The 144,179-nt window shown below is 41.6% G+C and overlaps 1 protein-coding gene and 1 long non-coding RNA gene across 2 annotated transcripts; both read left to right on the forward strand.

Moving 5' to 3' along the window:
- Positions 1-7,197: 7,197 nt before the first annotated feature.
- Positions 7,198-66,585, forward strand: LOC133219007 (uncharacterized). Its single transcript, XR_009727323.1, has 4 exons — positions 7,198-7,275; positions 7,781-7,892; positions 59,612-60,675; positions 65,619-66,585. It is a non-coding gene; the product is annotated as an uncharacterized LOC133219007 (long non-coding RNA).
- Positions 66,586-79,865: 13,280 nt separating this feature from the next.
- KCNK1 (potassium two pore domain channel subfamily K member 1) lies at positions 79,866-113,247 on the forward strand. The gene is made up of 3 exons (XM_061365672.1): positions 79,866-80,360; positions 107,517-107,912; positions 110,621-113,247. The coding sequence occupies exons 1-3, from the start codon at positions 80,006-80,008 to the stop codon at positions 110,878-110,880; spliced, it is 1,011 nt and encodes a 336-aa protein (XP_061221656.1). The 5' UTR covers positions 79,866-80,005; the 3' UTR covers positions 110,881-113,247.
- Positions 113,248-144,179: the final 30,932 nt, after the last annotated feature.

Here is a 144,179-nt window from a genome sequence, read left to right on the forward strand (position 1 = left end):
TTCAAAGAGGACACTTTAAATACATTTTATAGGAAGAAGACTTTAAATGCGTTTATAGGATAAAAGAAGCTTAGCAAGAGTCTGCTTGAGGAAACCAAGTGCTCAGACCACTTTTTTTTTCTCTCAATGCCTTCATCTTCTGGCCCAAGTAGTTCAGATCAGGTCTGTCTCCTAGTCTTTGGGTCCCCTGGAAGCAATCATTGCTATTATTGGCTTCTTGTCTGTTTTACTAACAGAAAATCATTATTGTGATGGAAAACTCATTCAGCTGTGCAGGCTAGTTATCAGTGCTTGTTGTGCCTTGCAGGTATGCTGTATGTCCTGGCTACTTTCGAAGAGGCATTTTTTTCCTCTCTCTTGCTTGTTGATGCTTTTCATGCCTTTAAGGGCTGCAAGAGTTTCAGATTAGCTTCATTTTGTGGAGGTATTGAAGAAAACGGACTCTTCTTTTCTATGCTTCTTTCTAGAAGGAAGAAGATGCAGTTGCTTCTGTTAGACACAGCCCTCACCTGTCTTATATTTTTTCCTATGCTGAAGTTTCACATGGCTTGACAGAGAAAACAGAATACCGGCCAGCACATGATTTTTCTTTTGTGCTTTGCATACCTCTGTGACTTTCATGTATCCTTAGAAGCAGGTCAAGCTACAGGACCTCTGGCAGCACTTTTCTGTCACCCATAAATAGCAAGCCAGCAATTACAGAAAGCCATGGTGATTTGAATTTGTAATATAGGCTTAGTCTATAATTCCACAGCCACCCAAGAGAATAAGCTTTAACATTTTTCTGCAACTCTATCATATTTTATTATCACTTCTGTAAGTACATTTTATGCTGTTTCTGTGATAATTTAATTTTCATGCGTGGACATTGCATGCCTTGTGTAATTTTTCACATGGTTCTTAAGAGCAGATAGATCAGGTGCTCATAGGAGCATGCCTGCCATCAGCAGCTAGTGCTGCAGTTCATACAGTGCTGGTGAACTGCACAGTAACTGTTGAAAATGACCAGTTTTCTCAAGGTGTAATATGCCCATATGGAGACCGGCTGAGAAAGTTGGGGCTGTTCAGCCTGGAGAAGAGAAGGCTGCGTGGAGACCTCATAGCAGCCTTCCAGTAACTGAAGGGGTCTACAAGGATGACAGAGAGGGGTTTGGAACCGGATGAGCTTTAAGGTCCCTCCCAACCCAAACCATTCTATGATAATTCTTCTTTATGTATCAGTATTGCCATTGCCAGTTTTTGTCAGAACTGGTCTCCATTGAATATGCTTCTGTGCCTGGGTGCAGTAACACTCTGTTTCAGTAAGTATTCTGGGGGCATATGTCACACCCAAAGTTCATTATATTCTAGTACATGTGCTGTGCCTTATGTTGCATTTTGAGGTGTTTGTAGAAAATTTGCTCTGTCTTTTGGTGTAAAAGCATGGAATGATGATAGCTTTATTTTAAGCCTTTTAAAGCATAGAATGTCCTTGGGGAGGACATTCCAGCTCCTTTTCTCTGTACACGGACATGGAGATGAGCACAGACTGACAAGACAAATATGAATGTTCCTCCAGAGTTCACTGCCTGCATGCTTCTGCATTAGTTGTATGTTATTTTCAGTCTTTCTCCTAGCGATATTATTTATATGACCTTCAAGTTCACTCTCAAATTTCAGTTTGCTCCTTGAGCCCTGTCAAATGCTTTCTGCAGCCTTTCATTTTGATCTGTTCTTGTCTTCTCAGAATGTTGTCAATAGATACAGAATCATAGAATGGGTTGGGTTGGATGGCACCAGCCTGTCTGTGCTTGGGATCGCCCCAACCCAGGTGCAGGACCCTGCCTTGTTAAACTTCATGAGGTTTGCACCGACCCACCTCTCCATCCTGTCAAGGTCCCTCTGGATTGTATTCCTTACCTCTAGCACATCAATTGCACCACACCGTTTGGTGTCATCAGCAAACTTGCTGAGGGTACACTCAATCCCACTGTCCGTCTTACTGACAAAGACGTTGAACAATGCCAGTCCCGATACAGACACATGAGGGACACATCACAGGTTTCCACTTGGACATCAAGCCATGGACTGCAACTCTTTGAGTGTGACCATCCAGCTAATTCCTTATCCAGCAAGTGTTCTGTCGGTCAAATCCTGGTCCCTCCAGTTTAAAGACAAGGATGTCATGTGTGTCAATTCCAAGTGCTTTGCACAAGTCCAGGCATATTCCATCACTCGCTCTTCCCTTACCCACAAATTGGGCTGCCGCAACTTCTCAAATAGGATGGACAATGGCTTAGACACTTTGTCTGCCAGTGTCTCTCAGGAGCCTCAGGTGCATTTCATCAGGTCCCATGGACTTGTGCGCCTTCAGGTTCCTCAGATGGTCTTGAATCTGATCTTCTACAGCAGGCAGTTCTTCGTCTCCCAGTCACTGCTTTTATCTTCCGTGACTTGGGTGGTCAGTCAGTAGAGACCAAGGCAAAAAGTTGTTGAGTACCTCAGCCTTCCCCTGTTCTGGGTAACCAGGTATCCTGTTTCCTTCCAGAGAGGGCCCACAAGACAGATGCTTTGTCCTGTATTCTTTCAGGAAGTTCTGATACTTTCTTCTAGGGAAAAAAAGTACCAGGAACAGCTTTTAAACCAGAGTAGTCTGTAACAGTGTTTGCTCCTATATGGCATACTGGAAGTGCACATTGAACTCTCCTTATCTAGGGTAATGTGCCAGAACCATCAAAAGTTGTTTAAAAATACTGAGCTTCAGTCATAATGATAAGAATGTCCTGCTAGTTGGATGCGATTGTATTTATCAAGCCTTTCAAGTCCTAAATATTTGCTTCAATGACTTACTACTTCTGCTGTCCCTTGTAAATTCAGTTAGTTATTAAATGCAGTTATTAAACCATTAAAAACATTGTAGAATTAATGGCAAAGGATATTCCTGGTAGCATGCATTACCGGACAGTGCAGCACTAAAAATCTACCTGTCCTGTTAAAGATATCTGAAAACTAATTTTATGTACCTTTTTTTAGGTCCTTTGTTGTATGCATTGTCTAAATCAAATGCACAACTAAGCACCCATTAAACAAAATAAATCTGATATTAGCTCTTTGTTCCCAGATGTAACAGACTCTTCTTTGGAGCTGTGATTTGGTTTGTTTGTTGTTTTCTCAGTTCAAAACCAAGTCATTCCCACAGCAGAAATTGGATCTTTCATACCCATTCCCAGTTTATCTGTTTTTTCCTCCAGATTCTATCTTCCCCTCACCCCGAATCTGGGCTTATCTGGGTGTTCTTCCTTTCTCATGAAAGATCACACAGGTTCCCCACATAAGAAGCCTGCCCTGCCACCTGATGCTGCCTCCAGCTAAACAGCATTAGTGCATTTGCTGAGTCCTCACTGCACATGCTTCAAAACACGTGCAAAATTAGTAGTTTTCTTGCACTGTTTTCCAGCTGATGGAGATATTCACCCTCCCAGGTCCTCCATGCTGTCTTTATTTCCCAATTCCTAGCAACTGGCTTTGTGAAGTATCTTCTGATGTTCTTTCATAGAATCATAGAACAGTTAGGGTTGGAAAGGACCTTAAGATTATCAAGTTCCAACCCCCCTGCCATGGGCAGGGACACCTCACTCTAAACCATATCACCCAAGGCCTTGTCCAACCTGGCCTTGAACACTGCCAGGAATGGTGCATTCACAACCTCCTTCTTTGGTCTGTGGTAACTCTGGTTTTCAGTTTCCTGTCTCACAGGTGCTTCTCATTGAGTGTTTTCATTCTTCTCTGAAGGAGCCAACAGCTTGACCACCTTTCCTGTGGAAAAGCATGTCCCTTCAGCCATCTGGTCTCACTGTGAATCAATGCTACATGATTAAGGAATGTGTCCCATCTGACTTAATCTGGTCTCCAAGACATAGCTGTGAAACACTGACAGGGCTTTTCTGTTACCTAACTTCCAGCGGTTTCCTTTCTTTTGAAAGAGAGCATTTCTGAAACCTGCTTCTGCAGGTGCTGTGCTGCTGCTGGCACTGACTCCCAAAGCCGGCTGGCAGCTGAGCTTGCTGTAGGAATGAGTCACTCCATCTCCGTTGTGGATCCCGCTCCTCCTGCTGCTCGGCTGGCCAGCAGTTGCTGCTGCCAAAGAGGCAAATCCACTCTGTCCTTCTCCCTGCAGCTCCCTGTGCCCGCAGCCCTCCGAGTCACTTTAGGGCTGTAGCTGCTGCTGCGGAAAGCAATGTGAGGAATCATACGTGGGCTTTGAGCTCTTGCAGGTGCCGTTAACCTTCCCTGACCCGAGAGTTACTAAAGCTGTGGAGCGGGTCACTGAGGAGTGTAAGAGTAATTCTTGTATTGTTTAGTTAAAGCCAGTACAAAACAGCTACGAGTGCAGTGTGTGTGCACCAGAGGACAATGTTTTAATAGGTTACAGAGCTGTGCAGTGAGGGGAATGAATTCAGCAGCGTGTGATTAACTGCATAAGATGAAGACCATAAAAAGGAACACAGCTTGTCCACAAGGCTTTGTGAGTTACAGCACTTAGTGTTGTAATAGACAAGTCTTTTTAAAAAGCTAATTAAACATTTATCTTTAACTATTTTTTTTGGAAGGGCTTGGCAATGTTTGAGTGCTCAGATTATGGAAGATGTGCTGGAAGGAGAAATTCATATTATTTTAAGGAAGAGATTTCTTTTGAGCACTTCTTGGGGATTCCTTTTTTGCAAATGTTAAAGCCCTATAGTCTGGTTTTCCTGAGCACCTTGTCATAGCTTTGCATAGGCTAAATTAGCTATATTAAAATGCACCTTTCCACGATTATTAAATGGAAAATACTGTGTAACTCATATGGTTATGTGACATAGCACTTGCAATTTTTACTTAAACTCTCTTGAAAAGTTTCTAATGTATTTTCAGATCTGCTGCAGATAAAGTGGTTGGGTTTGGTAAGACTCATTATTTCTCTTGCTGTTGCATGCAGTCTCCTCCTCCTCCTCCTTCACTTAAAATATGCATGTGTTCAGTGTATGATTTAAACATGTGCGACCTAAGTGTACAGCAAATTAATGACTTCTTGGCAAAATGTCCTTACAGAAAAATGTATACAGAATCAAGAATCAGTTCATCTTTAGCCCAGTATTCTCTGAGGACAGTTTTCTGCCCAGCATGCATAGGGAGAGCTGTACGTGGTGGTAGCAAATGAATGGCATTAGCTGTGCTGGTGCAGGCTGCCCAGTGGGATGTGATGGGCCCAGCCTGTAGCTGAGGCTGCCTCAATGGCCCCAGCTGCACTTGGCCAGTGTTAAATGAGTGGCTGTTCTGTCTTGCCTCCCTTGCTGGTACGATACCAGTGTCTTGCAAAGGAGACAGTGACATTTCTAAATGGCAGAATTACCGTCTCCACTACAACCACTACTGATATCCTCTGTGAATACAGTGAGATACGCAGAGAAGGTAGGCATCAGAGACATGCAGAGGAACAGTGACATATCCTCTCCCCAATTTGCAAAGAAATACGCAGCTCCTGATAAGAACTCAGTGCTGGAGTGAGATAATGAGCTGCACCAGAGTTGAAGGCTTAATGGAGTGCTTGCTGGAGTTGTCTGGCTCTCCCTGTCCCCAGTAAAAGACAAAACAGCATGCACAGCAGACTAAAGGAAAAGGTTAATGGCCTTGTATCCACCAGAAACTTGCTAGTCTCTTTTCTGAGTCCAGCTCTGCTTTTAGTCTCCACAATATCCTGGGGCAGAGATTTTTAAAACTGGATCTCAATTTATGCAAACATATATCCATTTCTAATGATTTTAAACTTGAAGTCTGGTACATCACTAGGTTTTCCATTATCTTGTGTTCTGATTATAACAAAGCTGTCCTAACTCGCTTTCCCTGGCCATTTAGAAGTTCTGGCAGCTCCACAGGCTACCTCCACCACTCATTTTCCAAAATGAAGAACTTTGCATCAGCTAGAAGGAGTCAAATACAGCAAAAGCACAGCTCTTTTTGGTGTTTGTCAAGCTCTGTGGCCACAGAAACAGTCACTGAAAGATGAGCAAGCTGTCTGTGCCTTCCAGCACTAGGCTGTGTGGGAATCTTTCTGTCTAATGGTATAACATGTTCCTTCTGCCACCCAGAGCTAATTGAAATGAGGTCAAGAAGCAAAATTAGAATCTTTGCTGCTCTGAGTAAAACTCTGACCCTGAAATGGCTGCTAAGAAACAGCACATATTTCACTGGTTTCCATGGTGCAAGAGGAAGGCCAGTCTAAGAAACCACCTCTGGATGTTTTCCTATTGTAAACCCCCCAGACAAATAAATTTGGGCACATTTTATTGTTTTCTAAACCATCTGGTAATGTTTCAACATGACAAAGCAGGAGAGCATTAAAGGACATTCCTCTGTTTTAAGAAAAGTGATTTTAAGGACTCCGCCAGAGGTGAGAGGTATTACTAGAAATGCTGCAGTCAAGCTTCAGAATGAGAGACTGACTCCTTCCTTCTCCTCCGCCCCTGGATAAAACAAACTTCTGGACTTACGGGTCTATGCAACACCGAGTCTGCAGGAGCTGGTCTCAGGAAAAGGCGGGCAGTGGCCTTGCTGCCAGCCCTGACCACTGTGCTGAGCCAGTGATGGATCAATGGATGGGGAAATTGAAAATGGGACTGACAGCAAACAGGGTTGTTGTTTCAACTAGTGACTGGGGAAGGGGGAGAGCGGAGCTGCTCCCAGGGCTGCCCTGACTTGTCCCTGGCAGCTTGCAAAGAAGGGGGAAGAGATGTTTATGCTCCGATGTCCAGATGCTTGCCCCTGAATGGGGAGCCCTGGACTCCAGCCCTGTGCTGATGGAGCTGCCTCACCTACTTTGTGCCAAAGGCAGTCCATGGTTCACCACTGCCACGCAGCCCATCTAAGCTAGTAAAGGTGAGTATTCCAAGACTCAGCTTTCATCACTAGCTCAAACTTGAAAGGTCTTGCTGAGCATGGCAGGAACTAATACGAGCTTTAACTGTGGAGTAAGTCTGTGGTCTCTGAAATAGCCTGGTGTTTATCTCCTGTGCTTCCAATCAAGCCAAACCATGGGAGAGCACACCTGCATAACACTGTGCAGTTCTTCAGCTGCCAGAAACGTAATGTTTGTCTGTTTTAGTATCGCTATTCAGTGTAAATATGAATGCATTCAAATAGCTTTCTCTGCAGCACAAAGTTTCTTTTTCAGTCAGTGGGAAGTAATCCAGCAACAGCAGGGCCCAGATGAGGGGAAGGTGCTGCAAAGTAGTAATTAGTTAGTCTAATTGAAAGAAGGTTGGGCTTAATGGCTTTTGGATTTGTGGGTGGTGGGTAGGGTTGGCACAGCTGATGGTCCTGTTGTTCAGGGTGTGCTGTGTTCAGTTTGAGAGTCAAGGCATGGGTGCAAGTCTTGCTGGGCTGTGACTTGGGGTTCTTGTATCTCATGAGGTCTAGGGACTGTGGACCTCAAGAAGTCCCTGGGTTTTTTGTGCTTTACTGAAGCTGGTGGAATATTCTAAGCTGCAGGAGTTTCAGCCTTCCTTGTATCCCAGGGGAAGGTATGAGGGCACCTGAGCAACTCCCTCAGTGTTCTGCTGAGGGTTTTTTGTGGCTTGTTTTTTCCCTGCTATTTACTTTAGGCTCTCAAAGCCTAAATTCAATCCTCTGGGTATAAAAGTCCTTAAGGGGGTCTGTGTGTTTGTGTGCATGCCCACGGTCATGTATTTATTCATGCACACAAAGCTGTGTGTCAGTATGTGTAAATGTATACCACGTCTGTGGCTTTTTTAATCACTCAGAGTTCTGAAGAGGTTCTGTTACAACACTGTAAGAGATGAAAACTGCTGCACTTGCTTGTGAAGCATCAAGCAATATCCTGTTTTCCTGGGCTGGACATCTCATCAAAGGATAAGGTAATTTATTTATTTATTCTGCCTTTCTAAGTGTGAATTATTTCTTCTGATATGAAATTACAGAGCTGTTTTGTGTTTTGCCTCTTTAAAACTGCTATAAACTCAGATGTTAAGAAGGTATAATTTCTAGGGAGGAAGGTAGGACAGGGGATGGAAGACTGAAAGAAGCATTAGCAATTGCTGGCTTGCTTGTGGCTGCACAGGGAGATGGTGCACTCCAGCTGAAATGACAGCACTTGTATCCTTTTCTATGGGGCTCAGGCTGGTGCCTGCATCCACACATGCTCCATGTTGAAGTGTGCTGGCTTCAGCTGATGCCTGCAGAGACCCAGCTGCAGAGTCTGTGTGTGAGCACAATGGTAAAACACATATCAAAGCTCTTGTTTCTGCTCATCTCACCTTCCCTCGTTCAGGGCCTAGTGCTAGGGGCAGATGTACAAGTCCTGGCAATAAACATTGTTGTAGACTAAACCTTCAAATCATGTGAGCTTCTGCGAGGTGGGACTGGCAACCATCCAGCCGTTCTGGGGTCATGTGAACGTGTTTGTACTTTGTGTAGGAGAGTGAATCTCAGTGGGATTGCTTAGGCGTTCTTGCAATGCAAATATTGAATTATAATTCTGCTTGCAAGCACAGAAGTGCAATAGATGTTCTTTCACTTGAAATTAGAGCTCAACAGTGCTCCGATCTTCAGCATGTGCATCACGCAGCAGTTATAGCACTACTCAAGCTTTCTGTGGGGAGAGGAGGAGGAAATGAATATTCAGCAATTGTTTTAGTTAAACTGATGCTACTGCGGACTCTGTTCTTTCTCTCTAGCTTATTCTTTGAAATGCAAATGTTTAAGAAGTGGAGAAATCAAGAGATGTGAGTCCATCTTCATGGTACGAGGGACTTAAAAACCCCTACATTTTTGAACATCTGTTTTGTTTTAGATTTTTTCCTGTGGAAACACTGACAATATTTGTGGGGGAAGGGTGTACAAAAGCTGTCCTAAACTAGATTTATGCTCGCTGTCTCTTCTGTTCCTGCGTTCATATGAGTCACCTGGCCTTGCTTTTTAGTGTCCTGCAGTGAATAACCTTGCTCCATCAGAGGAGATGCTCAACTGTTAGCAGCTTCTCTCAGCTTCTTGGTTTCAAAACTGACTTGTGGTCACTTCTAGGAAGGGATGCATGATGGTTTTAATTCTTTTTCTGATGAATACAAACGTTTATTGTGCCTAAAAAGGAAAGAAGTGGATATCTGAAAAGTGACATTGCTGAAATCTTTTGTTTGGCTTGGATGTCATAATCCCAGGGTGCTAAGAAGAAATAGACTTGGAGAAAGCTTGGTCATTTGTCTCCTTTCTGATTAGTTTACCCTTATCAGTGAGGTTTATGCATGACATCTGTTCTTATCTATAAACTTACACTAAAGAAGGCAAAGTCTATTTTCTTGTGATCCCAGAGATACCAGGAGATGTCCACTAATCAACATTAGAACTGATTAATCAACTTGCAGTTATGTATTACACAAAGGTACTCCAGTTTGTCAGAATCTGTCTCCCTGAAAGACAAAGAAGTGTCAAGGAGTTATCTTTTGTGATATATGGAAAAATAAGTTCCAAAATGGTGGTTAAAAGAGTTCATTTTGTCATTGTTTGTACTAGCATTGCCTCGAGTATTGTGATAGAGAATAAAGGTGCATTAGTCGTCAGTAATGTCTTGAGACTCTCTTGAAAAGAGATTCTCTGTCTAGGGGAAGAATGGCCACACTGAATGGGGGTATGTGTGGGTGGGTTGTGTTTGTGTCCTGGGTTCAGCAGTAGCACTCATTTTTCTCCTTCTTAGTAGTTGGTGCAGTGCTGTGGTTTTGACTTTCAGCCTGGGAACAGCGCTGGTAACACCGATGTTTTCAGTTTTTGCTCAGTCATGTTTCCTCTGACCAAGGACTTTGTGAGTCTCTTGCTCTGCCAGGGAGGAGGGGAAGCAGAGACAGGACACCTGACCCAAACTGACCAAAGAGGTATTCCATACCACAGCACATCATGCCCACTATATAAACTGGGTGCAGTTACCCGGAAGGGCTAGATCACTGCTCGGTCAGGCTGGGTATCGGTCAGCAGGTGGTGAGTGGTTGTATTCTCTTCCCTTGTTACTTCCCTTATCATTATTATCATTGGTGGTAGCAGTAGTGGTTTGTGTTATACCTTAGTTACTGGGCTGCTCTTATCTCAACCCATGGGAGTTACATTCTTTTGATTCTCCTCCCCATCCCTCTGGGAGCAGGGGGGAAGGAAGGGTGGGAGTGAGAGGCTGTGTGCCTGACTGGGCTTAAACCATGACAGTTTGTAAGATTTACTGCTGGTTCTAGGCACTGGGGAGTAAGTTACATTTCTGACTGAGGCCAGCCTGATGTAAAGCAAAATGTTCCTTAAAAACAAGTATTTCACAGTAGCTTGAGTATGGTAACACTGGTACTGGTAAACAAATACATATGTTGTTGCATCGTCTGCTGTCAGTGAAAAGGGGAGAACAGGAGTGTGAGGATAGGTGTGTGTTTTCAGGCATTGTGTCTGGCGTTACTGCCATGTCCTCTGAAGTGCCGTAGATCCAAGGGAGTGTCATGAAGTTTATTTTCCCCAGTTGCTAACACCATTCTTCAAACAAGACAGCCAAACTTCATTGCGGAATACAAAGCCAGTGGGCTTTAAGTCTTTTCCCCAGAAATGTATTATTGACAGGGAAGAAAGGAAGGTAGGGAATTAGATGGCTATTTTCTAGTGTGCATATAGGCCACAGCTCTTCTTTATCCAATATGAGCTGAACCAAAACCTGAGTCATAAAACTGGAGCTCCAGCATGGCCTTGCAACCTTGGTCAGGTTATATACTACTGTTCTTCTGAAGCACAGCTTTATAAAAAGAAAAGTATTGGGAAGGCAAATGGAGGATTCTCTCGAAGAAGTTTCTATTTCTGAAATGTCCCTTTCTGCAGCACCCAGAATAAACCCTAAAACAGATGGCTGGAATGTCCACCCATCTGCTGGGTGTGCAGGCACACAGTTGGGACAAAGTACTGAGGTGGTTTAGCTGCAAGCCTTAGATGCAGCCATTCATCCACTGAGCCAATAAAGGACATTTCTGCTTCTGCATTTAGCAGAGCCTGTATCTGTGTCTTGCTCCCCAGAAGCAGGAGACTGAAGGCTTTGCTCCTGCCTGTCCTGTGGTGGCTTCCCTCCCACCACTTCCACTGGACAGAAGGGTTTTTCTGAAACATCACAAAAACATCATGGAGCTTCCTTTCCTCTGTGCATGTTGTATTTCTGGCTTGTCCTCTTTCCCCTCCTTAATAGCAAGGTCCATTTAGATGTAAGCATGGCCTAGGTATCACACCACAGAAACCAAGCCAAGAGCCATCTCCAGTACTTGCAGGCAAAAGCCAGCGCAACTGGTGAGCTGACAACGATAGCAAAACCCTTGTCCTGTCATTAAAACTGTGATTAAGGATTTCGGTACAAATCTCTTTGGGCAATTTAGTAGAAGTTTGCTTCATTCAGTCTGTCACCCAGGACCTCCGGGCACACACCAGCAGCAGATTTATGCTACGTGCCAATTAGCAAGCTGAAGTTTATCCTGTTAGAGATGCAGCCCACCACCAGAGGAACACTATGCTTCTCCAAATCTATTTGACAGTTATACAGAAGGAAACCAGGGTACTGACTTCATCTACCTCTGGGTTCATCAGCCACCCATCACTTGTCTTAAATTGTTTAAGAGATTATTGTATGTTTTATTGTCCACACTGCCTTTAGTGACCTGAACTTCTTAAAGGAAAATAATGATAGAAACTGCTGTTGGGAAATAGGCACGAAGACAAATATCTCTGCATAAAAGCAAAGATGTTTGGGGACTAAAGTTTAAGCTAGGAGTACGTGGCTACAGTCACTTTTCCATGGATTATAGGTTCTTGCAACTACAGCTGCTGCGCTGCTGCTCTCCTGCCTGTGGCTGCTGGGATAACTGCATGTGCTAAATCTGAGGTTTGCAGCAGGGAGGACCATCTCTTGGCCTTCAGAGCCAATTACTGCAAGCATCAGTTTTGTACCTAGGGACAGGGAAGTTTAAGAGGTGGCTGATCTTTTAATTATGCATCTAGGTGACTGGAGGTTTGAGGGAAGGTCTTAGTTTTGCACATTGTTTTGCTACACTAGGTGTAGGCCATATGACACCTTGCCCTACACCCAGTACCTGTCAGTGTTTGGGGCAGGTGGGGGCCCCCCTTAGAATCATAGAATAGTTAGGGTTGGAAAGGACCTTAAGATCACCAAGTTCCAACCCCCCTGCCATGGGCAGGGACACCTTGCTCTAAACCATATCACCCAAGGCCTCGTCCAACCTGGCCTTGAACACTGCCAGGGATGGAGCATTCGCAACCTCCCTGGACAACCTATTCCAGTGCCTCACCACCCTAACAGGAAAGAATTTCCTCCTTATATCCAATCTAAACTTCCCCTGTTTCAGTTTTAACCCATTACCCCTTGTCCTATCACTACAGTCCCTAATGAAGAGTCCATCCCCAGCATCCCTATAGGCCCCCTTCAGACACTGGAAGGCTGCTATGAGGTCTCCACGCAGCCTTCTCTTCTCCAGGCTGAACAGCCCCAACTTTCTCAGCCGATCTTCATATGGGAGGTGCTCCAGTCCCCTGATCATTCTCGTGGCCCTCCTCTGGACTTGTTCCAACAGTTCCATGTCCTTTTTTATGTTGAGGACCCCAGAACTGCACACAATACTCCAAGTGAGGTCTCACAAGAGCAGAGTAGAGGGGCAGGATCACCTCCTTTGAGCTGCTGGTCACGCTCCTTTTGATGCAGCCCAGGATACGGTTGGCTTTTTGGGCTGAAAGTGCGTGCTGCTGGCTCATGTTCATTTTCTTATCGACCAACACCCCCAAGTCCTTCCCCACAGGGCTGCTCTGAATCTCTTCTCTGCCCTACCTGTAGCTGTGTCTGGGATTGATTCCCTTGCATGAAAAAAGGCTATCATTCTTTGCATGGCAACAACCCTCAAACAAAGAGATTTTCACTGAAAAGTAATTTCTGCCTTGACACACACAGAGCGGGTGGAAGCTTTTTTCCCCGGGGAACCAAGAGTGTTACATTTTGAGCACAACAGGGCTGCCTTCTGACAAGATGTAAATGCTGTTCCATACTGTAGCACTGTGACTATACTAAAGTAGCTGCTACAGAGCTGTACTTAATGCCTAATTATGTAAGTTGTAACTTAATGTTTCAAGCCATTATGAAGTTCCCACAGTGCTTCTAACCTCTCAAAAATACACAATTGCTCTGAAAATCTTCAAGAACTAATGTTCTGGGGTTTGTGGTGTGGTGGTTTCTTTTTGGTTGTTGCTTTTTGTTGTTTGGTTTGTGGTTTTTATTGTTGGTTTCAGGGTTCGGTTTTTTTCAGCCAGCTGTAGAATGACTGCAGCTAACGGAGTGAGTTAACTAACGGGTTTAGTCTTAATGGGAGTTAACCTCCTATGACTTTCTATTTCTATTACAGAAGAGAGAGAACCCAAAGTTTCTCTTTAGTACTTTGCAATGCCATAAGTTTCCCTTTCAGTACTCAAGAAAAGCACCTGCAGCTAGTGACTTCCCATGTAAATGTGTTAAATTCCTCTGAATGTTTGGACAGTGCTCTGACTTCTAAAATTCCGTATCAAAACCAAAACTACACAGGTGTTCAAGCAGTCTTTAATAACATTGGAACGAAATTGTTCCCTCTTTTTGTGAAAGTTTCCAAGATATTTCCTTTTTAGTCTGTTTTTTGGAATGAAACCATGCTTTGAAGTCCAGGGGTTTTCTCAGGGAGAGATAAGCTCCTTTTTCAATTGGTTCCTCTTGGAGCCTTGGAATCAAATCCCTCTTGTCACAGATGCAAAATTGGTAGAGATAAATTCATCATTTCATGGCCTTCTGATTCTTAAAGGAAATCTCTGTCCCCTTCAGCTGCTTTCCCAAACTTACTAATATTAAAACTTTTTGTCAGTAGAGTCTTAGACATTAGGTCTCCGTCTTGCTGACCATTTCTCTCTGTGCAATGGCCAGAGCAGCAGCACTGGGGGAGGTGAAGCCATACAATGTACTGAACTGGCTTTAGGCTGCAGCTCTGGACTCTGCTCTCTATTTGCTCTCTGGAAAGCTTTTTGAAGGTTCATAGATGCCAGGTCGTGAGCTGAAAGCACAAACATACTTGGAGAACAAACAGAGGGTCTGGAAAGCAGTGTTCTTGAAAACTGATTCATTGTACTTCTAATGCCCATCACATCCCAAGTTGTAGTGTTCCATCATGACTTTCTCTTCTTAGCACCTATTACAGAGAATCCCTGGGTTAATCCTTCAGAGGTAATGAGCAGACTGATGGTAGTCATAGAAACTGCTGCTTAAATACCGGTGTTTTGCATGAACTCCAGAGTGTGTCTAATTACACAAGTGATGGAAATCTGTTTCTGCACTGTATGAAGCACGGCCGTTTTATTAACTCTGAGCAAGTCTGCAGCTCAAAAATGGTGAAAATACATCTGTTCTTTAGCTGGGCTTGTCGGTACTGAAATTAAGGGGAATTTCTTAACACAGTGCTTGCCATCTATTGGTAAAGGGCAGCATGAATAAATCTTATTCAAGGACAAAAAATTGAGGTGGCCATAAGAATAGGTGCCTTATGTATACACATTGTATCAGAAACAGGGTCTCTTAAACAGGTCCTGAATTCAACACATGGTGATTAATATTGCTTTTTCCAGCAAGGGGTCACATCTGTTGCTCTGAGAGCTGTAGGTCTGCTGGTTATGTGTCCCTGTACCTTCAGGCTGGGAGAAGGAGCTGATTTTCATCACATCTGCTATATTATGCAAATATTAGAGGATGCTACTTAGGGTAAACAAACATGGTGATTGGGCAAGATTAATGAGCCCTTTGCCTACAAGGACTTAAGACTTTTGGGGCTCTTGCAAAGTTTGTCTATTTCAAATTCTCCTGCATAGCCCAGTACAGCTAACAGCCTACTAAGTGAAGTTTTATACCAGTGTTCCCATCAACAAACTGGAAAGAGCCCAGTGTGGCTGAAGTGGCCCAGGGGCCTATAGTGTGAGATGTACAGAGACAGGCTGAGGGAAAGGGGCTAGTTCAACCTGGATAAGATGGTGTATTGAAGAGGAGATGAAGGGGGCAGAACAAAAGGACAAGAACCAATTCTGCTTCAGCTCTCAGGGGGCAGAACAAAAGGACAAGAAGCAATTGTCACAAATTGCCTAAGGGAGAATTTTGGTTGGAGGTAACCACTTGTATTGGGATGAACTTCTGAAGCACTGGAAGCGGTGCTCGGAGGGCTCTCAGTCCCTGGGAACATTCAAAACTTAACTAAACCAAGCCCTGCACTACCTGGTTTCAAAGCTTTGCTTTGAATACGAGAAGACTACAAGATCTCCAAGGGACTAGTATCTATTTTTCTGTAAAAATGGGGCAGGGAACAAGGAAATTACTTCAGGTCACACAACAAACTTGTGTTCAAGTCAGGAAAAGAGAATATGCATCCCCTAATTTCAAACCATTATTGTTCTGAGTAGCCTGTATTGATTTTCTGGCACAACAATATTTCCCTGATGGGCCTTACTTCAGAGTATTCATGATCTAATTTAACAAACAACTTTTGGTCTCCCTTGTAAAAATAAATAAAAGGATGGGAAAGAATATTTAAACTTTGCTGCTTCAAGAGTATATTGAAGAAATAATGCTTTTTTTTAATCCCTGTGCTTTTCCCTGTGGCTTTTGTTGTGGAACAGTGTCTGTGTTGAGTAGGAGCCCCCTTTATACGTGAAGAGGGTTTTCTTTTTCTCCCAAGACATTTTCCTTCAGAAATAGCAATGGCTAAGGTGCATCTGCGTTCCTGGAAATTATATTTCAAAACAGGAATAGTAAGTATACTCATGCTAATGTTTTTTGGCATGATCCATACCTCCGTTAGCTCTAATGATGGCATGGAAATTTTCATTAGCAGGCAGGAAGGCTTTCCTCTCTATGTGGTTTATGAGGTGGTTGGTGTTATCTCAACTGTTGTTGCTGAATTTCAGTGTTAATTGGATCTCCTAGCTCTCAACGTAAATTGCACCAAACTGTTGAGCATTTGTGTGGGCTTATTTTTTGCTGTATTAAAATATTTCACAAAATCCAGCTCCATGAATCTGGGTTAGTAATTATGAATATTATTAAAATTTACGAAGACATCTGGTAATAAAGTCACAACATCCCAAAGTCTTGGACTGGGAGGGGGAGAACCCAACAAAACACCACCTGTATTGACTTTATTAATAATTTTTATTATCAGCTTCCTGCAGGTGTTTCTCATAAACCATATTTGCTGAATTCCTCCCTTCACCTATAATACAAAATGTGTTTACCACTGCTCAAGCCCTTTTAGCTGGCATAATGATTCTTACCCAGCCATCTGTGCTGATCAGCCTCAGGAAATTTAGCACAGGTTTTCTTTCTCCACCTCGGCAGAGCACTGCAGTGTACCCTAGAATAAAGTGGAAACAAATGTCCCCAATGAGGCAAAAAAATCAGAACAATGTTGCTGTCTTATCTGCAAAGTCTACCTGGAAGCATAATGCCAGAATCGCATCCATTGGATGATAAATATATTAGTGGTCCAGCTCCACTGATGAAGGACAAGCAAGGAATTCAGGTACAGAACTTAACTCCTTGAATCCTCATCTTCTCTTAAATGTTTTGATAAAGATAAGGATGTAGAAAGGAACAAAACAGCCAACATTTTTCAAGCCCTAACTCTAGTAACTTGTGTATTTATTCATGTACAACTGACAAGTGAGGTAAATTTTGAACTGTGCTTTATTACTTGTAGGAAATACTTACAATTATTGCAGTATGCTTGCAAAAAAAAAAAAAAAAGAAAAAAAAAAGGCTAGTTGTAAGTAGCATTGCCTGTATTATTTTAAAAAGGAGATAAAAAACCCTTCTTTTCTCCCAGCTCAACAATGAGGACAGACCTTTTCTGCAAGGAATCAGAAGTACACAAAGTCTGAGATCTTGGTGTTCCTTTTGTATCTTAGCTTGATTGCAAGATTTACCCAGGGCTATAGGTCTTTGTTGTACTTACACAGTCTGCTTTTCCAAAACTCATTAAGAACAACCTGGTAAAGGCTAGGCAGCTGACATTTCAGGAGGCAGCAAATAACACAAGTTGATAATGTCAAGAAGCTGGTGCAGTCTTTTGATGACTACAGGTGGGTCCCAGATAAATGCTGCAATAACTAGCAACTCCAATATAAAATATATGTTTTGGGTAGCAGTATTATTTCCTGTTTGCTTGAGAGACTTGCCAGAATGTCAAACAGGGATGGTGGTATTTTACATATGACATTTTTCTCCCTGGCTCTTTTCATGGGTTGGAAATATCTTCTTTGAGGATAGCCTGTCTTCCCTTTCTTCCTTTGTCTGTGAGCAGGAGCTGCTTGCAGAATACAGTCAGGGTCTTTAGGCTCCTAACCTCCACTCACTGTGAAAAGAAGGTGCAATGCTATCCGAAATACACCATCTCTTTGAACGCTTGTCCTACCGTGCATAGCAGAGCAGCCAGAGCATATGGTTAAGCATGGTCAGTACCGCTACAAAAGATGGCTTCATAAGAGAGCCCTGATAAGGATCCAATGCTTTGAAAGTCTGACAGCCATCACTTTCCTAAGCTATGCCATAGGATTCTGTGTTCAGTATGTAGTTTTGGTCTTGAAAAGTGGTACCTGAAAACTTGCAGCCTTTGATGTAACTGAATCCAAATATTTGGGGATAATTCTGTTGGTGAGTAGCAAATTCCTGTCTGCTTACTCACCGCATCCAAACGTATTTCCTACAAGCTGCTGGAGATGAGGTAGAACAGGAGGCTCAGTCAAACAGTGTAAGTGATGAATGAAAGGTATACACTCAAAAGGTGATCTTACCAGTGGGTCAGTAGACCCCCTCAGGGCCCAGTATGAGTACATTCTGTGTGCCTGCAGCATATGCTGCATCTTCATGGGGCACCCATCATGGGCTGTCTTTGGTTACACGCTCCAGAGGTCTGCATACACTGAGTTCTGACGGCAAATGTCATGTTAGTTTCCATCGGAAAAGGCCCTGTTACTTTCATATCCCAGGGATACTGATTTTCTCAGAGTTGCAATTGATACTGTCCTTTCTGACTAATGCTTTGCTTTTGCCTTGTAGTAAAAAGTTGCTATCAAGTTTTGAAGGTTCTGACTCAGTAATTGGCTCCACTGGTTTTCACAGTTGACTCCAAGTGCAGTAGATGATAGAGATCGCTTTTTATTATGTATGCTGGTGTTTGTAATTGCAATTGCAAAGCTTGACAGTTGCTGTGTTCAAATCACTTTGGCCAAATGTACTTCCATGACAGAGACAAGTTGCTGTGCTAGCATTTGTAGACTGGCTTGTCATTAGCTCACTCTCTTGAAGGGCTTGTCTGCATATGTGACTGCCAGAAATGTGGAAACTGTATCCTTCTGTCTTAAAGAAAAAACATACATGTTTTTAGTTTACTTACAAGCAACATTCTCTCTGAAAGGTACATACCTATGTAGCTACCACGTAAACGCTGTTATGTGATTCTCAGTAAGTAATGTGTGAAACCCTAACAAGAGATCTTCACAGCAAGCTGGCAAGCTAAGCAGGAAGGTCCAGATCAGGAGTTCCTTGTGCTAAGGGTCGCATAAGTCATTAAACAAGACGCCAAAAGGGCTTTTTTCCAGACTTGTCCTTTTTCCATTCTTGGTATGTGGGCAGCCCCTTCCTTCTAGGCATAAGGTGGCATAAATTCACATTCTGCAATCAGTGCTTCATTTAAATCTTTACAGCACTGGCTCTTTCAGAGTTGTTAATGTTACTATGGCAAAACCACAACACTTGAACCAATATTGGCTCATCTGTGTTTTGTGGGATACCTCTTGTTTTAACCAGCATGTGCAAACATCTGTTTAAGAGTATATAAAAGAAAACAGCTAAAGCAAACATGAAGTTGCTTTCTTGGTAGGTGTTGTACATTCTGCAGGCTGTGCCTCAAGCTCTGCTGGCTTGCACAGTTTGTCACCTGAAGCAGGCCTCCCCTCTTGGCCAACCTTTGGTGTTAGACTCAGGTCTAGTGAGCTTCTAACAACATGTTTACCCCATTTTTGCCCACTGGTGGATATCTTGTGATTTACTTTATGTTCGGGGGGAGGGGGGACCTCAGCCCAGGTACTCTGCCCATCTGGGACAAGAAACTGAAGAACTGAGTTTGTCTGCTTTCATGGACTCTACTGTTCTGTGGCCTTCCCTTAACTGAGGGGTTAGGTTAGGCACTTGCAGTTTTTAATTGCAGAACTGTATTATTAAATAACCATTTAAATCAGGGATACTGGCCTAATTTAGCCTTCCTGGTGATTTTGAAAACTCCTTTTGTCTTGGCATTATGTGGTTTTAGGTGCAAAGGCAATGTGTATCAAGGTGTTTACCATATTCATGTTTGTTTCTATTTGCTGAAATTCAAGAACTTTTTCCCAGTGAGAGTCTGCTATGGAACAATTATGCTACTGCTTTTGAATGCTCCTGCTTATATAATCAGATACTCTGTTGGTCTTGAAAAGAACCTTTTTTTGCTTATTATGGGCATTGAAGGCAAGCTGTGGTGGTGACTCATCTAGCACAAGAGCTGAAATATGGAATAGTAATGAGTTAAATAGATTGTCAAACAAAATAATCTAATTTCTGTGACAGGGCAAAGGGTTTTTTTTGTTTCCTTGCTTGGTTTTGCTGTCCTGAGTGCCTAGGGTACTCAAAAATCACGTCTTTCTACCATCATTATCTGCTCTGGGATTGAAGACAGGTTGTTGGCTAGCCCTCTAAATAGGATGCTCTGCAATTCTTCAGCAAAGCCCACTCCAATCGCTTTCCTTGAAGGTCAGTTTGTTTGTTTGGCTTCTCTGGATTCAAGGCACTCTGAGGTCCTTGGTGCTGTGCCACTTTTTGCGGGACACTTGCAGTGCTCTGATGGCTGAAGTCATGTGGTAGCCGGAGACATGAGAATTTTGACCCTGCCAGGTGGTGAGAAAGGTGGTAACTATATATGATCTGGCCCTGTATGTGTATATCATGGACTACGGTACGTTTAAAGCTGTTCAGTTTGTTTTCATTAAACAGTACTGACACTGTGGGGAGAAACCAATCCTGTTACTCTTGCTATCTGTATTTTAGTTTAGAAGTTACCTGACTGGGTTGCAGCCCAGCACAAGCTTTAATACCTCTCTGGAAGCATGGCTCTGTGCTCAGAAAGATAAGAATATCTATAGCATATCTATCGTATTTACAGTCCTTGCTTCCTGCACAGCCAATGTCTAAACATACAAGAGCTTCCATCACCCTTTGCTGGACACAGCTGGCTGAACTCTGCTGCCCTGAGTTTGGCAGGGCACACAGCTATATGTCTAGGAGTTAGACTTCTTTATAAACCATGTGTCCATGGTGTTATACTTTCTTGCCTTGTCTTAGACTATGGGCCTGGTGCTGTACAGATCTCAGCTGGCCTGAAGCCTGTGTCCATCTTGGGAAGCGCCTGATATAGCAATAAGATTGCCCTTCAGCAGTAAGAAAAGAGAATGCAGGGAAGGTGCATGTGTGCCATCAGGCAGGAGTATCAGAGGCAGCAAGACCTAGAGCTGGAGCGATATGTGGCAGCTCATGCACAACACCGTCTCCTGTTACCAGCATGGGAGAGGATGGGTGACGTGGTGCAGTGCTGACTTCCCTGTAGTGAAATGCTCGAGTTGTACCACGCTAGCAGAAGTGGCAATCATTCAATGTATGCTTGGTTATGGCACCTCAGGACATACTGCTGGGTAGTAGCTGAGCTTGTGCTCTGGCATGCTCCCTCCCACGTCCTTCTGAGACTTTCTCCATCTCCTGGTGTTGACAGAGACAGCTGGCCTCCCTTCTTCCTAGGAGGAGGTAACCTTATGCACAGGTTCCCTGCTAATGTGACTATCTCCTGCTGCACAGGTCTTCATTTTCTAGTCATGGCAGTTAATGTCTGAGCTTTCCATTTACAGTCTCCTTCAGTCCTTGTTATTATAAGTCTCTGATCTGCAGTTTGATGCCTTTATTCCCATGGGATGTGGGGGAGGTGATGTTTGTTCCTTTTCTTTTTTTTTCTTTTTTGTTGTTGTAAGTAATGTTTCAAGAACCAGATCTGATTCCTTGGCTTATGACTCAGTTGAGGGGGCAGGAACCTAGATGTACTTGTTGCTACCTTTTTATCCAGATAGCAAATACACTTTTTATACTACATAACGACTCCCCTTTATGTCTACTGTAACCAGTTTGCATTTATGCTTGATTAAAAAGTTCACCCGTTCTGGAACTATTTGTACTTCCAAGTCCTTAACCATCCTGCAGGACACCTTCAAGGTCCTTTAAAATGCTCCTGTTCAAAGAGAACTGTTGCTTGGTGGTGGTTTTGTTCTGGAACACGGCGGTGTTTATTGCAGATGTTTCTGAAACGATGCTGGCATCCCCAGTGGCCTGGGAACTCCTGGCTGCCCAAAGGACACAAGTGGTGTGGGAGCTGGCTGCCCTGAGACATGTGGTGGCTCACGGACAGGGAGCAGGCTGCACTGCTTTGCATGAAAAGGTTTGGCAGGATGAACACAAGGGCCGGATACCATTTTAGTTCTACTGGATCAGTAGTTTCCAAAAGAAAACTATCCCCTTCTATCAGCTTGAGTAGTACTGTAGCTCTGTCAAGTAACATTTTGAATGAGGATAAGAGAATCCTAGCTGTGCTCAAGCATTTCTTAAAATCTGATGGCAAGACCTTTTTCTTCAATGTGAGGAAATGAAAAAATATCTCTCTTACAGTTTCTCTTTATATAAGATTCATTACCTCCCCCTTGCTTATACATGGTGCTTGATGTTTTGGAGTCTTCTGTGACAAAATAACTGCAAAAGATTAAATAAATAAATAAATAAACAAACAAATGAAGTTCTAAAGTAAATGTAGGAGCCAAAATATTAAATGATCCAATTCTGTATATGGTGTGAGCAACTTGGGACACTTGACATCCATCTTTTCAGAGCAGCTCTTCCTAGTTTCCACAATGCCAATCCACCCTTACCTGCCTTGTAGGAGAGGCACATGACACAAACATGAAGTGATTTGGCTCAATCAATCACATTGTTTAGTTCAGCATCAAGCTGATAAAGCAACCTATTAATTCTACAAACCTGGGATTTCATAACCTGCCAAATCCACGCTGTGCAATGTAAGCCACCGTTCTCCATTGTAATCATGTAGGAGAGTCCTGGGGGAAGGTATAACCTCAGTTGAGCACTGTTGTGCTGTGCACAGTGTGACTCAGAAGTCACATCTGCCTCCAAAGTCAAGGATGTTGAAATGCTCCTGGTAATGGATCAGTGTGTCAGTAGCTGATGGAGGGCTGCATCAGGAGCTCTTCAGAGAATAGTATCACAAGGTACTTGTTAAGCAGTGATTTCTGGCTGTTGACAGATGCTTGTGTATTCTAACCTTCAGCTCTCAAAAAACTGTGTCTCTTGTCTTTAATCATCTGGGGCATATTTGGGATAGCAGTGGAATGGGATTAAATAGTAGTGCTCATTTCTCTATAGCATAATTGACAGTGCAATATTGAACTCTGTCCATGCAGGTTGCATAGTAAATCCACTGTTATTTACTCTTGTGAGGTGCCTGTGGAGCTCAGTGAGGGGCAAAGCTGGCTCTCTTTCCTATCTTGACCTCCTCACTCTGTCCATCAAGAAAAATGCAATGCTTGTAGGGGGATGAACCAAGAGCCTACTACCCATCTGTAATTCCCTAATTGTTACCAGCATATGTGTCAAGGAGTCCCAAAGTCCTGATGACCTACTCTGTTCTCTTTTGGCTCAGCATCATCCTAGTAGCTCTCTTTCAGCTTCCAATCTAACTTTCTTTCTCCAGGAACTCTGTAACTGAATCTTCTTAGAACCTTTTCTGAACCTTGTCCAACTCACTTTGGGCTCCATAGTATCCTGAACATTTTATTGGTTCAATACCAGAAAAGACTTGGGTTTGGCAGTTCCCTACTTCATTTCCAAGCACACAAGAAATCTCAACTCAGGGTTCTTCTCTGCCTGTCTTTCTTTTTGCAGAAGATGTTATATCACTGGTGTGTCACTGTGGGAGATGACATGCACTGCAAACTGAAGTCTGATTCTCTGATGATAGAAAAGCACTCTCATCATGTAAAGTTCTTGAGTGTCAAGAAGTTTGTGCTTTCTGCGAAAAGCCAAACTAGCTCCAGCTGAAGCAAAACTTCAACTAAACTGCTTCAATCAATTATTGAGCATTGGTTTAGGCACATTTGGATCACATGGGATCTATTTGGTTGTGTGACATCCTCCCAGAAGTTTTTCTTTCCAATTTCAGCATTTACATTTGAGGTACACGTCAGACTTTGTACAGTTGTGCTCCTATTGGTTCTTCAAGTACTGAGACAAAAGTCTTTTGATGGAAAGCATCTACAAGGGCTGACGGCCTTGAAGGAAAGGGATAGATGTAAAGAGTATAACAGGCTGAAAAGGGACAGAAGGCAGAGGTTTGGAGGCAGGTACTACCATTTGGGAACAGGATGTTTGAGCTATAAAAAACTGAGCTGAAGCCAACCCAGTCAATATTGTTCTCAACTCTCGAGTTATCAGTGGGCCTAGGTGAAACTTTGTGCAGGGGCAAACTGTGATGCAAATGTTCTCTTGGAGATATAGAAAGTCTTCTCTTGGACAGCATTTTTGGATGGGATGTAAAACATGCAAAGAATGGAAATGGCTGGCCTACGTGGCCCTCTCCTGACTTTTCCTAACTTCTTGCCTTAAAGCATTGCAGAGATTTAATCCCAGGAAAAAATAGTCCTGTGCATCTCTGCCTTTTCTGAGCAAGGGCAAAGCACAGCTGTAGGTGCTTCTTTAAGGGTAAGAAGCTGAGATAGCAGCAGCTGATTTGCTCCTTTATTCATTCCTGAAGGCTTGGCAATTACTGGTTCTGGTGCCTCTTGGATATATATGCTATCACTCTTAAACAGTTAGGACTTACCCACTGATATTCACCACTGGAATTTTTTGGCTAGCAAAGAACTGAATTGTGGTTGTTTCATCGCCCTCTTGAAAGAGCAGAACTGTAAAATTTCATGGGTTGCTTTGCAGCTTTCTGTTCTCAGCATGGGTTGATGGAGCACAGCATCGCTGTTCTCCTGGGGCAGACAATCCTTTTCACGTCTTATCCAGCTGATTGGTGTCTGCCAAGTGGTGAGAGGAAGGCTGGGCCTGTGCTAGTTGTAATGCAGTTTAGTTTTAATGGCATGTTTTGAGGAGAAAAACTGTTCAAACAGTCCTCCAGGGCTGAATAACACCCAATTGGTTAAGGCTTCTGGCACATGTCTTATGTCTGATTGAATAAATCATCATGGAATATCAGCCCTAATATTAATCTTGAATTAAAGGTTTCTTCTGTTCAATGGAGAAAGTTCACATATTTTCAGAGAGGAGGGAGAGATGTCATGTTTAGAGGGCATCCGTTTGCTGAGAGAGAGTGGAGGAAGTGAACACAGCTTTGGAGGGGGACTGCAAGATTGTACAAGATACACTGCTGTAGGGAACAATGGACTGTTCTGTGTTATATGCACCATAACTTCTTCATTGGGTTAAGTAGCTTTGAATATTTAACATGGATCCATAAATACCTCAGTTAATAGAAGAATTGAGAGAACATGAATGTATTGAATGTGAAGAAGCTAAAATAACTAGCAGTTAAGACTGGATACACAGTGTTTTGAATTTCAGTGAAACAGAAATTCGCTACACAGACATACAGTACCTCACCATCTTTCCTGGTGAGCTGCAGTATGTCTCTGTAGTGGTTGTCACTCGGGGTTGCTAAGGAACGTTGGTTATCTACATTTCTACCTTTGACATTTGCTTTTATCCTCACACTTCATATGGAGCATTTTCCCTTTGTATTGATGTTGACCTTTTTTGCCTCTCATTAGCAAAAGTAACAACTGTGCTACATTTACCAACTGTAAGTCTGTTGCTTCAATGCTTGGGAACTAAAATACAGAAAACATTTAGTCCTGCTGACACTTAATTACATGGCCATTATGCACAGTAATACAGTGGAGAAAAGTGGTTTCAGAGGGAAAGGACCTCTGTTTTTCTTACTAGCAGTTGTGGTGTGGGCACTTTGAAGTAAAAGTATTCCAAGGGCAGATAAAATAATGTAATCAAGTTACTGAAATCACAGAAATCAGTTTCCAGAAGAGATGCCAAGGGACCTGCTGCCCTGCTTTGAGATGCCATTAGTTTTACCTGTAAAATCTGACAGATGTCCATCACTTTTACAGCAATAGTGTGGGTTTTAAGAAGAAATTCAACTAACTGCCTGCCTTTCCCAAGTGGACACGGAGTATGATTTATTGATTGCTTTCTCTCTTGATAAAAATCCCTTTTTATGTTTGGAGATGACTGGTTTTTTTTTACCCTCTTGCTTTTCCTCTGGACATAAACCAGATCCAGCTCTTTAATCCTTTCCTAACAAAAGATATTTCTGAACCTTTGATAATTTCTGTTGTTCCACTCCATACTCTTCAATTTCTACCCACTTTTCATTCAGTGGAATTTCTACAAGACTGGACACATTATTGTCTGTACTCTTCCTCCAGTGCTGAGTAGAGGTTTAACCGCCTCCCTCATCTTGTAAATTTTTTTTCCTCTCATGTACCTAAAAAGAATCTACCTTCATGATTTTTGAATCATCATCATCATTTTTGTGGGTGCCTTTTGAATTGGTATTTATATCCCTGGGATAGCCTCTGTGCCCATTCATTGCAACACTGCAGCAAAAAAGGAGCCCTCCCCTTCCATGTGAGTACAGTTCATCCTCTTTTCTTCCCACTCCAGTGTGGAATTCTGCACTTCTCAAAATTAGTTCTAGTTTGTTCACCTGAGATTGATTTTGATAAGTAGGAGAAACGCTCTGAGTTTTAATCCTGCCCTTAAACAGGGTAAAACTTTGGTCTGCGCTCTGTAGAAGCTTATTCTCTAGTCCATCACTCAAGTCAGAGGCATATAGTAGTTTTAATACACTGCATTTGGCTTTTTTCCTGTCACAATTAAGGTGACTAATGCATAATTTTACAGGACCTTTTTTTCCTTTTTTTTTTTTAACATTAATTTGTTATAACTTGATGGGAAGAGCAAGCACCATAACCATTGCTGTGGGACCTTTCCTGTCCTCTGTAGTTCAAGACTGTTCACAGTGTGTTAGCTGTCTTCATAGTAACTCCTGCCTGAATGCCATTCACCACCTCAGATAATCAGAGGAGGGAAAACAGGCCAGATGGAGGAAGAAGATGTCAAATAATTCATGGATATTTGGCCACTATTATTTGTTCTTGTGAAGACTGAAGCAAAGAGAATACAAATTCAGCCATTTCTGGACATAATTCCTCTTTTTTTCAAACTGAAAATGTTATTGAAGTTATTTCAGCTGTCTTTTGCTATGTAATACTGCCAGCTCCTCTTGTGACTTGTAATGATTTGTCTCCATATACCTGTGCCTGTGTGAATGTTTTAGAGCTGTCATTAATACATCTTGTATTTTATATTTTCTGCTTAATTCTATTTAACTTAAAATCCCATTTAAAGAATTCCTTGTCAGATGGTGTGTGTGGTTTTACTTTCCTCTTTATTGGTTGTTGTTGTATCAGCTTTCTGAGGGTCAATAAAGAGCAGAACAACCAACTTGGCTCCTTGCTTTCTGTGAAGTTTGCCAATTTGGCATTTACTTCCACTTAAGCAGCTTTTCCAATGCAGTTTACCACAGATCTTTCCTATTAGGCACAGTCAAACCCAGAGCACTTGCCTTTCAGGGAACTTGCTGACACTTGTGTCAGACAGCTTCTAGATTTTGGAAAGGACTTGGCAGTCTGCAAACTGTCAGCCTGTGATCTCCGCTTTCTCCTTCCACTCACCAGCCACGGCAATCGCCCTTTACAGAAAACCTCACCATGGGAATGGATGCTGAAACTTTTCCTGCTTCAGCAGACACCAGTGGTATTGCACTCGCTAATTTTTTCTTCTCTGAATTAGTACAAACAAAACGAGGTGTCAAAAACTGGAAGAATATTCTTGACTAAAGCTGGCTGAAGAACAGAACTTGTTGTGATAGAGCCCCAAGACAAAAAAATTGCTAATTCATGAAAGGTGCTTCTTCCTTGAACAGTTGCAGACAACTGCCCTTTAGAATGGACATATAGAGTGGCACAAGAAAATGCGAGGCTCATTCAGCAGTAAGGTCTTCTGTCTCTCATTAGTCGCTCAGGAATGCTTTAAAGCCCTCAAAAGAGACTTCAGATCAACTGTGCTTCATGAAGCTGGAGCTGGACAAAGTCCTGGATGTTCTGCAGCAGAGCTGAGAGCTGAACCACTTCTGATCTTAGGACTTTCTTGATCCTAACTCTGCCTTAAGAAGCCTGGAGGCTTTGGCGTAGCTTTTTGGTCCTGAATTGCTCACAAATGTAATGTTCCCATGCTAGGATCCAGGCAGTTCAGATCTCTGCTGGTAAGTCAGTCTCAGCTCTGAAGGATTGGAACCTGCAGGATCCATAGACTTTGAGGGGCACTGAAGCACCAACTGTATGAACAGAGGTCAGATTCAGTATTTAGAGTTGCTGCTTTGCCATGGAAAGTAGATCAAGCCACTTGAGCTGTCAAAATGTATTTTGGAAGTATATAATCAGTGCTAACCTGCCTCCTCCTGGAATTAGTTCTGCTCACCGTAGAGTACTTTTCAGGAAACATGTTTCTGTGGTTTGCAATGTTTGATACTGTTTAAAGGGCTCCTGGGAAACCTCTTTTCTCACAGACAGTAAGGAGAACCTGAAAGAGTATATCAAAGTGGGACAGTAGCATCTGTTTCAAGGAATGTGGTTGGAACACAGCTCACGCATAGCATTTTATTCCGTTAAAACTGTTATGTCTGTCTTGCGCAGCAGAAATCGTAATTCATAGCGTGTCTTCAAGTTCAAACTGTGCTTTCCAAGATGAATGGGGGAGAGATGGATTTATGGCTTGAAATCCAAATCTCATTGATATTTGTGGAAAATTTCATTTACTTCAAAAAGGGTAGGTTTGGTATGCAGCTGAAAGTAGTGGCCCTCCTAAGCATTTGCTAGTAATGTGCTCTGAATATGCCTGTGTCCATCTGAGGTGCACAGAGGCAGTCAGATGCCCACTGAGAATTTATGAGGTACCCTTCAGGGTGGAGGGAAAGAACTACAGTTCTGCTGCACACTTCATCTGATGCTGGGCACAGCACAGGTTTTTCTGTAGCACTGGGCTTTGGGGAGAGAAGTAGACTCTCCTTGGCATGGTTCCTTGTTCTAGATCGGTCTAAGGGGGACTTGGTTCTGTCACTTTAGTGCCAGTCTTCACACCCTCTTCTCCCAGCTGTTTAGTTACTGTCACAGAGGTGGTCAGGGTTGCAGCTGCTGTGCATCTCTGCTGCCTCTGGCACTTGGGCTGTAGCTGTACCTTTGCCCTTTACTAACGCTGTGTTTACAGCTGTCTGCTTGATCCCCGCGTCAGGCAGACCCTGAATGTAACTGGCTACCAGCCTTAGGTTACCTGGGTTTTTTAAAAAGGGCATTTGCAAGATATCATTCACTGAAGCCGTTTTCCTGGTAGGTTAGGAGATGTCCTTCAATGACATAAGAACTCTTTTCTGCACAAGACAAGTAGTTCTTACAGGTTTTAACTATATGGCATGTTTTATCCCTACCCCACCAAGTCTCCTTGTACTTTAAACTTAAAGGAGTATAATTTACAGTAAATAAACAAACATCCAGACTTGCTTTCTTGCCTTAGAAAGTGGAAGTTTCTGGGAAGTTGAATAAACCAATGAGAAACTGAAATCACAGCGGGATGGAAACAAATTTAGTTTAAACACTAGGAGCTGCTGTATCTGATGGAAACTGAATGCTAAGTGAATCATCATGACTCAGTAAATAGGATAATGGTCTCCCCCTCTGGGATTTCTATTCCTGCCTGAGGAAACAGAAGTCTTACTAAGCCTGCAGATGACTGAAACCCAGCCTGCTCAAGCCTGCCCTGCAGGAGAGCTGTACCCAAACCTGCACCTGCTGCCATGCGCAATAAGTCTAACCTGATCTAATACCATCAGGGTTTGATCTGGATGTGTCAAACGTACTGCATGTCTGTTCCCCATACAGCGTTCTTTGTCTCATATGTAGGAGTCTGAAGTCCCTGCTCTTGTAGTAGCAGGAACACTGTGTGTTATGTGCATGATGGTAAGGATCCTGTGGGCTTGAGGTTCCCTTAGCCCAAACAAACTTGGTTACTCCTGGTGAAACCAGCTGTGCCGCAGAAACCAGCAGCCTGCCTCTGTCCAACCTTGGGTTGTATTTTTTTTAAGGCATGTAGAATCATGGATTCAGAAGAGAGGGAGAGAGGAGCTGGCAAGATTGGGAGAATAGCTTAAGAGACTGAGTAATGGTGTGAGCACTCATGCAATGGGGAGAAACCAAAAAGCTATTTCAGACAGCCAAAGCTGCAGAAAAATCTCGCAACACACACAGTGCTGCAGACAAAAGAGCAGGGGATGTTCACCTGGAGCAGTGCTGGCAAGTCTGCACAGACTGATAGTGCTGCTCCAGCTCTCTTGTCACCTCAGAATGCCGAGGCTACTCAGGAGACAACCTGATCTGTGTAGCACTGTGTCTGGTGTGCAGTCCTGCTCTGTTTGTTGTAGGAAGATGAAGCTCCATTTGGCCTACAAAAGGAAGGTTATGTTAGTCCTCTACATCTAAGTGTTCCTTATGCTTTGCTTTTCCTGGGGAGTCAGATCTGTAGATAAGGCAGCACCTGTGTGTGGTGAGATGCCTACCATCAATTGGCTTGAAACCCACCTCAAGTGATGTTTGGTTTGTTGGTTTTGTTTCACTTGCTATTTATTCTTTGTCTGCTATTTCACAAACCCCTGCTTGCTGCTCTCTGCCCTCTGGATGTCACTGTTGTGCTCGTTTAGATTCCTCCTTCACAGACCTAGCTTATCTTGCCCTAAGTATGTGATTAAAAAAGCTTGTAAGAAGTTAGTTTCCCTTCTTCATTGGCCTCTCAGGGCTTCTTGGCTGGAAAATGGGAAAAAGTATCTGTCCAGACCATATTGTGCAAATCATTTTAAAGGGCAATTGCCCTCTGAGGATCAGCTAAAACATACCAAAGGCAAGTGCAGCACCATCTGCTTCAGTCAGAGCATCCTTGGGTTGTCAGAACCAGTGTCATCTTGCGAATGCTTCCTCAGGGCTTCCTGATCTGGGTCCTCTCTGCACAACTCCTCACTCACCCCAGGTAAAGAGTTGATACTATGGGATAGAACAGCGGTTGAGATGACTCTGTGTGGATATAATTTATTTACTTCTTTTGTCCCCGTCTCAGCAGTGTCTGAGTTGTGCAAGGGCAGGATCACAGGTGGTCCAGGAGTTTGGCACTGCAGCTGTGGCCACTAGAAATATCATCGTGATGCAAGTCTCTAAAGAGTGGGTAGGAAAAGAGGTCAAAATCCTGCTCCTCTGAGACAGTTCAGCTCACCACAGCAGAGTCCTTCACAGTTTGCATTTGTGCTGAAAAAGACAAGCCCCAGGGACAGGTATGATATTGCAGCTGGGGAGCCCAATTAAAGATAAGACAAAGTGGAAGGAAGTGGTGATTGACACTCCTGTAGGGGCAGTAGAGAAAAACAAAGAGATTTATCATCTAGAAAACTGTGAGCAGTATAGGGGCAGAAGGTACATTTCGAATCTGTGCTTCAAAGACAAGACCTGTCAGGAAAGGTGCCTCATTTGATTCCTTTTTGTTTTTCTCTTTGTAATGCACTTAACTGAAATACTTCCCTTGGCCAGATTTTCTGCACTGAAGGAGGAGGCTGTGTTTGCAGGAGCCTTAAGTTCAATTGCTTCTGTTCTACTTGTGATTTGCTCTTTTATCCACAGATAGTTTCTATCACATTTTTCTTATGGAAGCACACTGGAAGAGGCATCCAGCCCTGACTCTGGTCTTTGTACTTACAAATGGGAAAGCCATTTTGGGGAAGCAAGACAGTGAAAGGTTTCCAGAAAGGAGAAGGTTCTCCAAGGATGTGCATGTCCTCACCACTTCTTTTTGTTGTTGCTTTTAAGTGTATGAAGTGCAATGATGTGAAAGGAACCTACAATCAAGTGCTCTTGAGAGGGAGCAGTCCTTCACTTAATAGGAAATCTGGCTTTTTGCCTAGGCAGCTGGTTGGGTGACAGTCTGCAAGGGATGTCAGCTGGCATCTTGGGGTCTGAGGGGAAAGATGCCAAAGAACTGTCCCAAGCTCTGTAGGCTCCTGCCAGGGCAGATGTGCACAGCCTGGTAGCTCCACAGGGGCCGAGAACACTTGTCATTATGCCATAAATAGCAGGAATCAGTAACTGTTTTTTCCACATGTCCCTCTGGCTGGAAGCATTCATTACCAGGCCCTGTACAACATGACTTCTTGGTTTTGAACTTTCAAGTACCTGGTAGAAGTAGTCTGCAGAACATGCGTTGCTTAACTTACCAGTGTAGAGCTGCCATGTGCGCATGGGCACAGGCTCAGTGTGGTAGCATGGAGGTAATGTTGTGTCCCTGGGTAGATCCTGCTGGTCTCTCCTGTTGTAGTCTTCCCAGCTGGCTCTCAGAATATGCTACTGGAATTCAAAGTACTAATACAGAAAAATAGGTGTTAATACAGAAAGGTGCTAATACAGAAAAAAGGTAGTTGGGAAAGTATGACAGTAAACTGGGGCTACATAATGGCCAGAATAATTTAGAGTAGACACCTATAAATTAATCCATTGCATTCTTACGTTGTCCCATGCGCAGAGACTATTACCACTGTAAATAGTCTATGTGAGGTGGTGCTTGTTTGTCCTTCTTTGATTGTTTAATGCACCTGCAGTTTTCTCACTTTTACAGTATTACTGCTGTTTGTATGAACTAACATTTCCGTTGTTCCCTAGTGTATCCTTATGTTATGTTGCCTTTTTGCTTTACTAGGCTTTAACTGTCAGTATCCCTCAGATTATATTTCCAGTTTCCTCTGTGCTACCTCATTGTCCTCAACCTGTTGCCTCATTTTTCTAAATATATATATTAAACATTTTAATTTTATATTCTCCAAATCTTTGCCTTTCAAAGGAAGCATCAGCCTGTAAGGATTTCCCATCAGCTAACTACTCAATCAGTAAATGCATGAAATAATCTTTGAGCCATGCTTGTTCCAGTGAGGTCCTTTTTCCCTAAGACCCGCTGGCCTTTATTGTGTATTGTTTCTTTTTATTGGCATCCTCCTCTTCTCCTGGTTTTGCTGTCTTGCTCGACTCAATGTGAGCGTGCCATGTACTTCTGTCCGGTCGGGGGGCTATGCAAATAGATTATTTAAAGGCTCAAAATAAAAGAAGCAACAGAACAAGAACATATTGCAAGTAAAGGCAGAAGAGGTAATTCTTCCCCTTTGTGAATACATCTTCATTGTACACAGGGGATGGGATCTTCCAGTTTCAGTGACTGCAGTTGCACTCAGAAATAATGATATATTACATATAATGGTTCCATAAAGATTTTTCACTTTGTATCCAAATGAGTGCTCATTAAAAGTTTTCTGAGCCTGAAACTTGGCTCTTTCTTTTTGTGCAGCTTCTAACATGAATAGTTTCTGAATGGATTAGAAATTCTTGAAAGGTCAGGAAAATTCTCTTCTTCAAATGGCTAGCTGGTGCTGGTACAATTATTAATTAAACCGTATCATATTCTGGTCATTAGCCACAAGATCAATGATTTCCTCAGAGACAGTTGTTCTATTAAAAATACATCAGTAACGAATGACCTTCTCTGAGGTTCATGCTTTAAGATGTACCTAGCAGCTCTGACAAGTACCATTTTAATAACAAATGTGAGTTATTACAGTTCAAGCTTGAAACCAGGACTTTATCCTCATGTGAATACTGGGGCTGGGATGTTGCCAGAGAGCTTGAGAGTGTACCTCAAGCCCTGTATTTGGCTCCAAGATCACCACCTGCTCACAAGCAAATCCTTCTGTGACAAGGACCAGTTGCCATTCTCCATTCCTGTGAATGCCCTCCTTGAAGTCCAAGTATAATTCAAGCAGGAAATGCAGATCCTACAGTCAAGTGGCCAGTCTGCATGACAGGTGAGGGAAACAATCCTTCCTGTACCCAAAAGAGCTGTACTCTCTATCTGTCTCTCCAAAAATAATAATGTGATGCTGAGGGTTTGACTAGCATCAAATGCTGTTTGCAGCATCATTTCGCACTGCTCTTCCATCTTCTCTGAGCAATAACTTATTCTTGACAGACTCAGCTCACCAAGGGGAAAAAAGGAAGTTATGTGGCTGAATGATGCATAGGTTTTAAAAGTGTTGACAACTTTGTCACTCCCCAGTTTTGCCCCGATAGGTAGCAAATTGTGCAAACATTTGTAAATTCTTATTAGCTAAAAAAAAAATGGGGGATTTTTTTTTTCGTGAATTAGTTTTCAGATATTTGATGGCTGCATAAAGGGTCCCAACAAGGCAGGAGAGAAAATGTTGGGATATACATAACTCCAATGCAAATATTCTTGAAATAACTACTCAGTACTCATCAGTATAAAGTTATCTTCATCCTTTCACTCTGGGACTTCATTACAATGGAAAATGGACTTCTTTAAAGTACTTCTTGCACAGGGGAAATTCTGAACAAAAAATTGTAAGTATTTTGATCTGTTGGTGCATACACAGAAAGGAGGGCAGTGAAGAGGATAATTTTATCCTGAGATATTTAATGTTTTAAATACTAATTTAGCATTTAGCATCAGCTCTTAGAACTGAAAATTAGTGACTAGCACACAGAAAACACAGAAAGCTACTTGTCAAGGATGGTGCTTTGCTAAGCTCAGTTTCATACACATAGCAAATCAGGGAGAGATGCTTCATGGTTGTTCTATGATTAAGGTGCTTTCCTTAGCAGGAAAATGCCTACATGATGAGGTTCCTGGCTTAAGAGTGCAGGGGAGATCTCATATATAACTTCCACAATACTGCAATCATTACATTTTATTGCCTTGCCTTGGTGCACTCAGCACTTTAAACCTAACCATACCTACAGAAAACACCTTGCATTCTATTTTTTCCTGCAATCTCTAGTGAGACTGTGCCATGCATTTCAGAAATGTGACTTTTCTAGAGGCATGACTGGCAGAAAGATGCTGTCTTGATCCATTTGTGCCTGTACCCATTTAATTCCTGTTCTAGTTGCTTGGAAAAGGGAAGCATATTCTATATGACTCCCAATATAATTTTCTAACTAATAGTTGGTTGGTCCCATCTGGGAGAATATGGAAAAGAAATGCAAATGTTTTGCAGAACACTCACCTCTGCTGCATTACAATGCCCATGATGGATCGGAAAAGAGCAGATTGTGTGTTAAAATACTGAGTTATGTCTTTTACTGTGAAAAAAGATAAGAGTTTGAACTGAAATAATGATATTTGTGGAGCAAGGGACAAGCACTCTTAGACAGTAGGCTTCTTATTTCTATATTCACCCACTAAAATGTAATCAGCAACAAAAAGCTGTTTCTTAAAAAGGCACTCCAGACAGTTGTTCCAGCATGAAGTTTTGTTCATATACTCCAACGGTTACTGAAGAAGCAGTTGATTAGAGATAAACCTGAATAAAGCAAATCTTCACAGATGAGAGTTTATTTATTTATTGCTAACTCTTTCATAATGTATGCAGTTTCATTTAGTTGAACCAGTGACTCAGTCACACAGGAGAGTGACAGCCATCGTTCCTGCTGTGTTCTTGGCCCCCAGAAAGCACAAAGTCGAGAGTTAAAAACTTATGCTGGCTAATGCCGAGGTTAGTCCAGCGCTGTAGATAAGAATGCTTAAATATATGAATATTTGTGAGCAGAGCAGCCACTGTGAGGAGGAAGGAAACCTATTTAAAATCTGAAATGGAAAAACCCAGTGGCAGTCAATCAGAATAAGTAATCAGAAGCAAAGACTTTGTGACTAGGTCCAAATGAAGAAAAAGGTGTAATTCCCTCACCCTAGTAAACCTCAGGACATACTTATTCAGAAAACCAGTGCTACTGCACTGGGTTTTGTAAAGTGTCACACCTTTCCCTTGAAATGAAATAATGATTCATCTATCATAGGGAGAGGAGAAAGATACTACACGTAGTCCATTGCTTGGCAATTAATGTGGAGCAGCTGACACTTCTTTAAATGCTAATCTGGACATTCACCCTAAATGTTTAAAGCTACAAATATTAATCATGGAATAATTTAGTCTGAAAGGGACATCTGGAGTTCATCTGATCCAACTGCCTGCTCTGTGCAGGGCTTTGTCATTAGAGCAGTTTGCTGAGGGTCTTATCCAGTCAAATTCTTATTACCACCAAGGATGGAGCTCTCACGATCCCTATGCTATCTCTGCTTAGTGAACACAAAGCTCAGGAGAGGGAGGGAAGAAACAAACAGACAAAATGGAGTAAGATAATTATATGCACTGTGATAAGGACAGGACCAAATTATGATTGATGTGCTAAAGAAAGAGAGAGGACAGAAAGCTCTTTCTGTATCCCATAACAGCACAGTAGTCAGAATGTGTCTTGGACCACGAAGAGGCATATAAGGTGCATGGAAATGGCTGTTGAACACTTAAAAGACAGCTGGAAAGAAGAGAATAACAGACTTTTCTGTGGTTTCTCTATGGATGTAGCAGATGAGCACAAAAAGAGTATGTTGATCATTGGAGAAATCTTCTGAATAGTATGGACTGTCAAACTGGAGTTCTGTCTCAGAGTGGGCTCTCCGTCACTGGAAATCCCAAATAAAATGCCAGTCTGTCAGGAATGTCTTATGCACTGCTAATTTCACCTTGCAGGAAGGTGACAAAGTGGTTTCCCCTTTCAGCTCCATTTTCCCTGAGTCTGTGATGGAAGAACAAGAACACTGAATCTCTGACAAGGTCATCTTGAGAGACTCAAGGATTAGGAAGCAACAGGATGGTTTAGCACTATAGATGTAAATGTGTAAGCTGAGTACTTGTAAACTAAGCCCTGTAAGGCCTTGTCCTGGGTTCAGCAGTAGCAGTCATTTTTCTCCTTCTTGGTAACTGGTGCAGTGCTGTGTTTTGACTTTTGGGCTGGGAACAGAACTGATAACAGTGATGTTTTGGTTTGGCCAAGGACTTTGTGAGCCTCATGCTCTGCCAGGGAGGAGGGAAGCCGGGAGGAAGCAGAGACAGGACACCTGACCCAAACTGACCAAAGAAGTATTCCATACCACAGCACGTCATGCCCAGGATGTAATTGGGAGTTACCAGGAAGGGCTAGGAGATTGCAGGGTTGGAAGAGATATTGGTTGGTGCTTGGTTGGGCTGGGGGGGCAAGTTATCAGTCGGCTGGTGGTGAGGTGTTGTATTCTCTTCCCTTGTTATTTCCTTTATCATTACTATTACTGGTGGTAGCAGTAGTGATTTGTGTTATACCTTAGTTACTAAACTGTTCTTATCTCAACCCATAGGAGTTGCATTCTTTTCAATTCTCCTCTCTGTCCCTCCGGGAATAGGGGGAGGGAAAGAAGGGGGGGGAGTGGGTGAACAAGCTGTCTGGCTGGGGTTAAACCACGACAGGCCTGGTCTACTTTTGTCAAGTTGACTATTTTAAGAGTAGAAAAAGCTCCTTTTACATATTTTGCAGTGGTTGACATACCAAAACCAGGATGTTTTGAAATGAAGTTTTCTTAGAAAAGGTCTGCTCAATTGCAAAAATTTTGAGGATTGAAAAGCTCTGGCCATTACCATATCCTTGCTTTGAAAAAATCTCTGTCTCTGATTTTATTTATAAAGCTAATATTCTTCGTTGAATGATGAAACACCTTGGCTCTGCATAGTAGCAACTAAGAGAAAGTACAGGTAAAGCAATATGGAACATCATTATTTAAATCATTGCACTAAATCCTACCTTTCTAGCAAGCTAAAGTATTTTTTTCTTTTTTTGTCTCTGTGAATACAGGCAATGATGTTATTTGCACTCCTAGTGAACAAGCACACAGATCAGCACAAATAACCCTGGTAGTAATGAATGCCTTTGGCAGTCACAAGAGACAGACCAAGGACTGAATGGGCACGTAGACTGAGTTATGTGCCGCAGTTTCCATTTGGTTGCATCTCATGCAGCTGCAGTCTCTTGTTACTAGGGGATCCAGTGTATTCTGCAAAACAGGATTAAGAGAGTTCTTAATTGTGCTGTGGGTTCCCTTCAGATCTCCCCAAATGCTCAGGTCCTTGATAACTCTCTCTCTCAAACTAAGATTGTGATTAAAGCAAATCTACTCCAATTGTGATATTACGCAAGTTTCAGCAATGACTTTGGGGAAGTGTAAACTGTATCCAAAGTCTCAATCCTGTGATTAATGAAGGAGGTTCTTGAAAACCATGACATTCACTGCAGGTACAGAAGTTCACTTGAGTACATTCACTGGCTGAATGAGGATTGAAAAAATGCTTTGATGTATGTGAAAGTGAATATATGTGAAAACCAAATTTGTACCCTGCACTCAAGAAAAGGATAGGATTTTAGTAGAGAGACGCATATCAAAGCCTGCTTATTGTTGAGCAGTGTTTATGTCCTACATCTTCACTTGTCCTACATCTTCACCTACATCATCCATAAGTCAAAGTATTCGCATAGCAGCATAACTCAGACTTATTTACATTATCGTATTTCTATGAAATGTGTCTTGGAGAGTTCACTATTTCCAGCTGCAGTTGCAAAGAAAATGAACAAGACCAAGCATTTACTTTTCAACTAGAAAGCAATGTATTTTGTTCATTCTGTTTCACCAGAGTTCAAATGTGCATGAGTGAAGTTTGTAAAGATTAGAAGGGTATTGATAAGTTTATGGATTAAGCACAGCTACAGGGTAGGCAGAGAATGGATTGAGAGCAGCCCTGAAGAGAAGGATCTGGGGGTCTTGATTAATAAGCTCAACTTGAGCAAGCAGTGTGTGCTTGCAACCCAGAAAGCCAAACGTGTCCTGAGCTGCATCAAAAGAAGCTTGACCAGCAGGTCAAGGGGAGGTGATTCTCCCCCTCTACTCTGCTCTTATGAGACCCCACTTCATTCAGCTCTGGGACCCCCAGTGTAAGAGGGGCATGGACCTGCTCAAATGAGTCCAGAGGAGGGCCATGATGATGACCAGGGGACTGGAGCAGCTCTCCTATGGAAACAGGCTGAGAGGGTTGGGGTTGTTCAGTCTGGAGAAGAGAAAGCTCTGGGGAGACCTTCCCAACAGCCTTCCAGTACCTAAAGGGCACCTCTCCAGAGAGCTGGAGAGGGACTTTGAACAGGCGTATGCACAGATAGGATGAGGGAGAATAACTTCAAGCTGAAAGAGGGTAGATTTAGATTAGATTATTAGGAAGGTCGTTATTGTGAGGGTGGCAAGACACCAGAACAAGTTGCCCAAAGAATTTGTGGCTTCTCTATCCCTGAAATCTTTCAAGGTCAGGTTGGATAGGGCTTTGAACAACCTGGTCTAGTGGCAGGTGTTCCTGCCCATGACAGGAGGTTTGGAACTAGATGCTCTTTAAGGCTCCTTCCAGCCCAAACCGTTCTGTGATTCTATGAATGAATGAAATATGTTAGTCTTGAAATAGAACTTACGTATTCAAAGGTAGGATTGTCTTTACAATTTTTTTGTATTAGCTAGTTTTGCACTAGATCCTATGTTGTGGTGATTCATAGACCAGGGAGAAGTTATTGTGAAGGTAGGTCAGAACTCTATGAATTGTTTGCTTGATAATAGGGTGTTTTGTTTTATTGAGGTACTTACAGTGAAGATACACTAGAGTATCATTACGTGTTAGGAATTTCATTGCAACTAACTAGGCTGGTTAGGCAGAATCACACTTCTATCCCTACCATACTTTTGCTTCCATGAATATAATCTCTGGAAAGTGCTATAAATACATAGGACATACTGGTTTTCTCCTATCTGAAAAATAAGAGGCAGGGAACTGTTAGTTGTGCATTCATAGTATTTATAACTAGTAACAACAGCGGGTGTTTTATTATGGAAGTGGGATGTGTGGTGGCACCCCGCAAGAGAGAATGCACTAAACATTCTGTTGGTTTTCCTGGTTATTTGCATTTTACCACTCCACATAAAAACCCTCCCTGAATGTCAAACCTTATTAGGGTTGACAAATTTCAGCAATATACGGGAAGAGGAGACTGAGAGAGATGAGAGAGGGGTATATAATTTTATTTTGGTAAAAATCTTAAAAAACCTAACCAAACCACTCTTTATCATAAAATGTATGCCGAACTAATATAACAGACTCCACTCTTGCCCCATCAGCAAATAAAGCTCAAAAGGGTCTGTGTTCCTGCTGAGTCTCCCATCTCAAAAGGAAAGGATGGATGGAAGTTTCCCTTCTCTTCTGTTTTTGCCTAATAATGGCTCCTGCAAATGCTTTACTGTTGTTGTGCTGTGGTGGCAGCTCAGCCAGAGTTGCAGTGCTCTCTATCAGCAGAAAGACAGAAAAAGTCATTCCTCTCACAAAGAATAGAACTGTAAAGACAGACAGGAGATAGCAGGCGGATGCAGTCAGCTGAGAGGCTAAAATGAAACATTAAGGCAGTATTGGCTGTTGTAACTGCCAGCAGTTCCCAGCAGACCTGCATATTAATTGCTGTTAAATTTACCAGTTGTTAAACTAGATAATAGCAAAGGAAGGATTTTAAGGTGGCAATCAATTGGCTTTGCCTGTAGTTTGAATTTGCTCTCTCCAAGCATATGGGAGCACATAAGTGGCTTTAGAATGTGGCTCCTTCAAAATGTTGCAGAGGGATGAAGAAGTTATGGATTGACCTGGAGTGGAAATCAGTAGTTTTTGGTACTGTTTATCAAAAAGTCTGCTTGTAACTGAGCTAGAAATGGTGCTCCCTTCTAGCTTTCTCTTGCAGTCTCATGGTTCATGGCACCCAGTACTTCTGCTCCTGTGCCTGGAAAAAGTTTTAGATACAGCTTTAGGATACTTCATCAGCTGTAAGCAGCATGTTATCCCATCTGTTCTTTAAAAGTGAACCATGGTGTTATGTATGTTTAGAAGACTACTATAGTTTTCTTCTTGAGAAAGGGAAGCTTGTTTTAAATGATTAACCTCAAAGTCTTCACAAATTCATGTGGATCTGCATGGTCTTTTCCACTGGCATTTCTACAGATGTGGCAGGTTTCTACCACGTAATTCTTCAACCATTTCTGCAGCTTTACTGCTAACATTTTCCTAAGGGGATTTGAACAGTTTGTTTATTTTGAATGAAACGTATTTTTTTAGCATCCTTTATACCTCCAGCAACCTTCAGAATTTCTTATCTACCTTTGCTGTTTTCCCTCTGCTGGCAACAGTAATCTTACTATAATCTTATTATAATCTATTCCAGCCTGTGGAAAATTCTAATGAAATCTCTCCAGCGTACATCAGCATGCTTGTTAGAAAGGGAGGGTGACTCGTAGGTTGAAGTCTCTAAGCAGTAGTTGAGAAAGCACTGGATAATTCAGAATGGGCAAGGTTATAGTGACAGCTGTGTCAGTTTTGAATCTGCGGAGGAGGACACTAACTGCTATGGGTTGCTGACTGTTTTGCTGGGCAATGTGAGATACAATCACTGCCTTTGCTGAGTATCTTTCATCCAAGAATTTCAAAAGGTTGCACAGGTATTCAGCCACAGGGAACAGAAGGAAACACTCGGATGAAAAGGAAAAGTATACAGAGAAGACCTCTAGAGTACACTGAAATCAAGGACCATGATGCAGTATTGTTGAAAACTGCTGTGTCATGCCTGCAACAAAGTTGCTTTCATTTCTTGGTTTTACCCTCCTGACTAATTAGACTTAATGTGTTCAAAACACACTGAATGAGGTATTGGGTGCACTAAAGAATATGTTTCAGCATTTAACACCAATGGGAATAATCTTGTTAAGGTGATTTGGCCAAGTCCCTGGGTGGTATGCATAATGCTGGCAGGAAGTCCAGTATGCTGAATTATGTTTCCTGCATACACAGACATGGCAAATTTTTTTGCAAACCTAATGTGTAACAAAACGAACAAGGGATCACCTGGAAAAAGATCCTACTTGCTTGTTTCATAGTATTACTATTTTTTCATTATTGAAATCCCATCTATTAAACTGTATTAATAAATTTAATTAAGCTTAGCAACATTCCTAAGGGGAAAAAATATTTAGATAATATTCACCAGATATTTATTTAGCCAAGTGAAATGACTCCATTTTATTGGCTTATATCCACATGTCTTCTAACATTCAGAGTATCAGTAATTTCTTTTTCTGTTTAAATTTGATTAGGTCATGCTATTTAAGATTTCTGTAATCAAATAAAATACCTGTGGCTCAAAACTCACAGGCTACAGAAAATGCTCATTACTTTCTCAGAGCTCTTTGATGCTGAATGAGGAGCATTTGTTCTAACCAATTAAGTGTGTAGGAATTTAAACATAATGATTATATTTTCTAAGAGAGAAATAAGAACAGATGTACCTTCTCCTTTTTAACATACAAATCCATAGAGACTTTCTATATAGAAGGTCCTTCTAAGAAGGAGAAACCACACTGCCTACCCCCCAGCCCAGCAAGGACAGTGCAGTATATAAAGCAGAAAGGAAAGTTTCAATACACGTGACATCAAGAAGGTTCTTACTAAGCTAATGAAAATTGCTCCATGAAATGTTGGACAGGAATAAGCCTATTTGTCTTCAGTAACACACCTAGCTTAACCTTCTTTTCCCATTTCCTGGTCCCATTATTGCTTTGATGATAGTTGTTCCTTGCCAACACCTGCATGATCATCATCTGGTCTCATTCACACTCCCTTCACTGGCATATAGGTAACTAAAATGACTGTTGTGGTTGTACTCTCAAATCACTCAATGACTTGGGATTCTGTCTGTAATTTTACATTATTAGTCTAGGAAACAACACAGTTGCATAAATCAAGATATGGGCAATAGAAGATGGTTTTTATGCATTTTATTTTCCATGCTAGTGTAAGAAAGGCAGCTTTTCATTTCTTTGAAGGGAAGAATCAACTTGGATGGGCCTGAAAGCAACTACAAGTCTCAGTGTCTCAGGATGCTTGTAATGGCTAATCCACACTCAGAGGACTTTCAAAGTATAAATAAACTGCAGACATTTCTTCCTTCACACTCAATTTCCACTGTTTAAATCTGTGTGGCATAAGCTTTAGGTTTAAAAAGCCTCTTAATCCTATTGCCCAGTAGGAATCTATTAATAACTTCAGGAGTGACTGAGGCACGTTCTTGCCTGAAGTTGCCATCAAATGCTGTTAAACCAAACACAATCCTCACACTGTGTCCAATTTCATCCCAGGGCAAGCAAGTTACCAAATGAATGTCACTAGTAGAGACTGGCACCTTTCTCATTTTCTCATTGTTTACTTTTCTTCTGCCAGGGGTAATTTCTAGTTTTAGTCAGTATTCATCTATAAAAATGTCTCGCCTTCTTCTTAATCTAATTTCACACTTGCAAAATGTAGCCTGCATCATCACATGCAGTAGATGTAGCTGAAGATGCTAAAATCAGTCTTTGGGGACTGATTTCAAGCTTGCTTAGATCTAGAACCACCATAGATTGCTTCAGTGCTGCAAAATATTTTTGACTTAAAATACACGTTGTGCTGATGGAGCTTATGGATGCATAAACCCCTCCACTTCAGTCTTTTGCCAGTGACATCTGGGCAAGAATGATACACTTCCACATCCAAATCTTAGTAATATCTAGGCTGAACTCCATCATACTTTCACTTCTAGATACGGTTTGAGGCCCCACCCTTAAATTACAAAGTATTCAGAGTACAGGGCAGCTATTCCCTGATTAAGAAAACACTAGGAGCTGCCATGTACAAATAATTCAGACTGATCCAGTGATTCGACGTGAAAAGTATTAACAGAACGCTAGATGGCAGGCACCAGGCGATCTTTCCTGATGTCATCGCTTGCCTCTGTAGTAAATGGCAAAGTTATAATGGACTTACGATGCAGGGAGATAACATTAGAATCACATTTTTTAACCCAGAGAAGGGGCTCCAAAATATTGGTAACTCAGTAAGAGACCTTGGCTTACTTGCAGTTGTGCTCTATATTTAACCACCCTCACAGATAGCTGTATTTTGCCTTTTAAATCTGGATTGTGATGTGGCTAAGATTTATTATCCTGTAAAAAGCAGGGACTTTATTGAACATGACAGTATTTTTCATTCCAGTCAGCTTCCTAGAGGATCTTCTGTTCTCTCAAGAAAGGTTCCTGCTGCTGGTGACCAGCATTTGAAATTCGGTAACTAACTGTGCTGTGCTTTTTCAGTGTTTTTTTCACTGTGGTTTAATCTCATTATAAACTCAGTGGTAAAATTCCTTGGTCAGCATTAAGCACCAACTCCTGCAGTTCAGATCACAGAAGCAGTCAATGCTCCCTGCTCTTGCGAGTGGAAGGGATTGAATTTTGATAATACAGCTTTTTCTCTTCTGTTCTCCTCATCCTGTCATAAATCTTTTCCTTAGAAGTGTTCCACTTCTACTTCAGTACATATTGTGGCAGTTGTGCTTTTGGAAAGGTGTTCAGTTGTCTTTGCAACCATTCTTCAAAGCAGACTGCAGATACAAGTTCTTCCCCTTAGCTTTTGTTACACCTTTTATTTTACTTCTCCAAGAAATTAGAAATGTTTTTTTTTGCTACTGTTCATTTGGGACCGACCTTGGTTCCTGACTTGTTTATTCAATAAGTGCTTTCTTCTTTGCCCTATTTTTAGTATAGTTCAGTGAGTCCTATTTTTAGCTGTCCTTCATAAAAGAGGGATCAGCCTCTTTATTTTTACTATTATTTTCCATCTAAGTTGTCTGGTTATATTTAAAAATTAAATAGCCGTTCTTTTGACCATTTAGATTTTACTTCCCCTGCTGTCATCATCTATCTTTTTTATTGAATCTTTCAGATTGTGGAAGGCTTCCTTTCAGCATCTGAATCTGGTTTTGAACTACCTCCTGCCTTCAGAGTGAAGCACTCTTTGAAGCTAATGGCACTGCACAGGAGTGTCTGAGGTTTAATGTAGCACAACCATGTTTCCTTCCTTTCCCTCTTCATTAATGTTTCAAATGTGGTAATTCTAATTTAAATCTATGCCAAGATTCTGATGGAAGGGGGAAGGGAAGATAGAAACTTCCTACACTTATCTGTTCCTTGAAATCTTTGAAATGCAACATATGTAAGCCTTGAATAGCAAAAGTGGCATCATTGTGGACGAGAGTTTTAGTCACTGATCATGCCAAGGGCCTTAATGAAAAAAGGACAACATTTCCACACCATGCTTTTCCTTTAAGTGGTATGTCTGTCAGGGTCTGCATCATGAATATGTCAATTCATATGAATAACATGTTTTCCCACATAGAATCATAGGATGGTTTGGGTTGGAAAGGACCTCAATATCATCTAGTTCCAATGCCCCTGCCATTCCCTGGGACACATGTTTTATCAGATGTAATATTAGAGCCATACAAACGTATCAGCTGTTTACTGTGGGGTTTTTGCTATATTGTTCAGGTCATCTACTGTATTTTTTTATATTTGTTTTGGTAATTTGTTCCTTGTGGAAGTTTTTAATTCCAGCAGTTTCAAGCCTCCAGTTCATGACAGAATCAGGTGTAGATTTATACGTTATTTTACATTGTCTGATAATTGTTCTAAATTCTGCCTTGGTGTTCTTTGAAGTAAGAAGGGGCCTGAATAATACATTTTCTCTAGCTCTGTCAAAGACCTAAATTGTTTTCTCTTTTCAGTGGATTTTATTATTTCTTTACAAAAAATAGAAGCAAAAGAGGTTTTTGAGGTCTTAGTTTCTGTAGGCTCTACTGTACAGAACATGTCAGATCTACATTTGGTTTAATCTCAAGGAAAAAATGGGCAAAATATAGAGTGTTACAAAATGGTAAAAAAGATTAGACTATACTTCATAACTAACTGAGAAGATATCTTTGAATATCAGTGGTAATCACCCCTATTAATGCTTTTTCTCAAACTGTATGCTATGTATTTAGCTCATAAAGAAAAGTAAAAGCCCAGCAATTTTAGTTCCCTTTAAACTAATCTGTAGCAGAGGAAATAAGAAAGAAAAGTATGACTGTATGCGTTTCTTATGTGCACACTCACACTTCTGTTTGGTTTACCGCTCGGTAAGCACACAGCTATCAACTAGACCCCTCTGATGGCTGCTGTAAAGTTTGTTTTCTACTCAGATAGAAGATGAAGCTCTGAAATGCACCCCTGTGTGGAGCAAGCCTGGGTGGCAGTGAGAGCACATCATAGGATCTCAGTTTGGTCAAGGGCAGGATGTTAGAGACAAGGCAGTGGGGTTGCACTATTGTACCTTTCCAGAGCACACTGAGACAAAGGGGCACAAAATCACAAAATGGGATATAGAAACCTTTAGAAGTAGTTTTAAGTAATGTTAAGTTTGATGGCTTTGTAAAGTAGACTGTGCCAGGCTGTGTGGCTATGTGAGGTTGTTTTCTGTCACCAGCATCCAGTCTGGGATTGATTTGTTTACCAGGGCTGGGAAAGGGCAGAAGTGACAATTTCAGGCCATCCAGCTGGGCTTTCAGAAGGAAGCACAAGTAAAAATGTTCCCTCCTGTGTCACAAAAGACATTCCTGCTTTTGTCAAGGAGCAAATTTCCACAGCTGGTCTCAGGCACACTTGTTTCCATGAGGATCTGATTAAGGAAAGCAAAGTGTTTCCTTGTCTTGTAAAGGTTTGAACTTAAATACACTGAACTAAATTTCCTTCACTGAGTCAGTAGGTGTAGGGAGGCATGAACCAGTCTCTGTGACATCTGCTTGAATGACACTGCTCTGAGGCAACACTAGCTTGCTTTCTTCAAGCTGACCCTTCCAATGCTCCAATTTTCCCAATCTTTTTCAAACTCTCCCCTAGAGTCAAAGACAAGTCCCATTTCTTCCATAGACCTTAAACCTCTCCCTTGACTGGCTGTGAAGCAGCTAAGGGAGACTTCTGTTGAGATTTCACTGTCATCACTGGCTTCCATAGAGAGAAGTGATACATGTCATCTTTTTGGAGGGAAAGAATGGAGGGAGACTTCATGATGGCTACTGTCCCCTTACCCCAGGCTTGCTCTCTGCTGATCTGGTAAGTGGGACATAATGGTATATGCACTACCCTGAGCTCCTCCAGGAGAAGCTCATGATAGTTGAGATGTGGTGGGGTCACCCATTCCACCTAATTTCAGCACCAACAAAAGGAGCAAAGGCTTCTCTTCATCACAGGCAAAAGTCTAGTGACAGAGTCTGTGTTTCATGACTCCTGCTACACTGCTCTCAGCAGGAACCCCTTCACCTCTCATAATAAAGGACTTTTTTCCTGGGCGAGGCAGCAGCTCAAGAATTCCAATCCCTGCTGAGCTCGGTGTTCAAGTGACTCTTCAGTGCTGCTTCTCTGGAGTACAAAATCATACACAGAGCTATATACAAAAATGGGTTTTTTTTAGGAGAAAAAGCATTTTTCTCTCTGTTTTAGATTGAAGCTTTTGAAAGCATTCAACTAATTTCCTATTTCTTAGGCAATTAACTGCAAAGAAAAAATTCAGTATTGGATGACTCATTACAGGATTTAGACCTATATCCAGAGCTCATTCAGCCTTCACTCCTGAACGTCCTTCATTGCAAGGTGTATCAATCATTTTAGTCCTGGAGCTGCCTGTGCTCCTCATAATTTATTTTTCCATTCATCTCTGCTCTTCAAAATGATTTATGTAGGAATAAAGATGAAAACTGAATGGATAGTAAGAGTCACATACTGCAGTCCAGGGATTCTCTTTGATGAAAGAAGCTTTCTCCCTGCAAGACCTTTTGTAGCAAAAGATTTGTTGATCGTGACCTCAATGTCTGACCTGTACTGGAGAAATGAATTTGCTTTTGTATCATGTTCTCTACCTCATTTCGGACTTCTGTATACTGGTATCAGAACCATACCATTTACCTTGGATTCCCCCTCAAGAAGGACGATCTTTCTGAGATCTTCAGAAGTTTAATTTCAGTTTGAAAATACACAAGAATTTGCATTTTAAAATGAAAATATAAAATATTTCTGGAACTTCAAATAAAATCTCAGGGGAGTTCCTTCCTTTGATGCTGAGATTCAGAAACAGGTCACTGCCATATGGTCCCACAAGCATATCAGTTCATAAAAGCTGATTTTTAAAGGGCTTGAGTTCCCAAGTGTGTGTGTGTATTCTAAAAACAAGATTTCAAACTAGCAGATATGAAGAAGCAAGCAGGGAGCATTATATTATAGTTTCAAGACATGAGAAAGAGGGTGCAGGGATACAGAAGGATAGGGGTGCTATCAGTTAAAATGGATGCAAATAATACATGCTGATATTTTAGTGGTAGATGAACATGTAGTGTTAGGTGCTGCCAGGAACCCAAGAGGGGGTGGGATGGAACCAGCCTGCTCTCCTCATCACTGTGTCCCTGGTCCATATCTCACACCTGCATCCAGAAAGAAGACAGCAGTAAGGGGAGCTACCATGGGATAGCACAGAACTGGAAGAGGGGCAGGTGTGTAGCAAGAGTTGTGGTATTGCTAAGTCTGTCCTTTGAGCCTCCTAGGGTGCCACCATAGGAACATTTCAGTAACTCAGACTCCTACAGCCACCACTAAACTTATTGTGTGCTGGGAAACCTGACCAAAGGCTTCAGAAGTCTTGTCACCAGGGATATGACACAAGACACGGCATGATTGCTCTCCCATTTTGGAGCAAGCAAGGCAAGAAATTAATTCCAAAAGTAGAGCTGAAGTCAGCATCTTTCCAGTCAGAGTTTATTCTTGTGACCTTATTTGCCCTAGATGTCCATTCCCCAGCAGGTACATGGAAATAAGGTGGAAAATATGCTGTAAGTGTGCCCACTGAGAATTTTCCATTAAATCACAGTTTCATTAGAAATGTATTGGTTCATTGAGCTGCCCAGCCTCTGTTCAAAACCTCTCAGGCTGATGATGATTCCTGAGCAAGGATGTTTGGATTTGCACTTCAAAGGCATGAAGGGGAAACAGATGTGATGTACTGAGCAACCTTCAGCCCATGCTGTGGCGCTAGGACATCACTTTGCAAACTTGCAATGCTTCTTTGCAAATACAAGTGGGCAAATACCAGACAACTAAGGTATATTTTTCAATGGGCTAATGGCTAGGAAGTAAAAGAAAAAGGAAAGGCAAAGAGTATGGGTGATGGAGATTAATCTCTCTTTCTCCCTATTCATTTTCCCACCACTTGCATCACATGTGGCTCAGTGGAGATGACCTGTGTTTGCATCCTGATGATGCGGGGCCAAGGAGACACATGCTTCTGTGATTGGAAGTAAGTCACCAAAAAAAGCCTTGGCCAAGCAGAAACATAAGTTTAAAATGGCAGTGCTCCTAAAACCCTTGATTTCAGCTCCCAGCTGGTTCCCAGGCTTGTACAGCAGAGAGGCTCCAAAGGTCACCAGCTGCCTTCAATAAATGAACACATTAGTTCAGTAAACCCCATCAAAGCTACACAGGAAATGTCTCTTGACTTTACATTATTTGATTGTAGTTAATATTCTGTTAATTTGCCAGATGCTTTCTTAGAGTTTTAACAGCTCTGCTGCAGTAAAAATCAATGCTGCTCCTGGAGCTGATGGCCTGTTCCAGTGCTGTCCTGTGGAAAACAATCTCACATCATCAACGGTTTAATTTGCTGAAGACCTTCAAATAAATTCATTTAGCAAGTACTCACTGGCACTGAATATAAGGATATATTAAAAGGCTTTCAAATAAAAATGCCTGAGAAAAAGGCCAGGCAAACTGATGCACTGAGACCTAGGAGTGAATAAGTAATAAGAGATAATATTTAGGGTTTGGAAGTTGGAAAGATGGGTGAGATCTTAGTACAAAAAAAAACGGAAGGTCAGGGAAAGAGAGAGAAGGAGCTCCAGCTGGGAAGCTGTAGCTTTCTCTGCCCCAACCCTGGACTGGTCCCACCTGAGTTATGTGTCTCCAGCCCACATAATTTCTTTCTCACTTGCTCAGGGCCTCAGCCAAGGGCTGGTTTGACCACTGTGTAGTTCATAGCGCCACCCGGATACCCTGCAGCCTTTCAAACTCTAGTTTTTCATATCCGTTCTGGCACCAGCTTCTCCTGTACAATTGCAACCTCACTGAAGCGAGAGCAATTTGGGCTACAGTGGAAATCCACGCAATCCATCAAAAATCTTATTCAGATATAAAAAGAACCAATTTCTATTCAATGAGATCTGACACTGGACTTCAATAATACTGTAATAGAGTCTGCATTCCCAGTTTCTGTTCTTCACTCCCTCTTCCTAGTTCTTTTTACTGTCCTTTATCCATCCCTCAAGTCTGTTTTCTCTTTGGTTGATTGCCCAGTCTCTTTATCTACTGTCCTTTCTTTTCCACATATAAGAACCCTTCCTTTTGCTGTTTCTTTTATGCCTCACATTATCTTTCTCTTTCCCTCCCCCCCCCCTACTCTTTCTCTACTTTTTATCATTTTTACTGTCATGTTTTTCTTTCCTTTCCTCAACACTTCTAGGGCTCAGTTGTGGCCATCGGTGATGCTAAAGTAGATCCACAAGTGGCTGACAATTTGTCCCAGTGTTCCCCCTAGCCCAGCCTGAGGGCAGTAACCCCTCTTGTTCCCATTTCTCCCTATCACTTCCTTGGGGAAAGCTGAGCAGATGCTGGGCTAGGTGCCTCTGGGGCCACCTTCCCGCCTGAGCAGTGCTCGCATTGAAGAAACACTCATTGCTTTGTCCTTGAATGTGTCCTTGGGTGTGGGGCACAGCAGTAACTTGCTGAATGTAAAGCTGCAACTAGGGCATGTGGGCAACTAGAGCTTGTGCTGATACTTAGACCTCTAGTGAATTGATTTTAGTGCTAAGGGGTGCTGTGGGGATTTTGCACCTGTCCACAGGTACTGTTGTGTCTTTGGGAAGAGGATCTGTACTGGAAGAGCTGATTTAAAACTCTTCTTCTCCTGCAGTCAAGATCAAATATCTTCTAACAGGGAACATTTCTTGCCTAAGGGGCTTGACTGTGTCCTGCTAATAACAATATTCCCTGAATAGATTTTAACATATTTTTTCTTGTTCATTTAAAATTGGTATTTCAAAGTTTCCTTTAAATGCATTTAGACTTTTCCCAGGATGATCAATTATCTCAATTCATGCAACGTTCTCATGCGTAAGCATTCCCTATGATGGCAATAAATGAAATTCAGTAATAAACTCTCATAAATTTATTCAGGTTCCACAGCCACAGATCACCACTGTCAGTTCATATAATGCTTCCCTCGTTACTTAAAAGCTATACTACATGCTATTACATTTATAATCCCACTTAATATTAGTCCACTTAACAACCTCTCGAACAGTTGGAACTGAATTTACAGTCTCTCATCAGTGCCTTTCTGAGGTTTATTGCAACATTTCCTCTCTAAATGTTTTTGTGGTCTGAGAAAGGATTATTCTCATTGAAGTGTGATAAGCTTCACTGAGCTGCTCACTTATTTCTCCCCTATTTCTCTCTTTCTTTTTTTTCCCTCTCAGGTCAGACCCCCCTCATTTCTTCTGTATTCTGCTCTAAGCTAACCCCTCCTGTGCAAAAGACAGCCTTAGGCCTTGGTTGTAAATCTTCAATGAAAACATTCATAGATCCCACACACTGCTTGCATAACTTCCAGGAACGTCTTTGCCTTGGTAGCATTAGCTGCTGTTATCTTGTAAAATAAACCTTACATCCCTGCTTTCCACTGACTATTCCTGAAAATACACAGCAGTCTGAGTCTGTGCAATCAGGTCTCTCCTCTTTTATAATTTCATTTCCCCCTGTTTATTCTCAACGTCTCTCCCTAATGGCCCCATATTCACATGGGTCAGGCATGCTGACAGACCAGGGCGTGGGTTTCCAGACTGAAATACAAGACCAGTTCTCATGTAGTGTTGTTGGCTAAGTTCAAATAGGCTTTGTGTACAAACCACAGTGAACTGGAAATATTGGTTTGTGCTGTCACCCTGGTACTGAGATCAGAGGGCTTCTGAACTTGCCAGGCAGAGCATGACATGGCTTTTGTCGTGCTTTCTGCAGCCAGCTTATGCAGGAAATACCTGTCAAAGTACCCCCTCTCTGAACAGTTTCCTGAGCAAGTACAGAACTTCTCACATCTATGATGATTTCTCTCTCTGTAATGCAGTATATCAGTATTATATTGTAATGTAGCAGTCCAATAACATTACAACATCGTAATTTTTGTAGAAAATCCCAATGAACCTTGCATTTGCCAAGAGCCTGAATGCAGATAGAGGATCTGCCCGCTGGGGGCCAAGAAAGATGGATTGATGTTCTTCTGCTTATCCTGCCCCCAGCTTTTCACCCCTAACACTGCACTAGGCTGCAGGGACACGAGCTTCCCAGCTTTCACAGACCTTGCTGTAGGGTCAGCCCCACACCTGGATAACCTCTCCCAGGCTGCTACCGTCTGAGACCTGATTCTTCTTACCACGTACCTGACTTTGTTATGAAATAAGGCTTTACTGGTGAAATGTTCCAGCTTTCGAGGAAACACAGGAACACATAGTATGTGATGCACAGATTGGGAAACAACAGCCTGGCAAACTGGCAGAGAGTGCAAGCACTGCTGTGTGATTGATACCAACCTGAGATTTTGCAGCTCTGCTCAGGAAGGGGCAAGCAGAAAGCCTCAAAAATCACCAGGATAGAGTCTTTTTCACTAGCACTGTTAAGATCAAACCATGGTTTTCTGTTTCTATAGCTGTGTGGAGTTTTAATTAGGGCTTTGTGGCCAGGAGCATTTTTCCTCCCTCACTTGATGCCATAGGCTCCAAGATAGTTTTTTCATATTCCTTGACAAAATGAAATGGTGCCTTGATGAGACAAAACAAAAGGGAAAGAACATCCTTTTCAGCAGAGGAAAACCAGCCTGGTGATTAATCCCTGCCACTAGCACTGTCACTCAGGTGCAGACACAGACAGCCGCCTCTGGGCGATGCTACGTGGCCATCCAGCAGACACCTGATGGGCTTTTAAAATGGTGCTGCCCCTCAATCCGCAGCTGTAGGCAGCTGCCTTTCTGCTGGAGGTTATGTCTCCTCCCCTACAGGGGAATAGGTAAAGGGGAACTAACTACATTTCCCCCTTAGTTGCTTCCATACGAAATTTGTCCATTTAGCTAAAAAATTACAGTAAAGAAGTGCTCATTTAAGATTTCAAGGAGGCTTGGTGATATGCTTTGCTCTCCCAGTCCTGCTGCATGTGCAATACTCTCTGGCAGAGAGGCCAAACATGCTGCTGAGGCTGGGACCACCCCAAGTCCTCCACAGCTTGCTGCAGAGGGTGGTCCTGTAGCCTCACTTGCCAAGTTTGATCCTGTGGAGATGCTTCTGTTCCCATCTGGCCCACCTGGCCCTCCATGAGCAGCAGCAAGCTGGGCTGGGCATTCTGCTATTTGCTTTGGGAAGCAAATGGCATAAGGTGGACAGAGTCAGCACAGCCTGGCTCTCTGATCTTTGTTTTGGAGGAGTAATCTGTATTGCCACACAGAATCACATGCAACCTGCTTATTGACAGAATTCTGCGGGATCAAAAGGTAAACCTTTTCTGTATAACTAAGCTGTTGCAATTTCCTGAAACCCCTTTGCATGCTTTCCTCACCTAGATTTAAATGAGATGAGTGATGATAAATTTGTGCTCTCTTTGTTTTGTCTTTGTGGATGCTACAGAAGGGATTATTTTCTTTTATTTTCTTTTTAGCACTTCTTTTTTATTTATTTTTTTTTTTTTGGCCTTGGTATGATTGCGCTGGGACTTTGAACAGCTGAGTTGCCTGGAAATTCGTATTTCCCCAGAAGAACCATTTGGCTTGTCTGCTGAAGGCAGACAGTGCAAGCTGGCACACTTACAAAAGAGAAATCTTATATTACCAGCAGAAACTCTGTCTTTCATTCAACCTGGAACAGCAGGCAGGAAACCAAGGGACTGTTCAAGAAGCAATTCCAGGCAAATTACAATCTGAAATCAGTTTTGAAAGAACTGTGATCGAAATCACCTATATAATTTCTTGGAGGTTTTACATTGCCATCCCCTCTCCCCCCCTCTTTTCCTAGAATGTTTAGTTCTAGAATGAAACCAGTCTTCATTTAGGAGGAAAGTGCGTTGATGCAGTTTTGTGTCTTTCAGCTTTTTTTTCCTGTCTGATTTGTGATCTCCTAATAGGGGACTTTCCATTACTTTGGTGAGGTGATGTGTCCTGTATTCGAAGTTTGTGCCATTTTGGTTCCTCAGTGATTTCCATGGCTTAGAACTTGCTTTTTCATAAAGTGCTATAGCTGAAATAGGCTTTTTTTTTTTTTTTTTGTCAAAAGAGATTCTTTTGTTCCTTTAACAAAGCATTTTATTTTAATGTGAGATCATCTGCTTGATTCTCTAGTAACTTTGTTTCTGCTGAATGGAGGACTGTGCCCTGTGAGTACACTTCTCGTGAGGGAACAAGTCTCAGGCAGCAGAAGGCACAAGGGAGTAGCACTGGTTAAACAGCCCCTGTTTCCTCCCAGTTAGTTACATTTGATAAGAAAGCAAATGCATTACATGTGCTGACGTCTGTGCCTTTGTGTTTGTGTGTATGTGTGCCTTTTACCAGTGTATAATATGCCAAAATTTGGAGGAAACTGTACAAGAGTTTGAAAAGTGAGGACTGAGATGGTAACCGCAGTGCACCCACAACCAGGTGATATTATTCTCCACCAAGAGATCAGTTCTATAGTTTGCCTTTACAGTCTTTTATTACAGTAAAAGTCCTGAGGAGGCCAAGTGGGGATGTAGTTTTTTGACATGACCATGCTAGCTGAGGCTGCAGAGTCCATCCTGCTCGTAACAGGAAGACGCTGTTGTGGTGACCCTCCTGTCAAGGTGGATGCTTTAATGCATGTCCTAGCTCAGTGACTTTGCTATGCAGAAGACAGGCGAGATGGTCTGTCTCAGGGCCATGGACTGGTCACCCTTGTACCCAGCTCAGAGTAGCTGCATGGTTGGGCTCATCTGGTTCCTCCTCAGCATCTGAGAGAGCTCAGAATCTCACACAGCTCTTCTATTACAGTATTGCTCATGATGCTGATGTCTGAAATGATCTTATGGCAGCATAGTGAAGACCATAATTAAATATAAAAGCAACCACACTGTGTAAATCTGAAGTTCCACCCAGCATCCTGCCTCCAGATGTGACCAGCAACAGGTCCTTATGAAATATCACAAAAAGCAGGGAGAATGCAAAGTGATACCTTCCCTGCTACTGACATTTTTAGTGGCTTCCTGAGCCAGAGGTTGCATCTAGACAATCATATTCCTTTACCACTGGTGGACATTCATGATTGCATGAATTTGTCTGATCTCTTTTTTAATTCAGTTTCACAATTAGCCTCTGCAACTTGCATGGGCAGTTAGTTTCATGGCTTAATTAGATGTTATGAGAAAAGGTATTTCTTTCTCTTTGTGTTAAACCTGATGACTGATAATTGGGGTGCCTTCTAATTTTCATAGTGGGTGAAAGATTGAGTAATTGTTCCTTGTTTACTTCAGTTATCATTATAAACTGCTATTCCCTCCCCTCTCAGCTGTCTTCTCTTTTCAGCTGAAGAGTCCAAGTCTAATTAGTCTGTTCTCATTTCAGCAAGGCTGAAATCCAGATGAAAATAATTGCTAAGTGTGATCCTAGAGCACTTGTCCAAATCATACCTACAAACCCAAATCATACCTACAAACCTTTGAAGGTTATTGTGCTACTTAGAAAACTGATAGACATCGCTATAAGACCTGCTATGAAAACAAAAGGCATGTACGGGGTACTCAGAGCAGAAGGATAAACCAATCAATATGTAACATTTTTTCTTAGAATGTCAGTTTTGGTCAGCTATAATGTTAAACTGAATGTTCCGGTCAGGCTTGGGTGCTTTTGTGAATTGAGGAAACTTGCATTTGACACAGAAATGCCTGAGAAGGTGTCAAGTAATATATGCTTCATTCTCATTTCTTCAGAAGAGGTAAAATTAGGAGAGACAGGACTTTAATTGGCAAAGTTCAACAGTGGGAGTTCTGTGGTGATCTGTTGTTTTCTGGCATGGTTAAGTCTGGCTGCCAAGGAATGGACTGGGTCATTGCACATCAAGAGCTAAGATGCTTTGAAAGGCATTTAGAAGTACCTGAATGTAATTTAAAGCTGTCAAGATTATATAAAATTATATTAGTAAATGAACCACAGATAGCAAAATAGATGGTTTAGATATGCTTCATTTGAACTAGATGAATATCAAAATCCAACCTGGCTTGGCTAAGTCACAAGGAAGATTGTTCTGTCCTGTCATTATATTCTTAGAATCTGGGCAGATTTCAAATGAAGTTGACTTTTTCCAGATTTCACACATAATCATGGCACTGCAAGGCACTATATATTCAAAATAATCTCAGCAGCCACAACACCTCTTTGATCAATAATATCTACAAAATTCTGTGCAAAACCTCGGCAGTTCAAAAGCCACTTTTCCACCTGACAGTATTTGTCTCCTACCTCCCATACACATAAACTGTGTTTTCACTTCCCTGGTGGCTGTTGGAGAGCCAGAAATTTGGGTTGCTCAGGGCACTAGCAGGGCACAGGCAATCTGATCTCCTGGGCTCGTGGTCCATCTCAGTGTAGACTGTTCCCTTCCAGTTTGTAGAAACTTTGGAAATACCAGGGAACTGGAGGAAAATCATCTTTTGAAACATTTAAATCTTGTGTGAAATAAAACTGTCTAGTTTTACTCAGCTCTGATTATAAGGCAGATTTCAACTGAGCGTTTTGCGATGTGCAGAAATTTAATAACCTTTATAAACCAGAACTTTAAGTTCTGTGATGAGTCCCAAAGTTTCGGAAGATTTTAAACTTGGAATATGAGTGTTGTCCAGGCTGTGTAAGGGGGATAGGGGGAAATTTCTGGATGGACATATGGTATCTTAAAAAGAAAATACAAGCTGAACATTTAGCTATGTAAAGAAAGACCACAGGCAAAGACTGTCAAAATAAGCAAAAAACAAAGGTGTGCCATTTACAAACCCTGCTGACTAATGAATGTTCAGCTCTTGCAGCTTTACATGTGTAAAAATAGAACGTGAGAACACAAACAGCACCTGAAGAGTGATGGCTTTGTACTTGCTCTTCTTCTGCCTCCCATCCACAGGTGGAAAGCCTGGGTAGCGAAGAGTGGAGTGGCCCATCTGTGAGTATCCTGACTTTGTTCCCAGGGGTGATTAGTCCTGGCCACCTGGAGCAGGTAGGCATCTTTCAGGCAGCTTCTCTACACTGAAGACAACACTTAGCGGACCTAACCTCAGTGCTTGTACTTAAAAAGAAAAAGAACACAATAAAAAAGGACATACTTCCTTGCCTTATTTCCCCTTCATTGTCTTTCACAAATCAAGTGCAGCTTCATCCAGCTGAGTGTGAATTATCTCCTAGCTAGTGAAAAAATCTTACTACAGCCAGCAACTTTTAAATGGCTTAGTATTCTCCACATTATGAAGGTTATTTGTCCAGTGACTACCACCTGCCTCCTCCTTATCCTTCTAAACTAACAAAAACATAGCTATTAATACATTCAAGAAACCTGGCAGTCCTTCCTGGATCTTTAAGAGATACCATGCTACTTGGTTATGGAAAATTGATCCTGAAACTCTTGAAACTGAAAGAAAACTCCTTAGTGCAGCAAAACCAATCATCCAAGTGTTTATTCAGCAGCAAATTGAAAAGTAATTCAGACTTTGGGATAGAGCCTAAATCACTGTTTTGGTTTTTGCCTTTCTAAAAGCAGTTTAATGTCTTCATTTATCTTAAAAAGTAACTAATAGTTATCTAAAAGTAACTTTTCTAAACTTCCTGTTCTGGAATTGGGATATACTTGAAGGCACACTTTTAAGGATATCTAGATCCAAATATATCATTGGTGGTGGGATTTTCAGTCACCTTCATGTTTCAGAAGGCTGGCATGGGGAGCATCAGTTCTCCATAAGGCTAATCTCTTGAGTAACCTTCAGCTGAACACAAAAGCCACTTCCTGCAGGTAGCTGAAAAAAATCCTGAGGTTTCTGAAGTGCAGGGCTACTGGTGAATGACACGGGAAGTCAGGTAGAAATGCACTGGCCTTGAGCTTTCCTCTACTTGTTCCTTAAGAGTGCAAAATGAATTTGCAGTGCAGCTCAGGATAAAAAAGTTTTACAAGCACCAAACATGGGTGTAAGTGATTACGCGGGCTGGATGTTAGCAGGAAATAGATGCTGATGTGGCAGCTATTTCTTTTCTCCTCCCTTCCTTTCTGCTCACCTGGGTGTCGAGGAACAAATTGGGATACATCATTGGCTCACTCCAAGCCCTGTGGAAATGCCTTCTGTTTTGTACACATGATGCAGTATTAATGGAGCTGGTGACCTGCTCCCTCAATCTGTCTTGTTTTTCATATTTGGAGCATTACAGGTGTGTTGCATGGTATAGCTATTGAGTAAAGCAATAAGGGAGGAAAGAAAGAAAGCCAAAACATAGAAGTAGGAAATACATCTGTCAGGGAGTACAGCCTTAATCCTCAACAGGATGTGCTTGAATTGACGTTTGTTAGTGCAAAATGTGTGTTCTTACATGCATCTAAGTGCTTCCTGGTTGGTTTTATTTTATTCGTCTGTACAAAGATGTTGTTTTTCATGCAGCGGTGTGCCCTAGGTAGGTCTGATCCTCCAACAAGGAACAGAATTAGAGATAGTGGGGCTGTGTATATAGAAGCAGGCATGCTGCGGAGGTAGGATTGTTATCAGCAGTGGCTCATAATGCAGCAGGGCAGCACTCAGAAATATCTGCAGAGTGCCAGGCCCTGAGAAAGCTGCTTCTACTATAACCTGAAGCAAGCAACAAAGTTTATTTTGGTCAGTCTGTGGCTCTTGTAGTTACAGATGATTCTGTAATTTTGGAAATGGGATATCCTCTTTATTAAAAGAAAAAAAAAATCACACAACTGTTCACCAAGTATGCACAAAGATGTAGAAATTGTGACATGGAGCACAAAGTGCTTTAACATATAGCTTCTATATAGTGACCATTTTGTGTATTAACGATCATAACTTCCGTGCACTGAGAGGCAGGTTTTCCTTGCTGTGCTTAGTGCAGATCTCATACAAGGAGACAAATAACATCTATTGATTCACCCATCTGGTAAGTAATCGATTTTTCAGGCAATATCCCCGAAGAGAAAAAGAAGAAATAAATGTCATTCATTGCTTGCTAAAGATGTAATGTGGAGACAGTACATCCAGCAGACCTTATTCTTTGTTTCTCTTTTCTAACGGCTATACACACATTGGTAGTTTAAGATTTGAGCTTTAGTGAATTGCATTTGCAGTATCTCGCATTTTAACTCAATTACCCACTAGTTAGACCTTCCACTAAATTATGATCAAATCTCAACTCCTATAAATATAAAAAAAAGCAAAAACACAAACCAACAACTGAAACAGATTTCACTTTCTGTTTACATTATTTCAAACAAGTGTCACAGGATAATTCAGTCACTGGAGAGAGTCAGTTGTATCTTATTATGAAATGCCAAAACCTGCTATGATTTATCCACTGATGTGACAGGGGAAAGTGGGAAATCAGCCTCACATCCATTTTAAAGGCTCTGTGTAAAGGTTCATCTGGTCTGGCCCGTGCCACAGTCACTGTACACCAGTGCTCCACCACAGAGCTCGTGACCCTGCTCCAACAGCAAAGGCTTTCCTGGCTCATGCAGATCATTCATTAGAGTGGGTCAATACTCTGACCCATCACTTAAGTGAACTGGGGCATCACTTCCACTGCAGCTGAACTGATACATCCTTTCTTTGTGGTATGCTGGGAGGCTGAGGATCCTGCATGAGGAGGTGGGGCACCTCTACAGGCAGAGACATCCATAGAAAGCCCTAAGTCAGGCAGGGCAGAAGCTTTGAGGACTGCAGCCTCTCTGCTGCCAGTGTTTGCAGTGGTGGCTCCTGCAGACCACATTGCACAGAGGCACTGTGCAACTGCCCAGCCCTCTTTCCCTGCCTTCCCACCCCACTTCACCTCTCCCTGTGTCCAGCTCAGCAAAGACCCATCTTCAGAGAAGGTCACTGGGGCTGGTCCACCCAAGTAACTGAAAATAACTGAATCACTAGTTTTTCAAGGGACTTCCCTTTGAAAATGGCTTTGTTTACATATGCTCAAAATGTACAAGCTGAAAAGGAGCATTTCTCTGCAGCAAGCTCTGGCTGAGAATTTACTTTCTTCCTTTGCAGATCCCCCTGGGTCTACTCCATTTCCTCCTGCTCATTGTGCAATTAAGAACTGTGTTCGTTCAACCCAGAACTGAGGCCTCAGTGGACAGGCACTTCATTCCTCTCGTGTCTGTTGTAATGGCAAGTCCCCACATTTATTCTCCCAGTGCACCGCTGTACTGCGCTGGTGAGAAAGTCATTACCCTTCTCAGGGAATAGCTGCATGGCATGGCATGGCATGCAGTTGTCAACAGCCTGAAAAGACAAAAAGCTGTTACTTTTGAAACAAGAAAAAGAAATGGAAAAGCAGTTTCTGGAAGCTGCAGCAGTTTCCTCAAGGAAAGCTGTAAATGGCACTTAGTGCATACAAATAGAAGCCAGCGATGATGATGAGAAAGCCACAAATAAACAAATCGACAACAATGCCAATGAAAAGTATTCTGCTGCCAAGAAAATACTTTATTTCTCATTAGCATAATTATTGCTTAGCATTTAAACTCTAAATGCCACAAACAATTAAAAAGTTATGATATGCTTAAATATTTTGTCCTTTTTGGCAAGAAGGCAGGCTTAGGGAGAGTGGAGTATGAATGCCATTGCTGCCTTGTTCTATTAATCTCCTTCATTTGAGGAATTACCCTCTTGCATCAATAGGCTTATGGCAGCTCCAAACCTCATACAAACCAATATGATCCCCCTGAAGTAGAGGAAGTTGTACCAAGTTGCAACAGCAGAAGCTTTCAGATATTTAAGATGCTGAAATCAGAATCAAGGATTTTCACCACAGAGAACTTCATACTAAATTTTTTACTCCCAGGGAAAGGCTGTGAGAGGCACAGGACTAAGATCTGGTCAAAGAAAATTCCTTAGACTGTTTTGCGTGGATATTGTTTCTTCTACTTCTTTTCCCAAACCTTACAGTGTACGTATACACGTCCCAGGGACCCAGATGGCCTGTGAGCAGAAGTTTGGTGTCAGCTTGGAAAGAAGTGAAAGAGTGAGCAGTTGGGACTTCCTCAAGCCAGAGGGAAGAGCAAGGACAGCATTTCCCAGTCTTCCCAACTGTCCTCGAGCATTGCTTGTAAGTGTGTTTAAAACTATTACATATCCCTCCAAATGTAACCTCAGGTTCAGATTTAGGCAGTGAAAAATCTCAGTGAAGACAGTAATTTTTACCTAGCTAAATCCATTCCTTTCAGCAGAGGAAAATAGGTACTGGTGTTCTGAGATACAGTGACATTCTTGAGTCTTTTACTGAACAGCATATTTCTGCCTAAATATTGCACTGTCTGCTCTTAAGGATAGACCACATTGTTTCCAATATAAATTTAAAGGAGCTTTGCTCGTAGCTTCCCTGGGATTAAAGCCCTGAAGTTAAGTGAGTAATGTATAATGGATCCACCTTCTGAGAAGCCCCATAAATTAAAAACAAGGTGCACTGGGGGAAAGTGGTCTGGCAGCAACTCAGCCATCTAAAGGACCTTTCAGAGTCAAGTCCATTCTTGTTTTATTGAAGGGGTCTGCTAGGGCATTACCTTCGAAAATCAGTTCATCATGACAAATGCTTTCAGCTTAAAGAGCTATGGACTGTGGTAGGCACCGAACTGCTGCAGTGCTGCTTTGGCTTTTGTTGAGTCTGTTGGTAGTTGGTGGCTATAATTAGCAGAGTCCTTTATGCAACTATCATGTCCCTGAGAGAAATCAATGCTGCAGCATTGTTTTACCTTCCTTCCCTTGCTCAGACTTCTGAAATGAAAACGCAGCCATGAACAGCAAGCTTTAAATCATATTTTATAGAGCTCTACTAATGTATTACAGTGTTTCAGTTGTAGTACAAGATAGTGGGGAATAAAGACGTATGCTCCTATAATTGCCTGGGGAGACCTCAGGGTTGGAAATCTTCAACAGATTAGATAGATGTTTACCAGGTGTGAAACAGTTTCATTTATCCAGTTGGCTGCTCTAGAAGCCCTCCAGAGGTCCTTATTTTCCTATGATTCTGTCCATGTAGGGGATGATCACGTTACCTATGCATAGTCTGCTAAACCAAAGGACTGATAAAGCTTAATTGAGCTCTTGTGTGGATTCTCTTACATCTAATAAAGTGGATGATTTTTACAATTCTTGCAGAAAAAGCACATAGAGAAAATTCTCCTTCCATATAGTTCTCTGTTGTCATAAACCTTAAAGGTCTAAAACACCTCTGAGACATCCAAATATTTGACTGAAATTGGCTGGTTAGTACAACAGTTATTAGACAGGGGCTGACACACCTATATGCAAGCAAGCAGAGAGAGTGATAGTGCCAGCCTTATTACACCATGAAATCAGAGAGAAATGCAAAGCTGATGCAGCAACTTTATCTGGCAGTTTAACAAATGACCCCTGCGGGGGGGAGGGGAAAACAGGAAGATGTACATAAAATTGTACTGATTATGGAGTGGATTTTTTAGTTCATTGCAGACATGATTTTGTGATGATCAGGGAATGCAAAACTGTTTGAAGCTCTTAACATTTTCACCATTAAAGCTGTTAAAACTGCCACTCGCGCTTCTCCTGCCTTCCTCGGCACATGTGCATTAAAAGGAATCAACCAGGAAAAGCCACTGGGGTTTGATGTTCCTAGCCTGATTCCAGCTGATTTGATGGGTAGGGTGGAGGCCACTGGGAACAGGCCCTGGAAGCAGATATTACTAAAGATTATTTGCCCATTCAGTGGCTTGGGCACTTCTGTTGTCCCACCTTGCCCACTGATGGCTTTTGCTGGTCTCTGCGATGGAAGGTGGAGAGGCCCTATGCCTGTTTCCAGACTGAACTGGGAGCTTGAGATCTCGATTCTTACTCCAGTTCAAAATGGTGAGGGAAATGTGCTGTCTGCGTGCTGCCCACCCTTCTGCCCTTTTCTGGGATATATCTGGGGAGCTGGAAGCGTGGACAGCATGCTGGTGTGAATGGAATTAGCTCTGTCCCAGCTGGGCTGCTGAGCAGAGCCAGGGCAGCAAAGAAAATACTTTCTTCTGGGGTTTTTGGTATGTTTGTTTTTAGTAAGCAGTCTATATGAAAGAAAAATAAATATGCAAATAGTTTTTCCCTTGCTTTCTTAAAATCCCGGGTGCCACCCATTGACAGTGTGTTGTCTAATGCTGATACAAGTCCACGGTAGCGGAGGTAGGTAATGTTTTAGTATTTCATGCATGGTCTGCTTGTCAGAGCTCTTATATCTCTTTTCACACCAGAACACGAGGGCTTTCCTTATGCGATGCTGGAATACTCTCTCCAGACCACCCATGTGCAGTCACTCCCCATTGCTTTCAGAGTGCAGGCAGTGGATGCAAATGGTCAAGACCCAGAAATCTTCAGCAGTGGGTGAAGGAGGCGAGGTTGATATGCAATGGAAGGATGAGCCACTGGTCTCTGGATACCTTATTGCCTTGTCCTGTCACTGACTATTTTAGCAGATTGATCTTGCTTCAGGGGCTTTTTGAGGTATAACAACTCTACAGTTCTCTGCTGGTTCCTGTTAACAAAACAGGTTCTTGGCAGAAGTATTTTCTAATTAAAGGATAAAGGCACAAGGATGAAATCAAGAGGGAATCACTTTTTATTTCCTAGTCTTTAGGTGCATGAAAGATGTTCTTAGCTCTAGAGTCAGGAAAGCCATTTCTCTGCTGATATGTGTTACAATGGCTTCATCTAGCTGCTGAAGAAAAGAGACTTCACTTCCTTTGAAGTTTATCCTTCTGAACGTAGTGCTGGTACAAGTAAATGAAGTGGAAGCTTTGCTGTTTGGAAGATGCCTCATTTTTGTCTCAGAGTTTCCTTCCTTTTTCCCTTTGCAAGCTGACGTAGTTAAGGGGATACAGAGCCAGTGTGAACTCAGTATCAGTAAGGCTCTAACATCCTGGTAGTAAGAACACTGTAATAACCCGAGTGGATGAACAGCAGATTTTATCACATTCATCTCTGATGGAAGACACTTTATTTCCCCTGGTGTCTACACAGAGTGTTGTGGTATGAAACAAAAGGGAAATTTCACATCACCTGCATTGAGGCAGTAGTTCAGATGCTCAGGTGAATGGACTGGCTCCCCTCAGAGACTCCTAGATCTTTACTTATACCGCTGTCTTCTGGAGGTGACTCCCTCACCATGACTACAGAGGGATGAGTCTCATAACATAACTTAGCACTGCCCTTATGTACATAAAACCAGATGTTGCAGACACCCGATAGGACCTTGTCAATCCATTCAGAGTCCAGAATTCCTCTAGCTCCCTTGGATTGTTATTATTGGAGCCATTGCATCATATATCTTATATTTTCCAATTAATCTTTCTGAGTTCTTAATCAGCAATTAATTTTACAGCATCGTGACTATTCAAGACTGATTATTCAAACTTCTTTATTTAATACATAATAGGCAGATGTAAAAATAAATAAATAACTCAGCCTTTCCCAGCCATTTTGAGTCATCATTCATTTCTTCCATTTTTCATTGTTAATTGCCCTGTCACTGCTGTCGCTCCGTTCTCACTCCAGTGTATTAGGGAAAAAAACCCACCAAGCAAGCCTTTTGGTTTCTCCTACCCCCTTTGCCTAACGCTAACTCATTCTGGCTTTTAATTACATTTTTAATTAAGGCTGCTACAGTCTTATTGGTTCAGAGTCTTTCATCATGCTCAGTATTTTTTAGCATGCAATGCAATTCACACTGATTGGCAGGGACAGCCTCTTACAGAGGCTGTAGGGACAGAATAGAGCATGTAACACTGTCTGCTCTAAGAACCTGGACAGGGAATAAGGAGATGTTAGTTAACTTCTTGGCTCTCTCACACTTTGAGTTTAATTTAGTCACCTCATCACTGTCTCAGGGCTCTGCCTGTAAAATATCCTCTCTCTTATCAGCTAGCTGCACAATTTACCAAAAATACTCAGCCCCCTTATGCCTCGGGTTAATCATCCTACCATTAATCAGCAGTTTCTTTGGCATGTGCCCTCCTTCACACAGGGACAAAACAGCCCTCCTCTGCCCCAGCACTAGCACTTTGAGAATATGCAGGACGCCAGGATGGCTTCCTTCTCTTGCTGCCCATATCAGCTGCTTGCCCTTACCTGAAATCCTTATCTACTGCACAGAGCCTGAGAACAGATGGAGTGATGTAGATGCCCGTCCATACCTAAATCTTCCCCTTCCTCTACACGTTTCTGCATATCCTTTGTGTGACGCAGGATGCGACTACAAGCTCTGTGCTGCAGAAAGAAAACCTGTCTTATTCCTGCTGAGTGTTGCAGTTGTACCACCTTAAGCAAAGAAGTCATACACCATTAATGCCTAGCTGGTCTAGAGAACACCTATTCTAGGCAGGTTCAGTGATTCATTGTTACTTCACTGTATATGACTCATGTCTCTGACCCTGCGTTAACATAAAGTTCAGGTTTGTGTTAATAGGAGCTGTGTTTAAACAGTTGTAAGTGAACTCCCTTCACACTGCAGTCATTAAAAATAACATTATTTCATTTCTAGGAGTGCACAGATTTTAGCTTTCATATCCTAGCCAAATTCTAACTGGAGTGTTTACTTTTTGCATCTCAGAATTGTTTATGTCATTTTTACTGGCAACTACAGTTTCACTTCCTACCCTAAACCCTATGGGGATGCTCATATGCTGTATACAGAATGGAGTTTTACAGAATGGAGTTTTTATTTGGAAAACGTGTTGAGAAGCAAAGACAGCATATAATGTCAAGAGTATTTCTTATTAGTAATTGATATATTCCTCCAACTGTTTCTGAGAGGAACTGGTATTTATAAAATGCTCTGAGTTTCTCTGATTAAATGTGAGCTGCAAGAATAGTCACTGCTTTTAATCACAAATGCACCTGATGTGTCATGATTATTCTGGCTCTAGATACAATCGATTTCACAATTCATTCAAAAACCATAACCAGCCATATGACTACAAAGTAATTAGTTCAGTAAAAGCAAGATGGTCTTCTTGTAAAACAAGCAAATATACTTCATTTATTTCAGCTTCTTCAGGAAAACCTCTCCAGGAAGGAATTCATTACTTAAGTTCCCCACTGGCCACCAGGAGCTTCTCCACAGTCACTGAGCCAGGATCTGACTCAAGCACAGCACTGAAGGCATTGGTATCAGATCAGTCCTTCCCACAGTGAACCCCCTGGCAAGGCTCTGAGGAACAACTGGTCACAAACTGGAGCCCACAGGTTCCCCCTGCTTCATGGGGACAATCCCAGTGAGGAGAAATGGAGCAGCTGCACAGAAGAATTTGAGGAATAGTTCATAAATAACTTCAAAAAATTATTAGCATTTCAAAGTTAGTTTCTGGAGAAATCCTACCACTCTGATAGAGCACCCAGCAAGGTTTATGCCTGTGAGTCTAGCTCTCAGAAGATGTTTACCCAGCAAAAGTGTCAGGAATCAGACAAGTCCAAAATGCCAACTTTTCAGGAGCTGTTGTTGTTCCCTGGAGCCATTCATATTCAGTTTTCTCTGAACAAGAAATAATCACAGGGTAATGTTATATAAATAACTGTAATATCAGTTCTTTCTCTTAAATGCATACAGGATCAGATAGGAAGAGTTTCAAAGCCCAGACAAACTTTCTTTCAGGCAGCAGAATACCAGGATACAAAATGTAAGTGAGGCTTATGTATTTATCACAGCTAGTTTTTCTAAAGTTGCGTAGACAGTAGGTGTTTTATCATATCTTATATGATCATGCTTTGTGAGAACTTACTGAAGCTAACCACCAAGGTCCCTAGGTTTCTCACTGAGAGTCACTACTGAAGTACAAACCTTAAACTTTCCTTACCAAGAAAAAAAACGGGATGAGGAATATATCATCATAGGCAAGCTGCTCTCTTAATAGAAACTAAGTTTAGCTCTAGATAGAGCTGTCTATATAAACCCTTATAACAGTCTTCCAATACCTAAAAGGGGCCTACAAAAAAGCTGAAGGGACTTTTTATAAGGGCCTGTAGGGATAGGACAAGGGGGGATGGCTTTTAACTGACAGAGGGGAGATTTAGATTAGACATTAGGAAAAAATTCTTTACTATGAGGATGGTGAGGTGTTGGCACAGATTGCCCAGAGAAACTGTGGCTGCCCCATCCCTGGCAGTGTTCAAGGCCAGGTCAGGTGGAACTTTGAACAACCTCGTGCTGTGGAAGGTGTCCCTGCCTGTGGTAGAGGATTGGAACTGGACGAGCTTTAAGGTCCCTTGCAACACAAATCAGTCTGTGATTTTATGATTCTATGCTGAACCATAGGCTCAGTGACTATAAAGCAACAGATGTTCATAGTGTTTTGGCTCATCAGACTTGGTGCTGCAGAGCAGAAACACAGGAATTGTGCTAGTTTCACAGGGAGACAACATCTAACAATGTGCCTGCAGGTCTTACCAGGTCAGGCACGAAGCCCTCTAAAAATCACCATATTGCTTCTACACCCAAGTTTAATGCCTCCATACATGCTGCAGGAATCACAAATCAGCAGGAATCACAAATCAATCTTTGTGATGTTGTCCAAGATGGCAAACCCAGATGACATATGAAGACTTTTAGTTCTGGTTTTAGAGACTATTTCTGAACTGCTGGGACAGATAGGTGACAGCAGGATACATTAAGTAAAATTTTTGACCTCCACAGTTTTGGAGAGAATAGCCAAGTTTATTAATATTTCTTAGAATGTCACCCAGGCACTTTTAGAAGCTTTTAATATGTAATTATTTGTAGATTCCTGTCAGTGGTTCATTAGTGTCATTAATTTCTTTTTAATCCCTGAATTTCACAACATTCACATTTACTGGTACATGCGTAATAAATGTTTTCGGCTGTCCCCTTTCTACTTTTTCTTGATAGTGAAAACTTTGCTTTGTAAGGTTTTTTTCTTTTTTTCTTTTCATTACTTTTTTCTTTGAAAGAGCATTTTAAAAGAACTGTTCCATACAGCAATATTTATTAGAAAATCATAACCCTTGCAAGCTTTTGAAGCACCCTGTAGAGTTTAAAGGAGAGTTGCATCTTCTGGAGAATGAAGTCTCAAGAGTATTGCCAAAGGATATTCATAACAGTTCAGAGGTTTCAATAGTAAATTTCAGTAGAATATGTCTCTCATTCTCTAAAAAGTTTAATAAGGCCTCTTGGGACAATCTTAGCTCACTCTGTTGATGGATTTGTGTGCTCCATTTCCTTGAAAGTTTATGGTCTGAAGGCTAGAATGTTACATGTCGAACACCCTTCCCTTTATATTATGTAGGCAATATTAATGGGCCTTAGCATGAGTTTGTAAGCAAAAAAGGAAATCAAGTACTACTTGTGTTTGACAAGACACAAATGATGCTCCTAAGAAGACACATGGATGAGGCTTTCAAAGTCAAGGGAAGGAACCACTTCTTTGGTGTCAGTGGGTATTGAGGCAGGCTGTTTCCAGAACAAAAAGGTTCTTTTCAACTTTTCCACCTTTGAGTGATCTCTCTTTTGGCTGCTTCCTGTCCTTTGCATGTTCTTCGCTCATCTATTTTTAAATAACCAGACAGACACACTATTATAGTTCAATTTGTTCTTCAATATTGATTTTTTAGGTTGACATATGATTTGCTCTCACTGGTGTTTGCAGTGACAGATCTTTGGAGCCAGAAGGTCTTGATAAAGAAATTGCATTGTTTCATTGTCTGGAAGCCAGTAGGGCCAGGCAGGTCAGGTCACCTGAGCTCCTTGCACTGGAAATAATAGCTCTACTTACACGACTATTGTTGTGAAAGTCCACTGTATATGTCCTAATTAGATTTGAAATATCTGAAGTCACTATTATATGGTACAAAATGTGCCAAAATGGGAGATGCTGCCTCACCTACCTTACATAAAGAATATTATCTTTTTATCTTTATACCAGACTTTGAAGTTAACAGTTTAATTAGGTTAAAGTTTCAAGTACAGACAGAATCCATTTGGGTTGAGGTGTGATTTTTACGGTTCATTCCTGACTAACAAGGGGAACTATTTTTTTCTGAAAAACAGATGTCCTGAAGGGAAAATATTTCCACTGCATTATGTTTCAATTGGTTTAAACATAAATCTAGCAGTGGCTGAACTCCTAAAAATGAACAGTACATGGTGGAGAGGGGGTGCAGCTCTGCTCTTCTCAGGGATGGGGCACCCACATCTAAAATGAGGTGGGACAAACCATCTATGCTGATTTTGTTTGCTAAAATCAGTTCTGGGTAATGATCCGACCTTGTGCATCTCTACTGCCCACTGCCTTCATGCCCTGCCGCTACCCAGAGAGCAAATTAGGGGCCATATCTGAGCTAATCAAAAGTTAGAAGTGGACTGGAAGAAGAGGAAGAAAGGATCATGGAGGATTCCCAGCACTGTGGCTGTTACTAAGGAAATGCACATCACCAGGAGACATGGTGGGAGAGCTGAGGTTGCCAGGGGATACAACAGCTCCTTCATGTCTCTCCCCATCTCTCCACCCTGTTCACACTGCATGTTGTAGGTGTACCCAGAGGGCATTAAAGCACAGCAATGTCGTACTAACTAGATGAAATATCAGTATGATGTCAACAGCTTCTTTAAGACTCACGTTATACTCTTCAGTTTATTTTCCAAAAACCAAGCCTCAATTTGGAGACAGCTATCACAAGCGCTCGAGTAGAGAACTGAACCTTGTAAGTGATGGTGTTATTGTGCTATTACAGACAATGAAACAAAAAAACCCAACCCAGCATCTGGTCAATTAGCACCTTTCCTGCAAAAGCACAACCATGTAAATATCTCTTATACTAATAATCTTTTTCTTCCTTTCTTACTTTCTATGGTAAGACACAGAGCAAAAGAAAAATTACAATTGCTGAAATTCCTCTGCTGTTTATATGGAGTAAATAGCACCTCATATATACAAGCATCATTTGTAAAATATGAAACAGACACAGTAAAATTCTGTACTATCCTTAGCTGCAGATGAATCATTTTCCTCCCAAATTTACAATATGCAGCAATACATAGAGAAAAGCAAATGAGACAGATTATGCTACAGGAACAAGAGGAAACTAGTCAACAACTACATCAACTATTATATTATGTTTAATAGCTATTACAAAGACATACTGTCCTGAAAGCATGCCAGAGGGTCATAATTTTCACAAGAAGACTACACTGAAGCTATACATTACATAAGGACTATAGTCTGCAGAAATGCTAAACTGCACTGGAAGGAGTGACATTTAAGTCTAATTACAGACAGGTTTTCAAACTCAGCAGACAATGTAATCTCCTCTGTAGTTTAGTGAAGCTATATTTAAAATAGTTTTCTTGATTATTCTACTTTCATAACCAAAACCGTTTCAATATAAAATGATGAAGTGAAATTTCAGTTTTCTGCTTTAATATCAAGCAGAAGAAATACGTCTTAGGAAGTTCATTTAGGGGGCTGGGGGAGACATATTTTCCTGCTGCAAAGCATCGTGCCATTTGTCAACAACTTAAGATATAAAAGAAGTATCCTGGGAGCAACCTCATGAAAGTATATTGCACAATTGTATGTAAAATGCTCTGATATATATTTTTCATAAATATTTAATGATTTAGGATGGCTACATTCATATTTTCTTTCAATCTGAACTTCCCAGAAGACAGGCAGGATTTATGCGATCCTGTGGTAATAGTACATTTTGTTCTGCTAAGATAATGTCTGCCTATCTATCACAAAATATGAATGGGAATGTCTAAGCAGACAGAGCTGCTGGCTAAAAATTCTGGAGTGCCTACCTTCAAGATTCTTAATTGGTTTAGGGAACTAACCACAAGCCACTTGGCTTTCCTAAGCTGTTACAGGTCCTTCTGTGTAATGTTCTTTCAGGTCTGTCATCCCCTTTGCCTGTGGAAAGTCCTACATGGGCCACATATGAGAGGAGGCTGCTTGCCTGCAGCTGGGGTATCCCTGGGGTATGTTGCATATTTCCACCACAGCCTGGAAACCACAGTCAGTCACTAAGGGCCAGTCCTGCAAAACGTGTTATCCTGGAAAGTAAGAACTTCACACTAAAGGGACTTTTCATCCATTGATATTTAAATTGAAAGCAACTGCTCTTTCTTGCTCCAGAGAGGAGCCTTCAACACTGGAGCAAGGGGAAATTCAGCATCCAGGAGCCTCAGTTCTGAGCAGTGAGAGCCACCAAGGGAGCCTCAACCCTTCACCAGGCCTTGCCCAGGAACCGGCAGCACTGCTGAGACAAGCAGGGACTCACATAGACAGGATATTGCCTTAGTGAAGCCCTGCTGGCTGTCACCAAGCACCTTGTTGATTTTCATGTGCCTTAGCATGCCTTCCAGGGGAATCTGCTCCAAGATTTTGCCAGGCACAGAGGTGAGACTGACTGGTCTGTAATTCCCTGGTCATCCATTTTCCCCTTCTTGGAAATGGGGGTTATATTTCTCTTTTTCCAGTCAATGGGAACTTCACCTGACTGCCATGATTTTTCAAATATGATGGCCAGCGGCTTAGCAACTTCATTTGCCTGCTCCTTCAGGACCCGTGGATGGATTTCATCAGGTCCCATGGACTTGTGCACATTCAGGTTCCTAAGATGGTCTCGAACCAGATCCTATTCTACAGTGGGCCCAAGGTCTTCATTCTCACAGTCCCTGCATTCACTTTCCAGGACTTGAGCAGCACAGCTACATTGAGTCATTGAGAACCTCAGCCCCCAAATCAAGGTTAGCCAGTTCTCCTAATAGCTTCAGGAGAGGGCCCACATTATCCCTGGTCTGTCTTTTGTTAAGAGACATAACCTATAGAAGCCCTTCCTGTTATCTTTCGCATCCCTTGCCAGACTCAATTCTAATTGGCCCTTAGCTTTCCTGACCTGGTCCCTAGCTTCCTGGGCCACCTGTCTGACTTCCACCTTTTGTAAACTTCTTTTTTTCCATCTGAGTATTCTTAGCAACTCCTTATCCATCCTTGGAGGCCTCCTGGCCTTCTTGTCTTGTTTCCTTCTTTTCGCGACACAATGATCCCAAGCACCGGTTATTGCCATAACAGCAAAAAAACCCCAGATTTTGGTGGTGAGGGTGGTGGGGGGTGTGTTGCTGGTTTTAATCACTTCAAGCATTTCTGAAAGTACAGGGAAAAAAAAAACTGTTAGATTTTTAACTGAGACTTTTCTGGATAGACCTACCTCCATTTCTTTAATAGACTAGCCAGACATTTTTTGCCATTTGGTTCTCAGCACCCATGCCCTCATGAACATCTGGGAAACATTACAAGAGTGTACAGTGCACTCTGTCAGAAGTGGCTAAAACAATAATATTAAATAGTATACTAAAAATTAAATATTATATTAAAAATTAATCAACACAGTAGCATAACATCTCATAGTAAAGTTGTCTTCACAGAATGTTTTCTCTTGTCTTGTGATGGTTTCTATCAAGGTGTATCTTTCCAGGGAAGGTGTAGAATTTGGCCTTGCTGAAACTGTAATTTTCTTAAACTATCTCACACGACTCAAGATTTGCAAAGGTATCTTGGGCCAAGTGACAAAACTGTCCTTTTGTACTTCTGATATGTTTGTTAGGTTGATTGAAAGTCAGTGGGTGATAACAGGATTCAAATTCGGTTATGATTGATGAGTCAGATGACACAGTTGAGAAAAAGTAGGACACTGCAGCTTGTGCTCCCTCTAAGTAGATAAAAATAAAGGACTAAATTTTCAAAAGATTCAGGTCACTGAAGCAGGCTTTGGTATCATTACAGCAGGTGCATGTGGCAGTGGTACCCATGGGCTCTTCCAGACGCTGGTTCAGTGAGGAAATGAATCGGACTTCTTAAAATTTAACACTTCTGAGGCAGAACGGTTGCCTGGAAAATGAACCTGTCCAAAGAGCATGGCTAGGTAGGAGTATCATAAATTAGATGTATTTGCTTGTGTTTCCTCATCTATGAATAGTAACTCCTGCTTACTTCATTGCAGTATTGTGGGCCTCCAGCAATGATAAATAAACACCATGGCTAAGGGTTTCTGGTACAGTGTTTTTATAGGGTATAAATACATACATGTGTGTGTTTATATATGTGTGTGTGTACACACTATATATGAATAGGGTTTGTGCCACACTCCCAGTGAAGAGGTATTAGTCCTCAGAGCTATCAGGACTGGCTGTAGAAAGAGATGCATTTCCTCTGCAGGAATGATGAAGGAAGTGCGCCTGTTTCAATGCTCACTCTCACCATGTGCTAGCTAAGAAGTGTGTGCCCGGTGAAGAGGGTTCCCTGGGTTCTGCATCCCACTAGAACAGTTATAGGAAACTATTGGACCTTGTGCAGACCGCAGATGAACATTAGACTCCTTCAAACTGTAGGATCCATCCGGCACAGGAAATACCCAAGGTCAGATGCAAGGGTTTTTTTTCAGGCATAGCCAAGGATCTCTGTTGTATGTATTACAGACTGGCAATGATCTAATGATCTGTAAGATGGGTCTCTTTTTAGAATTTACATTCTTTAGGAGCCTATAGACCTGAAAAATGAAGTTGCTATGCATCCTAGCTATCATGGCTGCAGCAAGAAGAAGCGATTCTTTCCCAGAGCTGCGACCCTACTTCTTCCAGGTTCCCTTACTTCTTGGGCTGCACCTAGGCAGCATCTGAAAGTCATCCTAAGAACCTGCCTTGTGACACCTGTATGACCCACACACAGGCAGTCACATCCAGCACCAGACATTCCTACTGTAGCAAAGGAACTTGCCTGTATGTGATGTGCAGTCGCCACATGGTCTCATACGGGCCAGGATGGTCGCAGGCATCCAGAAGTTCACTGATACAAATGGCAACAACTTCAAAAACATCGCCAGCCGTCTGAGCCCAACTGTCCAATGCAAAATAAAAGAGCAGTCAGTGTCAGGACCAGGCTCCAGCACACTGACTCAAATGCATGAAGTCCAAGTGCGCACACACACTGTTCAGTCTGAACTGATTACACAGGTCAGGGAGGCCTTGGCAAGCAGTGCTGTACTGTGTACACACTCTGGAGCTGACAAAACAGAGGCAAAGAGAGCTGAAGCTGAAAGCTGTTTTGTCAAGTTAACGTGACCTTTCCATGAATAGGCAAAAGGGTGTGTGAGCTGTCAGTGAAAACGTCACCACTGTTGGTTTACATATACATACCCTACTGCAATACGAGTCCAACTCAGCCTGTTGCATAAAATTGATTCTATGAGTACACAAATTCTAAGGCAATGCAGACTGAATTAAACAGGCAAAAGGACCTACGAGCAATCCCCAATGGCAGCATCAAACTAAGAGACTGGGGCTGGGCCTCAATTCACCAAAACCAGATATCACACAAATACTGCCTAACTAAGGAAAAAAGTAAATACAGAGATGCCATTCAGTGTGTAGCCCTTCATGGGGCTGTGTGCTTTGAAAGTGACCCAGAGAAAGCTGGTGGGCTTTGCTGGCACTATCATTTCCTGATTGCCCAAGAGCCAGCACAATGCTCTGAGACAAAACCAAGAGCGGTCCCAGATGGTGGCAAGATCAGGAAGGAGGCTTGGACACCCACAGCTGTTTGGGTCCACCTCAGCTACTGCATTCTTTTCTCTCTCTCCCTAACCTTCTCTAATACCAGGCTGCCAAGAAGGGTGAAGAGGTAGTAAAAATTCTACAGGGTGGAAGGAAGAGATACAAAGTTTCTTGTGAACTCTTATTTTCAGTACAAATTAAGTATCTTAGCTGGTCTTCTTCTTTTCATCATCTTGAACAAGAGGCTAAAAGGAGTGATTCTGCTGGCTGAATGCCACAGGACTTAGGAAGGCAAGGTCACTTTATTTAAAACACTGAATTTTATTTAATGTAACACTCTAATAAGGTCATGTTGACATCCTGTATGCTCTCAGCTATTACATTCCTTCAGCATTAACACAATCCTACAAACCACGAGTAATTACCTTTCTACAAGATACAGCACAACTTAGAACGTAACAAAGAAAAGCTTGAGGAAGCACACTATATACATAATTATATGAAAACATATATCTATGTACATGGCTGTATTTATGCACATACATCCAGCTCTCATCCTCACTGCACCTGTACCTCTTAGAGCGACCAAGTTCATTTCGGGCAATGCCATTGGGTAAACCTGATGGCAAGTATACCTAAAATTACTTTTTCTATGACATACAATTTTTATCCTATTAAAAGTTATCAGTTATTCCACTCAGACACTGAGATTGTTGATTAAATATGAATACTTACTGCAACTCTAAGGAAAATTACATTTATGCTGAACAAGGCATGACTCACTCGAGAAAGAAGTTGTGTCTGACCATGCATATAAACTTTCTTCATTCTAAATACTACTACCCCATGACGTAAACATTCCCCTAAATATAGCCCCCAAACCAGACACATTCATTCTTTTGCTACCACAGATCAGTGGTCTTAACCTCTGTGGCCAGTGTTGCACCATTAAGTTTACAGCATAAAATGATTTTTTGAGAAAGCCACTAAATCTCAAGCTTTCTCTCCTCATCTCAAGTAGAATGCAGCCAAGCAGGATGTTGGAAATGGCACTGCCACAGACTTCACTAACTCTTTCTTCCACAGCAATATTTCTACTGTCACCAGTTTGCTTGGTCATAAATTTTAAAGACCTAAATACGTCTGCAGTCCTACTGCCTCTCCATCCTCCTGTCACATTAAGATGGGAACGAATCCCCTCTTCAAATATTACATTTTTCTATAAAGTCAGGCTGTGTTGTTTCAATTTTCATAGCATTCACATTATTTGACTCAAATCTAGATGATTCCCTTTAGCTGAAATAGAACACCTTACCCATCAGAAATAGAACATATGGCATCCCATCTGACTGCTTCTCAGCTTAACTACATTTGGGTTGGTGTCTGTGAGGATGTGATTCTTCTAACTCCACATCCTGCTTGCCCACACAGGGGGCACTACATTCAATCAGAGGCACTAGACAAGCTTATACTAACTTCTGCAAAAGTCCACAAATGTAGTGTTCAGAAACAATCATTTCGATGTATTTTCTTCTGAAACAAGAAACGTGTGATGGTCCAGCCTTCATTTAACACATACAACAAATTATGAAGGATTCTACTTCTCAGTTTTGTTAAAAAATATTAATGGGAACAGTTAAATGTGGCAGAATCTTTAATGCAAGTGAATTCAGAGAGTCTATCTTCCTATGGCTATCTTCCTTCATGTACATATAATTTAGGACAGATAATTCAGACTTTAGGCTTGCTATAACCACTGAATTTATGCCCATGCCAAATTTGAAGAAAAATCCTGAAGGACAAATCGGTTCCCTATTGCTATTCAACATTCAGCTGTCACGGTGACACAGCTATGATACTATTTCATGTTCTCCGCATATAACTGTTTACTGGCTCCCACACTGTCCTGGATCATCCCACTCCTCCCCACCACCACTTCCTCCTCCTCTGTTCACTGTACCATGAGCTCATGCTACAGAGCAGAACAGGTTTGTCTGGACAAGTATTGCCTAGTAACTGATTTTATTTACCCTGCTTCTCAGGACTTAAGGTTATTTGGTGAAATTGTACTTTTTTTTTTGAGAGGAGCAACATTTTCTTCTAAGACTGATGTCAAAATGTTTGTTATTTTGCCATGAAACTACTTTTTTCACAACAAACAAGCAATAAAAACCCCCCAAACTAACCAAACTTTCAGTCAACTTGAAACTTTATGTATATTTGAGTCACTTTCTGGTTTTCTTTTTGGTGATGAAAACATTTTATAGTCTTGATATCAGTAACAGTGCCAAATGTGGGTGTTTCCTCACATCCTCCACTTGGGGTCTAGAGCTCAGTGACCAGGGCAGTGGAGTCCCAACATCAAATCTCCTCTTTGCCATATGTTGCTCAGCATATGCCAGTCTCTAGGTACTGTTATGAGCCATTCTTGCTTTTCATTTGAGCTACTGTTTTTGTCTAATGTCATTTATATTCACTGAACAAAAGTGGTCCCCCTCTCTGGTCACTGCTGCCACCAGGCTAACATCTTCCTCCAGCCTGCCACCATCTCCTTGTCTTCCCATGTTTGGAGCACTACAGCATTTCACTAGAAATGTGTCAGTAATAAAATACTTTTTTTGAGTTAACCAAAAAGCTCAGCGAAGAATCGGCTGCCACAAACACAACACAAAGCTACTTTATTTCAGTTTCACCTCTCCTAACAGAAAATGTCAGTGATTCGCACAGCTCTGAGAAATGCCTTATATTTCTTTTGTATGAGACAGGATTTTTCTCAGCCTCTGGACTACACTAGAGAAGTTGCCAGCCCAGTGATCTGATAAGGGAGTTGTCCTGTCTCCCCAGGCAACAGAGTTAGAGAGACTAGTCACTCCCTTTACACTTTTCAAGCACCCCACCACATAAACATGTTTTCTCTCTCAGTTCCATGGATGAATTAGTACATCTTCTCTTCTACACTTGTAGACAGGCAGCTTGTACTTGCATTTTCTGTAGTTCAGAGGGGAGTTTGGTGCAATAGAGAGCATCAGAGCTACCAATAGTGGGTTTCCTTACTCTGCTAAAAGCTGGACCTCTCCAGCAGTAAGGAGCCCAGTAATCACTGAAGGTAGCTGGTAGATGAATGATACCATGATGTGGTATGCTTTATTAACTGGATTCACATTTTATTCAGAGGGATGATCCCAGTAGAATGAAACAATGCTGGCTAAAATTCACTGTCCAGACGTTTGCTTTGGAATTAAGAATGTGAATGCTTTGGTGACACAGCTGTACTGCTCTGCCATTGTTTCCCCTGGCCTATGCCTCCAAACCTGAGGGGGAAAAATCGAGTTATAAGAGCAGTGCAAGTTCTGTTCAGCAGAGTCTTCCTTTTCTCTCTAGCCCAGCAAACTTCCAAGTGTGAGAGACTTCTAAAAATAGAGAATGAGTGATTCATAGAAATGGAAAACTGAAGGCGGCCAGTAAATAAAACTGTTCAGCTGCCCAGCCACAGTTTCCTATCACCACTGAAGGGAGGTGTGTTCTCAGGCAAACATTTTCTAACCTTTAAACAAATATTTGGCTTGAAGGTTGGGAAAATATTGTTTTATAGCAAATATATGCCCATTTCCTATCATGAATGCAACTGTACTTACCAGATGTTGTCATAAATAGATAGTATTATGAAATCTATTTTGCCTGGCAAACCGAGTATATTTGATCAAAATGGAGCCCCGTATATCATACATATTGCTATTAATGGCTTTTATATTATAGATGGAGGTACTCAGTCATTTGGAATTTGAGGTGACAAGTAATTAAGTATTTGGATGGAATAAACCAAGCATACCAAATTGAGGTTCCTTGACCTCTTTTTCTGTAACGATGCTTAAATGCATGCTGCCTTAGTGTGATGCAATAAGACATTTGGAATATTCCCTTCAAAAGCGTGTCTGCATTACATATTTTTTTTCAGGCACATCTTTTTCCTACACATCACTAGTTTATAGCAAAAAAAAAAACATTTTAGAAGTACTCTGACACTGATGAAAGGTGCTGACAGGATGTGATATCTCTGCCTATGTCTGTCCTCCTGTCAATTAACTCCATGATACACAGCATGGATTTTCTTCAGCTGGTCATTTCAAGCCCCTCCCCTAATTTCACTGTGCTGCACCTCTGTTCAGTGCTACAATTTATATGAATAAATACTTTGGAACAACTTACCTCACAACAGTTCAGAGATTCAGCCATGGGGGAAAAGTGTCTTCCTACCAAAACTCCTAAGTGGACAGGGTATCCCCGCCCCATACATGTGATCAAACGTGCATACAAAAGGTGCACATGCACACACATGACAGATGTGCATCTGTAGGCCAGAACACACATGTCCCCTTGGCACAGCAGTGAGAGTCTGCTTGCTCGGCCTGTCTCATACGTACCTTCCACATCCCCCAAGCGCGCTATTTGACCAAGCGTTCAAGCAGCTGCTTTTTGCATGCATGAACACGTTTACATTTTGATTGTGAAACAAGGGGAACAGGGAGATGTTAAACCCCTGGAATAACTCAGTGGTAGTTGGCAGCAGGGAATGGGCCAGGGACTGGATGAGCTGTTCTGCTAGGCCAGATCCTTCCCACAGCCTAATGTAGCTGTTGTATGAAAGGAAATGTTAACACATTGGTTTTAAGTTTCTAGCATGAAGAATTGTTTTGTGCCTTTTGTTTTTCTGTCCTTTTCCCATGATAGTCCCTACAGTGTACCTCACAGCTTAACACAGGTTATGGGATATGATTTACTCTGTCCGATCTCATGGGCTCACCCCCACTAAGTTTCTGATTTACAAGCCACTGCTTTGGTTCTGTGATTGTACAAGTTGTCATCAGCTGAGAAGTGAAAGGGAAGTGGCAGAGCCCTGCAGGATGTGGCTAGGGAATCTTCTCTCTCTCTTTTACCCAAGGAAGCTGCCTTTAGTCACTTTAAGGGCCACTTTGGGAGGCTACAATTTTCACTGCTCTTTTTCATGTGGTAGTGGAACTTCTCAGCAGGTTAACTGTATGATTGCTGGCCAGAGTTTGAGATGGATGGAGAAAGAAGAGTTTGAAGTGGAACTGGAGAAGCTCACTGGTTTGGACCACACAGAGGGCTGGCTGAACAGTGCATTTGAATTCATTGTGGACACTGAGCACTAAAAAAAAGTAAAGTGTCATTAAAAGTAAGTATCTTTAGGAGCCCAGCACAGAAACAAAGGCTCATTTAGCTTGGATGAGATTTCTGGTGGCCACCTGGTTCTGTCATCCCAGAGAGGCCTCATTTTGAAGTTATGTCCCAGAGGACCTGAGGGAATACATTAATGCCTGCCATCAGGATTCCTTCTTAAATGCATCACAGCCCCGATCTGAAATTCAGCCCCATACCTCACATCGCTGTGTCTGTGGTGTTACCTTCTTCTGCTTCACCCAGCACCTTCAGAAATGTGGAAAAGAAACCACAGAAGGATCAGTGGAAGGAATTGCTGTTTGGGGGTTTCTCCCGGGGGAGGGAGCAGCGAGGCAAGGCAGTCTCCAGACACTTTTGTCTTAAGGAGCAGTCTCTGTCGGTTTCATTGAACGCTCGCTGGGCCCAGTCACGCACCGCTGAGTGACAAGAAACGTAAAGAGGAGACAAAACGCCGTTCTAACGTAGGCGTTGTGGCCGGTCGGTTGGCGGCAGCAGGCTGTCCCTCAGCCGCGGTACCTGCGCTGCGCGGCCACGTGAGCGCCACATCAGCGCCGCTCCGCGCCTCAAGGCGGCCGCAGAGGCGCAGGGCAGCCGGTGGCCGTTATCGGCCGCGCTCCCCCCGTGTCCCCCTCAAGCCCCCGGCCCAGGGCGCAGCCGGCCTCCGGCTCGGTAAGATGCTGCAGTCGCTGGCGGGCAGCTCCTGCGTGCGTCTGGTGGAGCAGCACCGCTCCGCTTGGTGCTTCGCCCTGCTGGTGCTGGGTTACCTGCTCTACCTGGTGTTCGGCGCCGTGGTGTTCTCTTCGGTGGAGCTGCCCTACGAGGACCTGCTGCGCCAGGAGCTGGGCAAGCTGAAGCAGCGCTTCCTGGAGGAGCACGCCTGCCTCTCGGAGCAGCAGCTGGAGCAGTTCTTGCTGCGGGTGCTGGAGGCCAGCAACTACGGCGTCTCGGTGCTCAGCAACGCCTCGGGCAACTGGAACTGGGACTTCACCTCCTCACTCTTCTTCGCCAGCACCGTCCTCTCCACCACCGGTAAGCGAACAGCAGGCAAACGGAGGCCTTCCGGGGAGGCCCGTACCCCCTCAGGGCCACCGGGGAGGCTATGGGGCGGCTGTGGGGCCGCCTTCCTCGGCAGCCGGGCCTGTGACTGAGGGGGTCGGGCCTGCCGCCCCCCTCGCGCCCCAGGGCCGCGGGGATGGTGCGGGGCGGGCGGTTGGATGCTGGAGCACTCGTTACTTCCCCAACTCCCTTGGGTGCGGGGAGTATTTTATGTAAGGTGCATCACCCGCGTTTTAAACCCACACTGTTCAGCTTTAAGAGCCAGATTGCCAGCTTCACCCCTTCTCCCCCAGAAAATGTTGGTGCTTTTGAAAATACCCATCTCTCTTTGAACTTTTAAATGCTTTTTAGGGGTGTCCTCTCAAGCTCTTGGTCTCCTTTTGTGTTTCTTTCAGCCTCACTTGGGGAACACACTGCTAACCTGGGTGTAATAATGAAGTTTATATTTCAGTTTCATATTGTACTGTCGATTTTGGTTGAGTATGTCACATCAAAGATTAAAAGGTAATGCTTGCTTGTTTCCAAATAGCAGTTTTCACTGATATTTCAAAAAGCTCAAAACATTCTTTTGGCCAATGTGCAGTGAGGCCCTCAGTGACACGGTTTAGTGGTGGACTTGGCAGTCCTGGGGTAACGATTAGACATATTTTCCAACCTAGTTGATGCTATGATTTTTACAGCAGTCTTGTGTCATGTAAGATTGTAGTGGCCAACCTTCTTGTAAAGGATAAGTGAAAGCATTTGTGCTGAAGCTGGCTGAGGTGATTTGAATGTGGCTCACTGGAATAAATAGCAAAGGCTTTTCAAATAAGAAAAGCTTTAAAAGAATCACCCTAAAAGTAGTGCAACCAGAGGGCTTTGAATCTGGGTGGTACATTGATACTAAAAGATGCACTGCTTTTTTTTTTTTTTTCTTTTTTTCTTTTTTTTTTCCCCTGCCCCCAAGTGAACAGGGGAATATTTCTATTATGGGAAATATAATCAGCTGATACCAATAATGAGACTTAATAATTAACTTGCTTGATCTTATTTTGGTGCTTCCTGACTGATTTCAAACAGGCAATGCTTGTCCTAAAATTAGTTGTCATTGAGCGTACAGATCAGGTTGTCTGCTTGTTATAAGGAGGTTGTTGTGGGGGTTTTTGCTTCATGTTTTTTTTTGTTGGTTTTTTTTTTTTTTTAAGTAAAATAGGGTTGTGTGTGTTTCCCTGGATCACCTCCTACCCCCCATCTTAATAACTAAAGTTTACAAGAAGGGAGAAAGTGACATGCTTGTGAAAACTCCATGCTTTCAGTGAATAAACTCCTAAGCATTAATCAATATGTAGTAGTAACACTATTGGTAAGAAAAGCATGGAATTGTGATAGTACATCAGCACTTAATTTTTTTTCTTTATATTCTTTTTCTTTCAGTAAAACTATAAAACACTTTAAGCTTCAGATGCCGTGTTGACCTTATGATACCTGTTTCCATTCATAATCAGTTACACTGTCTGGTACTACAAACTGTAAATTATTTTGTCCAGGAGCTTATTTTGCATTAGAATAAATTTTTCTATAAAACAGTAACCCACATTAAAAAAATAATAAAAATCTAATCTACAATCCCTGCAGTTTATTATTTTTAGGTCTGGCAATATTGATTTCAGAGATGAATCAATCAAAAAACCTTCCTGATCAGAACAGTGGGATTGGAACTGAGTTGGCAGCACTTTAGGGCTGCCTGCTCAGACCCAGATACAGGGTGTTTGGATTCAGTAGTACAGTTCAGGCAAGTATCTCTCTTTCCCACTGCACATCTGGTTAAGGCCAAGGAATAATCTGGCCCTGCATGTTTAGGTGATTTGATCACAGAGGCCCTACAGGGAACGTACTGAAAACACAAGGTACCATTGTCCAAATTGAAAGCCTGTTAGAAAACTCAAATAGCACACTCTAAGGAAGCACAGAGGGCTGAAATGCATGTTGCCATTATTTCTGTGAATTCCAGAAACTGAAGTTCATCTAGTTATCATTGATATAACAGACCAGGCACCAAATGGTGTGTTTCCTTCTGTGTCCAATACTCTTTTGGGTTGGGCCCCACTTAATAAAATACATGTTTCATGTAGTGGCCTTTAGCTTTACTTGTTTCCTACTTAATATAAATAAGAGCTTGTACAAGTATAAATCCAGACCCAATATAGTACATCCAGCACTTGCTCAAATAATTCCTAGAGTGCACAGATTTCTGGCAAGGTGCATTTTTCCTCCCTAAGTTACTCTGCACCTGCACAATAAATCTTTCAACTCTTTTGAAATGGTCATTAAAATGAAAGGTGAGCAAGAAGCAGAACCTGCCTGGTCATCTCAAAGACTTGTTTGGAGGTGTTTGAAGTTCAAAAACTGCTGTATTATTACAAACTGTACACCTGAAATGCCCTCTCTTTTGCCAAGTACAGTAAGGTCAAATGCAGAAGAGAGAGCACTGGTGCTGGTGGTACCAACTGAGGGTTGCTTTTGTGCAGAAGTGAAATTTCAGGGAGCACTGGATTTGTTCCTTATGTTCAGCTGACCGAGTTTGTCATTCATTGTGTAAATAAACGCACACCTACCCCTTACACATAGGATGAGGCTTGTTTCGTAGCCTTTTAGTTTTCTATATAAAGCATGGGGGAAAGTTTAATTTTAGCATCCCCACTCCACTTCTTGTTCCCTTCCATCCTCATTATATTATTTGGCTTCTTACTCACTATAGAAAATCCTTTAATAAAATGATAAGGCTCATTAAGAATTTGGAAAAATTATTAAATGGAGGGAGTTTGTGGAATAAACATAGTAAGGCAAATTGTTGTTTGAAAGCAATTTATATTGCTGTACACATGGACTGTCACAGGACTGTCACAAGCTGCCTGAAGGACGGGCAAACAAAGGACAGTGAAATAGACTGTCTGACTGAAATAGGGTGAAGCTTCAGCAGATTATAGCAGTGACTGGCAGCAGGTTTCTCTTTTAACAATTTTATGTCTTCCTATGCAACTTGAGCAGTCATGCAGAATGCCACATGAACACTGTGTAAGAGGAAGCGATTTGGTCATTATTCATTGACAACATAAACACTAAGAATATACAGTTGTATGCATTAAATAGCATCTGTCTTGGAAACTCTGTGATTATGACCTTATGCAGATCTGTGATCATCAGTTGTCTTGGTGTTAGATGTCATGAGTGATCTTGCTGAAGCAGTTTTTTCTGGTTGTTTTTCTTGTGGGGCCATCTGCAGATATGTGTTTCATTTCTAATAATAAAGATTAATTAATTTTCTGTGCTTTATCTCCCAGGTATTGTGTTTTTGCTGTTCTTGGCATGCAGTTGAGCTCTACAATCTTATCCTGTGTTGGTGCAATATGGGAATACTCCACCTTGAATTGTAAGCAGGATGGAGTAAAAAAGTAATTGATATTACTTGTGTTGCAATATATGAAGAGTAAAGAGGCTTCCGCTTGTTGAAGGAAAAGAGATGACAATTTAGGACCTTCAGCCTGGATTTTTACGTTTTGGTTTTTTTGGAGTCTTCTCCGTATAACGCTATCCAGGGGCGTTTTATGCAAAAGGACTGTCAGTCTTATTCTGACTGTCTAGCTTTAAGTTTTTTTGCCTTTATCACAAATATCCCTGTGGATTTCATTTAAGACTTGGAAAGCAGAGAGATGCTGAGAAAGAGCTTCTTTATATCATTCTCTGTTTTGACAGAGTTGGCAAGATACACATTACAGGAAAGCTAGAATAGCTTTGTCCTGTTCTAGGAATAAGCAGAGCAAGGGTGACAAGAGGCTGCATCTTCTGTGATGGCAATGCATGTTTTTCATTTTGTGCTTAAGATCAGGCTGGACTTTCATCTGAGACACATGAGTTAAGACAGTAAAAGAAGGGAGGAGAGGGCTGTTAGTATTCAGCTGCTTATGAAGCCCGTAATGTAGTTGTGTGCAATGTGGTTAGTGCATATCAGTTCTTCTCCAGAATTTAGCCTGAACTGGTTTCAGTGTTGGCACTGAGGATGAGTGTATTACGCTGCATTGCAAGGCATGGCACCCAAGATCCATGGTGTACTGAATTCAGGTGCTGCATTCTGCAGAGAGTAAGGAACATCTATGCAGTAGTTGTAGCTAAATACTGACAGTAGCTATTACCCTGAAACTGCTGGTAGAAGGACTAGTAATGAAACAACATGGCCTTCACAGAAATTTTTGCATTCCAAGTTAAATAGCTTATATGATCCTACTGGCAAATGGTATGAGGAATTAATGTTTTTCCTGAATTAGTAATTCATGGAATTCATAAGGACATTCTTTGTTAGGTCTCATTCTCATAAGCCTTGCTACTGATGAGTTGCAAGTGGAAATAAACTGTGGCTATATTTATGGAAGCTAACAGACTGGGAGATTGTGCTGGAGTCAGTAGATCGCTACAGAAGGTGCAACCTGTATGAGGAGATCAGGGAGAAAAAAAACTGTCAGTCTCCATAATTTTTTTCCACAACCTTCTGTCAAAAAGTGGACTTTCTCATTTTTCAGCTCCCTCAGGGGAACAGACCCTATACCCATTGCATAGTTAGTGTGGAGTACAGATTTTAACAAATCCTTGGGAGATAGGGAATGCTATGAAAGCTTGTGATGTCTTTGTAACACTCCATTGTAAGATTCGCACGCTCTTACATTAGAGCCCTCAGGTAGAAGAGACTAATTGGGTCTTTCCTACCTTACGGAAGAATGTGAATTTAACTTACTTATAGTTCACAGAGACTTTAGGGAAAGGAGATTTTTTTTTTTTTTTTGTCCCTTACTGTAGTTTAATGGTAGATGTATTTTATTTTGTAGGGATCAGAATATGTGGCTTATGTCCCAGAGGATGCTTATATTAGCTCATTAATACACACTGAATAACATATTTGTAATAATAAATTTCATAATTCGTACCAAATGTATGTCAAGAGACCTGTTGCAAATTTCTCTGACACCTCCCATATGAAAACGTACAAACTTTGTGATGGTTTAAAATTGGATCAGTCTCACCAGTAGTCACCCTGACTCCAGCAGAATACTGAAGCTTCCTTGTACTACTGCTCTGACTGTAGCACTCGGATTATTTAAATAAGTGTGATAAATTGCAGCTATTCACCAGGGTGGAGATGCCAAACTTTGGGAAGGAACTTTGTTTCTCTTTTGAGTGTTGTTTGTTGCTTAGCAATGAAATTGCAGGAAAAGGTAATTTGCTCAGGATGATCTGGGAGACAAAGCGAGGTTGTACTGCACTTTGCAACAGAGTGGTTTTTTTACACTAGAGTTCTTCTAAGAAAAGCAAAGGAAATGAAGAGTAAGGTTGAGAAAGATGCCAGAGGAGAAGGATTACATTCAATAAGCCAACTGTTTGGGCACTGATTTAGGATGTGAGAAGCTATATTCTTTTCCTCCTCTAGCTGGAGGGGTTTGAAGCCGCACCCCAGCAGAGCAGTTGAATGCTACAGCATGTTCTGGGACAGGGTAATTGTAGCTGCTATCTGCTTCCAGATAGATCAGTAGACTGTCCTGGAACCAGGGGTCCCACCTCTCCAATTAAGTACTATAAACACAAAGTGAAAGAGTAATTCTGTCTGCTGATGTGTCTGGTTTCCTCTCAGGGAAAATTATTGTGTTTTATACACCACAGAGCAGCTTCACACTTACTGCTGCCATATTCTAGTCTGGCCCCAGGGGTAAGATGCTGTCTCTGAGGTGTGGGAGTTTTCATTTGAGTTCTGCTTAATGCCATTCTCAGCGCAAGGATTTGAGCTATGGTTTTCTAGCAGTCTTTAGAAAGGGAAGAAAATACTACTTCCATTTAGGGAAGCTGCAGGAGGAGGTAAGATGAATATGGATAGACTGAGAAAGTAGATTGGATACTTATGGTCTCCATGTCTAAAAATACAAAAAATATGGGAACATTCAATGAAAGAAAAAAAAATTAGGAAAGAAGGGCATTAACAAGTTTTGTGTTTAAAAAAACCACAAAACAACAACAACAAAAACCCCCAAACACAAAAAAGCCCCACAAACAAAAAAATCTAGTGTATGAATATCTCCGAAATACCTGTATGTGTCAAAAGTACTAGTAGTAAACTTTTTGGGAAGGATATTAGGATATTGCTTTTGGGAGGCAAGCCACAATTTAGTTACAAGTTACAGCCCATAGCCTGGTCACATTATCTCTTGTGTGTCCAGGACAAAGGGACAAATTTCTTGTTTTCTCCACTGTAGTAGTGGAGAGGAAATCTGGGTCTGTCCTGACTTGCGTTCCAGGCAGGGTGGCAGTTTGGGGTTTTTCATGAGATTACAGCAGTCAGCTGTGCCAAACTCCTGCTTGTACTTGCTGAAACAAAGGGTAGCAAGAGTAGCTCTAATCCAGTGTTTATGCTTTATGGGCCAATGAGTAGTAAAAACCATCACCTGGCAGAAAGCAGAGAAGCTATGGAGTAGCATGACTGTACTATTGTTTGGAGCAGTGCTGGCTGCTGACAGATGGGGTGTCTCTTACAAGCTCTGTCTCCACTGTGTATCCTGCTGTTCCACCTGCCTTGCTAAATTACTAGTGATGAGGGGCCAACCCAGCAGCTTTTGACAGGTGAAGGACTGCAATGGCTGCCTCTGTAATCCGTGTATGTCAGGTCCAGGGTCATTCCTCCTCTGCTGAAATACCTGTGATGGGGGAGGGAGGAAGTATTCACAAACAAATCCATTGAACTTAGTATGATACACAGAGTGTTAGCTGGGGTTAGGGCTGAGTTACTGGTGTTCTACCCTGGGCTTATTAACTGACTCACTTTTGTAAATGTCACCTTTGCTATTTCTTTGGGGTTTTTTTTTGGCTGAATTTAGCTTTGTTAAAATTATTTGCTGTTTGTCACAGATGGATTATGTGGCCTCCCGGTGCTCTATTATTATCTCTAATTATTACTCCATTTGGCTGTATTTTGTTCTCTGATATTTACATCTTTATTGAAAGAAGGAGACTAATCTCCAAAAAAAATGCCTTTCATTAAAAAGTTTCTGTTTGCAATCCTTTTGCAAAGCTGGAATTTTTATTACCATTCTACTGACATGTCAAAATCAAATCCTAAGCTAAAAGGTATGTACGCTTTCAGAGGGGGACTTCTAAAGTTAAAATCAATTCCTGCAGTTTCTGAACATTGCTGAGTAGGATTTTCATTTTATGTGAATGTAGTTTAAAGTAGGTCTCCTTTCAAGTCTGTAGTTTCTCCTGTTTCGTTTACTTGTTGGCTGGTTCTTGTTCTTTCTTTGTTTAACTCTGTCCCACTGCGTCATCGTTTTAATAATCTGTGGGATTTTTGGGCAGAAGAACATCATCATCTATGGAGAAATGTCTACTTTAGCCATTGCTCCAGGTTAATTATTAAGTAGGCCACAAGCTGCTAAACCATATGAAGACCAGGACATTTATTGGCATGTGCAGAAGTGGAATTTTAGCAATTTGAGAAAAAATAGGATATGTATGAGAGTTTTGATGCCTTCAGGATTAAAGAATAGCAATAGGAAGTTTCTTGGGAATTAGCTACCTAAATTCCTACTCTCTTTGGATCCAGCCTCAGTTGCTTGAAAGTTACCATATTTGTATAAAATTTTACCAAAGTCCTAGACTAGTTACTGATGGTGACCCAGAAGACCCTAAGATAATGTATCAGTTTGCTTTTTCACTTAAGAACCTAGCTGTAACCTTAAAGAGGTTGTGTTTCTTATGAGGACAAATCAGTGATGTAGTCCTGATTAGGACTAGGACTGAAAGGAATGAATGGAGCAAAGCTTTTCAAGGGGCTGTGCTTCAGAGAAGTATCAGAGGGGTTTTTGCAAGAGCATATGGATTTCATCTTTCCTGGAAAGAAAAAAGATACGAATTCATCTCTGAAAACAGAGTATGAACACTTCCTTGAAGGAAAAGCACATATGAATCGAAGTGGTACACCAGCTGTCACCAAACCCCAAACATTTACTAGCTGATGCTTCCTAGATAGTACCATAGTCTCTACTCTGAACTGATTCTGTGCCAGTAGCTTAAGCAGTTTCATGGCATCTTTGAGGAACTGGGGGAATGCAGATACAGAAGCAAGGAGATCACTTAAGCAGTATTCCCTGGCAGTAGGTGAGGGAGGAGGTTGGGCTGGAAAACAAGTTTTGCCAGTGGAACAAGCCAACCCAGTAATCCATGGAGTACTGTACTGCTTGTGTTCCAGAAAGTGAAGCTGTGCCCTCTGGCAAAGTTACATACTATTTTCCAGTAGGAACTTTAACAGCAGTTTTCCACCTTTCTCCTGAAAATTAAGAGTCCAAACTGTTATGCTCACAGGCTTCCTCCATCTTTTTACTGTCCTCTAATACAAAGTGAAAACTTCTGGAGTAGCCAGAACTTCTATACAGAATGTTTTTAAGCATAATTTAATACCATTGCAAATGCAGCTATTGAGAGACCTGGTACCAGAAGAATGGGATTTTGTCATCTCTTTTGCTCCTTGTGTGTTTCGTGTTCCACACACCGAATGTATGTCCTCAAGGAATCCTTTTCTCAGCTTTACTGAAAATATTTTATGTAGAGGTCAAATATTCTTCATTCAATGTTTACAGTAAAGGCACTGCATTTAGTTGGTATAACTGTATGCCATTAAAATAGCAAAGAAGTTACACATTTACTTCAGCGTGTTTCCTGCAATGCTGGTAAAAGCTGTGTACCAGGCTTTTCATGTAGAAATACACAGTGAGACTAAAAGAATAAACTCGTGCTCCGTTGGGGAAAGAATAATAGTCTGCCCTACAGAAAGTTACACAGTTATAAAGCCTGCTGGGAATTCCGTCACAAGTGCACATCTGCTTTTGCATCTTTTCTGTAGTAATGTGCCTAAAGGTGACTCACGAGCATCCTGAAGCTAAACTAAACACAGAATTGTAGGGAAAAGGTCTCATGCATCAAGGGAAAAGGAAGTAGCCAGCTCAACTGTAAAATTTACTATTGTTTCAGAAAGTTCTCCTTTTTTTTTTTCCCTTACACACAGGGATTAAATACATACTAAACCTATAATTATTTTAAAATGTGAGAAGATTTCTCTGCATTAAGAGGCAAAAGTAATCCTTCCAAAGACTTCAAATGATGGCAGCTCTCGCTGGAATGGGGCTTATGCATGGGTTTTTTTGTTGTGTTGTTGTTTTTGTTTTTTTTTTTTAAAGCCTGTACTGTGTTGACTCTTAGCTTTTTACTTTCTTTGTTACTTTAAACCTACACAGCATGCTATGAACTCATATTTTGCTCAGTTGAGCTTTTAAAATGTGATTGGCAGGCTTACACATTGCAACACGCAGTAGTAGTGCCAAAGTCCAGAGGAAAGCTAGAGTAGGTATTCTGTTTTGTTTACAATATAGTTTGAAAACGGATTTATTGCTTTAGAGTCATTGAATGCAAAGGCAAGGCAAAAATTCTGATTTTGTCTCCTCCCTAACAAAATGGGATTGTACTATACATGGCTTTAAAGAAAGTTGTAGAAAAAAAAAACAAACTTTGTTCAGAAAGTAGCAACGTGTTCTGAGATCTGTTGAAAAATCAAATAGCTTGGATGTTGAACTCTTTGGGACTGCATTGTACAATCCTAAATATAATCACTTCATGAAAATTTTAGTGAAGATTGCTCATTGTGTTTAAGGTTAATGTAAGAAGGCCATGAAATCTCTACTCTGTGTTATTTAAGTAGCTTTTTACTCTTTGCAACTATCTGTTGTACAAGAATGGTATAGACCTTTCCCTTTGAAGCCTACAGCCTATAGGAAATCAGAAAACCCTAAAGCAAACCAAAGAACTTCCATCTCATATAAAGAGTTCTGGAAGCTCTAGGCTGTGTAATTTACTAATGAGCAATTAAATGTTAAACATTTCACAGCATGGCTTGTTACTTATTTTCATGGCTATATTTTTATTTAGTATTGGAATGCTGACTCAGCAGTACAGCAAAAATTACTAGCATAGCAAAAATGCCCAAAGATGTATCATTGTGTTACTGTTTGAAAGTCCTAGCTACTGTAAACTCTGAGTGATGCACAAAAATAAATGCAAAATGCTTTAAGTCTTACGAATGATTAATAGTTCTCAACAAAGCTCTCTTATATGAGGGTAAGAGTTTCATTTATCTGTGTGCATTTGCATGTTTGTTGAGAAATCCAGGCCCCTAGCCTGCCTTCTGGTCCACTGCTGCAGCTCAAGTTGGGTAAGTAAAGAACCATGGGTCATGATGTTGCACTGCGTGAATCAATAATTCGTGTTAATAAGAGTAAATATAAGGGCAAATGCCTGCCTTAGTTCATTATTAAAGCTGTTATGCGTTTACATTTTGCATAGCTATAGTGCAAAGATAAATCTTGATCTTTCAGTCTTTTAGTACAGCTATTTGTACTAAGTGAAGCCAGCTGAATCTTTGGGTCAAGTGGAATTTTGTATACTGCTTCAAGGAAAATGACATTTACAGTAAAAGTTATTAATAGACATGAAGCTCATCCAAAGCAAAAGATAAAAACTCTCTTAACATCTCAAACAGAAGTTTGAGTTCCAGGTTTTAGCTTTGCATTATACCACAATCTTATCACCATTTCTGTTACGACTTCTAATCTTTCATGTTTCTAAACCACCTTTTATCAGTAGATCCTGCACCATGTGCATACCATGTGCTTTACTGATAAGAGCGCTTCTGTTATGTTCTGCATCTTGTGAGAATAGAGTCATATTTCCATATGTATTTTGCAAAAGGGTGAACTAAGACAAAGAGGAAGAACAGTTGGAAAAGATCATATAAGAGATATTAGCATGGTTGAGATTAGGAGCTTGTGAATTTTGTGTTTCAGATCTTTACTTCCGCTGCTAGGCCACATTCCCATACAGTAAGCTGATTTCCCATCCTGTGGATGTACTTCAGTTCTTTTTCTTTTGCTTTAGTAATATTTTTTTGCTCAGTTTTATTAAAGGAAATTGCAGCTACATGAATAGGAACTCACAGAAGCCGTATCAAAGTGTGCAGTACACGTTTCTGTATCTTTGATGGAGAAACATTGTACTCCCTTTTATGAAGTTGTTCAGTTGTGTATTGTGTGCAGAAAACAAGCTAAACATCAGTTAATGCATCCCACATGACTTACCAAATATGTGAGTAACCTTTATGGGAAGAAGGCAGTGTTTGCTCTGCTTTAGCATGCTCGTTGCCTCTCCTATAATGTTTGCTTAGGTTGATGTAAAGCAAAATGGGATGAGTGTATATTTAACAGCTTTGCCAGTGGAAGGAAAGATGTCTTGGACTCCAGCTTCCCACCCTATGATCCAAACTTGTGCCCTGTGCTTGGACTGTTGCCCACTGGACCACAGCAGTAAGCCATGTCATTTTGTCTGACTGGAAGAAACATATTCACTTTCTGTGGGATTAGTTTGCTCTGAGTTATTGCAGTCAGGTAAACTACAACCAATGCAAGAGGGGGTAGACCCACTTGGAGAAAAGGATCTTAGCAGTGACTCGGGCGTTACATTAGACATTCCATGTAACAACTTGGTGAAAGCACAGAAAGAGTAAAAAATGCGTGGCCAATTTAACAGCAGATGTAAGAAAGGAACTGGAAACCTAAGAATGTGTTTCCTGTAATGATAATGTATCTGACAGTTGCTGGCTGCCCCTTGTAAAGCAGCATTATTTCAAGCAAGATTAAACTGACAGCTAACAAAGCTGAAAGAACTTTACCAGACTCCTCTTTGTTAATACAGATGCCACCGCTAAAATACTTCTGTCTGCTATACCTCAGGTACATGAATCTCAAGGAGAACTTTGTTTTCCCACTGGGTAGCTATTGTTATGTGATAAATTGCATTGTCTTTGCAACTAGTACGGAAGTAATGCAGTCATGCTGTTGTGTTTAGTTTCTGTAACTAGTTCACAAATTCTGATCACTGACAATTACAAGAAACTGGATGCTTTCGTAGGGCCAGACACTTGCAAACGAATTTCTCCCTTGAAAAGATGTAACTGTCAATTTACACGTTGCTCTTCAGTGCTAGGCCTTTATTTTGGAATTACCCCTTCCTTTATACTAAGGTCTGAGAGATGCCACTTACAGAATCCTGCTTTCATTAGAGAGTCACTGGTTGCATCAACCCAGCCTTTTTCATGGTCGCCAAAGTTTGCAAATGGCATTGGCAGGAAGGTGCTGAACATGAGAAACCTTTGTGTGATTCAGTCTTCAGCCTGGATGATAGCTAAGTGTTTCTACTGTGTGTGCTACCTGAACATAATGGGGTTTAAGTACATGGGACTTAAAATCACTAGTCAGTTTTGATGTCTTTGACTGACATGGTGGGTCCAGGATTCTGATTCGGCAGTTGAAGTATTTTTTGTGAATTTGTACTACTGATTTAATGTTGCCTGCTTTCTGTATATGCAGGGCTGCCTTATTCTGTCCCTGAGATGTCAGAATGACATATTTTCACTAGGAAAATTATCCATAGTTGTAGGAATTTCTGGAAACAGCAAATACCATATCAAGAGACATTCTCTAACCAACTGGGGAGGCTCGCACTTTCAAAACAAATCACTGTTAATCTAAACAGGCAATATAGTTTTTGATAAACCACGCAGCATTTAAATTGTTTTGTCTGTGTCTTCACATTGCTGGTTAAATGTCTTGTATCTGTAGATTGCCTTTCTAAATGCTGCATTACTGTTTGTTTCTAAATAACCTCTTCTAAATAGGCAAAAAGTCTGCATTTCATCCTCTTATGAACATAAATGGTATGTGCAACTGCAGTGGTGTTCTTTTCCTTTCCCTTTATTTATTGGTAGGACATACAGTTGTGGTTATCCTCAGTATCCTGATTCCAGTGGAACTAATCAATTTTATGGTTACAACAGCTGGTGTTTGCTATGTGGATGTCCTAAAAATGTGAATGATTTAATAGGACTAATGTATCTATAAAATTTGCTTATGGTTCAGGAAGCTGGTTCTCATAACAGTTGAAGTATTTCCCCATTGGGCGTTGTAAATTAAGGTTTTATTTTGAGCATGAAACTGTGAGTATGTCAGCTAGACTATATTCAGATGGCAGAGTACCATCAAGCACCACATTTTGGACTGTGATTTAAAGTTCAGAATAAGCCATCTTACCTGAAAAAGTATCTCACTTTAGCCCTTGTGTAAATATTGTCTCAATATCTCTTTGTTATTATTTTCAAGTTAGAAATGAATGCTCCAGGTGGAATATGCTGCATGTGAAAGCGGAGACTGATGCGCTGAGCTCTGTGGGATTTTCTTAAGTTGCTTTAGTAATTCTTGCTATTTGTGTTAAATGGACCGCCTTCTGTTTTGTTTTATGTGCTGCTGAATTCTTTGTGTTTCTGAGAAATAGTTATTAGAACAGAAAACAGAAATAGGATTCATTTGTATGCAAATGCATTATGATGTCTGATTGATTTACTGAAATATCTCTTGAAGGTAGGTAAGCACTGTGTCATCCTCTGCCAAACAAGAGAGCTGATGCTAGTAATTTCCCAGAGTTCCGCATGTTAAATCAATAACAAGATTAGAAGTATAAATTCCTATTCCACTGCTGTATCTAGGAGATAACATTTTCTTCCACATGAGGTTGGTTGCATTTTAATGCAAAGATGCTGCTTACAGATTTGATTTCAACTCCACAGCATGAAATAGCCTAATTTTTTAATACTGTGTGATAATTCCTTACTGCCAACAATACCAGTTTCATTCACTGTTTTCATGTTCTGTTTTCTTTCTGGTGGTGCAATAAAGCAATTTTTGTTTCAGAAGTAGAGGTGGGAAGCATACTAATTTGCAGCTGGTTCTTTCTTTTTGTTCCCAGATGGTAGGAAGAACAACTGTGGCTCATTTCAGTGCAAGAAATGGTAACTGAATGAGACTGGATAGGTATTCTTCACTAATTTGATACTTACTGCAGTGCTTTAATCATGTTCATCTGCAACACATTCAAAGTTTTTGACATATCCCAATGTACATTTGGGACGGTAACAGATGCACATTACCAGTTTTTAGAAACCTCTTCCCAGTGAACTGGACCAGGCTTCAAGCAGAGTATCGTACTGCACAGGTGCCTGGGTTCAGCAGCAGCTGGCACATCCCTGTGGTACACCATGCATAAACAAGGTCTTTCAAGTGCAAGGCTCAAGTAGTTGGTAGAACTTGAAAACCTGTTACAGGAAAGTTAGAGGGCATGGGGAAAGAGAAGGTTGCAGTGTGAAATGAAACCGTGGTTCCAGACCTTTTCCAGAAAGAAAAAAACATCCTACCAGTCTCTTCAGAAGCTGTGTATTTTCTCAGCTTTACTGCCAGTTAGATGCTGAATGCATTTTAGCTTCTAAAATGAGTTTTCCTCCCAGGTAGACACTGCCATATCTAAAGACAAAATGTGGAAGTATTAGTGTTGTGTAAGACATACCACCTTTATGCTGCAGTCAAGGTGAAAGTCTTGTCATGTTTTTTGCCACATTAACATGAGAAATGAAAAGATCACTGTCATGGGCAAGGTACTGGCTAAATGTAGTCGGCAGCATTGTTTTCTCTTTCCTGGTGTTGCTGTAAAACATTGTCCTTGTTAAGATTTCTTTTTTCCTACTTTGAGCATTTCAGGATGTAATTCCCAGGAAGAATTGCAAAAAGGCTTGTATGCCTTTCAGTACCTTGAAGTTGGTGTTGAAGTTCTTGATGAATGTGTTCCTTTGACTGTATGTTAAGCTTGGTGATCAGTGGCTTTAAAAATCCATTATTGTGTGAATGCTGCTGCACATGTGCTGCTGAGTATAACAGTGCAAAAAACCCTAATAAAAGACCTGCACAAAAAGTCATCATATTTTATAACATTTCTGAGGACTGCAGGTAAAGCAAAATATTTAAATTATCAAATTTAATTTTTGGAGACTTACAGTTTGTTCTATCAGGAAACATTCATAATAAAGTAGTGTGGTGGTGGGGCCTCTGCTTTGATATAGATTTTCGACCATCTGTTGCCTAGCAGGCAAGTAAACCAATAAAAGAATAATTGGAATTTTCCTGGCTGAATTCTGAGAAGAGCCCTCAGGAAATCTCACCTTACTTTTGACCTGTTGGTTGCATTTTATTCCGCAGACTTTCATAAATTTCTTTTTTTCTCAATGGAAAAATGAATATGAGATAACAGGGAAAATAACTGTTGAAACAACATATAGGTTTCTTATGCAAAATCTTTGCTAGAAGTAGGTCTAAAGATGTGATCGGGTTTTTGGATATGTATTTCTAGAAATGTGCTGTTATTGAGACATCTGTGGGGGGGAAAATATCCCAACACCAGATGGATCCTGCTTTGATTGCATTTTAGCCTTTTCAGGGTCTTAAATCCAGGATAGCATTAAGCAAAACCTATTTCTAGTGTAAAGACTTTGGGTTTAAAAGTAAAAATCCTGTCAAATTTAAAAAAACAAGGTAAAACCCCCAACCCTGAACAACAAACCCAGAAATGCCTGTCTGTCTCTTGATAGAAGTGAAGCCTGAATGCTTTTGCCACAGAGGTTTAGCAGACATCTGTCTGCAGAAGGTACTCGCATATATAGTCTTTGTTCCTGTGCTCAGCACTGTGTGAAGTATATGGCAGTGCATAAAGTCTTTTTTAATGACATGTCACTTCAAAACACATGACTAAAGTTGTCAGGGCTCTGTGGGAACACAGGTCTAGCCCACAAGAACCTCACATCAGGCTGAAGGTTTAGCATGTCACAAGAAAAAGGAGTTTCTTAATGAACACTGATAGGAGCTGTGTAGCTTACAGCTAGGGTTTGAAAACTCGGCTCTCACACGATGAGAGGGAAAGCTTTGCCAGCTGAGTGTGTGGAGAAGTGTCTTTTTGCAGATAGCAAGTCCTTTCTAAAGGCTTGTTTAGTAGTCCTCAAATGGAGTATGTGCCTATACCTGGAGTCCTGCTGCCTTTGTCTCATGCATGGTAGGTCCTGTTACGGTGACAAGCAACACATTCTTTCACGTAATCTGTGGTGGAAGGGTCTAACAGTTCCCTTGGGCTGATGATCTGTTTTACTCGTCCATAATGTATCCAGGCAAGATTAGCAAGATCTGGTGTCAGCCAGTATGACGTGAAAGAATGCTATCATTTTCCACTTAAAGTTATTATTTTGGGGTTGTATTTCTCTCTGATACTTTTGTTGAGAAGAGATAGCATTTCACCAAACAGTAATCATCTCAGATGTGGGAGGGACATGCTAATTTCTGTACTTACGCTTTTGTCTACATTTGGCTCTTGTGCATTGGATTCATCTATTGTTACTCTGCTCTAGAACAACTTGTCCTCCTACTCTGCAGTATCTGTACTGAGCACTTCCTTATAACCCCCCCATAGGGATCTTAACTGCTGGCATGGGAATGACTTCATCATTAGCATCACGGCTATACAGTTGGAATGTTTTTCACTTCATTAAATAGTAACTGTAGGTAAATAGTGTTTAAAAACAGCAGCTGCTGGCGTGCTAGCCATTCGATATGCCCATCACTGTAGTCTTTGCATATGGTGTGCATTGCCTTGCACAGTGGTGTAAGCAAGACATGGATGAGCTTTCTGATGAAAGGAAGCATAGAATGTCTGGGTTGGAATTAGAAAATTTTAGTATTTCTGTGATTTGGCCCAGGGTTATATGTGGTTTCCCTGCACTTCATGGAGCACCCTTGCATGTTCTCAAGTGACCTGTGCTTCAGGTAGCCTCATAGAGTGTTAATAATGTTGTCATTCATATTATTGAGTCCTGACAGCAATCCAGAAACTGTAAGTGAAAGTCTTTCCTACAAAAAATCTGGAGCCCTTCAGAGAAGTGAAAATGCTTCACATATTGGGAACCGTGCTTTTAAGGCACTCTGGCATTGCCCTGCTGAACACAAGTGCAGGAGCTAATGCTTGAGAAGTGCTGTTAACTTCAGCTTCAAACTCTAAAGTATGCCAGCTTTCCTGGCCCTACAGTAGTGTTTTGGTTCAGATGAAGAGTGCACTGCTGAAACAAATCTCCAGATTATTCCCACTTCCCCACTTTTGGTTCACACTTGTGGAGCAGTTTTGGAGTGTGCAGACTGCCTGAAACTGTCACTCTATGAGAGCAGTGGAACACACCTCAGCTATGACTGGGCATCCAGTCTTTGCGAACAAAGTAGAGCAAATCTGAAATAAACGCTAGCTTCCCTAAATATAACGATGAATTTAGGTCCCTATTACAAAGTATTCCACTCTACAGATCCACATCTAATATTCTGCAATACTAATGTAGGCAAGGTGACAGTGCAATTATATTAACGTTGTTCTTTTTTTCCTGTTGCTATATTTTACATTCCAGTAGTCAGAATAATATGTTCTGGACAAGATTTGCCAGATACTTGGTCCTTTAAATAATATGATCAAACGTTGCTTTTTTTTTCATTACATTCCCATGAGATTTTTAGAATAAGATCTCATCTGTTGAAACCAAACTGTTTGGATTTTTTAAAGGACCAGTTTTGCTGACAAGCCCAACAACAGAAAAGCATTTTCCTCATCATGATATCTTGTATTTTCTCCTGTTACCTCCGTGGGACATGAAGAGTATCAAAAATGATCACATTTTATAAAATGAAAAACCATCTTCTTTAAATATCCAATTTACAGGGGTCCAAAAAATGACAAGAAAAATGAAATTACAACAGTGTACTTGCACTGCTTTATGTTTTTTCACTCACATTTGATTGAAAACTGTTTTTAACATGCATTTTTGTGGGACTGTGGGTCATGACAGCAGCTAACTTCAAGAACATGGGGTTTTTTTTTAGTTTGAAAAGGCATGTCTATATTTTAATCTCTGCATGAGAGAAACCATTTCTAAGTCATATGAAAGTATGTCAATTTGAAGAAAGGAATAAAAGATCTGTGCTTTGTTGTCATTTTTACTGGATATTAAAGGTGACAGTGTACCTCCTGCTGCATAATTGGATAAAAAATGGGATTGGAAACACTTGCCCAGTCCACAACATCAATATTCCAGCCTCCTGTATCTCACATTTATATATAAAAGTGTGCAGCAACCTTAATATAGTGCAGGGTACAGAAATACCTCCTTGAACAGATAATTCTCCAGCATCAGCAGCTAGGTTGGATCAAAAAGGTACAGAACTACTGAAGAGAGTCCAGCAAAGGGCTACTAAGGTGATAAAGGGACTGGAGTGTCTCTCCTGTGTGGGGTGGGAGAGACTTGGACTGTTCAACCTGGAGAAGGCTCAGGGAGGGGGGAGCTAATCAGTGTATATGAATATTTGAAAGGGTGGGTTTAATAGAGGTGATGCAGGTGGCGTATGGATGCTGTTGTGCCGCACACTGTCCAGTATCACCTCATTCTTCTCCACCTTTCCATTTGTGTTCACTGGCTGCCTTGTATTTTATACTGAAGTTGTATGTTTTGGGGACAAGGAAATATTTTTATCCTGGTTTGGTATCACAGTAAGTATACGATAACTAAAAAGACAATAAACAATTTGATAGTTTGGTTCTAAATATTTATTGATGTATTAAATTCTAAATTATTATTACATTATTATACACATTATTTCTTAAATACTGGGGGGTTTTGTATATACTTTTATATGGGTTATTATTTATTTCTATAGAAGTGCTTTTGCACCAGAAGTGCCACCCTGAACATAGGTCTAGGACAGTAACAGCTTTTGCTTGCTTTTCATGTGGGACTCCCAGATGGAGTTGAGATTGGATTTACTGCAAGAAAGTGGATAACTTTTCAGAGTGCTAAGAATGTACTCAGTAGGAAATTAGAATCATTACTCCTGCTCCCAGTATGAGATGTTTGTTTTGTTTCTTTATTTGATTAACAGTCACCATGCTTTCTGAATGTGGATGTGTTACATGTCAGCACGTAGCTATATCCACTGTCACACTGGCTATTTAAGGCTGACCCAGATCATGTTAGTCATAACAGGAACTAAACATCAGTGTTTTGCCTGCACTGGTACAAATCCTTGGATAGTTTAAACAATATCAGATATAAGACCATAAAGCAAGCTGTTTATCTCAATGTATTCACATAAATAGTGTGGAGGTATCTGTTGTCCTCATACAAACATTTTCCCCAGTTTCATTCATCAGTGTCCCCCTTTCCCAGCATAGGTGGATGCAGTTTCTAGCTTGGTTTATTTGGGCAGGTGAAATACTGCTTCCTGTGCAGGAATAGATGTGGCAGGCTTTATATGCTTTGCAAGATGTAAATGTTCGGATGTGCAGCTGTTCTGGTAGAAATAGGTTTGGAAACGGTTTTTAACATGGCAGCAAAAACATCCATGCCATTGGCTTGGTTCTTGGGTGTAGATGTTGCTGACAGCCAGCCAAATTACTTACACAGCCTTATTACTAAACTAAGTTCAAAGCCATTTTAGCCTTTCTTGGTGCAGCAGGTGACATTTGTGAGCTGATTGTAAGAACCTGGTCCTTTACAAGGCAACTCCAAATATAGCTAGCAGGACATTGAAGAGTTAGCAGTGTTTGGCTTTTGATAACTAGTGGCAGCACAGGACAGTCTTAGAAGGAACTGAAAGCATGTACCATTAGTAGATACATGCAAATCAGTGTGTTGGAATCTCTGTTGGGGTTGGTTTGTTTAGGGAAGGAAGTATCTGCAAATATCTGGTAGGGCAGATACTAGAAATTGGCAAAACAAAACAATTCTATTCTGAGAAGTGATTATGTGAGAAATCATAGCGAAAAACGAATCCTCATGGTTAATTTAATTGTCTAAGTATGTTTCTACAACTTCTAGTGAGGTTTGAGGGACATGTGATTATTTAAGGGAGCTGGAATAGGACCATACAAAATCACCTCAGCTGGAAGTTTAAATCGCCCTTATTGGTGCTGTGTGAGGATGAACCTAATGAATAGGGTTTTTTAGTGGTAAAACTGGTTTAAGAGGTTTCTGCCACACCCTTCATCACCTTTCTCAGTATGTGCTGTGCTGTAAGCTTTCATTAGTGAAATGAACTAGGTCTCCAACAAATGGGCTCCTCATCACTTTCCCTTCTTTGTTGTTGCTTTGTTTGTTTGGAGTGTTTTTTGGGGGGTTGGTGTTTGTTTGTTTGTTTGTTTTTAACCCAAATGATTTCATCAGTTCAGTTTACAGTGCCTCTTCCTTCCTCCTTTCCAATGCACACAAACCCAGTTCCACTAGCTCAACTGAGGAGATAGCAAAATGTAACATCAGAATGTACTTCCCCTACTTAAAGGTGCCTGTCATAGTGGATTTTTTTCCTCTTGCTTTCTGCCATATAGGGAAGCTTATCTCAGCCCAGCTGGAATTCAAAGTTCTCAGGTCTGTTTAACAAAACTCTGTGGATGAACTTTTAATTTTCACCCCTTTTTAACATATAGCTGTTTTAGTATCTGGTTTTAATGGTATTGCTGTGTCTCAGACCTCTGGCTGAGTTATGAAAAGTGTTTTCTAGCAGCACAGTGCAACTGTTTTGCACATTTTTAGCTATGGACCGGTTTGTATGTCTGTCTACAGTCCTTTATGTTCCTTTTTCTCTCTGCTGTAGAGAAGAAAGGCCTATGTGCAACAGTGTCCTAACAGGCTGTTTTAACTGTCTGCCTATTGGCTATCTTTAAAACTGGTCCTTGCCAGAGCGCACCCTAGGAGCAGAAACAGCAAAATACCCTTTCTGAAATAGAATCATAGAATCATAGAATAGTTAGGGTTGGAAAGGACCTTAAGATCATCAAGTTCCAACCCCCCTGCCATGGGCAGGGACACCTCACTCTAAACCGTATCACCCAAGACCTCGTCCAACCTGGCCTTGAACACTGCCAGGGATGAAGCATTCACAGCCTCCTTGGGCAACCTATTCCAGTGCCTCACCACCCTTACAGGAAAGAATTTCCTCCTTATATCCAATCTAAACTTCCCCTGTTTAAGTTTTAACCCATTACCCCTTGTCCTACCACTACGGTCCCTAATGAAGAGTCCATCCCCAGCATCCTTACATGCCCCCTTCAGATACTGGAAGGCTCTGAGCAGATGCTTTCTCATGTGTAGGCGTGCTGCATTATATAGCATATTTTTATAATTGTTGTCTTACTGTATGATAGGTGACCTTTTGCCTGCAGATTTATGGACTGGTCAGCTGCTATACTTGACATAAACTTCCTGATCAGCTACTTCAATCATAATGTTGTTGGTTTGAACTCTGTAGGGCAAATTTCTGATTACTTTGGTTGCTGCTATGCTCTTCCTTGCAGTAGGAAAAAATAAGGATACTTCCTTGTGATCTCTTACACGGATCTACCATCACCTGACTGTTCTTTTTATCTTAGGAGATCATAGACCAGTTATGAAGAGGGTTGTATTTCACTGTTAAACACAGCAGAAAATGTCAACAGTTTATAAAACTAAATGTATAAATTATTTAATTATTGTCATTGACCTTCATTGTCGTCATCATCATATCCCAGTGAGTCATGTTACACTTGGGATGAACGAAAGATTTTTGCATGACTTCAATAAGTAGCACATGATTCACTTAATCTATGGGGCATTTTGAGATTATGAGCAGCCTTAAAGGGCTGGCTTCTCTTCAGAGACACTGACTCAAACCAGCAAAGGGATGAGCAGCTTGTCAGTTCTGCTGCCACACCAGGGTTGTGTATTATGACTCTGCCATCTGAATGGGTTTGTTAGGGAAGACACCGAGTGTGCTGAAGATAACCAGTTCCAACCCCTGAGAAACTTGATGGTGCCACATAGGACTGCTGGTGTTGCAACAGGGTCATCTGGGGCTAGGGGGACCAGAGGGAGCAATGGCTTGAGAAAATCTGTGAGAGAGGGAGAATAGCACCTGGCAGGAGAAAACTGACAACACAAAACCATTGACTGTTTAATTCATGAAGGGGGAGAAGTGAGCTTTAATGCTGTGGATGGTGGTTCACCTTCATGGGACCAGCCCATGACAACAGTCATGGACAGCAGACACCCTGGGAGTGTAACTTAGGGGCAAGAGAAGGAGCCAGTGCTGCAACCTGCATACTTCTAGGCTTCATCACCATAGCCTAAGAGAGGCTGTCTGTGGGGAAGCTTTTCCTATGTCATGGTACCTCTGGTTGTCTGTTACCTCACCTGATGCCAAATCCACTTACACATTCAAACATTCACCCTTCAAAGCAGCCTCTGGGCACTTCTGTGTGGAAGTCCAGGCTGGGTTATAAGAACACAGAACTGCGTGGCACTAAATGCTCAGTTCAGGGTCCCAAAATACCTGTAAGGCCTCTGTCTCATAACAGAGAAGACCAATTAATGAGCTACAGGAAGGACCAAACTATGAAGAGACAAAGCAGTAATGATATAAAACTGCTTATACTGGTCAAAGCAGTATCTGAGAAAGATGAAAGGGGAGAACACCCAGTGCCAACAAGTACCAAGCTAACACAGGGTGGAAGACTATTGTGAAATACTAGTACACAGTGCTGAGTTTGACATAGGCTGTTATGAGTCGGACATAGTTGTAAGCTCCCTAGAGACTCTGAAAAACAAAGTGTGATGGTATATAAAAATGGAGGGAGAAACAATATCTTACCTGGAATTCAATGATCAATTCTGCATATTTCTCTACAAAGTGACCAAACAGGAACAATTAGACACAGGTAAGACAGAAAATAACTACAGGAACTTGCACAAGAGCGATACAAACGACTGAAAAGTACAGAGAAGTCATGACGAAGCCTTCTTAGAAAGGTGTAAGAGCAAAAGACTAACTTGAAAGACAGCAAATGAAAGAGTAGATATTTTATTGAACACATAACTGACTTATATAATTTGCAGTAACAAGATCAATGTAAAAAGATTTAAGCATTTTAAACTTACTTTTTAAATAAGCACTTTTGTAGACTATGATGACAAAATTGCATCAGAGCAGATAAAGACATTTTTTTGTGTATATATATATATATATATATGTAAGCTTACAGCAGTAGAAGTTCTCCAACTCACAAGAGAGTAAATTATTTTTAAGGGAAAAATCCTCATATAAAAACAGAACTGAAACTCAGCTGTTTAGGTCTTGTGGGGTTTTTCACTTTGTATGATCAATCAAACATGGTCTGTCTCAACACACTGAGCTAAGTGGAGCATTGATCTTACATAATTTGGCAAATTCTGCTGGTCTTGCATATGTTGGATTTTTTCTGTGAGTTTACAGAATGGTACCTCTAAGCGATGAATAGACAATACAAGGGATTATATGTGAATAATATCCTTTTATCTCTGGTGTTGCTTTGCTTCTGAATCTGGGCAGGTTGTCTGAGGGTCTGATTTTTCAAAGGTTAGTGCCTTTAACTGAGTGATTGTTATCTGCATTATACATATGAAAATACAGCATTCAGTAAATCTTGTCTGTCTTCATAATCAGTAATACAGTTATCAGATATGCTACATGGGCAGTTTGATTCTAGTCACCCATAGCAAGTCTCCTCGGTAGAATAAAGAAGCATCTTCATAAGTGGTCATCTTTTTGTGAGCATCCTTGTTTTCCTAACAAAAAGTGTCAGAATTGCAGTTGTAATGCATTTGAATGTTGCATTTTCCACTGCAAAAGGCAAATTGGCATACTTTTTATTACCAATCATTTTTGTAGAAGTAGCGTTTGCTAGGCACTTTATGGAGAGATTATAGAAGGGAATTTCCCTTAAGAGGTTACAGTGCAAAGAAGCTACAAACTGGTTCAGGAGCAGAGGTGGGAGGCAATAGAGCACAAGTGTCTGAAAGCAGACATGGAATATCTCCTGCTTCAGATCTGTAATTTCCTCTTTTTTAATGTATGGTTATGTTGAGCTTTTTCACTGACTTTTGCACAGTGATGACTAAGATTATAGGGATTGTTAGGAAAAGTCACATAAAAGCAATTTGATATGGGGGGGGAGATGGATCTTTTTCCTCCTCACTTGCCATAGCCTTATAAATTGTGACAGATTTAGCACAAGCTTTTCAGTGTAATCATTCCTAATTGATTATTCTTCCATTGCTTTTGGAAAATGTTGTCTTGCTGCTGCTGCTGGTTGAATGGATTCTCAGTTGGAAACTGTTAATGCTTTTTAGTACTATAGTTCCTGTAACTGTTAGCAGCTGAGGAGCAGATACATAATCTCCTCAGCTATCCCTGAAGTGAACTTGCAAGAGACTTTCTAGGTCTGCAAGCTCGGTTTCTGTTTGTCATGTATAGGCTCATTATACTGCATCATCCATAAAGTTACCAAGCTTCATCTAGCTACATGTGAAATACAGCTGGGTTCTTTCCCCAGTACTGAAAGCGAATGGCTGCTCCAGAACTCTTCTCTGAAGCTTAAAAGCCTTCTGCTAATTTCCAAACTAAACTTATTCATGCTATATCAAAGCTATTTGTTTGTGTGGTGATAATATTCTTCATCTAAAACATTTCTTTTCCCTTGGTAGTACTTGTATGCTGATGCATTAACAGGGAGATACTGTATCACTTTTCAGCCTCCATTCACCTGTGCCAAGGAAGCCACCACTTTTATCTTCCTTTCATAAAGTAGTCTTTATTCCCCTGATGGTTTCCATAACCTTTCTCTGCTCTACTTCCAGTATAATTCTTTAAATATAGGTATCAGAATGAGGTAGATAGTCCAGATGAGATCTGATCTGCATATTACTCAAGTAACACACCTATAGTTCTGCTTAAAGAAGGCACCTTGATGTGAAGAAGCATTGAAATTGCTTTTTTTTCCTTTGTGTTGCATAGGTCAGTTTTAGATAACCTGTGATCTACTCAAAGCACACATCTTTCTTCTCTTCCAAACTTGGAGTTGGTAGTTGCAAAATGCTTTCAGGAACACTAAGCAACTGGGGCTGGCCCTCCGTATGGATGGGAAGATAGGGAAAGACAGAAAACAGAATAGGAGAAAATGGTTAGTTCTTGGAAGGAGGGGAATGTCACAAGGCTTCTTCCTTGGAGGCCTGTTGGAGCTTGTGCAATTCAGCAAACTGGTAAATGACCTGGAAGAGGGAGGTAACAAAGTTTACTAAAGACACAAAATAATTTAAGGCAGTAAGGGTGAGCTGCAGGGCAGCAAGGCAATAAAATGGCACTTGAAAACGAGTGTGGATAAAATGTTAAGTGATGCTCACAGCAAAGCCAGTCATAGTTTCATGTATGAAGTGGTGAGCTCTGCACTTATGAAGTGGGATCCCTGCATACCTCTTAGGGGCCAAGATTCTGGGCAAAGAAAGTGTCAGGTCAGTGGCAGTCAGAACTGCCAGTCAAAAGTCCGCCATTAATAGGGATGGAGTAGAACACAAGGTAAGAAATTCCTGCAGTTTCATTAATCTGATTCAGCTGCATCTGGTGAGCCCTGTGCAGTGCTGTTTCTCTTATCTCAAAGCAAATAAAGCAAGCAGAAGGTGAGCAAGAAAAAAAGCCATTAATTAGTACACTCTTCTGTGGTTCAAAAGACAGTGTGGGTAAATTATTCATAATGTCATTAAAATTCAAATAAAACTGAAGTTTCCTGTTGAGTTAGCTAACATGGAGAAACTGCCTCGTGTTTCTTTTCTAAGACTTCGTATGTCATAGTGATAAGATGTTTTGCCTGCCTTTCCTTGTCTGGAAGTGTCTGTATGCATCTTAACTAAAAAGAACATTTCCTTTTCTTATTCCACTGGAAAACTTTTTAAAAGAGTAATGCTTCTACTATAAAATTCATTAATGTAGAGGAGAAATCTCTTGTGTTCTTGTAAAACCTGAAGGCGCTTGCAGAGCAGCTGGTTTCACAGGGGAGCAGGCAGGGGGTTCCCAGGAGACTTTGGGGAATATCTGCTTGGTCCAGTGTTGCACTGGGCAGACTGGATGAGTGCAGTGACCCCAATTCAGAAAGTAGAAGCATCATAGCCCTCTGTGCACTGGGCTCTGCCTCTGCTCCTCAAGGTAGCTAGTTGCAGTGGCTCTGGAGAATGCCTTGTTGTACCTGAATGAGCTGGCAGATTTGGGGCTGCAGAATTGCTGGGGCCTGTCTGCACTTGCTTGGCTTGATATCAGTGTATAGAGTGCCCAAACTAGATGTCAAGAGATTTCCTCTTCCTTGATGCAATGAAAACAAAATACTTTTTTGGTTGGCAAGCAGAAGAAAGCATTCCTGGTTTATGCTGGATTTACTGTTCTTTTTTGTGCCTATGATTTACATTTAGAAGCAGGCTGACTGGCAGACTGTGTTTTGGCAGAATAGCTGCTTGTGCTGGATACAAGATACGTTGCACACTTTTGTGGAATAGAGATTGCTGGCCATTATCAGCCTGTACACTAGTGGATGCATTCCTGCACTCTGAACAGATCACAACTGACACCTCTGGTGTGTAAATGGCTAGCCATTTACAAAATCCAGCCACACTGGTTAGAACCCAGGAGTTTTGCAGTGAAGATATTTGTTCTGCTTTTAGGTATCTTTTTGGGTCATCATCTAAACGCCCTGCAGAAGCATGGAAGTACATAGCGTGCATGCTGATTGTAATACTTCAATGTAACTTAAATTATTTTCATGTAAGGTTGCTACAAAGTAAAAGTAGAAACTTTTTGCTGAAGTATGGATTATTCCACTTAACGAGGTGGGTAAGAAAAACTACATTATTTTGTAAAACTAAACAAAAAAGTCATCAGGAAAACCCAGAATAAAACACAGATTTCCTGGCATAGGCTCCCACTTCTTAGGCATTAATTCCTTCTTCAAAATAAGCATTTGTACATCTACCATCACAATTTTGAAATATAAATTTATTTATTTATTTATTTACTTCCTTATTGCTAGTACTTAGGCTTTGTTTGCCTGCTTAAAACAGACCTTTGAATGGCATTTGTGAAGAGTAGCAGAATTCAGATTAGCAATAGTGAAGCATTTATGAGAGGGGAAGGGGGGTGGTTCTCGCACAGTATAGCCAATATCAAATCGGTATGTGAACATACCACATACCACAGCTCAGCCTGTGCCTCCTCTGCTTTCTTCCAGGTTATGGACACACAGTGCCTTTATCTGACGGAGGAAAGGCCTTCTGCATCATCTACTCAGTCATCGGGATCCCATTTACACTGCTTTTCCTGACAGCAGTGGTACAGCGCATAATTGTGTATGTCACCAGGCGGCCTGTCCTGTATTTCCACATTCGCTGGGGCTTCTCCAAGCAGATTGTTGCAATCATCCATGCTATAGTCCTTGGGTTCATCACTGTCTCGTGCTTCTTCTTAATCCCAGCAGCAATATTTTCTGTCCTGGAAGATGACTGGAATTTTTTGGAATCTTTTTACTTTTGTTTCATTTCCCTGAGCACTATTGGCCTTGGAGACTATGTGCCAGGAGAAGGCTACAATCAAAAATTCCGGGAGCTGTATAAAATTGGAATTACATGTAAGTGTCAAACTAACCAGCTAAATAAAAGAGATGTTATAATAATAATTTAAACAAAAAATTGAGACTTTCCCTCTCCATTCTGGGGATGGCGATTTTGTGAGCTGTCAGCTAGTGAAGTGGGCATTTGTAGGTAGCTGCACAAGGAGAAAACCTTTAAATAGGGTTAGTTTTCTTAGTTAAGAAAGAAAAAGCTAAGGCCAGAATTCCACTGTGCTCAACCATAGCTAATTACTCTTTTATTACTAGTAGAAAAAAAATCTTACATTATTGTTATGAAAATGGTTACGAGCGTCTTGGGCTAAAATTTCAGTGCATCACAGACCCAGGAAAATGATCTCATAAGGTGAGATGAGAGGTGGACAGCCATGAATTGAGGAGCAATAGGAAATGAGGCAGAATAGCAAAGTTTCTGACTCCAGTTGTAACAGAAGGTAGCTGAAGCTGGCACTGGTACATACCAGCTGTCAGAGAGACAAGTAGGCATATATGATAGCAAAGTGAGACCACAAGTGTTACATTTATATTGTTTCATTACATTTGACACAGAAGGAAAGGCATATTAATCAGTGATTTTATCAAAGTAGAGCTAAGAAAATTACCTTTGTATTTGCATTCTGAATTAATATATGCTGAGGACATTATTCTCCAGTGACAGTGCTTTGAAGCATCCCAGCTTCTGATACAGCTTCAGTCTGCGCAGTCCTGGCTCATCAGATGCATCACCTAAAAGAGCTGAACAGCCAAACCAAACCTTTCCTGTCAGGTCCCCTTCTTAGGCTGGTATGCATTTGTCTCTGCCTCTGTACAGTCTTAACATAGGTAAAGTGTCTGTGAACTTGGTTTGTGTTTTATCTAAAGAGAGATTGGGCCTTGAATTTTTTCATTCCATGAAGCAGGGCTTTGAACTAGCCAACAGAACACTTTATTCTCCTCCCTTCATTGCTGGAGATTTCCCCTTCTACCCATTGTGTTTAACTTACCAGCAGTAGCTTTTAATCACTACCCTGTTGATCAGCAGAGTAGATATGGGGATGCTAAATGATGAAGTGAATGGAGAAAGTCATGCATAATAATGGCCTTGTTAAATATTCTAGCCATTCTGAAGACTCAAAGTCAGAAAAAAATTTATGGCTCAGATTATCCTTTTTCAAAATTTAGAACACTAAGGAAATAAATTTCAGGGGATACTAAAAGGAAAAAGAAGAATATGTTTAGAGAGGGGGAGAAAAAAGCACAGTGAGCTATTAACCATATGAAACTCCATTTCCAAAAGTCAGTCTATGAGAGCTATTACCTTTAAAAATCAGTCGGTAGAGCACCAAAGTCATAGAATCATAGAATAGTTAGGGTTGGAAAGGACCTTAAGATCATCAAGTTCCAACCCCCCTGCCATGGCCAGGGACACCTCGCTCTAAACCGTATCACCCAAGGCCTCGTCCAACCTGGCCTTGAACACTGCCAGGGATGGAGCATTCACAACCCCCCTGGGCAACCCATTCCATTGCCTCACCACCCTAACAGGAAAGAATTTCCTCCTTATATCCAATCTAAACTTCCCCTGTTTAAGTTTGAATCCATTACCCCTTGTCGTATCACTACAGTCCCTAATGAAGACCCATCCCAGCATCCCTATAGGCCCCCTTCAGATACTGGAAGGCTGCTATGAGGTCTCCATGCAGCCTTCCCTTCTCCAAGCTGAACAGCCCCAACTTTCTCAGCCTATCTTCATATGGGAGGTGCTCCAGTCCCCTGATCATCCTCATGGCCCTCCTCTGGACTTGTTCCAACAGTTCCATGTCCTTTTTATGTTGAGGACACCAGAACTGCACACAATACTCCAAGTGAGGTCTCACGAGAGCAGAGTAAAGGGGCAGGATCACCTCCTTCGATCTGCTGGTCACACTCCTTTTGATGCAGCCCAGGATACGGTTGGCTTTCTGGGCTGCAGGTGCACACTGCTGGCTCATGTTCATTTTCTCAGTAATACAATTCAAGTAACGCTTCCAGGTTTGGATAGTTTATGCATATTAGTAAAACACTGCAAATGATCTTCAAGGTGTTATCAGATATAGCAACTTCATCGGGTTTTTAAAATAGCAGTAATTTCATGGGGTTTTTATTTTCATTTTATTAGGTTTGTACACGTTTCTGGTTGCTTTGTTCTCCCGTTCATTTCAGGGTGTTGGATACCTTCCTGTAATTTCCAAGGAAAAGAATTCAAAAGTTTTCATGAAATATAGGTGATTTGTTTTGCTAAACTGGTACTAACAACAAATAACCATATTTAGCTGCCTCATTGTTCCTTCTATTTGTAAAGTGTAGGGATATTAAGGGAAAATCTTTTGAAGAGCTCTTAATTATGAAGGTAGTAAATAAGTGGGGGAGCATGCTTGTGGTAAGTTTTAGTATTCTGTTTCATTTAATGTCTTTACCCTTGTACACTTGCAACAGAACTTAAAGCCACTAGTGTTACTTTTGGGGGGTTTTATGTGGGTTCTTGTTGATTGTAGATGAAAATTGAAAAATAGGCTTTTACAATCTAAAGTGCATTACAGAGCTCTGAAACTGGGTCATAAAGGAAATTAACATACTCTTTGGAGATGACAGGGATGGGAAAAGTTACAGGGTTAAAACGTTCCAGCCCCACTTAATTTGCTAATAATTGAACACTTTTTTCTTTCTTTTTTTTTTGTTTTTGCACCTAGGTTATCTGTTGCTGGGCCTTATTGCAATGTTGGTGGTTCTTGAGACTTTCTGTGAACTCCATGAGCTCAAAAAGTTTAGGAAGTTGTTTTATGTGAAGAAGGACAAGGAAGAGGACCAAGTGAATATAATAGAACATGACCAGCTCTCCTTCTCTTCCATCTCAGACCAAGCAGCCTCCATGAAGGACGATCAGAAGGCAAACGAGCCCTTTGTGACTTCCCAGTCCCCAACTTCCAATGACAGCTCTCTAAACAATTAATACAGGGGTATCCAAACCGTTATTTGGTGCATTTATGCTACTTACCATAAGAAATAGAACGCCTCATATTTTTTTTCTGAAAATATAAAAGTTGGAAGACTGTGCTACTTTAACAAGGATTCATCATTTCTGACATAGAAAAGACTTTTGGGAAAAATGTGGGAGCCACCCTGGGAATAGGGAAAATATGTAGGATGTGGCTGGGAACATTAGGCCATTTTGCTTGAGGGATAAGGAGTTAGGTGTACTGCTTTCAGAGGTGCCAGAGAAAGGTTTGCACAAGCACCTTCATCCAACATCTTTAGGAGAGTAGGCCTTCAATGACATCCAACTCATTTAATTGCACACCCCATCTTGCAGCTGGGGGACAGAGCAAATTTTGGGATGTGCCCTTTTGATTATCCGAAGTGAGTCACAGATTTAATCCAAACACCAAATATCTTAATATGGAAGACATTTTCAGAGTAGTATATATAGATCTGGAGGTCAGAGTGTCTAGATCATCCCTGTATTACTCAGTAACTTGCAGGTGCAGATAATAATTCTAGGAATGAAAATACAAGGCTCTGGTCCCTCCTTTGCCCATGCCGTTTACATTCAAATTTCCTGCCTTCTTAAAAGGTCACCTAATCACAAGAAAAATGTTGTCCTGAAGAGAGTGTGCCTTGAGTCTTCCATGCTGTTCGTATGAAATACTTTTGTAAGCTCTGAGAGATAGCAAGACCAGTTCAAAGCGCTGGGTGAGATGGGGTTGCAGGGAACGGAGACAGCTGCATTTCAGTCCTCTGTTCTCTGAAATGGGCAGGAGTGCATTTTTAGCTGTGTGGAATGGGATGAAAAAGAGTCAGCATATGTCACAGTTGGCATAGTCATGTCCTTCTTGGCATAGTCATGTCCTTATGCCATTCTCCAAGTAGATGATTGAAATCTACCCAGCAGAAGGACTCAACGCTGTTTCTTCTACAGTCCAACCCAGCGTGTACTGTTTGCTGAGCTGATAGGTAAATGGAGGAACAGAAATAGTGTCACCTTTGAACGTAGCCCTTTTTCTTCTTTTGCTTTTCTAACTAGTACTAAAGCACTTTAGAGGAAAAGGGAATGCTTCAGGGCAAAACAATTTTTCAGTTTTTCATATGGCAAGAAAAAAGGAAAAATGTCACATTTGGTTCAGATGGAACCGAATTTTTTTCCCCTTGGGAAAAGTCACTAAAAGTCAAGATCTCGCTCAACTTCCAAAGCTGGAACCTCTTTGGCTGTAACAAGAGAGGTATTTTAGTCCAGCTACCAGTCACTGTGCTGAATGCAGGGACCGCAGAGGGAATTTCAGTGAGCAGGAGATGAGATTTAAGTGGTTGTAGTACTCTCTCTTCTGGCCTTAAGTATCTACAATATGGGAGTCTTGATAATGCTTTGCAATGAACAAAAGATCTGGAGCACAAATAGCCATATTAGAACAGCCTCCCACATAGGTGTAGTGTAGAGGAGAGCCTTTTCTCTGCAATGCAAGCATGCCAGATTGCGTGTAATTTGGCTTTTAGTATTTAGAGCTGAATATTTTACTGTAAAAGAAAAAAATAAATCAGTGTGTCCAGATTTAGCGCACATGGGGAAAATACTTGAAAGTAAATAACCCAGAATATACTGTGTTTGAGCTTAATTATAGCTTGCATCAAACAGATTTTATATCTTTACCGGAAAAACTTACTTTGTGGTTAAATCAGCTGAAAGTCTTCAATTAAAATTATATTTATAGAAAACCAGAGCTAAAGGTTTTGGTTGTTTTGGGTTTTATAGATTAGGTGAGAGAGCATACTGTCTTTGCATGTTCCCAGGAAAGTGGCTATTTTTATACTGCTTAAGTGAACACAATTCTATTTATAATGAATGTTAACCAATATATATGTACATATATACATAAATATATTTATATACTGTACATATATCATAAATCACCAGAGTTTAACAGACTTAGGAATGGCATTCTAGATTTTTTTTTTCCTAGGCATCTCTTTATACAGTCAATAATTGAAACTTATGGCATTAAAATAACACATAAAATTAAGAGTACTGTGCTACAAGAAACATTTGTACTGTTTTTTTTCCAGTGGAATTTTGATTGTTTTCAGTACCTTAAAGTTTAAGATTTCTTTTTATTTCAGTGTAATATTAAGCTCTAAAGGATATGCACAGATGCTAAATATACAAAGTTAATTTTGCAGTGTGTACACAATTGCAAAATGTAGACACATGAAATGAAAGCACAGAATTCAAAGCAGAAGCGATAAACTAAGCAGTATACTGTGATGTAGGTGAGTATTTGTTATTTTAAACTTAAATAAAAAGTCTGGCTTTTGCCTGCCTGCCCTATGAAGTGGAGATTGTTTTCTTTAGTGATGTGTGCGTGCATATACTGTAGAAAAATCGTTTAGGTGTTTGTCAAGATTGTGCATCCTTTAGTTAGCCCTCCTCTGCTCAAGGTGGGACCATTAATGCCAGAGTGTGTTAGCTACCCTTGATATTAACTGTAGCTTAGTACTATGTTGATTATTCCTATAGAAAAAAGGCATTCCAAAGTGTGTTTGGTTTTGTTTCAGATGCTGACTGATTATAGCAAATAAAAAATAGTGGCATGACGTTTATCTTGTCTTTATAAGCTAACTACTCCAATATTTGAGGAAATCTGAAAAACTGTCATTGCAGCTTATCAGTACTACTGATGAAAACAGTGGCCTTCATTTCCTACAGCTTTTAAATCTTTGTGTGAAGACAACACACAAGATCAGAATAGTTAAAACTGGAATCCAGATTAGGAGGAGAAAGATTATTGTGCAGGAACTATAGTACAACGTGTGTATCTTTCTTAGAAGTAAACCACGAAGAGGGTGCATATAAATCCAAATGGAGCACAGGGTAATAATACAATGGTGCTGAAACAGAAGTTGCAAGAGGAGTTTGAAATGTGCGCAAATGACATGTACACAGAAAATAATTGCCTGGGTCCTATCCTCAATCTCATCAATCGATCCAAGCATATATTCTATGACTAGCTTTATTAACATGCTGCATCTAGCACGCTATATCTACATTTGCCATCTTTTCTTTTAGTCATTACATATAAATGTTTTATTATTGTTTCAATTGAAAGAACTGGCAGGCCATTTGGTTGTGTTGGAAGAAAGAAAATGGAAGAACCCACTTCAGTTTTGATCTTGGAGCTGAGTGACAGTCCCTTTGAGAACATGTCCTCTTCCTTAAGAATTTCTTCCCATGGTTCAGCAATGGCACAGTGTGAGTGGGCACAAGACCTGCTGAGGGCTGAAATGAGTAATTTTCAAAGTAGGTAACTTCAGAGACTTGAGAGGTTTGGAGCTTTAATGCCACTCTACAAAAGTTACCTACTTGGGTGTTTATGTCAGTATAGTCGCTTAAGAGCAGCGGTTCTGGATTACACTAAATTTTGGTCTAGCCCAGTATCTTGTCTCTGGAAATGGCCAAGATCAGACATGTGAACTTGTGTGAGGGCAAGCACAAGCATGTTGAAACATACTTAGTTCCCTGGAATATTCTTCTAGCTCCCAGCAATGGGTAGCTCTGAATCTGTGATCTAGGAGGTACGGAAAGTTGGTGCAGGTATGATGTGTAGAAGACATACTACACTGGGGTGCATGCTTTCTGTTAAGGTCGGTAAGAGACTGTCCCACTCAGGATCAAATGAAAATTACCTATTTCCCGTAAGGCAGTTTCAACTTAAGTGCTTTGCAGTAACCAGGTTTGAAGCAAAAGAAAGTTACTATAACTGGAAGCAATGTTACTCCAGATGTGACCCAGTACAAAAGAATGTGGTTTCTCTTTTCTGCCTTAGTAACTGTCATTCTTGTAGTGTGTATTGAGAAGCTCCTAGACAGCAAAAAAACAAAAAAGTGTGTATCTTCACATTGCTTGTTTCAGACAGAAACAGTCAGTTTTGAAATCACAGTGATTAGGTCTGGAAATTCATATGCTTGCTAATGCATATTAAGTACCTGATAGATGTCATTCTTAATGCCTCATCACTTCCTAAGTTATGATTTACTTGCTTTTTATGGTGGATTTCTTGTCTCAATTATCTTCAAAGGTCATCACATTGCCAGTGATTATGAGAGCTGTGATGCAGTTATTTTGCTGGCTATGATGTAGGTCTGTCAGAGCCATTGCTTTAGCTCACAACGAGACTACCTCATGTGTGGCAGTTGGGGCCAAATGATAGATTTAGGTAATGAGCAGGGACAGTGCATCTGGGAGCAGGTGCACGGGCTGACAGCCAGCGTCAGAACAAAATCATCTGCTAAGTGACCACATAGTTTTCACCAGGCTGCATTGCCTTGCACTAGGACTAAGAGGAAAATGCTTCCATAGGAAGGTAGGAGAAAGATAAAAGTCAGGATAAAAGGAAGACTAGGGAGAATGTGGGCCCTTGCTGGAAGGAAACATGAGACCTGTTGCCTGGGACATGGAGAAGGCTGAGGTACTCAGCAGCTTTTTTTGCCTCAGTCTTCACTGGCAGGAGCTCCAGCCATACTGCCTGAGTTGCAGAATACAAGTACTGGGAGAATGAAGAACCACCTGCTGTAAGGGGAAGATCAGATTCAAGAACATTCAAGGAACATGAAGTTGCACACATCCATGGAACCTGATGAAATGCACCTGTGAGTCCTGAGAGAAATGGCACATAAAGTTGTTAAGCCACTGTCCATCATATTTGAGAAGTCATGGCAGTCTGGTGAAGTTCCCACTGACTGAAAAGGGGAAACATAACCCCCATAAAATTCAGACCTGGGGATTTTTAAAAGGGATAAAATTCAGGCCAGTCAGTCTCACTCTGGTGCTTGGTGGGACCGTGGAGCAGATCCTCTTAGAGGCTATGCCAAGGTAGATGGAAAATAAGGAGGTGATTTGTGACAGCCAGCATGGCTTCACTAAGGGCAAATCATGCTTGACAGGTTTGTTGGCCTTCTACGAACAGGTGATAACACTAGTGGATAAGGGACTGACATCACCTTCCTGGACTTGTGCAAAGTGTTTGATGCTGCCACGCACAATATCCTTGTCTCTAAGCTGGAGAGACATGGATTTGATGGATGGATGGACCACTCAGTGGATAAGAAGTTGGATGGATGATTGTGCTCAAAGAGTTGCAGTCAACACATTGTCCTGAGAAGCTGTGGATGCCCCATCTCTGGCAGTGTTTAAGGCCAGGCTGGATGGGGCTTTGAGCAACCTGGTCTGGTGGAAGGTGTCCCTGCCCATGGCATGGGATTGGAACTGAATGATCTTAATGTCCCTTCCAACCCAAACTGTTCCATGATCCTATGAAGGACACTGCCAAAAGTAATCTGAAACAAAATTCAATGGATTTGGCTTTTTCCCAATTTGTCTGTAGTCTGTGGCTCTCTGTTACTTCAGTTACACCACATGTGGTACAAGGCAGGAAAACGGTCTGGCTTTTCCCCAGTGTCCCTGTCTCCCTGAAGTGCATTATGCTTGTTATAACAAGTTTTCTTGCATTAAGTTCACTGAGGGCTCCTGTGAGCAGGAGCTATCACTGCTGAAACTTTTTGGGGGCACTGCCTGACCCTGGGACTGCCTCCTTTTTTAGGCTTCAGGCCATCTGGAAAGAGAAAAGGGAACCCTCTATCCTAAAAAAGTGAGAAACCGACTCTACTGGGAAGCTCAAAGCTCCCCAAACCCAGTTTGTGCTAATCCCAGAGGTCTTGCAGTCTTGAGCATTAATAGTATATATGTAGAAGTATCCAAAATAGCACGTAGAACTACAACTCAGGTTCTCTTTGCCCAATTTATTGAGATCAGTCAACCCACTCAACCTTCTGAATTTTTCTTCCCCATTCAAGGATGTGACACACTATTCACTGACCATCCCTAAGCACTCACAGGTACCTACCTGGGCCACTCCAGCAGGCAGCAAGGTGAGATTAAGAGAGCAGAAGGGAATTGTATACCGTCTGCCCGAAGCCATGATGGAACTAGGTGAAGGGACAGGCAGTCACTGGGAAAAACCCATCTCCACCCACGAGAACATGGTAACTTCAACTGTAGCCACCACTAAGGGGACCTGTTGTTTCTAAAACTAGTTACAACATCTGGCACATAAGGACTGTACAGTTCACCTGGCTGTACATTGTATGTCAGCCAAAGTTCATGCTGCTAGTAGCATAATATAAAAACTAAGAGCTCATCCAGAATAAATAAATTATTTCTCATTTTAAGTGCGTTGTTGTTGTGCTTCTGGGCATTATTTAGACTCTGATGTTATTCTGGCCTGCAATGCTGCGTTATCCTACAACTGTAAAGCTTCTGTCTCAGCCACGCATAGGCAAAAATCAATTAGCATCTTTGCATAAACAGCAGACAGTGAACTGTAGTAACAGTTTAAATGGGAATTAGCAAATCTTATTCTGCTTTCCTGGGCTGGTTTCCTGATTATGAGCAAAGATCTGTTAAATTTCTTCAGGGATTGGCAGCTGTGACTCGAAGCGTGCTTTCTGAACAGAAATGCAAAAAACGTTGCTATCCAGTAATAAAGCACAGTATCACCTTTGGGATTAAGTCCCCCAAATGTTTAGTTACCTGTTTTTGCAGATTAATCCTATTTGCGTGGAGTAGTAAGGCCTTGTTTGAAATTTAGTATGCAAAAATTAAAATCCACACTCCATTTAACTCAACTGCATGTTCAGAGAAAAAAAATCAGTATGAAAGAAGATGACCGACCTTTGTACCCCACCTCCCAGGGAGCTTGACCTGCTGCTGCTGCTGATCCTGATCCATGCCTACAGCTGAGAAAATCCCCTGCCTTTCCAGTCCCATGCAGAATGTGGAGGCAGGCAGTCTTTGCCCCAGGAAGGCTTGCAAGCAGCATCCCCAGCCTTGAGAAGACAGGGCTGTCTCAGAGACCACCAAGAGGAGAGCAGCAGGCTCTATGGGACCCGCAAGAGGAGTGACCACATCACCTCTGAGGCTAAGGTAAGCAGCAAAGAGGGCCAAGCAAGGGAGGGGAGATGATGGGACTTGGAGGAGGCAGGATCAGACGGCCTGCTCCAGCCTGTGGGGAAGAAGCTGTACCTGCGGTAGCATGGAAAACAGAGTGAAATAATTTTATATCAGGATTACAAGGGGGGAAGGAGAGGAAGAGGAGGGGGGTGCTTTTTGAAGTTACTTAGCTTTTAATCGTCTGAGTTGCGGGGGGCTTTGAAGTGTATTGCAAAGAAACAGAAGTAGGAACTAGCGAATCTGTAACAATTACATGTTGAGAGGAAAGTTGAAAAGATGTTTTTCTGTCTTTCAAAGGCAGAAACAACCGTTGTGATGCCCTTCCCTGACCTCTTACAGGACCCAAGACACATCAGAGGTAGCTGTATTAGATGAGATTTCCAGGTCTGACAGAGACTCTGTCCTAGCTCTCACCCTGTGTCCCAGATACTAATTATCTTCTCTGTTAAAAATTTCCTGTTTCATTTTTCTGACTACACAATTTGCAATGAATTGTTCCAAAAGCAGCATTTCAATAGGGCTTTGTTACGTTTTGTCTGCTAAGTGATGGACCACATTACATTAGCCTTCAGCTTGCTCTGAGAAGGTGAACATCCCTCAATGTCCTCTTAATAAGCAAAGGAGGCTGAGCTCCTCTGAGTGCTGAATGCAAGCGTCTTGTCAAAAGCTCAGTTAATTCCTGTTTTAGTTTTTCAACCTGCATTTTTCACGCAGCACTGAAAACAGGATGCCACGCTCCTGCCATCTCCCCTTTTCTGCTCCATGGCCACAGCTCAGTCACTCTGCAGAGATACTGCTCTGGGTAGTGGCAAGAGAATACCACAAGAGGTAATAATTTATATGGTTTCTTACATCTTGGGGTATTTAAATGCAATGTTCTCTATTTGTTGTCACTTAATAGGATTTGATTCCCCTGTTCTAATAAAGCAAGAAAGTCTAGATGAACAAACAGCTATGGGAAGGTAAAGGCCGAAAGCCTCACTTTGCAAATATTTGTGGTTTCTAAAGTCAGATTTCCCCAAAAATCAGGGAGTCTCTCCCCAGCCAGAAGCAGAGACATGTGGAAATGTTTGCATGACTGGACTCCTTCCAGGTCAGAGGAAAAAGTCCATCAGTGGTAAGGATTTCTCAATTGCAGATGGCAATTCCTTTCTTCACCATATTCTTGCCTTTAGTTTCATCTTCTGTCAATGGCCAAATATGAGAGTCTTCCCCCATCATATCTTATGTAACTTTAAATTTCATGGAAAAAAAAATTATCTCAGCTGACATTGACTATTCTGGGATCGGGGGGACACAAACTGGTGGGGTGCCTAAAAGTGGTCACCGTGCTACTGAGGCATCCACACACCTGGACCAACACCCTGTTGCTGCCTGTAACAGCTGTAGTGCCCCAAAGAAGACTGAAAGTCAAAATCAACAGCCTCAAGCAAGAAACAAAATCTATCCTGGAGCCTGGGAATAACCAGGGAACCAGCCTAGCATGGGATTGAATGGTTAAGTCACAAACACATGTGACTAAGTCTCCTTTCAACTGGAACTCTGAATACTAGTAAAGGAATTGAAACCCCATATCTTACACCATCACTTCCAAAACTGAGAACCATCTCTGGATTCACACAGTCTCCTCCGTAACCTAATCCAATATTATCTTGTAATGGACAGATGCCCTCTTCCAGCATTCCTGTTGAAAGGAGACTGCTCTGTCACTTTATTTCTTAAATATCTTCTTCTTTCCAGCACAGATGCTTTCAGGGACGGTGTACACCTGTTGATCTTGTAGCAGCTTTTATCTGAACAGGAATAATTCCTCTCCCTTCCTGTGTGTATTGCTCAAATGTAATCTAACCCTCTCTCAGTCTTCTGTTAACACAGCTACAGGCTATTTAATCTACCCTTAAGAAACAGAGAGAATCATCTCTTGTTTCTTGGTAGCACTTTGCCCACTTGTCTGTTTCAAATCACCTGTTTGAAAGGCAGGTGATGAGAAGTCAGCATACTGACAGCTCAATGAGGCTGTTGTAGTGCCTGAACCAGCACCAGGGCCTTCCCGGCCACTGTGGGAAACATCTCACCTGATACCTGCTGCATCTCCTGTCATTCTCCCCTGGCTGTTGCGAGCAGGAGGCTAAACAGCAGCTCATCGTTTTGCAGGGCACCCAGATCACCCTTCTCCTCAGCATCCCTTCTTAGCATCTCAGCACATGCCAACAGACCACCTTCTCTGATCCCAGGTGAATTATGCAACAGCTTTTTCTACCACATTTCTTTTACTTGCTCCAGGGCTACCTAATTCTTTCTATTAAATAATCCAGTCATGCATCATAAACACAGGCTTTGTCTTGCACTGTAGGCGTTAAGGGAAATGGGCCAATTTGTGATTTGAGATACCTTTCTGTGCTGGTAACACCCCTGCCGATTAATCTTACACTGTCCTCTTTACCCACGTCCTTGTGCTGTTTCTAATTCTTGCAGTACATCTCAGGTTTACAAATAAATCCTTCTGAGAAACTATACTAAATTGTTCTATAGCGATGAGGCCAGCCAATCTATGCTATTGACCGGAATAACCTTTTTTGCAGCATTCTCCATCTGTATGCATTTGTGCATAATAACCATCTGATTCTAGGATCACATTTTCTAATTCTTTTCAGTGAACATGATGGCTTTTGTTACCTGCCTAAATTTACCCCTGCTCACTGATAAAATGTAACAAAGGAGATGAAAAATACTTGCCATGCATGCTTGAAAGAAGAAATTGGCTTGATAGATACAGAAACACTGGCTTTATGAATCATGAAATACAGGACCTGGTTTAACCTACTGACTGTTTCTTCTTGTTATCCTCCCCTTTCTCCTGGCTAGAGGTGGCCACACAGAGCCTGAACATGCGATTCTCCAAGCAAGCAGTGCCTTTTGTTTGCACAATAACTTCTGTCAAGTCCCCAATCCAAATGCCAGTGCTCAAGATTTAAATGAGACCCCCTGCATAAGAGAAGTGTGGATGAGCAGGTCTCACCTTCCCTTGCCTGTGAGAAGGGACACAGCCTTGGGCCAGAGCTGGCCGGTGGCCACCGGTGCCTTTCCATCACCTGGCAGGCAGGATTGCAGATGGTCCGGAAACCAAACCTCCTTCGACACCGGCCTGTCTTCCTGCCATGGTCATTAATAAAAGCACTTATGCTGGTTTCCCCATCGAGGTCAAACACACACTGGCTAGCAGCTAACACCGATTCAGTCCCCTCCAGTAATTTAAAGTTGCCATTTGCTGGCTTTCCAGGTCTGCCAGCTCACTTCCCACAGAAGGAGGCTGCGGCTCCCTGTTCATGCCACTTTAATAACTTCCTCCTTGGGGTGGAGTGTTGTTTGTTTGTTTGTTTGTTTGTTTTAATCATCTCCTGCCCTATTGTGCTGAGCTCTTTCTCAGTGCCTCACACTCCCCTACTCTGTTCCAGTGCCTGCTGTTATTCTTGGCATCCAAATCAATGCTAACTGGTATATAATCAGCCTGTGTTTTACCGACCAACATTTGTTCCACTGTCAGCTTTCATTTCAGCTTCTGCTCTGATACCAGTTACTGTTCTGCTCTCCAGAGTAGAGCTGTGATTGCTTTTCTGGGTGCTGTACACCACTCTTGGGGCCTCTTCCAATTATTTCAGTGTCCATATCATGGACACCATCGACTTCAGCTTGTGCAGTGTCACATCCTGACTTCTTACTAATCCATATACTTGGTTTACTTCTCCTCTGTATCTGTGTGTCCCAGCTTTTACCTACTCTTTTGTATTTGCAGGCTCATGTCATTGTAATTCTGTACAGAATATTTCTTAATTTTAAGCCTAATATGATAAAACATTAACTAAATAGTTCCTGACAGGCACAGTCATACATTATAAGATGCCAGTTTGAGTGTTCTGGCATAAATCTACCTCATTACATTCTGCCTCTGATAATCAGAATGCTAAAAACCTATTTCCCTCAATCCACACTTCCAAATTCATGTTTCATCGACCATTAGAAGCATGCTTTGTGCTGAAGAAATAGAAATGTGGCTACCTAGACATTTATCAGCGTATTGTCTGTGCTATGGGGGGATTAGATTGTGTAAGTCAGGTTTTGATTTTTGTGAGTAAGAGGCCACATTTAAAATAATCTTAAAGAAACCTTGGTTTATGAGTGTCACAATTCCTCCTCTCCACCCTGCCACAACCTGTCACAGCAGGTGGAAGTCCTGGAGAACTAAGAATAATCAGATGCTAAAGGGATAAGAAGGCTTGTATGGTCACCTCACAAACACTGCAAACATCTGAAAAAGACCCTCAGTCCCTCTATGCCACTCCAACAAAAGTGCCTAAAATTTTATCCTAAATGCCACTTCCTTTGGTGTTTGTCCTGACTCCCCAGACCACATCCAAGCCCTGTGGCAGTGATGGATGCTGATAGGTGTACTCATGTACACCGATAAGAATATTCATTCCTCCTTGCAAAGTAAAGCACAACTGTGAAATACTGTATTTCTTTGGTATGAATTATAGCCTGGAGTCTGCAAACTCTATATGCAAACCTATTTGTGTCTAGATATACACCCAGTTCTTAATGAAAACTGTGTCAAGAAGGGTGGAAAGGGCTGTGGTATTTGGGCTGGCAGAGAGGGGCATAGTAGTCACAATGTGGTTAATCATCCATGGTTAATGTGGCAGGAGAAGTGGACTAATGCAGACAGAGCAAGTGGGTTCATCTGTCACCTGTTCTAGTCTCTAGGAATCCTTCTCCAACATCACATAGCTGGTTTGTTCCAGGCAAACTGGAGGATGTGGCATTTCATCATCCAGCATAGGACAAAAGTCTGCTGGGAAGAGCTGAGCAGCTGGGGAGGACACTCACACCAGAGAACCAGAATAGGAAACCTGAATATAACTTAGGGGTTTTTTTTAAGTTTCCCCAATTTAAGAAGCAAAGAGCTGAACCACTAATAATCAAGGAAGAAGAATCGTAATCCTTTCCTTTCAGGGTTGTGAATAAGGAAGAGATACAAGAGTGAAGAGAGGATAAAATATTCTAAAACAGATAAGATGCAGCAGCCATTTTAAAATAATTAGATATGACAGCCTGGATCCCAAGATAAGGAAAACGAGGATACAAAGGGAATCATCAACTCAGTAAGAATCTGGCAGCTCTTTTGTGTGGCCTCATGTGTTTTCAAAACTAGACAATATTGTCTGTTGGGCAAATACCAATGGAGAATAAACATAGCTGTATTTTTATTTCAACAGATAAAGTAGATATTACCTTAAAAGGGAGTTATTATTCCGCAGTGGACTAAATCCTGCCCCAAAAATCACACTCAATGCTATCTTTAAGGTGGTGTAATTTTCTTTTAGCTAAACACATCTGCTAACTTTCCCGGATTAAATGTGAGTGAACAGGCACAGGGGGATCTGCTGAGCTCCTTACAGAAAAAGTGCCTGGGGTTCAAACAGCTCTCCCTTTAACCAATGCCTGGCAGCTGGTGTAGGTAACAGCAATCAGTGGCTGGGTGGGGAAAGGTCTGTGGTTTGAGGGGCAAGAGCTCCTCCTCTGCAGAGGGTTGGATTAGCTAGAAAGGAATATTGTAGAAGTCTAAGCAATGTAGACAGGAAAACCACCTAAAACAGCTTTAGCTATGGAATGAGGACTTGCAGAAGAAAGTGATAGTGGCTTTTATCAGTGCTGGCGGGTGCAGGAGGTGTTAGCAGCCTTGCAGGCAGCCTATCTAGGTCAGCGCATCCATGTATGTGCAATGCCTCTGGCTTCAGTCCTAGAGAAAGGTAAGAACCAACCACGTGTCTCTTGCTCTCTGCACCTTTCCTTAGCACAGGGCCAGAGCTGTGGAGCATCCTAGTCTGATCTAGGGATGCAGGACCTGGTGAGGGGATATGCCTACTGCTTGGGGTGGGTGCAAGTTGTAGAGGACTGAGGGTGATGCTGGGGAGTGAGAAGCTGAGACTAAAGAGAAATCAAGAGAGCTGTGCTGGGAGCAAGTGTGAGCCAATTTTCTTTTTAGACTTTCATAAGTGCCGTTTGGAGACCTAGAGAAAAACTGCCCTGGGACTAAAGGATGAGTTTCCTATCTGAGGGGAAAATGGTGAGGCAAGGATAAAACCCTTCTTATGAGAACAGCCAAATATATTCCTTTGATCTAGCTGGGTTTAAACCTCATCCATATGCTTATTAGCCTCTTATCTGAGCCATATGCCTTCTTGCAGCTGCATTTCCCTTATCACAGAGCAAGTGGAAAAGTCTCAAAATGCCTAAAAGCATGTCACTCTTTCATATTCTTCATAAAATCCCAGCTGTCACTCATATCACTGTCCTCCATATCGCTGTCCCCAGTCCATAACTGCAGTAAGTCCTCCTCACTTGGTACTCGATTGTTCACTGCTTTCTCTTCCCAGTCTTTCCTTCACCCTTGTCCTCCCTCTCCTCTGACCATCTCCTGCCACACTTTCCCTCTCTGGGGACCCCTGGGCTCCTGATTCCTCTCTCCCTGCTCAGTTCACGAAGTGAATGGCTGCTTTAAACCCCATTGATATGCAAAAGTGCCTTTTCGGCGAGTCTCTGGCACCTTAGAAACCCAGCTGCTCAGGGCACTTCTCAGAGCACTTGCTCAGAGATTCCTTCACAAGGAATCTCCCCATTGTGCCAAGTGAATACCAAACAGCTGAAGGCTGGGCTTAGGGATGAATGCTGACGGAAATTCCAAAAAATGAAGCAACCTTGAGTAAAATGTAGGCTGCCGAAGACTGTGAGTCTGGTATGACCCCACTATGTTCATTTAGAAGAGATTTTTGTATGGGGACATCCCCTTAAGCCTGTGGGGAGGTGGAGGTATATGTTGATGCACTAAAACACACCAGTAATGGTATGACCTCCATTTGATCTCCTCATAAGGCCAGTGCTTGGCTCAATTTAGTCTGAATTCAATCTGGCATAACAAATGTATTTCCTCTATGCAGCAATTCAGATGCGTTTCCCGCTTGGTGCTAACCTGTCAAAGCAGGACATGAGAAACCATGGTATGTGTGTGCAGAGCCTGTGAGAAGGTGATAATCTAGGGATGAGGCATTGGAGTGTACAAAAGAGCAAACACCCCATTCGCACTGAGTCTGAGCTGATACGAAAACCTCATCCACGCAGTAGCTTGTGGAGTGCAAGGACATGTGCTGAGGCTGTGCTTGACCCCACAGCTATGGGGGGGAGCACAGGACCTGAGCACTCTGGATAAGCTTGAGGTGTAGACAGGACCCTTCTCTTGTTTCCTAGAGAATGTATCTCGGCCCAAGGTGCTTGGTTTGTCACAGCATCCTGGCTGAGGGTGTCTTCTCAAGGGAAAGAGCCAAGTCCACACTCTTGTGCTGCTCCTGGGGGCCCGACACAGGGACCGGTGGAAAAGTCCACTTGAAATAGGGGCCTTGGCCTTTTGGAGGTGCCCTGTATGGAAGTAGGGTCTGTGGACCTGTAGTTGCAATTACAGGCCTCCACCTGCCTGTAGCACTTCCTTGGTGTTTCAGTCTCATGCTCCCCCTGCATCTCACATGGCCTCAGCTGAGGGTAGCTATGGCTCAAAGGAAGCCATGCTGTTGGCAAGGCTCTCCTCTGCCCACGAGGCCAGGATGCCCTGGTTGACACCAGTCATGCCTGCCAGAGGAACTGGGGATTATTTCCTTGTTTTATTGTTGTGCCAAACTTCACTGAGGGAATTGCCCAAGACTTGAGGAATTGCAGCTTTTGTGTGTTTGATTTGTCAAAACACCCTTTGCGTGACTGGACTGGGAAATGATTGTACTGCATGGCTGCAGAATGCTGCAGCTTTTGCTTCTCAATTTACCCTTAGCTGCCCGTCAGCTACAAATGCATCAGTCTATTAGGTGGAAATGAAATGAATTATTTTTTATCTCCCAAACTTTCTTCATGGGTGAATTAACAGTGATCCATTGGCTCAAGCAGAGGCTGATCATTGCCTGTGCCCCCAGGCGTTCTCCGTATTGCTGAAGTTTCATTTCTGGCCTGCTAACCAGGGGAAGTATTTGATGGGGAATAATGCATAGAGAAGCACACAAATGGGGAAGAGGACAAAGATACAAACACAAGACAGACTGACACAAGCTCCTGTGTGCTGCTTTACTAAGGGAAATGACTCCAGAAGTGCCCGGTTTTGGCAGATCCCTCAACTTTCCCTGAGCAGCATATTAATGAAGGAAAACAAGCAGAACATGGTACAGCCAGAACACCAAGGGGTTGCTGGGACACAGACATTGCCCATGGCTGTGCTCAGCAAAGGGCTGCCGCAAAGGAGAATGCAGCAGAGGAGTGTAAACAGCCTTAGACCAATGGTCTGCAATAAGATGAACTACTTCTAAGCACTTCTTCTTGCACTAAATCTTCATTAAAACGAAAATAAATGAGCAAGATGAAGGTGGGTCTGTGCTAGGAAGATTGATTAAGATGTTCAGACATTAAAGTGGGGCCCAGTCCATCCTCCAACCCCTTCCAGCTTGACATCTGAGAACGCCCTCTGGAGCCCTCTGAAAAGGGAAGCAAGCCAGGCATGCACACCATGGTTACAAAACCAGGTTTATTGCTCCAGGCTGTGTTGATCAGCTGCACAGATGTTTGACAGGTAACCCACAGACCCCAAACCACATGAGTTGTTTTACCTAGAAATCCCTTTTCACACCTTTTCCTTTCACAAATAACCTATCTGCATCTATTCAGTCTTTCCCCACAGGCCTCAGCTTTGCTGGTCTGGCTTCAGTGACAACCAATAAACCAAAATCTCTCTATGTCTTCAGATTTTGCCTAAAGGGAGTTCCCAATGCTCCTGTTTCACTCTGAAATGCCTGATGGGATTTTTTCCAGCTCCTGTTTGATTAGTTCAGTCCAGGGTGTGGGTGGCCAGCTGCTTTTCCTCTTCCATCCTCTGCAATGTTTGGCTGTTTTCTGCTTTCCTATCAGGTCTGGGCACCTGTATGGAGACCTTAACAGCTGATACTTCCTTCTGAAGACTGAAGAGTATAAATAATACACCCTTTATGGCTGTATTCAGGTTTGCTGCTTTCAAAAACGGTGCTTTGCATTCTCTGTTTCACCAAAAAGGTAAGGCTGAGTGAAAGGCAAAAAGGCAAAGCAATTCTGAATCCCCTGAATTTCACAGGTACGAGGCCAGACTCTCCCAAGCTGTTCAGCTGGCATGAACAGTACAGAAGTTCCAGGCTTCGCACACCTGTACTTTTTTTGGCTAAAAAATATACTTGCCTTCAAACCAGATCAGTCTTCATAATAAATTGCTGGTGTTCAGTGGAAGAAGTAAGGCACTCTCAGCTGTGACCTTTTATCGTGCCAGCAGTTGGGCTGTCTGCTTTTTGTACCCCATGTGGCCTTACTTGCTGGCTGTGCCCTGTGTTTGCTGTGGGACTATTTGTACCTCACCTTATCAGAGAGATCGCTGGGGTTCTCAGGTGCTGTTTGCAGCACAATCAATCGTTCTGATTTTTGATCTTGGAGACAGTAAGAAAGAAACCACTCTCTCTGGGCTTTCTGCCCAAGTCTGTAGCAAGTTGAAATGTTCATTTACTTTCTAATGTGTTTTCAGCACAAGTGTTACACAAAGTGTTGGCAGAGCAGAGGTGAGTTCCTATGGGAGCATCCAGTGGAGCAGAAGCCTTCAAACACTGAGCATGTGGCTGAGGGAAGCAGGAAAGGAGAAATACAGGACTGGATGGGGCACCAAGGGTAGAAAGACTAGAGACGGGGACTGTGCCAAAAGGAGAACTAAGTCATGTAGAGAAGGGGCATGATTTGACCTCTTGTAAGGGCATGAAGAGAAAGACTGTTGCCAGTGACAGGTTATGGAAGAAGAGTCCATAAACCATGTTGCTTTTCTTAGTGGGGAGATGCAGTTTTGAGGGGCAATTCTGGCAAACCCAGTGTTCTAAGCCTCTTTGAGAGGGAGTTGTCTGGTAATGAAACACTGACATCAGGCCAGCAGCTGCCTCCAAGCTCTGAGCTCCCACCTGGATTGCTGCTTTGAGACTATGCCAACTCTTGGGAACTGACAAAGAGTGGCCTCATTCTGGAATTACCATGACTTAGTAGATGTGGTATATTTGCTCCTGCAAGCCATAAACAGAACCATAAGTAAAAAGCTTTGCTTGTGTGCATGGGTTGTAACTAGTGAGCACCCACAGTCACCTGGGTCCTTCTGCAGGTGACATATTCCAAAGCCTACTGAAGTCTCCTTCACCTATGGCATTAGCTGTACTAGTTTGTTTGTGCAAAAGCTTAGAAGTTTGCTGTGCAGACAAATCCTTTAATTTGAACCCCCTATTTTTTGATGTAAGACTTACAAAAACACTGGACAATCCAACACACCACTTCTAAATAGCTAGGAACTGGGCTTCAAAGCTAGATCTTGACTAGATGATGTGGCACTGGGCTTGCGTAATGCAAATACTGCCATCATTTGTGACTCTCCCAGCACTATAGAATACCTGAATTAGTTCAAGTGTCACCTTGTGGCCAGCACATTTGTTGTTACAGAGCTATGTAATTATCACATATAACAAGTTCCTATAATAGAAGTGCTCTAAAATGAGAAATCCTACCCGTCTGAAGCTGACCATGCAATAAATAGTTGGTCTGACATTTCAATTTCTGGATTCTCCACCTGTAAAAAGGGAGAGAAAGTAAACATCCCCCAACATCATATTGCTGTGATAGTAAATGTACGCTTACTTATTATGTATTCAGACATTATAGTGTGAGTGTGCAGAAAGTGTAGAAATGACAATTGTCTGTCACACAAGAACATAAATACTGTGCAGTTAGACAAGATGTGAAGGTGAATAAAACACTGAATGGCTGTATTAAGCAAGCTCCTACTTCTTTCAGTGTTGCAACATGGGTCCTGCAGAGAAAAGCAAAACATAAAGAATCCTGTAATCCAATACATTGTTTGAACAAATGACCTCAGTTGTGGTGTCTCCTAGCATCCAAATAGTTCAACCAATATTACAAGACCATTAACGTCATAGGGTGTGTTTTATTATAGTCATAATCCAGGAAAAGGGAAAAGAGATTTGTCATGGGCGTGTTCAGTACAAATTCTCTCCAAAGGTAAATGTCTGCCATGCCAGGATGTGGCCCATCTTAAATTTATAGCTTTTCCCCTAGGACTATAAAACTGAAGAGTATCAGCGCTACCAATGTTGTGCAGTATTTGGCACAACAGCTAAATAAAGGCTGTAATAAAAGTGATACAGCTGAAGCAGCAACTAAGCAGCATTTCAGAAGCTGCTTTTGGTGTGGGAAAGCATATGGTTAGAGCAACAGGACCTGATCGATGGAGGGGGTAGGGGAAGAGGCAAGGAAGAGTCAGATGTGGGTTTGATTTGCCTATTCATCACTCGCTGCCTCTCCCATACAATGGGACTGCTTTGTGTGATGTCTGCTGCCTTCTCTCTGGGTGGAATTGATAATGGATTGGGGTTCTTCCACCTGGTTTGATGACTTAATGAAGATGAAAGTACTTGAATCTGAAAGGAAAAGCTCAGGTTTGTGGGTTCTTCACAAGACTATTTGGTATGAAAAGCAATCCTGCTATGAGAGGGAGCTCTTAATCACCCTTTACTGAGTGTTAGCACATATTAGGACAGTTATAAATTCAATCTTTTAAAATTAACTGAAGGGGTAAAAATATATTTTTTAGAAGTAACCATTTCTGAAACAAAATCATGTTCTTAATCCCACCATTTTATTATTTTTTTTATGTGTTCAAAACTAGACACTTAATTTGACCAAAATTCATAGATGACTTTCTCCCAGAGCTTCTTTAAACACTGGGAGGGATATGTGGGATATCAAATAGGAGTTGCAGCCTCTATTCCTACAGTATTAGCCCACTGACTCAAAAAAATAGTATAAGTGCCTTTTCCCTGGATACAGAGACTCGTTTTTTCATCTTTGCAATAGGAGCAAGAAAGCACATTTACTCTTGAGGGAGGGTGGTGTCACCATTCTACTATCTTCTTCCTGCTTTCCCCAGCACCAGTGTTAGCAGATATCACCCATGCTCACCTGATCACTTCAGGCACTTTGCTGTTCCTTTCCCTTGTACTTAAAAGATGACACATGCAGTTGGTAAAGGCTTGTTTTTGCATCTTACCTGAATGTTTTCATTCTCCAGCAGGTCCTCAGGACTAGTTGGGGACCAATGCCTTCACACCTTGACTTCTCTCCATTAGTAGAACACACATGTTGCCTTATCTTGCTTCTCAGGCACCCAGGCAGCCATTTTTACTTATTTATGGAAAGAATGGTTATGCTATCCTCACCACCTTCACTTAGCCCAAGTGTATACGTCTTCTTACATAAAATGTTTTTCTCTTCAAGTAATTGAGAGGCTGTGCTTTTCAGATGCTCTTATCCTGTTGCTCTTCACCAGTCAAGCATGTTCCCTTTTTAGTTTAAACTTCAGAAGGATAATTCTTGCTAAAATGATGGCTGTCTGCTCACTCATTGCTCTAAACATCACTAGAAGATCATCCCCAGGCAAGCACCGTCCTGGTTTCACCATCACAGGCTTCCTGTCCTTCTGCTCAGGTCATGTATCTCTGTGCTTCTTTTCATTTTTAACAGGATTTTGTACTCAGTTTGACCTGCTACCTGGTGTTTCCATCCTTTAGTCACAACTAAGAGATTCTGTTTTCAGGCTGAGGCTTTCTGGCACACACACAAGCTCCAGCACCATCACCACCACCCATTGCTTATAGGCAGGCTGAGCAGCTGCCTTCATTTTCTTTTTCCAGAAGAGCACAGCTCAAAGTCTATGGCATATTGATGTACCATCAAGCACTAGTTTTGATGGAGACCAGTGGAAGTCGTATATTATCTCCACTTGTTTTCTGCCTTAGTTTATACTAATAGATTAGGTCCAATTACTTAATAAGCACAGAGAGGTTCTACTGGGGGGAGGGGGAAATAGAGGTGAAACCATACAGGAAGTAAGATTTATAAATCCCATTAACTCTTAAAAGGAAAATCAGTTTTCATTGCAAACTTTGTTTTCCATATGTATATATATATATCTCACATAAACAAGTTTTCAAGTGCCTCAAGTGAGAAAGTAGCCTGAAGTTCAGAAGCTGCAGACCACTTGTGGTTTTCAGGAATCTAAAGTAGCTGTTGAGTGCCTAATAAAGATTTTGATAACAAACTCAGATAAACAGGTTGCTGTGTATAATGATATGTGGAAACTCTTTCAAAACACTTGCATGCAAACAGTTTCCATAAAGTCATAACATGCTGGGTTATCATCTTCAGTTTGAAATAAAACTGGATCTACTGATGCATTAGGATTTGTTTTTTAAATACACACTCTACAAGCTAAAAAAGAAGATGGGCCTCCAGTAAACCATCATCTGGTGAAAGGCAGAAGGGACTGGCACAGCATGTGTTGTTATCTGCTGTAGTTATTAACAATTTGGAAGGCAAGGCATAGAGTAATCCTGGTTCAGTGATGGGACTTGCTGCCAGGGAGTCTGCAACCCTGCCCAAATCGAGGGAATGAGTTAGGTAAGCAGCTCCTTTATATGCAGAAAGGAGCTGCATTATCATGGGTAATTTCGGGTCTAAAAACACATACCATAGGGCTATCCCTGCCAATGGCAAATCTCTAAATACAATTTTTCCAAACAAGTTATCAGCACAGGCTCAGGACTATTCTGTGTCTGCTAGATAGAATTATCTCTAACAAATATTTCTAGTTTGACAATTAATTCCTACAGCTACCTATGAGCAAAGTGTGATCAGAGTACAGCTTCATGGAGGAAAATAATGTGGTTCTGGAACAAACAGGAAAAGCTCAGGGGTAATGCTCAAAAGGCAAATGTGCTTCAGGGAAACTGAGTGCAGGAGGGTTATGTCACGAAATAGCTATGTTGATAAAGATTTTTAAAATCGTTCCTTTGATATCTAAAAAATATAATTATTTCAGATTGATGTGCCTACAAATACATGTTTAACATATATTAATATACCTATTAATACCTATTTTATACATGTGCCTGTATATGTTTCTCTTTGCTATATTATACTTCCATTTTAAAGACATTTGCATAATGGAAGCATGAACAGAGGGAGTATTTAGTCAAGATATTAAATTGGCAGGTATAGGTATGAACCTGTCTCGTGTTCTATAAACAGGATTTAATAAAAAAAACCCACTACCACCAACAGTCTATGGTCAATCAATATCATAGACAAAGAGAGGGATTGAAATCTGATTAATTAACGATTTGTATTTAGCCTCCTGAGCAAAGGGAACCATGCAGTATGCTGCTCTAATGTGCACTGTGGCCCTATTCAAGTACCTGTTGTGACAATAAAGTATCTGCATAGCACTTTGTAAAGGATATACAAGCAGAGAAATATCACATGAGCAGGAATCTAATGACCTGCTATAGGGCTAATGGTCTGTCTTAGACTGCTTTGTGCAAAAGGATTCAAAAAGATTTTTAAATGGGAGGAAAAGATACAAAATTTAATCTATTTGCCTACTTCAGTTGAAGGTTAAGAGGTGACTTGACCCTGGTCCACATGTATGTGAATAAGAGAGGGATTTGAATGTTTAGGGAGAAAAACATAAAACGTAGAAAGAAATCTTCAGTACTTTGGCGGTAAACTACCACATCTCTATATTGCCCAGTTAGTTTGAATTCAGGCAACTTCTGCAATTTAGCCTGTAATTTACTAATACAGATATGAAGCAATTCTGAATCATAGACTCTATCTCATGAGTGTTCACGAAAATATTAAGCTGTTAAAGTAAAAGCATCATGAATTAAGTAAACAGAAGCATCCAAGTATAAAGATGATTTATCCGTCTAGTTTAGAGCAGTCTCCATACACCATGCTTTAATTCTTGCTCTTGTTCAAACACTATAAATCAGGCTCAGTTCTGGGCAAAGTCAAGCTGTCATCCTCCCGGCTGAAGTGTTTCCTTGTACTTTTAAAAGCTCCATTTCAGGGATTTATGAGAAATATCTGAGGCAAGAGGGAATGCTGGCATAAAAAAGGTGCAAGTGAATTTGTAAACTCCATCAATAAGGAGGATTTCTGAAATCTCTTTGGGTCATTAAAACTTCTTGTTTAAAGTCTCCTTTGAAGTTGTGTAGGAAAACTAACAACATACAGATGGAAATCTGAATTTTTCATTCTCCTGTTGTGAATTATTGAGTCCTGCTCCCTGTGGAGTCAATGTCTGCAGTGTGGAACAAAAAAAAGGTAAATCAGTGTAAAGTGAGAAAAGTGTAATAACAGGAAACATTAAACATTCTTGTGCTATTTTCTATCTAATTATTAAATGAGCTCTTGCAGGACTGTGGAAGAAATTAATAGTGTTCAGAGCTACAATGTGCTGTGTGAGGAAACATACTGGTAAATCAGAGCATTGTAGAATGTTTTGGGTTGGAAAGGACCTCAAAGATCATCTAATTACAATCCCCCTGCCATGAGCAGGGACACCTACCACTAGACCATACTGCTTGAAGCCCCGTCCTTTGGCCTTGAAAACTGACAGGGATGAGGTGTGAAGGATTATTTCCCATGATATTAGGGAAAGACAAGCCGACAGATCTGTGAGCAAACTGGACATGGTAGATTTGGCACAGCCATTGTCCTGGCTGTGCAGCAGGAGCCACAGCAGCAAGGGGAAAGCAAGGAGGGGGGAAGCATTACTGGAAATGTCAAATGCTGAAACCATGACAGAGCAAGACAGATCACTCAGCAGTGCTCTTGAAGAAGAGCAAGAGCCTGAGACATAGAGCCCTCACATTCTTGTTTATTATAGACATATACTTGTCCAGGGCTGGGCTCACTCTGCAGAGCGGGTCTGCAGAGACAGCTTTGAGGAACAGGGGGCAGCCAGGACCTCATAAAATATTGTCACCAGAGAGCCATTAGCAGGAACCTGCAAGCAGAAGACTTTCCTTAGGAGAAACCTGAAAGCAGCCACTGACTCAAGAGGGAATGGTTACTAAATACAGGTCAATGCGGCCAGGCCTGCAAGCTGGAGGCTGGAGAGACACGCTAGTAGACTCTGTAACATGTGGATGAAGAAGTAATGCAAGTGTGTTCCCTAACTTGTGTCTCATTTGTCTACAAATTGGATTACTTTATACATTTAACTCCCCCTGATACCAGCAGCTTCTCTATACTGCACTCAACCCATTCACTCTGCTTTCTGTCATCTTGGTGCAAAAATTCAAGTAACTTAAAAACCTATAGCAGTTAATACAGCGCTACAGATTTGTCCCCAAAAAGTCCCAGTATAGATACTAAACATGAGACTTCATCTTAGTCAGATTCAAGGAAAATAAATCCAAGCAACTCAAAAGATCACTGTGGGTTGTTTTCATGAAAGGTAAACTGTATATCTCGGCTGGCTGTGGCTGGCAGAAAGTTCTGTTTCTGCGATATACAAACTACAGCCTCATTGAATATACATTTTAAGGCTCATTTTTAGGTGTTTTAAGCTCAAAGTTATCCTTTTGTCAGGTCTCAGGCAGAGTGATTATTTGTGGCCAGGATCATTACTGTACATACATAGATGTTTCCTGAAAGAATAGGGCAGATTATAAGCGTTGTCTCATGAGAAAGTGCTAGCTATTCATTACACATTTTCAGTCTGATACGTATGATCTGATGGTAATTAAGCCCCTGCTATTTGTGCTTCTGTGGAAAGTGACTCCATGATATTTCTTGCTGTCTTTCATTTGCACCATGTGAACTCAAAAGGAATTGGCTTTTTCTCTTTCTTTTATATCATACAATTTATATTCTTAACTTGCACAATGGTTATCTGCTGAATTGACATGATTGCTCTGAAAATTGCACCTAGCTCATGAAAGCTACAATTGATTTAAAAATGGTAACTATTCTCACTTCTGTAATCTCGGAGCAGGCTTGAATACACTAAACTTTGTCTAATTTTGCTGGGCATTTTTGTAGAAGTGTTTCATTCACGGGAAGCAATGGTTTTCATTTGCAAATTTTAATGGATCTGTGACCTCCTGTGATACCAGCTTGGATCTTCTATTGAAACTAATGGGAGTTGCTTCGAGAGAGTAATGGCTTCCTAATAGTACCTGTGTGCTAAGACTTCCATGCAGCTCGTGAAGATGGCTTGGAGTTGTATTAACACCCACTGTGCACAAAAGAATGATGTTCAGATAGAGTGTTTCTGTACAAAGCAGCTCTAACCCCCACCAGAGGCAGTCATGGCTGCTTACCATATTTCAGATCTTTAGTCTCTTTTGTCCTATTCTTGCCTCTAGCCTCATCAACTGTAAACAACTGTGAGAGGGTAAAATGTATTAATCTAAGCCCACCTGGATATATGCATCTTGAACAGTTTTGCAGAAGAATTCAGGCCACACACAGAGTAATTCAGTGTGGCTCTGTGAATGTCTTATAGAAAAACCTTACCAGCTGAGTGAAATCCTCCTGCCAGGAAGCCCTCCAAAGTCTTCCCATCATTAGATGGGAAGTCTTCCCATCTTTAGATCTCACACTTAAGGACCCTACACTGGTGGCTAGGAAGTAATTAAAAACCAAGCATCTGGACTCATTACTCGGTCAACACAGCCACTGATCAACAAGTCAACACTTAATCAAGAACTCCTGGCAAGCCCAACTTTGCTGTGTTTTTCCCTCTATCAATGCATGCCAAAATGACATCTCTCTACTTTTAGCTTTGCCTCAGGCTTAGTGTGTCTCTGCTAAACGTTATGCTGCTGTTGTTGCCTGAGCTGCAGATACACTGCTGTTGTGCCACAGCTGAGGTATTTCTCCTCTAGTGAGTTGTACTGGTATTTTGATGCAGAGTTATGCAGGTTGCTGTCTTCTCACTGGTAGTATGTCTTCTGGGATGGTTACTTCTTTTGGCCAGCATATTCATGAAGGTCAAAATTGCTCTTCTCATACTCCATGCAGAGCTTGCCATGGCATACTCTCTTTTCAGTGACTAAGATCCTTTGCTTGCCAGCCCAGATTAGCTACAAACTGCTAATAATGAACATTTTGTGTTCGGTAGATCAAATTCCAGGTAATGGAAATGATCGAATTCCAGTCTGGAATGTAATAGATGTATCTAGAAAGATCTGTCCCATTTAGTCCTAGCTACAGCTGCACTGTACAATCTTGTACATAAATTCGCTGCCGTAGGATCCAAATTGGCTCAAACATCATATGATACTGATGGAACCATATGAAAACAGGTACCTCCCTTCCTGCGGTTTAGGTAACATGGGAGGTTGCTTCATAGAAATGTGGGGTTGTCCAGATGGGCAGGTGATACCAGGACATCCAGAGAAGCAAAACTATTGCTGCAGTGGGAACTTTTGCACTGGAGGGCACTATGGGACATGGTGGCAGCATTTGGTTGAGAAAAAACAGCTTAATCTCTGCTTGCCTATCAGGCCCCCGACTAGGGAAACAGGCAAAGTTCAACACAGAAGGGCTCTTCTGACACCTGGGTGTAAAGGACTTCTTATGCCCCAGAGATTGTCTTATCTCCTGTTGCCAGATATAGTGCTCTCAGCACACCGGGCTCTGGTCTCAACAATGCGTGCCAGACAATGCATTCTGGCCAGCGTATCTGGCCCCTTTGGCTGCTTGAGAAATGTCAGAGACTGCACTGAGCAGAGTTTTGAGTGCTTGGTAAGTTCAAGGAAAACATTATAAAAAACATTATTAAAAAACATTTAAAAAATTTTGATTTGAAACCTATAGGATTGTCCTGCTGAAACAAAAACAGTTCGTAAATTTATTGTGATTATTACCAAAAGAACATCGCCAGTATTTTCACCTTGGACTCCAAGTACTTTTTTGTTGTTTGTATTTGACAGTTCATTTTTTTAATTTATATTAATTCTGTTTACTGAATTAAAGCAGACTGACTGTGTTCACATTAAGTACGTAGGTCCAAAGAAATAAATAAGGAACTGTGAGCTTTGTCTGCTTAACCAGGTTTTTAGTCAGCTTTCATTTCTTCCTGTTTTCTTTTCCATACAATAAGATCATTACTTCCCATTGGCTTAAAAGACTCACTGGTCTTTGAAATATGAATGATTGGAGTCAGGAGAGCTGGAGAATGCAGTCTGAAAAGGGCTTATGAGAAAGCAGTACTAGAAAAAGCTACGTATGAAGGCATAATCTTTCCTTCCTGATTCAGGTTAAGGCTAATTCAAAAAGCTTTAAACACCATTTGTCTTTGCCTAGGTGCCAGTTTGACTTACAATGTATATGAACCTGCATTACTTGCCCTCTGCAATGTGAGTTGAATCTTACTGAAGTCAGTGGAGGCTGGAGCAGAGCTTGTATGGGTCAAGGAATCATGGAAGAAATAGTATCTGGGACAAGTTTGCCAGCTGAGCCATATGGATCTCATAGCTTGAAAATCTGGGTGCAATTTGTTATTGTACTGTCCCCACATTTCCCCCCCATAGTTCATTTGAATAAAGACTATATTAAAGCATCCATAAGCAATACAGTATTACAATTTCACAATCTGTCACAATGCCAAGGCTTCTTATGTATTGGTGTTTGGCTTGCAAAACTAACACTATCTGAATTCATTCTTCTAGCAGCACAGAGGCTGGAAAACAGCTGAATAAAATGAACAAATATGAAATGAATTAAATTAGCTTAAGGATAGTTTTCATTCACCTGCTGGTTTGTTTGGACAAAACAAAATAGCAGGTGATTTTTTTTTACCTGCTCTGTCAGCTCCTCCAAACTGCTCACATCAGTGCTTTCAAAGGGTAAACTCATATTCTTGTGGATTAGAGACCTCTAGTCCATAAACTCTGCTGTCTTCATGTACACAATCCTAGCCCAATGAAACGTGTGGAAGGGCAATCCTGAATATAGAGGGACCTCTGCACATTATTACACGTAGGGTGTTTCTAGTTGTAAAGAGTGCCTAGGTTGGTATAACTAGGCTGGCTTTTTAGGAGCACATGGAGCCATGGCTGCTAAAACCATTTGCAGCTCAGCACTTGGACAAATGGGCCCCTGAATCACATCAAGCGCATCTTATTAACACACACAAAGAGTTACAGCAGGTGACTTGTGGTGCTTCACAGAGTCATCTGCGGCTCAGGCAGTGACAGAATTGTATCCTGGGCAGCATTAATCTGCCTTAACCATGAGCTCATCCTTTCTGACTCATCCACCGTGTGCTTTCCAGTTCCTGCAACAGGCACAGGAGCTGTTTTTAGTCCTTTTCCTTTCACAGCCTTGGTTCCCTCCAGGATAAGCTCTATCCTGTGATTCAAAGGAGGAAGGTCCTGTGCAAAGCACTGTCTGTGAACACATGCCACAGCCCAGAGTAAAATGCATATATAAGCACACCATGGTAAGGCTGGCAGCATCAATTTTCTCAATTTCCAAACACTTTTCTTTCCAACCCTCTATTCTTATATACTCTGCTGTGTAATAATTTTAAGTGCAATGTCTCACCTTCCCATACAGAAAAGCCACTGCCACATAAATAGTCCAAAAATGAATTAAGTTGTGCTTAACTCAAAAATGAAACCTGCCCTGTCTAGGAATATGCCAGTCAACTGCTTAATCTATTTATTGCTTGGAGGATTCATTGTCTCTCTGAATACCTGCTGCTTCTTTAGAGAGTACCATGAAGGAAGGCAATAAAATGCATCCAGGTATAATATTCTGTGCTATAGGCAGATTATAACCATCATACCTTTAAATGTCTTTCTGTATTTCTACAAAATGCTTTAGACTTAAAATTAAGTATTATTTTTATATTATGAAAACCAATGAAAACATGTGATGTACGTATGGGCTTATACAGGCATGAAATAACTGAATAAGTCACACGACTCCATTTGATAATGACTATCTTTTTCTTTGACTTCAGTCTGTCACAGCTCTTTAACTTCATCCTCCCTCAGATAATGCTATTTGAATAGAGTGTTGTTTCTATGAAAAGTCTTGTGACAGGGAAAAGTTATGTATTAAAATGACACCGGTAACAGAAAGGCAGCATAGTTTGTTATTTTGCATGTGATGTTGGCAGTTCAAAGATGAGCTGAGATGGTCACATACTTTGGAAGTGGCTTACTTCGTGGCTTAAAAATCCCCGTGTTTTGCTTTCTACTGTATTAAAATAGACAGGATAGCTCAGCTTACTGCTCCTGAGAGGCTGGTGACAGCTCAGATAGAGCCAGACTCAAAGCCAGATCCAACAGATTTCAGGAGAAAGTGGCTTGGGATGCTCACTATTAGGAGAGCAGCTGGGATACCCTTCTGACACACTTGGTTGACCCAGCACTCATCTAGAATAGTCCTAAGGGGAAAAAAAAATTACTTTTGTAAAGTTTCAAATGGACCTGTAGAAAAGTGCTGAAAAGCAGGACTCTTCTGGCTGAAGTAACCAACATTTGGTCTAAGAGGAAATGCAGACTTTGCATAAAAAATTCTTACTGCCCACATCTGTTCTAATTCATCCCACAGAAACGCACAGAGGTACTTTAACAGGTATTGTTAGCACTTTGTCCTGGTTTGCACACCTAATCACAACCCATTCATTTGGAGAACACTGATTTTATTTCAGGCAGTAAGGAGACAAGATAGAGAACATGTATTGAACTGCGAGTGCTTAAATACTCTTATAAATACGAGTAAAAGCAAGTAACAGTCTTCAAATAAAAACAGTTTTCTCAGGAAGAAATGCTATCTCTGTTTCCTAGGATTTCCCAGATACTGAAGGTTTCTATCCATATCCGTATGAATATCATATTATGCACAGTTGTGAAGTTGGCCCTCCACTTACCCAACTTACTTTTATTATCAAAAGTGTAATATAGCTGTAGCAATGTTTTTTACATACAGAAAAATAACACTCCTTCTATAATGTCTTTCTTTTAGGAGATGAGAACATTTCAAGTGTACTCCAGTTCAGTGAAAATGCTGATAATAAACTAAGTTCTTCAGTCTATTTTATGGACCACAGCTCAAAAGATGCTGAGGCTGGAAAATCCAAAGTCTTGGGACATGTTGCTCAAACTGTGTGAAGAAGCAGATGGACATGGTAGGCTTCAGGCTTCATACCAGTTTTCCATTGGTGCTCAGCCTTCATACGTTTTCAGTGTTATGTACTTTGGTTCAAATACGGAAAGTATGGATCTGAGCATATTTGGAAGTAATAATCAAAATCATGGCTGAAGTTCTGTTTTCTGTGTGGTGACATAAATGTCATTAGCAGTCTCCCAGCATTATCCTGAAAGCTCTATAGAATAAAATACTTAAACCTGGGACAAATAGTTCCAAATTCTCTTACAGAGATTGTATGGCTGTAAAATCACCTGTTCAAAGATATCTGACTGCATGTGTAGGAGCCATGACATTGACATCTGTCATATCTACAAGTGCTCCCATGAAGAGAATCAATTTATTTTTCCCCCAGGTTACTTGTTTCTTAACACTTATTGTGACAAGTTTTGCTTCCCCAGATTGACACTACTGTTAGAACATAAGTACAAAGTACAAAATGCACTTGTAGCTGCTCCTTTCACATAGCTCAGGATTTCTCTGTGTTCAGGCATTATTGCTTGTTGTCCGTGCTCAGAAACTACACCTTTTTGACTTCTTTGTGTTTCTTTGCAAGTTTAATGCACTTGATTAGTGATAGTGGAAAGGGTGTGTGTGTTGATATTCCATTAGGTCATTTAGTAATGCTTATTCATAGGTTTTATGTAACAATTTGACCATACTATTTTTCAAGTTGGCAAAAATGTGTATGTTTATCTGTGTATATATGTGTTCAGGTGGATCAACCAACAGCTACGTGATACTAAGAACTGGAGGCTGAGAAGAACTTAGTAGTGTTTTAGGGGGATATAGGATACCAAAGGATTCTGCACCTTACTGGCAGACATCCTAAACCCACACAATCTGTTTCAGATCCCTGCAGGAGCAGAAGAGAGCAGGTGTGAAGTCCCATGGTAGCACACATCACATCTGCTGCTCACCTTGCAGCCCGCTAGGTGTTAACTCCTCCTAGGTAATGAGAAGAGTTATGTTTTTTCCCTGGTGGGTGACTTCTGCACATCATCTGTAACGCCTTTATGTGTCTCTCCTTGTCTCCTGCTATCTGACAAGCTTCTGTCCCCTGTGGCCAGCACTGCACAAAATGAGCATGTGTAACAAGAGGTCTTACAGCTCTGAGCTGCTCGGGAGCTGCAGAAAGCAGCAGGCAAGGCAGAAAACAAAACCCTCCCATCACACAATAGCTGAGGTTGAAAGGCACCTCTGGAGATTATCTAGTTCAGCCTTCCTGCTCAACCAGGTTTTGCTAGAGCAGATTGCCCAGGGCCATATCTAGATTTGGTACAGTTTTACAAATAAAGGCCAGAAGATCCTCCTTGCCCTGCAAGGACAGGATGTCACATAGGTCAAACTCATCCATTCTGGGCTGATAAACTGCACTAACCCTTGATGTTCATAGTCAAAGGACCAGAAGGCGCTTTAGCATAAAACTCGCCTAAAAAAGGCATGGTTTATTGCACCTTTTGCCCTGAAGATCTCTCCAGACAGGGAAAAAAACACAGAGCTTGTATTTACAAAAATGAATCTTTATTCTTTTAAAATATAATAAACCAAATTGAAAGCATTAACCTCTGCTCCACAAAGTAATTTCAGCACAATGCAGAATCTGACTGAAATACACTGATTCTTATGAAAGTGTGAAGGACCTCTTGCAGACAGCCGGTGTGAAGGAACTGTGTTGTGTGATGCCCTGCTGTCAGGTTAATGTGAAAGAATGACAAAGTGTTTCTGGAAATTCAAGTGGTTTTTGTATCACATTGACATAAAAATACATGCTCCTTAAAGTCTGTATGAATGCACCTGCAAACAAGAACATGCATCCTATGAAAGGATACTATACGGTATTCTGGAATTGTAGAATAGTACAGGTTGGAAGGGACCTTCAAAGGTCATCTAGTCCACCCCCCCTGCAATGAGCAGGAACATCTCCAGCTAGATGAGGTAGAATAGTTTAATTATGAACTGAAGTAATTTTGTTTTAGAAAAAGCACCTTTTCATTTCTTCTTGTCATGAGCCATTGCCATACTCTACCAAAGAAAAAAGACCAGTCCCTCCCCCATTCCTACAGGCGTATGTCACAGATATTCCTCCCATGCTTAGTTATTTTGGGGTAGGGAGGGCTGGTTTGGGGTATTTGTTGGCATTGCAGAATTGTAAAAATGTCTTATTTTAGCCAACATTAAATGTCAGTCAAAATATTTAATGGTGGTTGTTGTTTATGAGGGAAAAATAATCTTTCTGTGGAGCAGAAGTATGCTCTAAACTCTAAATACTGAAAGACCCCATAGAATTAATCCAGGAGATAACCAGTAAATTCTTGTGATGACATTACTGTTACTATAGAAACATGCCTAAAATCAGAACTCTCCTGTCATTACTTGGTCGATGGGGACTTAGGTAACTACAGTGCAGAGTCACAGAGGTATAAAAGCATCTCCAGCCCTCTCCATTAAAAGCAGACCTACAGAGATGCAAGTTGTTCTTCAGAGCTGTGGCTGAGGGGACCATTTCTTCAGCCACCAGGTTTCTGTCACATAACCTGACACCAAAAACTCTTACTCAGTGTAAGATGAATAAGATGACAACTAAAACTTCGTAGTTATTACTTCAAGATTAAAAACGTCAGCCTGAACACCTTGCAAACCTGCAGTGCTGTCACAGCCCTGTTTTCTTGCATCCTCAGTCCATTTTTCTGCATTTGATGTTTCTTTATGAAGTTTTTCATTATTTGGCGGGTTGCAGTGCTGAAGGAGGTCACTGGGGCAAGTACTTCAGTATGAATTTTGAAAGTGGATGGACAGAATTATTACTAAAGTTCTATCTAATGTAGAAGCACAGGCAAAGCTGTAACTAAATCCCAGCCTTCAGAGAGTATGGGTGCTTTCCTCCGCCGCTCCACCACTGCTGTCTTTTAGGTTTTAATAGCATTGCACATATGTGTCCATCTTGCCTGTTGTCTTTTTCCAAAGAGCTATCAAAGGCAGTCCTTTACACAGGCAAAACACCTCCAGGACCCAGAGTTGGCCTGTTATTTCTTATAGGTAACACTTCAGTGATTTTGTCACAAAAGAACAGGTAATGAGCCAGGTTGTTGGCCAAACAGAACACAGAAAGGCAGATCAAGGATGTGCCCAAGGTGATGTGGAGATGTGCAGTGTTCTTGCTTCTGTCTCTCCAGGGCAGATTCCAGAAGCAGGGTCATGCCAAGATGAACAGCGGCAGTGTTGACACCCATGGCATTCCTTGCTGGGAGCAAGGGCTGGCTTGGTGAGGTGACAGCCATGCTCTCTTTGGCAAGCACATTCACTTTCTGGAATTAGTTGGATTTAGAATTCAGAGAGGAACTAGGAGTACTCAAAAATGTACCTGCTGAACTCCACATAAAACGTTTTACATGCTCCCTGCAAAGTAACATGGAAAATCTTGTGTAAGGGCAGGAAAAGACCTTTAAGTAGATGTCCCTAGGGCTGAGTTAGAAGAGAGAGAGACTGCTTGCAACAGCTATTTCTAACCTAATCTTGCAGACACCCAGCCCTGTCACCCAGCCACATCCCCATACTTACGGCTTCATTTCAAAGACAAAAACACTCCAGCATGTGTCCTGGAAGATCTCTGCACTGCGCTCCATCCAGCCATGTCCTCAGCCTGGCTGTGCCAAGGCCAGGGCTCACCACAAACCTTCTCCCTCGAGGCCCACCACCCTGGGTGACTCCTGTGCCATGATGGGCAATGAGCCATTGCAGTGGGAGGCAAACGGAGCTGCCGACTCCTCCTGGCACATCATGAAGAAGGTAAAACAATGTAAAATCATGCAAAAGCTAACAATATTTCAACCACAGTTAAGGCATCTTGGAAAAATCTTTACAGGGTTTAATGAAGATTAATTCAGTCGACTGCTTGAGAAACTATTGTCATAACTACATGAGTTAATACAGAATACCTTGTCTACCGAGATATTTCAAGAACATCAATTTAAAAATATGCTTGCAAAGATCATTTAAGTTCCCCATGGATATTCAGTAGACTTTCTGCCAGGGAGAAAACCTATTGGCTTTTTCAACAGACTCTCTAGGAATCTCCCATA

The sequence above is a fragment of the Neopsephotus bourkii genome, unplaced genomic scaffold (assembly GCF_033783945.1).
Source record: "Neopsephotus bourkii isolate Nb327-2 ecotype Australia unplaced genomic scaffold, CSIRO-AGI_Nbou_v1 NB_1292, whole genome shotgun sequence".
Taxonomy (NCBI): Eukaryota; Metazoa; Chordata; class Aves; order Psittaciformes; family Psittacidae; genus Neopsephotus; species Neopsephotus bourkii.

Excerpts from the sequence above, each read along its gene's own strand:
- KCNK1 (XM_061365672.1), top strand. The coding sequence starts at position 80,006 with ATGCTGCAGTCGCTGGCGGGCAGCTCCTGCGTGCGTCTGGTGGAGCAG. Across the intron at positions 80,361-107,516 it reads CACCGTCCTCTCCACCACCG|GTTATGGACACACAGTGCCT; the intron begins GTAAGCGAACAG and ends GCTTTCTTCCAG. Across the intron at positions 107,913-110,620 it reads GTATAAAATTGGAATTACAT|GTTATCTGTTGCTGGGCCTT; the intron begins GTAAGTGTCAAA and ends TTTTGCACCTAG.